Source organism: Orbicella faveolata, unplaced genomic scaffold (assembly GCF_042242905.1).
Source record: "Orbicella faveolata isolate gen_17 unplaced genomic scaffold, um_ofav_v1 contig_46, whole genome shotgun sequence".
NCBI lineage: Eukaryota > Metazoa > Cnidaria > Anthozoa > Scleractinia > Merulinidae > Orbicella > Orbicella faveolata.
Window position 1 is genome coordinate 20,105,917 of NW_028301576.1, and position 129,084 is coordinate 20,235,000.

Below are 129,084 nucleotides of genomic sequence, written 5' to 3' on the forward strand. Positions count from 1 at the left end.
TAAATGAATCTGAGTTGTTCAGTTTTGACGACCTCCCTGGGATATTGGACGATCTCCCAGGGTTATGACGATCTCCCACGGGTATTGGACGATCACCTAGAGGTATTGAACGATCTCCTAGGGGTATTGGACGATCTCCCAGGGGTATTGGGGAACAAGGGATATCTCCACTATCAACGGGAACTTTGGCGAAACATCTTTGGAAAGAATACAATTTATTACTGGCGAAAAACAAGGAAATGCGACATTTTAAGGGAACAAGAGAGCATAAATGCCCCCCCCCCCCCCCTCTTCCCCGCTCCCTTTCTGTGACGCCCTCAACCTTGTGGAGGATGACACTCACCATATATCAGATTTTCGTCCATGCCCAGTCTCTTGAATGACCTCGGGCGCCATCCAGTGAGGCGTGCCCTTCATAGAACGAAGGATGTTGCTTCTACTCATGCTGAGATTCTGAAACAGAATCATGAGCCACAGAGGTCAGGTTTTTATTACGTGTTTCACTGCGCATTCGCTCAGTATGTCGGATACCCTACATGCAATTAGTCTGGCATGTGATCGCGAAAGGCGAGGCTACTTGATTTCTATATAATCACATCTTTTCCCAACTTAAGAATTGCAGCGATCTAGTGTCTCTTAGCATTCGTAGCAGTCGTGCCTAAGGGCGACATATTTTTCATTGGCGGAAAAAGAAAAAGTAACAAAAGAAGTTCAGGAGTAAGCAAGCGAGAATTACGCACCATTGTGTCGAAGCTGTTGTTTGGGTAGTGAACCGAGACTAAATAAGAATATTTCTCAACAACAGCATTGACACTTCAACATAGAGATGCCTTCAAAAATGCTGACAGTACTGATTCAGACAAAGAAATACTTGTAAAATGTAGAGAACATTACGGTACTGCATACCATGTAAAGGCGCTTGGCGCAGCCAAAGTCGATCAGCTTCAGGACGCCGCTCGCCATAACAAGGATGTTTCCGCCTTTGATGTCTCTGCAAGACAAAAAACAGAACAAATGTAATGCATGTTTTAGCAAACGTTGCGCACTGCGTCCAAAACGAAACGTTATTTAAGTGACTCAGTAATTATTACCTACAGTTCTCTTGTCAACCTGATTCGTTACCTACCTATGAATGACGTTGTTGCTATGGAGATAGGACACGCCTGACAACAATTGCTTAGTGTAACGTCTAAACACGGGTTCTCCTAGACATCCAAATCTGAAAGTAAAAAAAAAAACAAAAATTGATGAACAAACAAACAATTGATGAAGGAGTGGCTAATAACCTAACGCAATCCAACGAAAAATGTTGTTTAACAAAAAGTAAATCAGAAAAACAGAAAACAAAAGCAAACCGAAAAAAAGGAACCTTACCGAGCAAGTATGGAGGCAATGGAGCCCCCTGGTACGTACTCCATGAAGATGTTCACTACGCCCCCATCTAAACAAGTCCCTATGAACCTGAGAGTGATCGTAAGAAAATCATTTACAAATGACAAAGAACAGGACAGCATACATCACAAATTTCATGTTTATAGTAAAAGGTAAGAACGCCAGCTTGAAAACTCTCTCTGTCGACCGCAATGCTTTACGAGCGTTGTTTTTGTTTTGGTTCCGTCGCTGAAGAAAACGACAGAAAAATCGAACGGATTTGGAGCATTTAGCGCCCTCAAATTTTAAGAGCCTCTGTGGTCTAAACCTCCCAACTGGGTCTTCGCAAATCGCATCGTAATGACCGTTATTTAGCTTCTCAAATATGTACCAAACAAACAATTTACTATCAAATGTTGTCCTCAATGTTAAAGGCAATAAGGGTCGCATAATCCAAATGGATGCTTCGGATTTGAAAAGATTGAAGAGCGAAACGAACGGCAATAACAAATTGTAGGTTTCGTAGCCCACGAAACTAACCTCGGGCAACGCGCGAAATGCATGCCGTTCGACAGAGAGTCTTTAAGTTATCATTGTTTCTGAGAAAATACTAGTCGCGAAAAAGAACGTGTGTCGACGACTTACTTGACGATGTTTTCGTGTTTCAAAGATTTCAGCAGTGACACTTCCTCCTGGAGCTTCTCGTATTGCTAACGAGAAAGAAATAACGCAAACAGCTGTTAGTCACACGAACTAAGGTGAACAACGATGATAAAGCGAGTATGTTGGATGCACGCTAGCTTGATATGCAAGACGGAATCGAGTCGGAATCGAGATACATAATCCTCCACAGGAAAAAAGATGGCGGCTGTATATTTTACCACAATACCTTGCGAACCTAACACAGCCTGCAAGGTACAAAGAAAGCCAAATTTTTACTGTATTTTCCCTGTACGAAGGACATTTTGTAACTCTTCTGTGCGTTTTTATGAACGTTGTTAAGGCTTTCGCCTGCTAAGAACTATGGGTAAATGTACCAGTCGCCATCTTTTTTCCTACGGAGGATTGCGTACTTGACATAACGGTAGAAAAACACCAGTGAAAGCCCCAGAAATATAAGAAAAGTTTGCAAGGAGGGTTGAACGAGACTGAAAAGGTCTACAAAAAACAGTTTGATTCCCAGTAATGCCACGAAAGGTAAAAGCCGCCTGACAGAGCGAATAAACAGAGGAATAGTACCGAACTACATTTATAACACACTTAGCAGAGCAGAATTTTTTTTTTGCGCGCGCGGTTTTTGATGTACATGTCTATTTCCACCGGCAGCGTTATAAAACACTTGGTTCAGGCTTTTAGCTGTGCACTAACGAGTTATGGGGCAGTAAAGAAGTTTGAAGAGTATTCAAGAGGCTAGACTTGCTCTTATGCTTCGTTCAAGCTCTTCAAGCTTCTCGCGTGCACCATACCTCGATGATGCACGCCATAGCATGAACTTGCCAACCAATTGCTAATAAACAGACAGTTGAGCTCGTGCAAGTGACACTGTACCTCTTCGGCTTCATCTGAGTTGCTGTGATTCAACTCCACCTGCTTGACTGCGATCATTTCGCCCGTATTTGTGAGTCCGCACCAAACCTGATCCAGAGCGCAACGAAACAAAACAACACATTGATCAAATTGACAGCATCAAAAATTATACTAAGATCATAGCCGGCGTTGAAGTATTATCTGTTTTTATTTTGTGGAAAATCGTTCGTCCAATCGCACCGACTCAGGTTTGCGCCCGTTTACGCGTCACGCTCTCTTCCTCGCCAATAGTATCGCGTGCTCAATTTGGTTGAAATCGTGCGTAATGCACAACCATCCTTAAATAAGAACGACGAAAGACGGTTTATAATCTGGGAAAATTTCAAAACGTAAGGATCCCGTTTACAATCTTGGCTCTGTTGATTAAAATTTGATTCAAACCTTGGCACAAATTTATTCTTTAAAAAATTGCTGATCTCTAAACATACGCTCCTTTTTTTTTCCCCCAAGTTGGCTGGTAGCCTGCGAACGCAGACGTATTTCCGGCTGTCGCTTGTCTCCGCCGAAAATAACGTCTGCGAACCCGAGCCAAGAAACGATTTCTGTGACGTAATGACTTTTGTTTCTCTTTCGCCAATCAGATTCCACGATAGAATGAAACTCGAGTGCTCCTCGCAGCGAATACCTCGCGCAGTAGTTCTGGGGCTACTTGAGCTAAACCGTGATTGGCTTAAAATTCCTACGTCACAGAAATCGTTTCCTGGCTCGGGTTCGTAGAAGTTATTTTCGGCGGAGACAAGCGACAGCCGGAAATACGTCTGCGTTCGCAGGCTAGTTGGCTGGTTTCTTTTTATCAAACTCGGAAAGCTCCATCATGAAAACTGCCATTTCCGTGCTAGATTCTTTTTTGTTGCGCGTTTTAATCCGTGATATTTTAATAACTTACCGTTCCAAATGCGCCTTTTCCTAACACGTTCCCTTTCTTCCAAACAATCTCCTCTTCGTAACTCTCAGAGGACTGGCTCCGAACAGACGCACTGAGTCGACTCCGCACCACGCTCTCAGTCGCTGGACCAGAGAAACTCCCCACGGAACCCTGGGAAATATTACCCAGACTACCAAGCGACACAGTCGACTGCGTGCGGATGGTGGAGTTGCTGCTACTGCTGCCGCTGCTGACACGCGACTTTTCCCTTGCCATTCGCTCGTAGTACGCGATCTCGATCGAGTTTTCAGAGCTGATATCTCGGCCGGGCGTGGGTGTTTCCGCGTCCGAGGAGTCACGAGGCGACGAGAAGTACGTATCGCTGCTATTGAGCGAAGAAGCTGGCGACACAAGCCGCGGCGAGGTCGAGCCAATACTGTTGTAAGAAGAGTCCGTGTCCGAGTACTGTTCCGAACAGGAACTAGTCTCAGAGGATGGCAGTTCTTCATTTGCCACGTCTGGCTCAGCCAACACCTCGGGTAGGCCGTCTCGAGAATATCGGTAACTTAAAACTGATTCTTCTTCAACACTAACACTCGCAGGGCTTGTTACGTTTGATAAAGAATCGCCCGTGACAATTACACTCCGTAACTCGGATTGTCCCTCAATCGTCTCTCTTTCTTGCTCGGTATCAAGCCCGCGCCTGATGATGGCTTCCATGACGTCATCAGCTTCATCCTGTATGACCTGTGGGTGATCCCTCCCTTCCTGAACACTCCATCTATCGTCCGCCTCCCCGGCAGACCTAGTTTCAACAAGTTCTCGCCGCTGCTCCTCATCCCCTCCCCCGTGGGGATGTTTAAGAAGCGGTTCAGTTCTCTCGTCATCCGACGCCGAATCACACTCTAATTCGGATTTACCAAACTTAAGCCGTGGAACACACATTCCAATGAACCTATTTAACATCCCTCCATCTACAACGTCAAATTCACCTTCCGGCGCTTCATCTTCGTTATTCACCGCATCTCCTCCGCCCGTAGCTACCACTTCGAAAAAGCCTTTAGCATTCCCCTCTTCAACTTCCTTACTACATTCTCTTAGACTCTCTGGTAAGTCAGCGAGCCGTGGGGAAGTTACCGTATTCGGACCCCGAGGGGAATTTCTTGTACTCCGAGGGGACTCCGGTATCGGGCTTAAAATAGGGTGCTTCCCCTTAAACGTCCGGGCATTAAAAGGACGGAACGTGGAAAGATGGTGCATGGATTCCTCGGCGACATCCAAACCTCCCTGGGATATCGTCCTCAACCCGAGTTCTTCTCCGGCTTCTCTTTGTTGAACCGTGATCATCTTCATATCACCCTTCTTTCTCCCTTTTCCTTTCTTTTTACCACCTTTGTTGCTCTGCTCCGGAGCTTTGTTTTGCGTCCTTGGCTTGGCGTTTTTCGAGTTACTACCAGGTTTCCCAACTGATTTCTTTCCTTTCTTCACCCCTGTTAATTTTCTATTTGAAATTCTACCATCGCCCGCGGGTCCGATAGGAGGATGCACAGCGGACTTGTCTATGGGTGGTACAGGGGATGGAAATGGGTTTACAATAGCCACAGTGCTTGCGCCAGGCTCCTCAGACCTCGGTGTCGTCCAAGCCTGTTTGGGTGGACTGGATTCTATTGCTGCTTTGAACATAGGTCCATTGGGATCGGCCTTGTCTGGGGCCTCTTGGGTGGATGGCAATTTAGCACCTTGTGAAGTTACGCTCTGGGAAGCCTCACCGGAGCCATGTTTTGTTTCTTCACTATTTCGTTGTGCGGTTGTAGGATTATGAAGATCAGTTTCCGAGAAAGATTTCAATGTTATGTCCCCTTGTTCCTTTTTCGCTCGTGGTTTACTGTTAGAAGGAATCACTGCACGCGTTGGAGAAGCAAAATCATTTATTGGCCGAGCAACAAGAGTGGACTCGGCAAGAGAGCTTGCCTCGCCAACCGTCTTCACAACATCCACAGTATCGAATGTCGCATTGGCCGTGTCAGGAGTTGCAGAATTTGCGGGCCTGGTGTGAGTTGATTCTTCACTAACAGGCGATGGAGAAGGCAGATCTTTTTTCACGATAGTACACGAGCACACACCAGTGATGTTATCGCAAACACATGAAACATCAAAACCCGTCATATCGGCAGGGAACGACGGCATCTTCAGTGTGCTTGTGTTGTCCGCCAAAACAAGATCTTTACCATCGCTATTTTCCGCACTGGATGAAGTTGGTTCTGGCTGTCTTGTCTTTGCCTGATCCTTTGTTGTACTTTGCTCAGAAATTTTATCATTCGATTTTCTCCTTTCGCTCGCTTTTGGGGAATCATCTCCGTTTTCGACTCCGTTAAGATTTTTCAGCGCAGATGCCTTTCTCTTGTCCGTAAATGGAATCCAGAAAACGTCCTCGCTGGATCCCCGACGAGGTTTGCAAGACTTGCAAAGTTCTTTGTTGGGACTTGATGAAATCGAACCTCTCCTCGACACGGGTGAGCCCTCGGGAAGGGAATCCCCGCATAAGGAACACTGTCCCGAGGCCAGGGCCTCTAAGTTACCCAGATCAATGTAGAATTTCGTCCCGTTTGAAGACGATTCTCCCTTCCTTCGAATACTGGGCCTCTCGTCCTTTTCAGTGTTGTTTTCGTCCACAGGAATCCAAAATGTGGAACGCGGAATTGATGTAAACGTCTGTGTCATGTCTGTTTTATCACCAAATTGAGCCTGGTAAGGTTCCAGTTCTGCGTCTTCTGGGCTCTTCGAGGAGCGTGATGACCCGCGTGACGTCCCGCGTGAGGCCCCGCGTGGAGATGGAGGGGGAGGCGTGATTTCTCTTACTTCCGATAAGAACACGGATGAAGTTAGCCCACCGGAAGGAAGTCCTTCTTTCCGGAGCAAATCTGGAAAGCAAGATAACAAATTTAATATCGAAATAGGGAAAAATTTGCACATTAACATCCTCCCACGACAAAGAACTCACATTCACGATATTCATACGTACCAAGGTCAACGACTTCTGGCGGAAACGAAACATTCTCTTTCACCAGTTGTTCCGGCGTTGTTACCGACCTAAGCTCTGGTGTCAAGACTCTTTTTCCTCCTAATGGCGGCACTCGTGAAGGCAATGCTAATCTAGAGCTTCGGAGTTGACTAGTGGATGAGGACCTAAGACGAACATCTCTGTCAGGTGTGGTTGGCGGAGAAATCTTACGTTGATATGTGAGAACTGGGCTCGAGAGTCGATGACGTAGTCGATGGTTAGGCGGTACAGGTTGCTGCGAAGATAGTTTTCTATTTCGTAGAAATTGTTTCTCTCCACGCAGATTTCTGTGAAGGCAAACGGAAATAAACTGATGTTAGCTTAGTTTGTAAATCTCGCTTGTTACTTTCTGGCTTCAAAGGACTGAGTAAATTAGAGCAACAGTTTGCTAACTTGAAGGGCAAAACCCACAACTTAAGCTCAAACTATTAACCCTTTACCCCGTAAGAGTGCAAATTGGCACACAAGGTCATAACTTTGTGAATATTTGATAGATTTCTATGAATTTTTGCCATGAAAATTGTCTTGTGAAGATCTGCTCATTGAAGTCATAAAATTTTGACCCCCTCCCATCCAAGACATGGTTGACCACCCCCAGAAGTTTTTAGTTCCTTTTTCGGGATGCAAATGGATTGCAAGACTTGTTTCATATCAAGCTATGGACTAAGAGCTGCTAAATAAGCTATAGTTTAGGGGTATACCTAATATAGTAGAAAATTGATACATTTTTGAAGTCGTTCATTTTCCCATTTTAAAGCAATTTCTCTCAAAATGTCTACCTCCTGCATAGCTGCTGATGTCAATTCTTAAATAAGCTGATTAGTTGCTTTCAAATGGCATTTTGTAGGCCGGCAGACTGTATTTACTTGCTGATTTGGGAAAAACTGCCGATTGCCTTAGGGGGTAAAGGGTTAAACTAAATCAAATTATCAAATCTGATCAGTGAAATTCATTAAAACAGGACATCCCATTTACAATTAAAATGGTCTTCCACCATCTTCCACTTGATACCTGACTAAATCTTGCTTACATGTAAGTTGAAAATTTTGCGTTATTTGATAAACTGTGCACTGATTCCAAAGCTGTATGACTTTCTTGTAATCCAGTTGTTCAATTGCCAGTTTACAAGCATACGAAATTCGTGCACAACAGGTGAAACCTATAACCAGCATCTAAATCCGTGTGTCGTATTACTAATACAATAACACTGTGCAAGGGAAACCAACCTTAACGACCAGGCGGTTCACACGACTACCTTACTTTTATGGCCGATCGTATTATGAAAAGGCGTAGTAAGTTAAAATGTAATGACCCAACTTGGGTGTCCGTATACATCATGTATGTTATCACTGTGCATGTATAATAACACAAATTTAACAACAGCAAAGAACGCCTACCGAGCATATCTCAGCTCAATATTGAGAACTGACAAACTTGGAAGTGCCCCAGTGGTTTGCATGTCTTTTATTTCTATGAAACAAACAGAGAAAAATGTCAAACCCATGATCCACAAACTGTCTTCATCTAATTCGCCACTCTTACCCGGGAGTTCGTGTTTTCCAGACTGTACTCTGCTAGCAAATCCAGAGTTAGATCTGGAACCTGGTGACAAAAGCTCGGTTTTCTGTGCTGAAGGTATTCTAGGCATGCGTACATCGGACATTTTTCTTGAAACAGGAACGTTCGTTCTAAAAAAGAGTAGCAAAAAATAATTTTAAATGGTTTGACCTAATGGGCTACAGTGTAAATTTAAGATAAGTTTTGACGGGGGCGGGGGGGGGGGGGTACTCCCTTACATGGGTTATATAGGTATTGTGCGGCCCCAAAAGATACAGTTATTCAACCGTTTTGGTCATAAATAGGGTATGGTTTTTGTACTCTAGTCTTGATGCGGGTATGTTTTTAAAGAAAAGCTACTTTTTTATCATTATCGATAAGACCATCAACAAAAGCCCTTCACAAGTTATGTTTATGGCAATGTTACATTGGTCTAACTTTCTAATTATAACGCACGTCTGAAACAGGGTATTGATTTAAGGGTCAGGTCATAAACAGGGTATCGAATTTTTGGTAAAGTCATAAATCGCAGAAATTGGTCACAAATAAATAGGGTAAGGGTTTTGGGAAGCGGGTTGCACACCCTCACCCAATTTTTATGGCAGTAGCTGTATCGTCATCGATTATAATTTCACATAATTACGCGCGCATAACGTGACAAACGATAATTGCCTAATTACTGTATCACTGACCAATTGAGACAGAAACAGCTGTGATAAGACATTATCTGAAGGCCATCGGATTTCGAACTACATACTACATATTATATTGACTGATCATTGTTTCAATTATACGCTACGCTTCTGCTACCAAATGGAATAAAGTCGTTTGAAACCGACAGCCTATTGAATATTGGTATACACCGATACATTCGAAATTTCCCCGCCCCTTTGGAAAATTGACACGTTGGATATTTTTTGATAATTTGCGATTTAAATTTGTGACGGCATTCTTCCGTCGTTCATGGTTGCCATTTAATTTGTCAGTACAGGTGTACCAGCTACTGACTGTGGAACAAAACAGCCAAAATCTGACCTTTCATCCAGAACAGTGGTCTCTTCTGCAGATAAGGAACTCTTGGACCTTTTCTTCAGTCTCCCTGCAGGACACAAGAAAACCAAGCATTATAAACAAAAAAAAAACAAACGAAACTAAATTACATGAATGTACATTAATGTACTGATATGTTAGGAATTCAACTGTGCGTCGGTAACTTACTTTCAGCTGCTTGAAGCGGTGCAGTACTCATCCGAACTGTTGTCTCCTGCAAAACAACCATAACGCAGCACGGTTAAAATACATGTACTTTTTCTTTCAACAATTTCTTATCACCTTACAGTTCCTACTAGTAAAGTTGTTTTTTGTCACGTTATACTAACATCAGTGTTTTCTGGCCATATAGCAAAGGCTTCTGCAGTCACCAGTGGCGGATCCAGACCTTGAGCTAAGGAGTGGCGGATGTTTCTTTTGCTTGCCCTGCCGGTTTTTCTTCCTTCTGTGATGTCTTCTTTTTTTGCCCAAAATAAGGGGGAGGGGGATCGGCTCCCCAGCCCCTCCCCTAGATCCGACACTGGTCACATATTTTAAAAGTGTTATATAATGCACATCATATTGCTTGTAAAAGTGGCAAAATAAACACGTCAGGTAGTTTTAGAGAACAGTTCACGGTATACTGACAAAACTCTACCTGTTCTGTTGACTGTTTTTGTTCAGTGAATTCTGGGTCTTGTTGGACGTGAGGAGGAACTGAAGCTGAAACAAAACCATGGTAATTATATTTTTAAAATTTAATAAATTTTTTAATGAGGACGTGGGATATGATGCTGTTGCAATCAACCTGTGATCATGAGTTTTCTTTTATGTAGGAGGGAGGGTATGATAGCAGGTTAAGTTGCAATGAGACTAGATATTACTACTTAATTACAGAAAAATTGAAAGTCTGAATTGACTATCTGCTGTTTTTTTACTTGACAACTTTGACGAGAATAAAAATCGAATTGTTATAGAGCTGGTGTTTTTCCCGCTACAGCGCGCCAATTCACTGGCTAGTTTATGTTCACATGACATCTCACAATGAAACTGTTTACCGCGAATTGCCTTGAGCGGGCAACATTGCGAAAACTATGAAGGCAAATGCGAAACAGTTCACTGTTACCCGCGAAATGTTGACCCCTGTTGGATGTGATCAGAGCGTGCAGAGTTGAAGGTGGCCTGATATTGTCGCTGGAATCTCAGTGCGTTTTTCAAAATTTGCTTTTGTTTTGTTTTGCTATATAACAAATCACTAAATGACTGGTGCCTTGGGGAACAGTGAATTTTGCTTCCTTCGAATCTCAATGTTTCCCGAGACGAAGTCGAACAGTGAATTTTGTTTCCCTCGAATCTCAATGTTTCCCGAGACGAAGTCGAGGGAAACGTTACGATTCGAGGGAAACACAATTCACTGTTCCCCTCGCGACCAGTCATTAAGTGTTAAATGTTACCCAGACACAATATTATAATAAATCCTTTGGTTTTACCCACGCTTTTAGTTGTTATAAGAATGTTGCTCAATTTACCTAAAAAGACCCTCTTGGATTGAAGTTTGTTATCTTTGGTTTGTTCTGCCCAAGCATCTGGAAAGGACACAGTCACAGAGCAATCAAGAACTACTGACAGCCCAATCTGAAGGCTTCTTAGAACTGTTCAGTACACTAACATTCAACTAACCATTCACTCTTAATTAGTAATGCATAGTATTCAACATACATTTACTTAAAACAAAACAGTAACCACAGTACCTTTCAGGACAACTTGCACCCTCATACCCTTTGCCACATCAACTGGCGACAGACCTACAGAGCAAATAATTTATTAATAATATCAATAGGTGAAGGTCTCAACGTGCACTGGGGCCTTAAAAAAAATACCCTGCACATGCACAGTGTCCGTAACTCTTATTACAGTAGCTATTTAGATTAGTTATTCATTGTCATGGTCTTCGTCATCATCATCATCACCATCATCACTTCATTTTCACAATAAAGAAGGAGCATGATTGTAACACAGTAAATGGTTTGAACCCAGGAGTATCAGTAGTTCGTATAGTGTGATCGTCCGGGTGAGTGTAGTTCTGAAAAGAACTGTTGTTGGTGACTGACGTTTCGACAACCTGAGCGGAAGTCATCTTCAGAGTCAAGTGAATAGTGTTTGTCAGTCGATGTTATAAGTCTGGTCCATTGAACGTGATTGGTCAGTATAGCCATGGTGGTATTGGCTGAAAGACTCGTGTAAAGTTTGTCATCAGTCATTGGTGGGTTTCGATCCTTATAAGATCATCGACTGACAAACACTATTCACTTGACTCTGAAGATGACTTCCGCTCAGGTTGTTGAAACGTCAGTCACCAACAACAGTTCTTTTCAGAACTACACTCACCCGGACGATCACACTATACGAGCATGATTGTGCAATTACATGTATCAATTTTGATAGAGTGAGGAGACCTCCAAAAAACCGCCAGTCAAAGGCTTATAACAGAGGCCACCCCAACTGTTGTCTGATCTGGAGACTAATTTTGCCAGGTTATATTTGTTCTCTTGTTTAAACACTGGATGAGTAATCAATAAATAAACTTACCATTGTCGTCTGTTATAGTGACATCTGCTCCGTGATAAAGAAGTGTGTCAGAAGATTTCTCATATCCATGAGAAGCCTGCAGCATTTTAACAAAGCAGACAACAATCTTTTAGGATCACCAGACTAAACACTGGGTATATTTCCCATCAGGCAGGCCCATACCAATTTAAAACTTTGCTCAACAGGCCAGGGTGGACAGTATCAAGACTTATATGTACCACACTTGTTGCACAAACAATGTAAGTGAGGTTTTCAACACAGAATACATGTAGGTACACTGTAGAGAAAATAAAGGTAACTAAATACTTAAGTCATTTTCAAGACACTGTTAGTAACAGGGCTTCTAATAGCTCACAGGGAAAAAGTTAAATTTTACAGGATTTTCAGAGACAAATTCGCGGAAGAATGGCAAATTTTTCAGAGGAATTTGGGGGCAAATTTTGCCAAAAAACAATAGGTAAAAATGACCGATTCAGCATTGCACTGATTTGACAAACGATTTCAATGAAAAAAGATGGCAATTTTGCCATTTTTGGTTTAAATGAGAAAATAATGAGCATTAGCCTACGGTATGCAATAAAAGTTTAAAGTGTTCAACAGAAACACCGACTACTTATAAATGTTGCCTTTCTAAAACTGGTGAGTTTGCAGGAAAATTTGAGCAACTGATTCGGACTATTATTGTACTTGCCAAGAAAGGAATATTGAAGGCACTTTGCTATTTGTTTGACCACAAGGTTCTTTTTGACTGAGAACATCATTTGCTCTTTTAACAACAATGCACTTGAGAAATGCACCAATGGCAAAGCTCTTAACATTATGACCCCTGCCCAGTTTTTTGCATCATTAATCTAATTCTCAAGCAGTTTATTTAAAATAAGGAATCTAGACTTCTTTATAAACCAGCCTAATTACTTAGATATTTCCTTTTTATATTTGTAAATATATTTAATTTTTTTATTTTATTTTATTCTGATCATCTGTGTAGTTGAATTTGAGTAAATAAATAAGTAGATAAATAAAAGAACGCCTCCAGGGTAGTTTTGGGATGTTCATGTTTACTTGTTGCAGTGATGGAGTTTCACGATAAATTTGCAAGTTTACAACTAAAGATAAGTTTCAAATATGTTGTACCGACATGTACATGTATTTGGTAAGATTTCTAGCCAATTTCGCAGTATTTTGGGCATTTTAGTGAATTTCACAGGATTTTGCGGATTTACTTGAAATTGGCGGCTCTGTGACCACGCTAAATATCAGAAGCCCTGCTGTAATAGAGAGGTCTAAATATGTAATATATTTTTAAGTGAGATGCCTAACTGAAAGACACTTAATGGTGGACACAAGTTCTACATTAACAGTAATTTGCTTCAGAGTGAATAAATTTGAATAGTTTATACATACAGCAATATGGAGAGGAGTCCTTCCAATATGTCCTTTGGCATTGACGTTAGCTCCACCCTTGATAAGAGCCAGTAGGACTGGCTGATTGTCCTCTTTGGTTGCCCAGTGTAGGGGAGAGTTGCAGAATCTGTCTGGCACATCTAGGGCAAAAAAATGCCCACAGGAAAAAACATTACTATTAATCACTGTATATCTACAATGGGACAGACAAACAAAAATTATCTTTGGTTGTGCTCTTTGGTAGACAAGTTGTGAACCTATGGTGGTGTATATAATACAGAAATCTCTCGTCATGCCATGCAGACTTATGATGCCAACTTAAAACTCACCAATTTCGGTTGCACCCTTCTCTATCAGGACATCTACAACATCCCTGGCATGGCCTCCTTTTCCATACGCTGCAAGGTGAAGAGGTCTTTTGCCTTCACTGTCTTTGGCACCACAGTCACTGCAAATAAATTTCAAACATACTGAGTACATGCACACTTTAGGTACTAGAAATGTAAGGGAACTTACTAATTTTTAGCAGTTAAGCTGTTATGTTTCACATAGCATACATGATATGTACTACTGTACATGTAACATGAATTTTTTTTCACAATTGTACTGTACATGAGGCATTTCAAAGAAAGGCTAATTTTCCATGTAAAAAATAAATTGTAAACTAGGAAGCAAAATATGCTAGGCATCACAAAATAAATAAATCAATAAAATGCAATTCAGTCAAATTTTAGAAGTAACTTGTTTTATGCAATAGCTTTTGAAGATACACATATTTGTTTGTGCATACCAGCACATTTGTGACATATGCACATTATTTGTATTTGTTTTTTAACATGACACATGTATGACCTGATGACGTACTGATTGGTAATAATTATTACTTACGCATTGTGATTTATCAGTTCCTTAACAACTTCCACTGGGTGATAGCCACTGTCCATAACAGCTTTCTCAACTGCAGTTATTTAATTATCAGATAAGAAAAGCACTCATCAGTTAAATTCTAAAAAGTCAATTAAACTATGAAAAAAAAAAATTAACGCGTATATTGGGTCTACATGTACAGTGTACACTAGGCACCCTCACATACTTGACTTGACCCCTTCAGTGCCTCCATAATGTACTGACAATGTCATGAATGTGTCTTACATGTACACTTCACATGCCTTCTTGACCTACTGAGTATGTCAAGATTTTGAAGGCTTAAGTCAAATCATTGGCACACCAACATGCAAAATGCAAAACCCTTTGGCCTAAGAGATCTTTGATACTTGGGAGATTGGTAACTATTAGTTACCGGTCTCCCAGAAGAATGTTCTTGGTTTTGCCTCTAACTTTCCGCCATCTTGTTTCTGTCAAGTGTTGAGAAGATGTGAGACAAGTTTGGGTATATTGAAAAATACATCGGTGAGGGAGCAAAGGTATAATGCCCAGGAAGCTCTATAAAGGGTTTGGAATGATTCTGGTGACGAAAAAGATTTCGATAGCAATGAAAACGAAGTTAAGTCATATGAGTTGGCAAGTGAAGACGAAATTGGTGAGTCTGAAGATGCATCTGGCACAGGGGGCTGGCAGTGAAGGGGTTAAAGGACCATAGTCAGCCTCTGCAATTTTTGATGTCAATGAAATTATTGACATTGCATGGTGAAGTGAAATCTTATTGCTTTACTGTAAGTTGTGTTCCTGAAAGTTATCTTTAGTAGTTTCATAGTGATTTACTTTGTTTCAACACGCTCCAGACAAACAATATATCAGTAACCAAACTCTCTCATGTAAACAAAAAAAAAAGGTGTGGCTGACTAGGGCCCTTTAAGCACTGTAGAGAAATTTTGACTGTAACTAAGGGTAATTAAATCCTACAAGAATTCTAGATCTTAAAAAAATAAATCTGTACTTTTATTTACTTTAAAATTAATACTTTTACTCTGAACAATTTTTCCAGGTACACGTACATGTAAGACACGGAATCACGACAAAAAAAAAAATTAATTAAATCAATCTAGTGTCATAACACAAGTTTCCATCCAAAATATTTAATGATAGTCTTACTTTTCTCGAAGAGGTTTAAGTCTCTTGTGACGAGAAGAAGAGGCGTCAAACCATCTGCATTTGTACAGTTCACATCCAGCATGGATTTGGATGACTATTAAAAAAGAGTAAGAACAAATTTATATGTAAACATTAGGCCAGTTCTTGTTAAGTTCTATCCATGTGCACGTTCTATACGTGACATTGTGCATGTAATAAGTTACTTCAATCTGTTTATTTTAAAAGCGATCTTGATCTTTTAAGGTCCTTGAACTGATTATCTTAAGAGAAGTTTTTCGTACAGCGGAGCTCAGTTGTGGAACAACTTACCTATAGACCTAAGACAAGCATCTTCACTGACCAATTTCAAATCTAAATTAAGTTGCCACAGTTTAAAGTAATATCTTACTTTTAAGTAAACTTTTAGACACAGCCTCCACGAAAAGCAGTTTTTTTTTAAAATTTTTATTATAAGTAGGCAGATAGGTAGATAGTCCAGTAACTTTGTTGACTGACAGAAAACCTGTGTATAAATAAAGTTATCTTATCTTATCTATCTTACCACCCCCCTTATCTATCTTATCACCCCCTACCCCCCGCCCCCAACTTCTCTCTTCAAGGCAGAATGCTTCGAATATTTACAATACGATACGTTACAGTACAAGTTTAACATGGGGCTTACCCTTAGCTGATCAGCTAGTTTACAAGTAATCTACAGCCCTAAGTACAGTATATTCTAATTTTAAATTAAAACTAAAATTTAAATTTTCAAGAATATTTGGGCATCAAGGGATTTAGTAGGCAGGATTATTGTCACCAGGGGACCAGAAGACCTACATCAGCATCAGATTAGTCAATATGCTGATCAATCTGAAACCGATGGAGGCCATTAGCCCACTAGGGGTCTTTCTTTAACACAGTGGTTACTGCCTGACTGATATCTGGGAGGTCTTGGGTTCAAATCTGCCACAGGGGACTCATCTGGATTTTTGATTGGTCCCATTTTCAGATTATGCCAAACATTCCGTTTTTCTCATCTACATGACTTGTATTCACCAATCTTAAACTTAGCACTATTGTAATAATTTCATATCAAACGAGATGCTTGCAGCATGCATGTAACTACATGTATGTATCTAATCCGATGCTCACAGCAAATTGCTTATAATAAACAAATTTGTTTCTTTCAAATACTGTGGCTAGACTAGCAGCTATGAGCACTTTTTCATTGCCTGGGTGTAGTATGAAATAAGTGCAAAATGTTTTTCTCGCATGCCGCTGGGGCCTGGGTCTACATGTAGGTTGTGTGAGCCTATAGGGCAGGCAGTTGCTTTTGTTGTGTCCACCATTACCAACTTTCCTGCCCACCTACCCAAAGATTTTAAGTTTTTATAAAATACCAGTATATTGTACAAGCCTAGTCATGAACTTTTTTCATCACTTCCAGTTTTTAGCATAGTGCAATTAATTTTGTATTAATAAAAATTACCTTTGATTTTGCAATAAAGGTCAGGCAGCGCAGACAGCTTGACAATTAGCTACCAGTGGTGTGTGAGAATAGTCATTTAAAGCTTCTAAAATCTAAATCCAATGATAATCATTTTAAAATTCCATTTGCACAGTTGCAAAAGGTTACTTACCAACAATTTCTTCACCAAAAGAACATTTCCTTGCCAGGCAGCCTGCAGCAAATGCCGAGATGAATATCCTGTACACAAAAAAAGTTATCACTGATAAAGGAATCTGATAAATACCATGCTCTGATTTTGAAAAGCTTAAGGCTGCAGCACACTAGCCAATTTTCTGTCATAGAACTGCAGATTTCATGTCAGGCTCAAATCGGGTTAAAATTTGTCGGGCCACCAGCTTGCCGCACCCTAGCCGAGTTTTTGTCACGACTAACCATGTTGAGGCTTGGGACTGAGTCATCCAAAATCAAGATGGCGCCTATTCCACTGACGCAACTCTCATGACATTTCCCAATTGGTTGAGGCGTGTGCGAGCCCCGACAAATTGTCTTGGTCCACCGCACACTAGCCGACAAGGCCCGACAAGACATTCTGAGATCTAGCACCGTCAGATATCACCAACAAACCCCAATCTCGTCGCAGACTTGTCTGAATTCACCGCACACTAGCCAACAAGTGAAGAGTTTTTTGTCGGCCTACAAAAAATCAGCTAGTGTGCAGCAGCCCTAAATAGATCAAAAAAATGTTTTCAAAATTACAAACAACTTCCAAACTCACCTTGCCTTGCAACAGAACCTAAAAATGCAATATGTCAAAATTAGTAAAGAGTTAAAAATACATTCCATTTTGACACATTTAGATGTATACCTCTGACTAACTGAGTTTGAGGGCTGTACTGTAAGTTACGGACCAAGTTTTTTCCCCTTCAATACAGTCAAGGAAAAATGAGCATCTGTAACTTACAGTACGGACCAAGACAATGAGCTTAGTAAGGTAATTATATCTCTCCTGTGTGATGGGTTCAGGAAGGATAACTATTCACAAGGAACCGCTTCAAATTTCTGATGCACCTCAAAAGCAAAGCGAGTCAATTTGAAATCGTTTTTAAGTCATTAGCACACAGTCTTTAAACATAATATTACACAATTACGAGTAAAAGAAAGTTGTAAACTTTTACTTGCTATAAAAGTTGAGAACACTTGGTGATAAATCACAAAACAGTTTGGCAACAAAAACAACTTTAAAAGAGTTCAGCGGTCTGTGGGCCATACAGGAGAACACGACCCGCTAAATTGCCCACCAGACAAGTTCTTGCCCAGCAGAAAAATCTGCTTGTCCTGGACAACCAGGCGGCACTTTTTCCAAGCGTTTTGAACTGGTTTAATAAATACATACCCAGAAGTAAGGGCCTCATCGAGTCTGACGCAAAATCCAGGACTGACTGCCCTTTGTTGTTACACAAAGTTATGTCTGCTCCATAGTTCAACAGCAGTGACACCACCTGCAAGCAGAAAACAACAACTTGTTTCAACTTAATTAAGTACATGTATGACACAAAAATAACTTATTTTAATTTAACTTAATAGTAGTGCAAGATAGTAAAATAATTTTTGTAAATTTAACAAAAAATATGTGAGTCACTTCACCCTTCCACTGACTTTTTGAATTTTAAGGTTATTAAATTGAAAATTCTGTCAATTCTACAATAACAAATTATTTTTTAACGTAGGTGTATTATCACGGTACAATATGCACATCAAAGAGTGATGGAACATACCATCGTACAGTTTGTGCCGGTTACGACACTGAGCTAATCTTCTGCATACATAAAAGTTTGCATTTTTGGCTACATAGTGGAACCATGCCTTACATGTACAGCCACCCCATTCATAGTACCACATCATTATTAATGACCACTCTATTCTGACCCAAACAAATTAATTACATGTAATTCCGTGATTTTTTTATTTAAAGAATCCCTTCAAATGACACGGCCACCCCTTCTGTCAAGGCATAACTGGAATAGCCTACATTGAGGTGTAAACGGGGAAGGGATAGGAAGGCAAAAAATGTGAGGTAGAAGGGAAAGGAATGTCTGCTACAGTACCAGTATACTATTGATCCCAGACATCTGTTGAAAAGTTTTTTTTTTTTTGGTGGGGGGGAGGGGGGTAGTTGCACGCACCGTCAGTTTCAGCCATGGATTCAAAATAAGTGATTCTTCAGCTGGTCATTAACCAGTACAAAATGAGCAGCACTGTTGCAGCGCTGCAGAACAGCTTCAAGAAGTACTGCAAAACTGCTGTGAAGTGGCTGGCTGCAGAAGTCACAAATTTTGGCTGCTAAATGCTGCCATGAGCAGCTGTTTAACAGCTTTAAACAGCGATTTGACAGCAGCACAGACATTTTCCGAAATCCCGATCAGTGCTGTGGAAAGCTAAGGCTGTAATATGCCAAGAATGTGTTTATGAGATATCAGTTTACGTACGTACGGGATTTACAAAGATACTTTTCTTGGCACCAACAAACATTTCATAAATTAGGCTTTTCCTGTATCCTGCAAACAAAACTGCCAGAAACAGCTCCACAGCTAAACAAGTTGCTAGGTGCAATTCTTGCTTGGGTAATATAAATTTATTTGCTCACGCTGAGATTTAAATCTCTCAAAGCCCTTACCAATTATACATCTTCGTACATGACCATTGTTGGTTGTTGTGATGAGATGGTGTCAATCAATAAGTTACACAGTGAAGATTAGCCAATGGGAATTATACATTCGCCAGTAAACATAGAAATGAACAAAGTGGGGTTCCTATAGCAAGCATTCTTCCTTCCTCCTAGTCTCTCTTCCTTCCATCTGCACTTCGCCTCCCCCTTCCACTTCCTCTTGCCTTCTCCCTCCCTCTCTCTCTCCCCATTTAATGCCTGTGATGCAGGCAAAAGCTAGGATATTGACTTTGTTTAATATTTAACTGAAAACTAAGCGGATGAATTCTTGTCATATCACTAAGCAACAACACAATGTAAATTAAATCAAGTCTGCTATTTTATAGGAATTTCTCAGAAAATCGGGAAATATATCACACGATTTATTGCATTACATGAGCACAAGCTAGTAAAATTTTTCAAAGGCACTGCCTTCATAAAAGAAACCATGAAAAATGTCGTTTCCTTGTTTACATAACCTGAAAAAAGTGCTTGTGTAAACACTAATGCGGTACGTGCCTCTGTTTTATAAATAAATTTTCGATTCCCGCGACTTTCTCACGTACCATATTTAGTAAAAATGTTATTAAACATAGTCCGGAATAGTATTAATACTCATCAATAAAATTAACAGCAAACTTAATATTGGCTTCTACTGATCACACGTCAATACCTTTCGATGCTCGTTCATTGCCGCCAGCATGACCGCGGTGAATCCTCCATCCTTGGTTTTAGCGTCCACGTTAACTGACTGCAGATTAAAAGAAAATGCAAAGTTTCTATATTTACAACAGCAACAACAACAACAAAAACTGCTGGGATAGAAACGTTACGTCGATAAAAATAAGTCTTAAGGCTTGCAAGCGTAGGCTTTTTAAAAATCAGCTGAATTCTGTGTACATTGGGGCATCAATGCTGTTAAAAGTTATTTGTTTTGTGTTCACTACAAGCTTATTGTCTGCTTCGCTTACCGCATTTCTCGACGTACGAGCGAGAAAATTCTGCACTCTTTCATAGTCACCATTCTGTGAAAAACAGACATGGAAATTTGTCATAAAATGCACTGATGCAAAAGCACAGAGAAGACAACAAAAAGCATGCGGTTGTTTACAAGTACGAACCTTCGCTGCATTTAAGAACAGTTCGTTCAGGTAGATGTCTGCCCTGAAACACAAAGCAAATCTAATGTTAAAAGGAAATTGCAAGGTGACACAACAGATGATAGCAAACTGTGAAACAGGAAATCTGCCTAGAGTGATTCGATATTCTGCACCTTCCATCGGAAAAGAGTCTTGAAGTGCAATCGTAGTAGTGTCTCATGTAATTCTTCGTTCTGTATACTCGCGCACAATGCCCATCGGACAAGCCTCCTTTCGTCATTGCAGCGATCGTCGACGATAGCAGCAAACTGCCGTTTGTTTGGAGTCCATTGGTGGAAAATCAGCGTGAACACAAGCGCTTTTCGGCCATTAAAAACGCGAGATAAAGCCACACACGACAAAATCGACGAGTCCTTTCAAACAAGGCTTCCCATAATTCAACTTTGTATATTTTTCTACCGCCATGGCAATAGCCAATCAGCGAGCAGTATTTTGATAGTTCTGTTATGATTACGTCATTTCCCGGGAAAATACCGTAAAAATAACAAAGACTTCTCAAAATGACTTTTGTCATGCATACATACTGTGGGTCTATTGAAGGTTATTTTTAAGGTAAACCTGTTTGAGACCAGCTTATTTACCCACTTCTTGAAAGGTAATTTCACGAGGACTTGTTTATCGGTTTAACTCCGTTACAGATCGCGTGATCATTTTTCGTCTCAATAGAAAGCCAGAACCGTTGCTTTCAACCATTGAATTTTTGTAGTAAAATTTTTATGTGTATTAAAGAAACTTTAGATCAGTGCTAAACATTCAAGTATCTGATCCGTGAAACAAATCTTTACCGACAGCCAGGTCCGGGCAGCCAGGGAATCGAACGACACGAGACCGAATTAATATGCGCATAAATTGATACTGAAGCTATCACTGCCGACTTCCTTCCTAGATAAGTCAAGTATAAGTCGCATTAATTTAGTTTACAAGGAACGGTATCTTAATTTCTACCCTTAAATTGAAGTTTTTTAAGAGATACGTACAGTATTAAACGGTTCCTGTTGAATTTTGTACCTCGCTCGGCTCGCGTGATCACTAATCGGTCGTGAATTATAATTACGCGCCGTCATAGCACAACACATTGCACTAAAATCGAAAACCAATCTCGAAATTCTAAATCTATATGCTTCTGAAATGTAAAGCGAGATATTTGAAGATAAGTTATCAAATAAGCTGAAGAAATAAGATTTGTAAATGGCACGATCGAGAAACATAACTCGTCGTACTAATTTCAGTTCAGCTGATCTCACGTTCGACGTTCGTACCGTGAAGTCACGCAAATACACAAGGGACAACAGTGAAAAGAAATTGTAACAAAACTGCTGGATATAAACGATTAGCCACGGATAAACCAACAGACAAGGTACCTCGCACACCTCTTTGCTATTACAAAGACACAATTTCATATTTTCCAGGATATTTCTCCCATATTTTACTGACAGAATCAGTCCTTATCAAGTGCTCAGCGAGTCAAAAGGCAATATCGCGATGTTCAATCACTTTGCGTTCGATTTCAACGAATTTGGAACGTTATTTTGGAATTATATTAAACATTTCTACAGGGTTGGAAAGACTGATAACTTTTACAACACCAGATCTAGAAATTTCGTCAAGTACTTACGTTTTCAGCGGCACAGGGTTATTCAACGTGAAATACGGCATGGTATCACACTGTACCGGGAAGCTCAATATCACGGAAGTATTGTAGCACCCGGAGAGAGTGATACTGTAGATCCTTGTTGTTTGCCGACTTCCTGACTTTGCCAGCCCGATTGATTCTCCTGTCTTAAAAAAAACATTGACGTGCATGCGTATTTATTTACAAACTTTAAAAGAACTTTCATTGTTCCCTTCTCGACAGTGATTGGATAGTCTTTCATGCATGACAGCTTCAGCGCTAACGGACACGAAATGCTTTTGTATTTCAATGGGGCCATATTTTTTTTTCTCTTACAATATCACGACATTGGTTCCAGTGCACGATTTTGCGGGGGTGAAGTCAAGTGTTCTCAAAATACACAAAACAGAACGACTTAGAAACTACACAAAGACCCTTTAAAAATAGACCTTGGTCTTCGTAGAAACTACATACGACTCTCTCTTCTGTCCGGGCTTGCAGAGAAGAAGACCGAAGTTGCAGACAGAAGTTTTGCTATGACGAGGGATTATCCTTATAAATCGTCGAAGACAGCTTAGAATCGAAACTTTTAATGATGATTTCTCTATGTAAACGCTTTATTACTCTCTTTCTTTTTGATAAGAACATTGGTTTTCCGTATTCTTACCGGTATCTGCCGATTTTAGGATGAAAATATTCTTGTGAATGGATTATAGTAGCTATGACATTTCTGTGTTAGAATGTAATGGGGGTATCGATTAAAAGTGTTGGTGTTTAGATGGCGTTGAAGTAATTTTGGAGCCAGACTGCTGGCATTAAAGCCTGATATGGCACATAGAATTTCTTGCAGAAATGCTTTTAGCCGATCAAACATACAGGTCTCTGTAAGACGTGGACCGGATAGGCGACGGATGGCGGATGGCGAAAATATGTGGATGGCAAAATGCGGATGACAAACTGCGGATGGAAAAATGCGGTTGACAAAAAATGCGGATGGAAAATTGCAATTGACCATATGCGAATGATAAAATACTTAACCTTTTGAGCCCTAATTATGCATATTCGGGTAATTCATGGTCTAGCTCTTTGTTTCACTTGTGACGTCATTAATTTGAATGTCATCAGATATTCTTGACAAGCAGATAGTAGAACTTGGCCAGGGTAGACCTTTCCGTGGTGCAAAAACGGTGGTAAAATGGTCCACTATGCCTATGATTGATCAAAGTCCATTTCTAGGCTTCGCTCGTAATTAACATACAACTTTTCACGGCAGCCAGAAAGAACATGCAACGCAACAGGTAGCCAGAGTAAAAGGGCCGAGGATAAAAAGAAAGGAAAGGGGCAACAAACAAAATTGAGAACGGGTAATGACAAAAAGGAAGTCCAAATTTTGGCTTATACGCATGCCCGGAATTGAAATATTGCTCAATTTTGTACGTAGTCCTCGAAAAATCTCTCCTTTTGGTAGAAAAAGCTTTCTTAGCAAGACTTAGGCTTATTTAGCTTCATGGCAGCCAAAACACCTGATTTAACGGTTAAAAACGGTATTTTTTTAACAAAAGTTTGATATTCAAAGGGTTAAGAGGGGAAATTGACTTACGATGTTTTATGGCAGTCCCAGTTGTGAATAAACCAGGTTATCTTATAGAATTTAGGCCGGGAGAAGTCTAATATTTTTATTCAATCACAAAACATATAGAAAATTTTTACGCCCGCTGGATCCAATAAAACAAAAACGGAACAGTCTATGATCGAATAATAACAGACTAGGCTTTCCTTTTATAAGAGAAGAGAAAAATCAAGAAAAACCTCTGGGACCAGGATAGTTCTGCTTTCACGTTTGCATCACAGGACTGTCACTGTCTATTCCCATTGAAATTTCCACTGCAGGAAACTGACATTGTCAAATTAAATGCCACTACATGCAGTAACCGATGGCGATCGCGCCCCACTGTACCCTAGTTGAAAAGTCTGCAAGGCAAAGGCCAGTCACCCTAGCGCAATGGAGTTTATATAGCGACGATTCCTTGAACAAAGCTACCTGTGTTTGGTCGAGCGAACTTATATCGAACGGGTACAGAGCTTTTTTAAAGAGTGTTTTTACAGATTTTCTCCGTCTTAAATTAGCGAAAGAAATTGAATTCCAGACATGAAAGCGCTAAAAATAGCGATGCACGTTCCCCGTCAAAGTCTGCAGGAATTTTAACAGACAAAATTAAACGAATTCAAAATTATCGGAAATATCTTTTGCTTCGTGTTTTCCCAGATCAAAACTAAGCAATTCACTATTTTGCTGTATCAGAGACGGCGTTCGTCAATAAAATGACAAAAATGACGCCAAAAATAATTTAGGACTGAATCCATAAAGGTTTTAACCGTAAACCGTACCATAACCCTTTCTGTCGATCATAGTTTATTCTTCTCTTTGGCATTTTAGTGCACCAAAAAGAGTATTAATTAATTAAAAGCATTAATCTTACAAATATTTTCACCTCCAGCCATCAGGGGGCAACAACGGCATCTTACTGTGATGATCGAATTCTGTTGATGGATATTCCACTTCTTTCTACCTCAAAATTGGAAATCCATTGCCGCCAAGAGAACAATCAACATCGTAGTTAATTTCCCCTCATCAGCATTTTATCATCCCCACATTGCCATTCTCAAATTTTTCATCAGCATTTTTCCATCCGCATTTTGTCATCCTCATTTTATTATCCCTATTTTTCCATCCGCCCTCCGCCATCCGATCTTCGTTTCACAGAGACCCCAAACATACAGCCAGTGCTGTTTTTCTGTTCGGCTAGTTTTGCCGTTCAGAGGAAGGAAGAATTTTATACGGTTAAGTTAAAACGTTCATTAAAATTGTGTTGTATATTGGCCAAGTTCTATTTTTGCCTGTTTATGGACCGAGACGGAGTCAAGGTCCACAAAAAAAAGAACGAGGCCAATATCCAGCCATCTTGACCGAACAAGTTTGGTCAATAAAGGATTTATTATATGGCTCTTGGGGAAATTTTTCTTGCGGGACACTGCGGGTAGTCCCGAGCGGGCAAGATAGCTCCAGCTTGCCCGCCCGGATAGCCAATCACAGCGCAGGATTTGATTCATCCTGCCCGCTCACGGAGCTAGCGATACAATAATTAAGAATCTTCGACACAAAACTACATTCTTTTCAAAATCTACCCTTGGGTTCATTCTCGAAATATTCTTAAAATTTCGCAAATGGCAGCCTCGATATTCTTATAAGATATATTCTTATATAAAGAAAAAAAAAAAGCGGTGAAGAAATAGTTACAAATGTGTTGTTGCATGTTGCGTATGTTCTTGGCAAATGGTCTACAAACTGTTAAGCCTGCTCGTTTCAATCACAATTGAGCTAAACCAGGATTCGAGCGAGTTTTGATTTGAGTTTTATGTTCTCAGTGAGGTTTTCTGTTTATATTTTCTGCCCCGGCTAAACTTTGCACTTCCACTAATCTTAAACTCTTGACAACATTAAAAAAGGTAAACCAGAAATTAAAGTTTCGATGACCTTTCAATTCTGGAACAGCCGCGCTAATCGGCTTTCGAAAAACCCGAACCAGGAGTGTTTAATGGTTTCCTACTGGTCCTTAAAACGTCCATTGCAACACAATTACTGGCAAGTCATAATTACTAGTAAAGCAGATTATTCTGTGATTTTAGAGTGTCACGCCGACAATGTAATCTTTCACGTTGTTCACAAGAAAGAAATGCCTTGCACTTGGCTTGTAAATATTGACGCGGATTTAAAGCCCCGGGTCGCACTAGTGTCAATTTTGTTTGTGTAAGTAAGAAATCTGTCAACAAGTAGCGTAAAATAAGAGCGACCCCCAGTTTCAAAAACTTGCCAAATTTTTCCGGACTGCCAAAATTTCGCCAATCTTCAAAAAAGCCGAAGTGCTGCCTCGGAGGCTTCCAAATTTTGGAAAAGCAAACAATTTTGTATTTTTAACCATTTAACTGTCATATTTTTAAAAACATTTCTGGATAAAATTACGGCGAGAAAATAACTTTGACGGCTAGTCCAGTTTGGCGCGTGCGATGGCGGAACAAAATCATTTTTTCTCCGGTCCAACTGACGCTTTTTACAGTTATTTCAATGCAAACGAGGAAAATGAGCGGCGTTTTTATTCAAATTCTTATGACTCGTACCCTGGATCCGGTTACTGGTAGCAATTTGAAGAGATTGCTTCAGCGAGACAATCTTCTTCGATCGCAAGTGGCGCAGGCAACAACACAAACGCAAGCCCAGCAAAACTGCTTCCAACCCTCCAAGTGTTAAGATAATGCTATGTAAACACGGAATAGAACTGCATTGCTTTTACAAAACTTCTCAAAAATACTCGCTAATCTAAACGTCGCAGCCTTGTTTGCACACTCTCATCTAAACAGACCTATCGACCAATGACAGTATCTCAGTCATTTTATATTTAACAAATGGTAAACGCCATAGCGTGCACTGCTGAGTTATGGATGCACGCGGGAGGTTGCTGAGCACGAAAGAAGCGTAAGAGTCGCACTCGGCTATCGCCTCGTGCGACTCTAGCTTTTTGAGTGCTTAGCAAACCTCCCAAGTGCATCCATAACTCAATAGTGCACGCTATGGCGTTTACCATTTGTTTTATAACATAACATTGAGACATTGGAACAACAGAAGTCCTTTTATTGAGCTACATCACAAAAAAATGTTCGTGTAGTCTTACACGACAAGAGAAAACAAGCGCGCGGAAATTCATTCATGACAACCGACTGCACACCAGTAACTCGATAAAGTTTCATCTTCAGACAACTGTGAAGACAGTTTCGTATTTCTGGCAGAAGAACGTCGGCCATTACTTTGGAAACAATGTCTGTCAAAAGATTTGCTTTGCAAACATTAGCACACACGTCAGCAGCGTACACCCATGGGCAAATAGTAGACGCTAAATTAACCAATCAGAGCGCGCGCTTTGCTTTAGTTATGTTATAACATGTCATAGAAAATACAGTGGCCAACATAATGGAGCACACGTTTAATAGGGTAAAATACCGTCGAGTATACAACGGCTTCCCTGTATTCTGTATTGGGTGTGTCTTCTATGGCATTGTATAAAAATAAATATAATCCATAAAATATTTTCGCTCGCGAGCGGTTGGTGTAAACAGCTCACGTTACTCAATATTCCCCAGCTGAGAAATATCCTAGTGATGTTCACCAATTTTAAGACTGTGCGTGTTCAAAAATTTGAAGGATAACAAACACAATAGCCTCCATTTGGCGCGAAATATTCTTGGATATTTGTCCTTTTACATTATCTGTTCCTCAAAGCTCACAGTTGTTCGCATCTCGGAACAGATAATAGAGTTGAAGCATGACGTTTACGGCAGACGGCAAGGATAACCTCTAATTTTTTATTCTTTTCTTCTGATCCTTAAATAAATCACACAAAAATAGAAAAAATGTCCCCCTACTATTCACCGCAAATACAAATATTTTCACTCTACTTTACTGACAGCTGAAGACAGACGGTAAAACTTTCATTTTTGCCGTTTGCCGTAAATGTCATGCTTAACCTCTCTAATGTCTGCGGACGAATATCCGAGCATATTTCCGCGCCAAACGGAAGCTATTGTTTATATATTTTCGCGCCAAATGGAGGCTATTGTTTATTTATACCATGCTCGGGCAAGTTGGTGCGTTTTTGTTTTTGTTTTTCTTTTGCTTAGGTTTTCTATATCATGATTTTGGGGGCGTTTTTAATATAAAAATTATTCTACTCGCGCTTGTTGGATATGAAATGGTTATAGCCAGTTCGGCGCTTAGCGCATCGTTGGCTATCTACCATCTCATATCGAACGTGCGCTCATGGATTAATCGTTAAGTATACAACAAAAAACAAGCGCACATGGACACCCGTCAATACCACGTATATTTTGCAAGGGTGTAACAAATATATTATTTACATATAGCAGTGCTCTGTTGAAAATATGCCATAATTTATTATTTATTCACAAAGATATATTCATTCTAGAAAAAAAAATACTAAACTTCCACCGAGCGATCTAATTCATTTAATTGTTCATCTAGAGTTCCAGTTACGCGCCACAAGCGGACCAAACGATCACTGAAAAAACAACAAAATAAGGTTCATGTTAGCATCAAAGTTTTGGATTTTTTTTGTATCTTTACTTTCTGGTTTAGTCACAATACTAACATTAAACTGCTTCAAACAAACACAACCAAGCCAGAGCAAACTGAAGCCGGCCAATAGAAAATGGCTGGCTTTGTTCTTCTTTAAAACGTCGATCTATATATAAATATGAGCCCATGGAAGTTCACTGATTTAGAGGGGGCGGGGGGGGGGGGGGGATATTACGGAGGTTTGTCAGTTTCTCCTTTATTCGTCCGAGATCTGTAGATTCAGAGAAATATCTTACTTTGATTTGTATGTAGCACACTACACGGGTTTCCAGTGTAAAACGAAACTTTCAAATCTCTCCCCTCCACCCGTGTTTTGTTAAGAGCCTGGCAGAAGTCTTTAATAAGCACTCACCTTGACGCTGTGAATACACACGACGAATTCGTACAAATAGCGTTGATGGGATGCCTGTGAGCTTTGATTTCACCTGAAACGAGGCGAAAACGTTTGTCAACAGAAGAATTCTCCATACTGCGTTACGTACAATTGTAATGATACTGGTTAGGAGAATCTGGTTACCTCAAGAGAGGATGAAGAGTGAGAGGGTTAATCTTCCGAAGACGCCAATCAGTCTCTGGTTTAAAAACAATTTTACAGAGTTTACTGGGTGACGATAGCGAAGTTTGAACAATAGTAGAGAGCGTAACCGAGACAAGGGTTCTCGTCAGGATTGACACTGTAGTTTCAAGAGCGTCCACAGATATCGTAGTCCGTAAACTTATCTCGCCGGTGTCCGTTACGGATTGTTTAAATACGTCACACACTATTATTCGTTACAGACCCTATTCTTCCCATTCTCGACATAGAAAGCGATGTTCAAATATTCGAGACAATTTTGACGCGTGACGGAACAAGGAAAGCTTCTTTTACAGTCCTGCACCACGTCAGTCTTCTTTTCCCTTAACACAGATTCGAAAAGCCTATGATTTCTTCAAAGATGACACAAGTGCGTTGAAGTCACCTTAAGAGGTCACTTACACACAAGAGCCCCATTTTCCACCCGCCAGAGTTTTAGCATTCCACCACGGCATCCGCTGAGCAGTACGTTTTGCGGGTGTAAGAAATCTAAAGCGCAGACCCAGTCCTTATGAGCCCCCGTCATATGCTGTGAATGAAGAATCGAAAAGAACATTACAATCGTTTATCACCAACTAACCAGCCACTTAACTTGAGGCGTTTATTTTTCAGATCATTTCACCTGTATTAGTTGCTGAGTTTGAATGTTCCACTTCTTGATGCTGTTGTCACGTGATCCACTGAACAGATGGTCGCCTTTCATAGCCAATGACTGCACGCCGTCATAGTGAGGCGGTTCCAGCTTGCTTCTTGCAGACTGCAACAAAGTACAAGCAGCGCAGACAGTGTTTACAAAATAAGACTACAGTGAAATCTACGGTGTTTGCCTGTCACCAAACGTATTATAAAGCCTCAGCCACGTTATAAACATCACGAAACCTTAAAAAGTAAACGTGAAATGGTTTAGACAAAAAAGAGAGTTTGTCGATGAAAGCTTGACAACGTTATTTCGAGTTGGAAAAGCGATGAAAAATTGCAAGAATTGAATATCAGTTACCTGTACACCAACATTAGCACCATTCAATTCGAATATCTGCGAGAGAGAAAATAACACCAAAATGAGAAAACGCCTTTTTTTTTTCTTTTCTTAAAAGTATATGCACATTGTACAGGGGGTACTTGAAAACGAGAAAACCAGCGAAACGAGTTTGACAAAAATTGATAGGAGATGTAGTTTTCTAGCTGTTATATAGAATGGAGTTCCCAAATTTTGTCTAATCATAACACGACCCGTAGCTTCCACAGGCTTTATAATTACCTGTACATGAGCCTCAGATACTTTGCAACTGATTTGATTACAAAACCAAATCCCGAAGCTCAGTGGGGCTTATTCACGACAGCCGCCATGTTGCTACGTTCAACTAGACTTGATATATATGAACTCACCTTGACGTAATGATCACGTGACCCGGTGAACACGAGGGACTCTTTGTTGGTTTCCCGAAGTAACACCGTCATGACTGGCCCCGCGTGACCACCAAGCTTGCCGGTCATGGAGAAGCTGAAAGCCGAACAGAAAATACGCTTTTTAGAAAACTCCTTAAGTATAAAACCGTTCTAGCTACACACGAAAACACAAGGGGCAGCAAGCCCTGGGGAATTCAAATGATCATTGCGTTTCAGTTTACATATCACTTTGCAATAGAGAGGAAAACAAACCAACAAACATAATTGAAAGATGTACACTAAAATCGAAACGAAAACAAATCGTTTAAATTCAATCCGAGGAAGGTTTGAAATTTGTGAGTAAAGGCATAGCTCCTGGTGTTTTGAGATGAATGCTGAGATCAGCAAATTTGTTTTAGATGTTTTTATATCTAAAATTCAATACACATACATAGATTTGAACGCAAGAAAGAAGAGAGTTTTACGCTGATTATTTCAGATGTCGTGTCAAACACGAACAGCATAGAAACGGACACTAAAACAGCAATTTTGAGCCTCGAGCAAAATAAAAGGTAAATGAAAGCAATTTAGCCAAAAAACGCGAGAGAAATTCAATGCTTTGTTAAACGTGTGTTCAGCCCGTTTATTTTGACCATAAGCAGTTCGCATGAACTCACCTATCTAGGTCCCAGATCCTGACCGTGTTACCCATCGCAGCGAAAAGCAGAGAACCATCGGCGGCAAGTTTCAAGTCGTTAATTTGAGTCTCTGACGTCATGCTGGACAAAAATGAACCCAAAGAGGACCCCTGCGGTGTAAGGCTCCTTATGCATTTACCATCTCTGATGTCCCAGACCTGAAGAGCCAAAAGGGACCAGTTATAAGTTCGAATAACTTTGTGTTCCCTTGTTCGGTTACTGGCTTTTTTTGTTAGTTACCAAAATCAACACTTCTTTCGCTTACTAAGCAAGCCTTTCAAGTATATTTTTTACCTTGATGATATTCTGTGAAGCACCAAAGATCCGCTGTGTTTTAGGACAGTATGTTACAGCCACCACGTCTCTCTTATGACCAGCACAAGAAAGCGTCTCTTCACCTGTATTCAGGTCCCATACTTTAACTGTGCGGTCTGTTAATGGACAAAAATAAAGGTCGATCTTAGTGAACAAGGAAAATGTTAAGATCTGAGCAAAACAATGGGGCGCCTCATTCTCCTTCACAAGAGGCTTGATCGAGGCTTGATTGATTTTGGTCAGTGAAATACGCTAATTTTCCAGTAAGATAACGGAATATTGGTCTTATGGTCGTTCTGTTCTTTGTCGATGGAATTCTCGCAGAGCTACGCCATAGAATAACCGACGTTATAACCGTCTAACACCACCCAGTCGACACTTAATGACATAGGTAACGAGTACACATATCCTGTATCTAACTGTACAAATGCCGTTATCTGACTTATGAAAAGCCATGCTGCTTAGAAACCCCACTGACCCAAACCGCGGGCTCAGACTTCCCTTGGGTCGGTGTCCCAAACTTAAAGGGCTCCTTTCTCAGATAGGAAGAAGAAATTGAAAATAGCCAACCAACCTTTAGAGCCAGTGAACATCAAGTCTTCAGTTACATCAAGAGATAACACAGCACTGTTGTGTCCAGTGGCAGCGTATGTACAAACCAACGGAGCAGGCTTCCCCGCAGGGGGACGGAGAGGCAGCATTCGACCACTGTAGAGAGAAAAACCAAGGTCAGTATCATTTTGTCATCAAAGTAACGGATCTTAAAATAACTACTTGTGACGGACAGAATCGCCATAAAGATGAATTGACGAAGTCAAAGGCGAAGAAGAATGTTTTGAGACGTTTATCGAATAGATTAATACAGCACGAAGAAAATTTCTCAAACTGTCGCATAACTTTCAGTCTAGGTTCACGAATTTGTTTCCCCTTTTTCCCGTAATGCTTAACAATAAAAGAGTTAGTCAGGAACTGAAGTAGAGAGTGACGTTATTTCTTAATAAGGCGTCGTTGTAGGGAGAAAAAAAAAAATTGGTCATATTGGGTTCCCTTCGTTTATGAGAGGAGTTGCGTTACAATTCGCAACTGAAAGTAGCTGCGTGACAAAGGCGTGACTTACATATCAGGGTCGGACTCCTGAGCGAGGCTGCTTGTTAAGCGAGCAAACACGTCATCTGAGGTCTTCTGTTGAATGACGCTGTCATCAACTCTGCGACAAAGAAAAGCCACTACTATTACTTATCGATAAACAAATGCCGAGTACAGAGTTACAGTACGAGAAAACAATTTTCCTCGTGCAAAGCAGATGTTAAACTTACCCAGCCCCAGGTCTATCCGGCAATGATTTCCTCTGCAGAGCAGGAGAAGAAGGCTGGGACCTAGGCTGAATGAGGTTAGCAGACCCTGAGCTTCCAAACTTGCTGACAGGAAAACTCCTGGCTGATTTAGACTTTACATTACCGCGTACCAACGAGGCAGGAACTGGCGCCGTACCATTATCGTTGAGTGAGTTGGACCGAGATGTCTTGACAGGGCCCCCCTGACTCTGACTCTGATTGCTTTGCGTAGCAAGAGAGGAAGGCATGAGAGTTTCACTATTCTGTCCTTTGCGTGATTTTTCCAACTCCAGTAGCTTCTGCATTAGCTCAGGAGATATCTGACGAGCTCCCTTTGGTTCCCCGGGACAGGGAAGTGCGGGTACAAGAGAGAGGCTTGGTACCAAGGCTGTAGCCTCGTTTTCGTCCTCAACCGGGTCAAGCCGAGGATCGCGCCTTGTTTTGATTCTGTCCGGGTACAAGAATTCTTCCTGGGTCCCAGTTCTACGACGCGCCTGGCGAAACATAATAAACAGGAATTATTTCAGGCTTCGTATCCTTTTTCAGAAACAAATTTCCAGGACTTTTCCAGGACTCTAAAATTCACATTAACCCTTTCACTCCCAAGATCTCAATTTTAATTCTCCTTACTGTCTGCCATAAATTTCATATTTTTCACTTAAGTTTAACAGATTTCCAGCACTTTCCAGACCAGCAGCCTTTTCCAGGACTTTCCAGTCCTGGAAAATACCACAGTAAAATTCCAGGACTTTCCAGGTTTTCCAGGACCCATACGAACCCTGTTATTTTCAAAGGCGACGCACTTTTCCCGGTTTGAATCATTTCGAGCTTTAGCCTTTAGTCAGAATTCGAACGAACAGCGAACGCTTCCGTTACCGACAGGAAGTAATGCAGAACCAAAGCAAATACGAATTTCTTTTGACACTCAGGCGAAAAGCACTCTAAGACTTTCGAACAAGTTAGGGTCGTGACCTCTCTCTAACGAGCACGATTTCACCTGTCCATTTTTTCATCGGAGAATTTCTGAACTTTAACTAAACAAATCAATCACCTTGTCTTTCGGTTTTGGTAGTGGTTGAGCCTGTCCTTCTCCACCGGAATCTTTTATTGTGCTGCCACTGGAACTTCTGCAATACACAACACAATTTAGCCAACCTCGCCACTTAAAATCTACGATGGCTATGCTCTCAAAACAATCTAATAACACTATCTTTAAGCAAATAGTCAATTAAGAGTAGTCCTTGGATAGAAGGAGAGCTTTTAGCTGGATTATTTATTGCGCAGTCGCTGAAAGTCGTTCAAATAAAGGCAACGTTCTCTGGTTTCTTCCATGTTTTGGAGGACAGTTTAACAATATCACGAGATCATTCAGTACCATGGAACCCTAAAGAAAGCAAATTGACCGTTATAACTATTGCCACAGAAAACACGGCAATACAGCCTCACACATTACCTTGACAGCGATCCGACTTCATCCTTTAATGAATCCAGGCTGGTCTAAATAGCGAACAAATGCACAGTGTTTAGTTCCACTACTATACTCTCTATCTCTCTCTCTCTATAAAAAAAAAGAAAAACTATGACAGCAAAGTTCACAGATGTTGATATATACAAACTTAAATGAGTCTTCAAATATAACCGATGCTAGGAATAAGTTCAAAATCAAGTTGTGTCTCACGTAAACCGCGTCTCGTAACCTTTCTCGACCACAAATATCGCAGCAGTTTAGACTGTGTCGATTGCATTCGTTGGATAAACAAAACTAATCACGGATTCCAAGAACAGAACTTTCATCAAGTTGAGGCAGCGTGACCGAGTGGTTATGGCGCCGAACGTGAAATCCAGAGGTCGCGCATTTAAGTTCAGCTCTGACCACTAAGCCGGAGATGTTCGTCGGTAGACCCTAGTTCAACTCTTCAGTCATGCTTGTAAAAAGCAACCCACTACGTTTATTTGAAATATATGTCTCTTTCAGTTTAAAGTGGCATGCCTGAGAACTAGGCAGGTGTAGCTAAGTGCATTAACTACTATTACCATTCACTAGACCAAGATTTCTCAATTCCCTTTTTGTGTGATGGCCCACATTACCACTAAATCGAACGAAACCTTGACATGTTATAGCCAACTTCGCTAAAAAAAAGTACCAATTAAGCAAAGCCTGGTTCACACACGCGAGATAAGCATAACGCTAGCGAAATAAGCACAAGCATAAGCACAAGAAAAAGAAACATGTTCCTTTCTTCTTTTGCTTGCGCTTATGCTTATTTTCACTAGTGTTATGCTTATCTCACAAGTGGGAACCAGGCTTAAACGGATAGTTTCAAGGTTCGACGCACGTGAAAGCTGTGACAGAGCCCCACCCAATTCCATTGTTTATAAATCAATCAGATGCGAGTACATTACTCGTTCGTCTGGTCCAGAATTAACGGTTCAGCCCGAATAACAAATTCGATGTTCAATTCTAAATTCGCCATTTTCTGTCTAAATCCGTTTACGTCATCCGTAAAAATTTAGACACCAGTCATTCTGTTAGCCTTCGTGTAGCCGTGTAGCTACTCAAAGGCTATCATTACCCTTTCACAAAATTATAGCCTGTGATTTCTGAAATACACCGTGTTGATACGAAAACGAAAATGTACTTTATGCATAAAGTCGGAACATACGAAAGGAATTCTAATGAAAACTCTCATCTATATCGTCAGGTTTTCGCGACTGACCGTGAAATTTTCAAAGGCAAATTTCCCGCAAGAGTCATTTGCACGCTTCCGATTGTTTAATAAACAATGGAATTGAATGATTAACTTTGTAGCTTGCGCATGCACCGAACCGTGAAACCCGGCTCCCTTTCACAAAAAACCAAAACATTGCAGAGTGCCGACGCTTAAGAATAAGGGAAAAGAGAAAGATGGCTTACGACATCACACAAAGAAACAAAATAACGCAGTTTTCATACCAAAGATCCCTTCAGTCGATCTCTAAGCTCTGATTCACTAAGTTCCGAGTCCGTTGCCATAGCAGCCGCGGCTAAATTCTCAATACTACTGAACGAGTCGTGGTACTGTAACACGTGCTGGAGGAGTTCCTGTTGAAGTTCATTGTGTTGTTTCATGGCATTCAATCGGGCTTCAACTTCCTTGGCCGACGCTTCTTTAGATGACGCCTCATGACCCTACACGATGTTATCATCGTTAATTCCCTATATTCAATCCACTGTCTATTTACCCCTAGGAACCTGTATATACTGACCCCACGGGGTCCCCTGTTTATTTACCCCTCCCAGTTTCTTTCTCTTTCTTCATTGGCCAACGCCTCTTTAAAGGAGTCTTCGTAACTCTACAAGATGTTATCATTACAATCGACCTTCTATTTACCCCTGGCAACCTGTCTTTACTGACCTCACGGGCTCCCCTATTTATTTATCCCCCCCAGTTTCTTTCTCTTTCTTCATTGGGCAACACTTCATTCAAGGACTCTTCGTAACTCTACAAGATGTTACCATTACAATCCACGTTCTATTTACCCCTGGGAACCTGTCTTTACTGACCCCACGGGCTCCCCTGTTTATTTATCCCTCCCAGTTTCTTTCTCTTTCTTCATTGGCCAACCCTTCTTTAAAGGAGTCTTCGTAACGCTACAAGATGTTATCATTACAATCCACCTTCTATTTACCCCTGGCAACCTGTCTTTACTGACCCCACGGGGTCCCCTGTTTATTTACCCCTCTCAGTTTCTTTCTTTGTCTTCATTGGCCAACGCTTCTTTGGAGAACTCTTCGCAATTCTACAAGATGTTATCATCACAATCTACCATCTATTTACCCTTGGGAACCTGTCTTTACTGACCTCACGGAGTCCCCTGGTTATTAACTCTTCACAGTTACTCCTTTAGAGGACGCCTCGTGACCCACGAGATGTTTTCAGCGTAAGTTCCCAACACAATCCATCATCAATTTACCCTTAGGAACCCGTCTTTATTTACCCCATGGGTCAGCTGTTTATTTTATCTCCTATAAGGCCTCCTTTTCTATACCATGTCACAAAAGCCCCCCCCCCCCCCCCCCCGTCTTATGGGATGGCGTGTTCCTAGGCTTTCAACCATCGTTCCAAACGATGATTCCGTCGATTGAAGCCGAGTGTCCATGTGTGCTTCAACCTTATGTGCGCAACATAAGCAAGGCTAGCCAGGGAAACGAGTTCCAAAGGTGTCAGGTATCTGAATAACCTACCAGAGAAATCACTTTGGTTAGGAAGTGCTCCAGTAGGATCCGGGCTTCCGTTAGGGTGCAAGTGGCGAAAAATTCCCCAATCTCTGCCGTGTCTCCGCCTTGTTCCTACAAATTAGGGCCAAAAATTAAAAAGAAGTTTCACTGTAGACAGTACTAGGAGCAGCACTGTCTTGTTTGGCCCAGGCTTGTGAAGACTGGCGGTTAGATCGCGGTGGTTCCGACTGAGAATTGAAATAATCTAATAGAAGGTATTGCCCTGGTCTAACCCCTGAAAATGGTCGGTGTGGGTGATCGTTTCCAGTTGAAATCCAGTTTCTGCTACTCTATAGTACTAGTCCCTCTGAGATTAGAACTCATTCCGTGATGACCCAAACTTTGGGTGCGAAGAGGATAAGCAATGGCCCTTTTTGACGCCTAACGGACCGATTTATCACGCCAAGTTAGAACATATGCAGAGAAAAGAATCCGTTGAAAACCCATGAAAATATGGGACCCCAAACTGGCCCTTCTTTGTAAAAAAAAAAATTGGCAAGTTCGGCATTCCAAATTGTAATGAATTTGCACGGATTTTTTTATGAAACTTCGCTAATTTACTAAACTCGACATGACAAATTGATTTAGGTGTTTTTTTGTTAACATGAAAAATGCTAAAAATTGTTGATATTGCTTAACGTCGTGAAGATAGTCCATAAAGCAAGATAACGTTGAACCTAATCCGCAAATGTAGCCCTAATCATTTTTAATCATTTTTTATTTAGCTTTTGGTCAATTTTTCATGATCGTCAATCAAACCGCTCCACGTTCGCGTTGGGAGATGGTAGATTTAAGAACTGAAAACATCATGTTTGTCGTACCTCCATTTCCATAATACTTGTTTGACAGTCTGTGATGTTCTCCTGAACATAATCCACATGAGCTGTAAGTGCTTCTAGTTGCTCCTTAAGTTCTTGAACATTGCCCTCTTCCTGTAAACGTAGACAAAGAAATGACTTACAAAGGAATCCCGATTTTTCAAATCTCCCGAATATTGGGAGAATTTTATCATTGCTCCTTTAACAAATATTCAGCAGAAATTTGCTTTAATTTTTCGAGCTCCCGGTTTTTGGAACCAATTTTTGCTCCCATAGGCGGTCCACTTCGAAAACTGGGATTAACCGTACATTTGCCAATTCAAGATGCAAAACTTGAATTTTACTTCTTTTGTTGTTGTTGATGATATTGTTGTGGTTGTGGTTGTGGTAGAGGTATTCTTGATTTTGGAATAGAAGAGACATTTCCATTTCCTTTCTTCACTTTATAATCTTTTTAAAATCGTCACAAGAAAGAATGCGCTTGAGGGGTAGTTGTCAAGATGAATCGAGTCTGACTAGTTCAGACAATTCTTACCTTCTGTAGTACAGTCACATTGTCGTATTTCATCTGACACTTCTCTAGTTGTTTACTGAGGCGATCCCGGTCCTGTATCCAGCGATCCATGTCGGATTCCATGTTTGCAATCGTCTGCCTCTTGATGATCAGTGACGTGATCTGAAGAATGAGTAGCAACATTGTTTGCTAAGCGTTGAAATAGAAGGACAAGTACGGTATTTGAACCTCTGTATCATACACCAGAAGAAAAAACTACAGAAAAGCTCATTACACGGTCATGACAAGCGTTAGTTCCTGGTGGGTAGGTAGGAGGGGAGATAGAAGGATGGGCAAGCGAGGTGGATCATAAAAGGACAGACACGGAAAGCCAGAGGGAGCTTTAGAGGCTGGCGTCTGATCTCCTTCTCATTAATCTCTACAACTTACCTCGATACAATCGTGTTATGGTTATTGCCACTGAAAGAAGACGTTAATACCTCATAGAGTACTAGCAATCAAATGCGACCACTGGATTTTTATCGCAGATCGATCGCTTGGTATACTTTCACATATGTACAGACATTTTGCGGAGAAATTATGTAACAGATTGTTGGTAGTATTAGGATGGGTGGCTTTGCGTCTTCCAAAGGAACAAGATCCTACAGAATCAAAAGCTAGCACGTGCGTTGTAAATTGTGCTACATTTCTCAGCCGTCCTCTACAAAACAACGGGAACTGAGCAAATTCTGCCGTTTTTCAGGAACGTGATGCCAACCACAAAAGCTGGAACTCAACAGTTTCGTAATATATTCAACTGACACGAGACACCAATTAAATACATCTAGAAATTCGCGAAATTCTATAGAAGGAGAATATAAACAAAAGTTTTAAATCGAGCTTGTTCTCGAAGTCGCCGTCGTAGCGCCGTAAACTCTTTATTGCTTACTTACGAGCACGTATTTATTCCAGGGCTTTATACCTTCTTATCAATGACATCCCATTTCTTCTTGGCACTCCGCGAGGCCTGTTCTACGGAGCTCTTCCTTCTGGGCGTTTTCACTGGCAGTCCGGTCGATCTACCAGCTGCTCCTGAAAACCTTGAGTTGGACGTCGAAGCACTGACAGACACTGAAGAGCTGGAGTAAGCCGTGTATGAGCTGCTGACATATGATGACTGTGAGCTCGCCTCCACGCCATTCACCTCCCGGACGCTCGAGATCGTTGTTTGATTTCGTTGTGTCCCAAGTTGACCAGAGACGGGTTTCTGTTGCCGCCTGAGCGCCTTAACCTACCGATTGAAACGGTAAAATGCACAAAACTACCTTGAACTCGAAAGCAAATGTGAGAGAAAAGTGAGGCTGACTCACTAAGAGCAGTAAATGAGCAAAACAATAAGCCCAGTCTCTCAGATACACCATCTGTAATACTGCTATGTCATTTTGTTGCTAGTATCTTCCGTAGGTAAAAAGATGGCGGATGCACATTTTTTCACAATACCACGCGAGCCTCACACAGCCCATAAAGTACAAGGAAAGCCATATTTTTTGTCCCGGTGCAAACGACTAGGTTTGAAGGTTTTAGAACTTTTCTGTGCGTTTTCATGAGCGTTATTGAAGTCTTCGTGCGTTTACAATTATGGGTACATGTACTAGCTAGCTAGCTCCCCTCCGGTAGACCCCTGTAGCCACTGGGTAATCACGCCACACTTCACCCAGAGGCATTGCGTGACAACTAAAAGAGCAACTACAAAGAGACTACCCCTCCCTAGGAAGCCTGGCGTTAATAATGTCAACATCTGAAAGGGGCAGAGAGAGGGGGGTGGGGGGAGGGGTGTCAGAAGAGCTAGCTTAAACGAAAAAGCAGGAGGGCAGTGGAATGGAAGGCGGGAGTAGAAATTCTGCGACATGTACCTCCTCCTGTTTCCTCTTGAGTACAATCTCGCGCTGTCGTTTTTCCATTTCAAGGTTTTTAATTGTCATCTGTCTCACACGAGATTCTTTCTTGAGCTGAGCGATCTGTTTATTCCTCTGCGCCTCTTGTTGTTTATTCTTGGCCGCCTCCTCCTTCATCTGTTTCATGAGACGGACCTTAGTTCTTTTTAACTCGCTCAGTTCTCCTTGAAACGTTCTCAGCTGCTGCTCGTTCTGTGCCTTTTGTCTGAGCAGTCTTGCGTGCTCTTTCTTGGCGGCTTGCATCTTTTTCAGCTCACCTTGCAAACGGTTTATTTTCTTCTCGTACTCGCCGCGTATTTGCCGAACCTTTTCCTCCGACTTCGAGTCTTGGTTTTTGACGCTTTCTAAAACCTTTAAAGGAAAGAAAAATTCAGAACGCGTTACTATACTGGTCAGTGACGTGACTTCGCAAGTGGAGTTAACTGTCACGCAATTGTCAATTTTTTTCCAAAGATTACGTGACAAACCGAAAGGACGTAGGTTAAAGGGACACTGTCGCCATTTTTAGCATGGTTTTGGAGATCTCAAAAACATACATCGACCACTGGAAGCTGAACAATATTGGTTTTATTTTGTAGAGCAGCACTCAAACAATGATTAAAACCCATTAGGAGGTGAGGATGGCTAACGATGGCGAGGATGGAACCGGATTGCGATATGGATTTTTGGAAAAAGCGTCGGGATGTCAGTTTTTCAAAGGTTCAAGCTTGGCTCGAGTATCGTTGAAATTTTGCAAAAACGTCGCTGCAGTGTGGACTTTCTTCACGAAATTGTTTTTAATCATTTAGTTAGAGCTAATTAACTTATTACGTAAATTTAGGGACCATTTCGTGAATTTATAACAGTTTTAAGCAAATATATCGTGACAGTGTCCCTTTAAATGTCGGAATTTTGACTTTCTAATGAGCATTCATTTATTTTACAGCACTGATGTAAATTAAATCTGTAAATAGTGTGCAACAAAAGTTGACTGATTGATTCTCGCCTGAGTTCAACCCAGTTAATCTCCGTCAAGAGGAAAACAGAAAACAGAATTTCAACTAAGAGACTGTTGATCTGGGCCGGGTTGTTCGAAAGCCAGTATTAACCCAGGTTTAAAAATTAATTGAAGTAGAGATTTTTCTTGTAGGAAAGTGTTTCTTATTTCTTATGTTTTGAGTAGTTTGAGATTACTCAAGCTCAAAACTGAAGGACAAACAATATAAACAGCAAACCACACCGAAAAACCAACAAAACTGACATCAAAATTCTCGCTAATCCTAGGTTTCCTTAATCGGGCTTTGAACAACCCGGCCCTGGAGAAAACTTTTTCTGCAGCATCACCCTTCATTCTTTATAAATATAAGCGAATTGCTTACATGGCAATTCATAACGTTGACTCGGGGAACGGGTAAACCTGATTCAATCGCTCAGAAGGTGCATGTAAGTTTATACTTACAGCGAGCCAATATTTTTCAGCTCGATCACAAGCCCCTATCCAGGAAACGAGACTTCCCAGGCTGGATAAAAGACAATGAACATATATGACACCTACATGGTCTCTCTCTGTCTCTGTTTCCTTGATCTTGTTGTGCAGTAAGGACAGTTTCTCTTCGTATTGAGTCTTCAGAGTCTGGATTTTTTTCTGGCTCATTTCCAGCTCATCGATGAGCTTTTCTTTAATGGATATCTCAGTTGATAAGTCTGCCAAGTCCCCTGACAAGTCTAATAACACATTAAATAACAAACAGTAGTAAAGGGAAAATGTCATGAATTGCGCATGTGCGAAAAGTTCAGGCGGAATTTTTCAAGTTTGAATTCGGCACACTCAAAATGGCGTCGACTAGTGGATCCAGTCGTGGTGTGTGAACCCGGTGTGTGAACAAGGGGAATTTGACTGCGATGAATAGCCCATGTTATTACTGTATGTGAACCCAGTGTGTGAACAGGGGGAATTTGAATGCGATGAATAGCCCATGCTATTATGTGAACCCAGTGTGTGAACAGGGGGAATTTGACTGTGATGAATAGCCCATGCTATTAAACCACAGGGAGGAAGCTGTCATAAAGGGATAATTTGGAAGGAAAAATATTTCTTTGTTGTTTTGGGTCAGTTTAGTGTGATTAGTGGCCCCCTGAAATTTGAAAACGCAACAATCACCGGTCATTTTGGATAACGTGAGTTTGAGGAAACGTCAGGCAGAGAAATCACCCGATCATCTAACGTCATCGTTGTCGAAAAGCTCCGTTTTCAAAATGTTTTCCGTTCACACTAAAACGAAAACCCGGCGTTTTCAAATTCCTCTGGTTTGAAGAGCGCTAACGAAAAGCTCCGTTTTCGTGACGGATTAGTATGGACGGTAGGCCTAACTGTTCAAATAAAGATGCGTTTTCAAATTTCTTCGGCGTACATGTAGTGTGGGCCGGGCCTGTGTTTCTGAATCCACAACCGTTCTACAGGAACATCTGTGGACCGAGAAGCTTACCTTGAAGAGTTCCATCGTCATCCGAATCATCATCATCATCATCGTCATCAAGGTCTTCTCCTGGTCCCTCGTTTCCTTCAAAGTTATCTTCGTCATTTTCCTAGGTTAGGCCACAGAACAGATTATTTACGAAATGGAAAACATGTAACGTGTTTCTATCGGGTTTTAGTATAAATCTACAAGCGTTCTATCACGAATGTCGTTCTCTGATTGGCTAGGCTACTCACTATCTATTCTGTTGTAGATAGTGAGTAGCGTAGCAGTGTGCGCTTGTTAACAAAATGACGGCTGCTTCTTTGCGTTTTCGAAGTGTCTGTGAAGAGGATTTTGATAAAGATTTGAATGACTAGTAGATTTATACTAAAACAATTCGAATATTCACTCTCGATTTCCATGCGCGATAGTTGACGAGGGCGCAATATCACGCGAGAGAAACCTCGATCTCATAATCTAATTGTTTAATAGAAACACGATTTTAAACTAATCAGCGCGCGTGTTTTCTTTGGGCTATTTTCTAATTAACAATTAGATTATTCGCTTTCGATTTCTATGAGGTGATAGTTAATTATCACCTCATAGAAATCGAAAGCGAATAATCTAATTGTTTTAGTAGAATTCTAACTGAAATTAACGCAAATAACGGTTTCTAATTATTTTTCTCCGCATTATTGAACTTCAGGCTTTAACAAAATCGCACGTATTCAATTGTCTTTGGTAGTTTTGCAGTTGTTACGCACGCACACCCGATTTTTCAATAATTTCAAGTTTTTAAAGTCAAGAAACCGTCAATTTCCTTTTTAGTCGTCTCAGGAATTTAATTATCTATTTACATCTAAACTTTCTTCCAAAACTTCGGAAAAACGATAAAAAAGTCGCACTTCGTGGACGATCGACAGCTACTGCACTCCAATGGCTGATAGTATACGAGTAGCTTAGCCAATCAGATTGCAGCATTTGCATTGGTATGCTAGTAGAATTCTACTAATTTCTATTAGAATACAGCTGGTGTATACTCGCTTTTGGAGCTGATCATGACTTTCGAGCAAAAGAGAGACTTCTTGAAGTCCATTTCCAATTGTATCTCTACGTAGTAATAAACTTTGAGCTGAAGTAAAATCGAACGCGGACTGAATTCTTTTGAAACTTGAAGATGTGTACGTGCGCTCATCTGTGTTTTTTTCTCTCAGTGGACGACACCGTACATTTCTAATTTATCTTACTGGCCAATCAAAAATAAAAGCATGTTAGATTTCACATTATTAAGAACTACGGTAATTATTATTATCAACAGTATCAACAAGTAACAATAATTAGTAAATTACATTGATCAATTAATTATTAATTTCATTGTTAGTTATTACCAATTAATTATTAATAATAATTATACTAATTATAATTCAAATAATTATAATTATAATAATTATAATTGTTATAATTATTATAATTATTATTAATAATTATTAATTAATTATTATCAGTAAGGGTTTTTTAAAACATTTGACAATAAAAATAAACGGTAAAAGTTTGCGACGTTTCGACCACTCTTCGGTCATTATCAAGCAAGATGTAAGAAGTAAAATTTGCATAGATATATATAGCTACAAAGAGGTAAGAATGTGTGAAAATTATTAATGAAGTAAAAATATGTAAAAAGTATGTAAAAAGTATGTAAAAGAATTTACAAAGTAGTGCTTAAAAACAATAAAAAACATGTAAAACTAATTAATAAAAAAAAAATTATTTAAAAACTTTCGCACGAATAGAGTCAGATTGTACATTGAGACTTGGTCTCAGTTCATGAATAAAAAACATTTTTCGATTTTAAAGAAATGTATAACCAAGTTTGACTGTCTTATTTTTGAACTGTTTTTTATTCATGAACTGAGACCAAGTCTCAATGTACAATCTGACTCTATTCGTGCGAAAGTTTTCAAATAATTTTTTTTATTAATTAGTTTTACATGTTTTTTATTGTTTTTAAGCACTACTTTGTAAATTCTTTTACATACTTTTTACATATTTTTACTTCATTAATAATTTTCACACATTCTTACCTCTTTGTAGCTATATATATCTATGCAAATTTTACTTCTTACATCTTGCTTGATAATGACCGAAGAGCGGTCGAAACGTCGCAAACTTTTACCGTTTATTTTTATTGTAAAATTAATTATTAACACTAATTTTACTATTGATATTTTATATGTAATCCACTTAGTTCTTACTTCATCTTCTTCCTCTGTGCTACTCTCATCACTGCTACGCTCACCCCATGGCTGATCCTTTGTCTCCTCACCTTCATGATTCAATTTCTGAAGGACAACAAAAATAAACCACCATGAACAAATGTAACAATTTACCAGAAAGAAAAGACAAAACACTGTCCACTATAAAAGGCTAAGGGAAAAGAAAGGCCACAGATGGCTAAGCATTGGTTTATAACAACAACAACAACAACAATGAATTTAACCCGTGATGGCAGTTTCGATTTTTCAGGTGAACTTTAGAGTAGAATTTCTCATCTTGGGAATAGCATAAGTACAAAATATTTTGTACAAAATATACTTAGATATAGATCGGTATACATGTACAAATGCAGTGATTACACTAACAAGCCAAGAGTGACATCTGACACCATCGAGGTACTCTACTGGGTCTACATCTGTTTTCCCTATGAGAACTTTATAATGCAGCTATCAAATGCACCCCTATAAAACTTTTATGAAAAAGCTGTTAGAATTATGATGATGATCAAACAGATCGAAAACGTTTAATAATTTTCACAGCTTTTTACCTTTTACCGGCGAAATGTATAAATGCATTCCTGTATTGACAAGAGCAGGATTTTCTACTCGTTGAAAATCTCTTTAAGGTTACAGGTATTATAAATACCAAGTCCATAATTACTTTTCTTCAGTGAAACATTGGATAAAAGAAATAATTGACCAACTTTTTCAGCTTACAAAAGAGTTTGCAGAACCACAAATTACTTTTACAGATTGACAACTATAGAAGTTTATTTTAATTCATGTTATAATCTTTAACGAATATCACTAAGAAAATTAGCAGGACTATTAAATGCACATTTAAAACAAAACAAGTAATTCTGATTTTAATTAGCCGACAAAACATTTCCAGAAATTGTAAAATGTAATTGAAGTTATTCAATAATATCAGGACATTGCAAACCATAACTCTCGTGCTAATGCTTCACTTGAATTTAACTGATCAAGTTGAGGAAGCCAAGCAATTCACCAAATTTTATGTTAAAAGTAAAGGCCATTTGATATAAAACTTAAACATTTCATGGTCAGTACAGATTTTTCAAAGAGGATAAGTATTTAACTTTAATGTACTAAGCGTTAAATCTGGACAGGTTAAGTAGAATCATTTCATGAATTATAAGAGAAGACAGACACAAGCATGCAAGACCTTACCAAGTACAGCTTGATTAATGAAGATGATGGCAGCAGAGAGAGAAAAGAAGATCAGCTATGTGATGACCACTGCTTTGTTTTCCATGACACGTGAAGAAATAAACTGAAGAATCATCATAGTTAATTTGATATTAAGCTATGTTTAGTAGACGAATGTTCTCAAGCGATGAATGTATCAAAATTAAAAACATCTGAGTGGACATTAGTGACAGTAGAGACACAGCACAGAGAGTAGACATCCAAGACAGAGATCAGAGACAAAGTATGCCTGGGTTACACAGTGACTGCCACAGGACCATGGTGAAAGACGAATGGATATGATTGACAGGTAGACAGGAAGGCAGAAAGACAGACACAGACAGACAGATGGATGGACACACACAGACATAGATGGACAATCACAATCATACAGAAATGTAGACAGAAAGACAGACAGACAAACAGAGAGACATGCTCATGACATAATAACTACATTGCAACAATGCAGCTAAACCCGCTAGACACAATGACACAAATGACTTCAAAAATCACACCCTCATTTTTCCCCAAGAAAGGTGTCACTCTGCTCATATTTTGTTTCACATAGAAACTTCTAAATTATTTCTGCCCAAAGCATGCCACATTTGTTTAATTTGCAGGGAGGAAGCTCGAGGGTGAACAAGTATAATATCCATTGTATGTTTCATTGATCTCCACTATTCACCAGATTCTTAACCAAATGAATGAGTCAGTGCAAGGGGTGAGAAAATAGCAAAGTGCAACAATACTATATAAGAAAGTCCATTATTCTGGTGTCAAGGGGCTATCCTATATCTCACAGTATAGAGATTCCCCTTACACCATAAAGTCCTGCTTATTCCCTGATTTAACTCCTGTGGGGAACACTGGTAATTATAGATCCAAAGACCACATACACAATATACCATTTGAAAGCTACAATTTGTGTAATACCATAAAACCATTCTAACAGCCATAGTAGATACAGTGAAACCTAGACTGCTGGCAGTCTGTTTTCTCTCAAAATTCAGCAGGGGTTTTGAAGTGAGATGCTTTAATAGCCTAAAGACACATAAGGACAAGACATGGGCTCCCCATTCCCTACTCGACCATATTGCCCTTTTGTGTTTGCGATCACTAAACACTCGTCTAAGGGATCCTAAGAGAGAACAATGGCTGCCAGCGGTCTAAGTGAAACCTCTCCTAAAGTTAGGACACCTCTCTTCAGGGGACAGCTTCATTCAAAAAACTTTTGATACATGATATTTGTATCAGTTACCCCTATTGAAGAAGACACCTCTATTCAGGGACACTTGTCCTGAAGGTGCCCCCTGCATGGAAGTTCCACTGTAGTAATCTAGCCTGCAAATACAGCTCCCCTTCATTGATGTACCGGCATGTACTGGCCGGTTTGGCATTTGACAAGAGAGAGAGAGAGATCATACCCTATATAAATGTAGCTAGCCACCGGCAATGAATGGGAACCTCACATAGGTTACCACTGGCAATGAATGGGAACCCCACATAGCTTGCCACTGGCAATGAATGCGAACCCTGTATAGCTGGCCACTGGTAATGAATGGGAACCATGTGAAGCTGGCCACTGGTAATGAATGGGAAACATGTGAAGCTGGCCACTGGTAATGAATGGGAACCATGTGGAGCTGGCCACTGGTAATGAATGAGAACCCCTCATAGCTTGCTCCTGGTAATGAATGGGACCCTGTGAAGCTAGCCACTGGTAATGAATGGGAACCCTGTAAAGCTAGCCACTGGTAAGGAATGGAACCCTGTGAAGCTAGCCACTGGTAAGGAATGGAGCCCTGTGAAGCTAGTCACTGGTGATGATGGGATAATTGATAAATGGAAAACCATTGTAGCTAGCCACTGGCAGTGAAAGGGAACCCTGTCTGTCGAGCCCCTGATGGCAATGAATGGTACCCTGTGTGGCCAGCAACTGATGATGGATGGGGAAGCTGTGTAGCCAGCTGCCTGTCATGAATGGGACCCTGTGTTTCTAGCCACTGGAAATGGTGGAGGCCCTGTGTAGCTTTGACAGCCAACAAACAATTAAGCAAACAAAAAGATTGGAAAAGAAACCCCGCAACACTGGTTGACAAATTAATAATGGCAAAGTTGAAAAGAACACTTGTAAATGGAACATAACATGGAACGAAATGTTTAAGGAAAATAGTGGAGAGGAAAAAGAAAGTATTGTGAATGGCTTGCATGCTCAGAAAACAAAAAAGCAAACATGGAATGGGTGGCAGAAATTGAAACAGCACAAAGCAACTCAAAAATCAGCAAATAAAACTGATCAGTAAAAATGCATCAGAAGTTGCAGAGCATGAAGAGAGAACACACAGAAGTTATAGTTTCAAATATATTTTATTTTTTTTAAAAAGTTGTTAAAAGACCAATAGAAAGCCTTTATGCAGTTCATAGAGCCTGGTATGGAGTTCATAAAGTCTTTATGTTATTCACTGTTAATGCTTCAGTGTACTAGCTTGCAAGATTGAGATAAAGAGAGTCAAATTAAAAGGTTACACTCATGGTTACTATTATAATTATTCTCAAGCAGATTGGAAGAATTCACAAACTTGATTACTTCTTACTGATCTAGAAATAGGACTTAAAAGGCTACATGTCTCATAAGTTACCAAGTAAATTTTTTAAGTAGACAGACTATTAGTTTAAAGAAAATTATAAATGATTATATCACACAGTTTTTCAAATGGAATGCCTCCAAATACTAAAATAAAAAGGAAGCCCTTTATCTTCTTCATAAATATGTTAGTGCCATGAGCAACCTGAAAGGCATTTTATTATTAACTTTGTCTACAGTCTAAATTATTCGTTGCATAATTGTTTTATTTTCACACAGAAAATTCCGGACAAAGCTATTTCTTTCCTAATTAAAAAAAAAATTAATAGCCTGTTTGGACTAAATTTCTTGATATTACTTTTTAATTTATTAAATAATTCAGGTCAATAAATATTGTTACTTTATCTTCATACCTATTTATTTATTTACAGGTTAGGTTATAATTATTTCAAGTTGAAATACAGACCATCAATTGATATCAGTCCTTATAATTATAATAAATTTTCTCAGAGAAAAGCAATATTCTCATACAATGGCAAAATTGTTGAGAGAAATTTCACTGGGAACTTTATTTCAGCAATGCCTCAAAAAAGAGAGATTCACTCTCTTTTTCATTAATTCATTCCCAATAATTTCAAATGTTCTGTGGCTCTGAAGCACTCATTCAATTTTTAATAATGGTTTAAAATGGCAACATCACATACAGACATATTTTAATTCATTTAATTTTTTTGGCTACTTTTCTTCAAGAGTATGGGATTCTAATGATGATGTCAATATTTAACTATATAGAATGCCTCTCTCCTACCTTCCTGTGTACACACGTATGTGAAAATTTAATTTTCCAGATTCATACAGTAATGTTGATTAGAAATTTACGCATGCACTTAATGTAGCTACGCATTATGCCTAAGTTTTGCAAGACTGAAGAATAGCTAACTTAGAGGTGGCAAAATAATCCTTAAAAAAATACAGATCTTTCAGAATTTTAGTCAACCTTTACCGGTCTCACAGTCTCAATTTGTCTTCACAATTCTGTCTCATAATCTTTATTTTCATAGGTCAGTAAAGTCGCAGACTCACAAAGAAGATGTTAGTCTCGTCATATCACAAAGTCATAAAATTACTTTTTGCCACCCCTTTATTTCTCCTCAGATAAACCATAAATACTGAGGGATGATTCCCTGATGCAAAACTTACTTCACACTAACAGAAATTTCAGCTATTACTATGCAGAATTTTTATGGCTGGGTCAACTATAAGGGTTGAGTATTCCATCCACACCTTTAAATCTTGACCTCGAATATTGGCCTGAAAAAAGCAGGAGGTGAATACAGGTCCCCTGGAGGGCAGCCACCATTTTTACCAGTTGACTCACTGGCCTTACCTGGAGATTCATAATTTTCTAATGCAAAGGCCATTGAATCAAGTAACGAGTCTAGGTTCTCTTCGAGTTGAATCTTGCGTTCCCTTATACTGCCGGCTGACTCAGTTCTGTGTTCCCGTAAGAGATGGGGAATGGGAGAATCTAAATGCAAGTTCCTTCTGTCTTTTATTTTAGATTTGTACCTGTAGACTTCGCTATCAGAGGCAACAGCTGCACCGTAATCACTTTCTGTCTGGCTGTCGCTTTCAAAGCGATATTTGTAACACTCTGTGTCTGACACAATATCTACCGGCGGTGGGTGCTGAACTAATTTTTCAGCTTTCAGCACCTCTGTTCTTGAAATCGACATCGGTTGATTTGCTACAGGTTGGATAATGTTGTTGTTCTGGTCATAGTGAAGTTCTGGTAATGAACAATTAAGATCACTTGCAGAGCTGTAAGCATCCGAACACCTGCTAGATGCACTCGAGTCAAAAACACGACTCAGATCTTTCCTGCATTTGAAGCACTGCGTTGGTGTAACGTACCTGTCCATTGAGTCACTATTTCCAATCAGAGATTCTAGACTGTGAGACCTCCTCTTAACAGCCGTGACTTCAGAATTAGTAGATTTCTGTTTGGGTCTTCGCAACACAACATTAGCCGTCACACCGTTTGCGAAGTTAGATGTCAAGTTATTAAACGGTTTATCGCGGTCTGCTGGAGTTAAATAACTGCTAGGTTTTCGAGGCTTAGGGCATGGCTCTTTTATAACGACAGCACTGGCACGCTGAGCTGACCTACTATAAAGCCCAGAATCTGTCCTAGATTGAATATTGCCTGTATTCCAAGGAAGTCGCGGAGTTACAAGTTTAAGCCTGCCACCATTTGTCTGAAGAAAAGACTTAGTCTGAGGTCGAGTTGAGTTAACAGGGATGTTAGAAGGTTTAACTCCATTCATAGCTGAATGAAGGCTGCCTCCACGAGGCTTAACAGGTCTAACACATTTGACTTTGGACAGAGAAGGATTTCGTAATACCACCTGTGCTTTTTGTCTCTGTTTAGCCACATCCATCTTAGCCATCTCCAGTACAGAGGTCGTGTTGTCCTGAGCAGAGGGTGAAGCCAAACGAGACTTCAATGTCGCATGGCGCGTAATGGCCATTGCCATGGCTTCACTCTCTGTCAACTTGTTCCTGAAGGTAAAAAAAAGAAAGATTCAGTGTTTTACAAATAATTAGTTATGTGGGGAAAGAATGGGTGGAGTTAAGGGGGTTTGCGTGTGTGTGTGTGTGTTTTTTCTTGGGGGGGGGGGGGGGAGGTTGGGTGGGACACTGTAACCTTACTCATGGTTCCATTTCTGGCCAGAGTCCATGAGTTATACATGTTCTTGAACAAGACGAAATTGGTAGTTTGAGTGTCTCTCTCTACCCAAAGCCATCAAGTGGGTATCACTGAATTTTCAGAGGAATCTGGGCTAGCGTTCCGTACAAGTACATATACTTCATTGTACAGACTAAATTTGTGCGAAAAATTTACTTATTTTTGATTGACTTTGATTCACTTGACTTAAGTGTTACATGGTGTAAATCTTGACAAGTCATCTCAAAATTACAATATTATAAAATAAAAAGATACTTTTTTATGATATGTAGCTAAGGACTATTTGCCTTATGTACACTGGAAATTGGCAAATGTTAAGTTGTAATTTTCTAGCTGAATATTGAAAAATGAGCTCACTTTGCCTTTGGCAGTTACATAACTATTAAGAAGCAAATTCCTCACCTGAGCTCCTCAATTTCTTTTAAATACTTTTGGATGAGATCTTCCACTCCCCCATCAACATCACCTTCAAAACAAATTACATATTAATAAAAGAAACCGAATACACCATGTAATTTGCCTGAACAGAGATGACGTAATCACAAATATTTCCCATAGGACAACATTTCAAGTCTTGCAAAGTGTCTGTTAAGTTCATGCATGGTTGAGACCATGACCTACATGTAAAATATCCCTTACAAAACTTAAAGGTCCAAGTTAAGTGTTTGAACACAACTGGACTCACTCTGCATTACACTGAGACATGAAGGTTGAAACTTACAAGTGTAAATAAACAACAAAAGTGGTATTTTTCAACCTACCATTCATCGATGCAAGCACTTGAGATGAGATAAGGTCTGTTATTCTGACAGACTGCGTATCAATTGTTTGTTGTAGGGCTTTAATACGTACACGAAGCCTAAAGAAAGAAAACATATTATTGATGTTAGTGTTCTTTACTTCTACATACATGTACAGCCACCATGTCCCACTCTATTAACATGCGTATATAGGGGAGTTAAGGCAAGGTCTTTGTTGCAATACTGTTGACCTATCACAGGAGGTGCTGTGACCAAATGCCTAATGTGGGTGGACTCTGCAACATTGCCGTTCAGGTCTGAACCCTGGTCATCATGGTTATTGCATTAAGTTCTTAATGTTCTCCACCTAGGAGTACAAATGGGAACTGGACAATTCATTGCTGGGGGTTAGAGTAGCATCTCATTCAGGTGGAGGGGGGGGGAGGGGGGATCCTATAATCACTTCATGCTATGGAAACGGGAGATAGGGCTCAAACCCCCTAAAATTACCTTTCTATTCGCTCATAAGGCTGTAGCCACCTACATGTAATGGTAAGCAAGTATGACCCCAAGCCATCTGAGTTTGAGCCCCAGTGGGGGCCAGTGATCATTTTGCATTTTTCACTAGTGCCAGAGTTGAAACTGAATCGTAGTTGCACTTACTTGTCATTTTCAGTTTTTAGCATTGCATTCTCATGACAGACATCACTAACTTGATCCCCATCCACTCCAGATATTCGTTTTCCCTGTAGATGACATAGCAAAATAAGCTGGCCTTATAAACAAAGAATCCAAACCTGCCAACAAAACTGCTGCATGTCATATCTTAAGTGCTCTCTCTAAATTGAATTGTCATAGAATGCTGTCTCTTGTTTTACAGTTGAACTTAACCCTACTATTTTAAACTGTGAGAGGAAAAGAATGAAAATAGTTTGAGATAGCGGGGGTTCTAAATAACTGGGTCAGCATAAATATGAATTCAAAATACAAATTAAGTACTAATTAATATGCAATCTCATGATAGAATGTATTGTTTTATTGACCAAGGGTCAGAAGAGAACACCTGAGGACCAAGTTCATTACAGTGTAAGATCAACGTGTAATGAAAAGCCCAATGTTGTTTTCCAACTATGTTCTGACGTCATGATGATGTTTATTTTTCAACTCTGTCAGTGATTAGTTCAAAATTAACAGGGTTGATTTTGGGCTAAGGGAAGTTTACAGAAATCAGTTTGAAATAGCAATGAGTTTGAAATAACCAAGTTCTAAGGTAGCAAATGATGAAAAACCAAAGGGTAAACTCAAGGGCAAATACGTTTGAATTTGAAAAAATTTGACATTTAAAATAACCATGTTTGAATTTGCAGGGTCCAACGGTTACTGTATTACATGTACCTGTTTAAACTCCATTAGCTCCATGGTTAGTTTCTGTATTTCAATTCTTAGAGCAGACATCTGTTTACTGGTTTTATCTTGATTCACAACCACCTTTAAAAAAAGGAGACAATAACAAAATAAGATTAAACAAAGAAAGATGGCAGTCACAACTACAACAATTATTACTACTGACGAAGTTTGATAACTTGTCACCACCCTCACTCTTCACACCATCCTAAAGAGTCACGGACATACAGATGTACAATAAGGACCCCGATGTGGTTTTGAATGAATTTTACAAGTGGTGTATGTTCCCATAAAATACTCCTGTCAATGTAATAAATATAATTCAATTCAATTCAATTCTAATTTAAATTCTCACAAACATTAATTTTACAGAGGTGACAGAGAAAAAAAATTGAATACATATATATATAATTTATACAAATTACATAGAGAAGATGATAAATAGCATTAAAAAAATAATTTACAATTGCAATTAAAAAATAAAGTGTTAAAGACAGAGAGAAAAGGAGATAAAGAAAGACAAATAGTATTAATACAAGGTTGATTGCATGGAGTTTGGGATACCTAGTAAATAGTTTATGGAACTAATCAAGTAGTAGCCCCAAAGTAACTAAATTTAGCAGAAGGAATACAGTGTTAGATAAACAATTTAGGTTAAAAGTATTTCTTCAAGATCTAACTATAAAATCAAAAAGAATTTATACTTTACAGCAGGATTTTACCTTGTTCTTTATGTTTCTGGCACGGTTAGCATACTTGAGTGTGTTCAGGGTTTCCATGAAGTCTCGATCAGATGGTGATACACAAGCTATCATGAGTGTACGGCTACAACAGTTAAAAAGACTCAGCTTTTGCTACACTTTTCATAGTTATTATGCAAAAGACTGATACACAATCACAAAGCATAAAATGCAAGTTAATTTATCTATTAAATGATACATGATGCAACTGCTGTCCCTACCTCTCCCCAAACCCCTACCACTAAGAGGTGAGGGGCTATTCCAAAGGGGGATATGCCATTTGGCTCCACAACACCTTCTAAAATCCATTTCCCAGTCAACCACACGAACAGAACACTTGTATGTACTATACACTATGCAGTTAAAAAAATTGGGGGAAAGCCTGTGTAACAATATTGCAATTGTCTTGATATATATATATGTGCATGTACATTGCACATGATTGCCAGCAAAAAGTGAAAAAAAACACACTTCAACTTGAGTTGAAATAATTTTAGACTGCTACATGATGGATACTAATAATTATTAATAAATTACTCAGTTACACTGTCTCACCTGTTTCCTCCCAGGGAATCCTGTAACAATCTGGTAAGTTTGGAATCTCTGTAAGGCACATGGCTTCCCTTCTTTGTTGTATCTCCAAGAGCACTAATGACATTCCCCAGGGCAAGCTAATCAAGCGAAAACCAATTTAAGGAAATCGCTGATTGACATATTGTCTTTTTTATCACAATAATAGTACTTATTATTTGTTTGTTGCAACGTTCTGATTAACACGAAAGATGCATCACTTTATCACTCAGTGACTGTCATAACTACAGAGATAACAAGTTACATTTTCACTTGTGTCACTGAGTAACATCTTTAAACATGTACAGTACACAACCTTTCAATTAATTTCATACGATATCAGAACTTCAGCATTTCAATGACCATCAGTAATCAAAATCTAAACTACAGGGAACCAGGATTTTTCAAGAGGGAGTTGCTGGTACCTTGAGGCTGCAGAATCAATGAGGCACACTCCCAAAATGTGACAGTCGTAATTTGAGAATAGCAACCTAATTGAAAACTGTTACACCAGAAATACTAGCGATACCACAACTATTTGATCTAGGGAAAAATTACTTGTAATTACAATGAGGTACCTCTCCAAAAGAGGGGGGTGGCTAGCAACTCAATTCCCCCCCCCCCCCCCTGCCCCCCACCACTTTCTAAAATCCACCCCAGTCTAACTTAATGTAAAACACTTCAAGTTATCATCACTGAATGGGTCTTGTAAATGTTCTAAAAAAATGAAGAAAAGAAATAAGAAGAGAAATCCTTACTACTACTACTCACCAAACCACAGTTGATAGAAATGCCCTCTTTGGCTCGGTCACCTGTAGCACCAGTCCTTTTAAGTCTCTCAGACCCAGCCAGATCCACAAAGTTGAATTTGGCTGTAAGCATCTCATATTCATAGCTGTTGATGTCATCCGAGGATCGTTTGTCATCGTCATCAGTAAGCTGTAATGTTAAATGACAATAATATTGTTAACAATGTACATGTATTATACAATCTCGATATTTGTGAAATTAATGACAGATGAAGGGGTTTTTTGCTACATGTAAGTTCAAAGACAACATGCAGATCAACAGAAAAACTACAGCTGTAGATAGAAATCACCATTATCGTAAGCTGACCCACATGTATAAATAATCTCCAAAGCCAAAGAACCCTGGAAAAATAGTACTTTGTTGGTTTTTCTTTTAAGTTTACCTTAACGACTCGTTGTTGCTTGACATGAATAGTAAATATAGCGTGAGATCTTGATGATTGTGCATTCATATTCGTGCTGGCAGTGGTTCGGGAGAGAGCTCCTTGTTGCAAACAGTTCAAGGTCTGGAAAAGAGAAATACAGTATTAAATGTCTACTGCTGATTTTTAGAAGATTCAGTCTGTACCTCACAGCTTACTTATTATTAAATTATCACTATTTCCATTAATTCGAATTTTCATTTGTAATTACTGTGAAACTTAGATACCCGTAACTGTCAACATCAGAAATATGTATAGAATGTTATTGTGTAGCAAGAAAGAAGCCAATTAGGGGTGAGAAAACTAAACCACAAACAGCAAGGCCAATTGGTTTGTGGTTTTGAGGTTTGCTCGCCTGTCCTGGACTTTGGTATTAGTTGGTACACAATTGACTTGTCAGAATCAAATCAAAGTGTTCACGCTTTCTGGAGTTTCACAGTAGTATGAATTACAGGTACATCGAGTTACAAGTATCAGAAAAAAAAATTCACTTCAATTGGTGTTCATTGAAAACTCAAGCCATGTAAATCTCAGAAGCACCAACGTGTACATAATATGCAGTCATTTTTGACATTTCCGTCCAAGGTATACAGTCTGTACTCTGGATCAAGTGACCTAGATTCAAACCCTGGCCGGGGTCATATGAATTGTGTTGTGTTCTTGGGCAAGACATTTTACTCTCACAGTGCCTCTCTCCACCCAGTTGGATAAGTTCCATCTGTATGGACCACTTGGCCTGATGCCGAGTGACATATGGTAAACTGCTGCTTTTAAGCCCTGGGCTTCTGCAACTTTGTGAGGGGTTTTGGATGGGTGCTTATATTCTATGGAGGTGAGAAGGGGGGGAGGGGGGGTACAGCAGTCTCAATTGCAGTACATTTTTTCATATACTCTGGTTTTTCATTTAGCTTTAAAACCATCATAATAAATCAATTTCATTTCATTTTAAACCAGAGGAGGGCTTATATTTGGGGGGGGGGGGGGGGGGGTGGTGGTGGCTTATAGCCGGAAGTAATATTTTGTTTACAGATAGATTGGGCTATAGCGTGGGGGGCTTATAAGTGGGAGGGCTTATAAGGTGCAGTTTGCAGTATCTTACTGGCTTACACTATATTTTTAAATCAAAACATGTACAGCTGGTTATAATTATAGCTGCTGTTGTATTATCTTCCATTGTGTTCCAGAAAATCTGTATTGGAGTAGTGAAAGAACCTGTTCTAAATGTACATGACTTGTGTAACAACACATACCGAACACATATATAAGACATGTGATATATGTAATCAATCACAAGTTTTCATCTGTTGTCTAAGTTCTATTTTAAGGTTTTCAGCTGTCCAATTGTCAGTGCCTGCAGGCAGTAAGTGTATGTTTTTATTCACTGTTGTTCACTTAAGGTTTCTATCTCTAAAGGTTGTGATCTAAATGTCACCAACATGTATTGGTACTATAAGTTTTGGTGACCAATGTCATCAAAAAGGCTTACAAGGTTTTTAAAACTATGCCAACTGCATGGCAATATTTTACATGCATCACTCCACAGTCACAACATTGGTAATTAAAATAAGAAATAAATTGAATCATGGTTTTTGAAAAAAAACAAACAAACAAACAAACCAAAAAAAAAAAAAACAATTAAAACACAAGTCAGAGCAAGAGATTATACTGCCCTAATTTCAAATACTTATCTTAAATTAAGTATACATTATGTGTATATATTATACATTTTATGATGATATTTTAATTCTTATATTCACCCACAATGTGTGCAAGAATGACATGGACGAGACTTTAAATGAAGTGTTTCTTGAAACAAAACACAGCCAAAAAGTACACTAATAAAATAGCATAAACACCAAAAGCCATTAATTAATTTTCCATGATTGAAAGCAGAAAACAGCGGCATTCTTACGACTTGCAGTCACATACATCACCATGTATAACAAATTCAACCAATAGTCTCTACTGATCAATCTGCATATACATATCAAAACTTATCACATAATCACTTATCTGGCAGACAGGTGGTTCATGGGAATAAAAATAATCACAGGTTCCCACTAGAGGTAGGAGCAAATTATAAACACAAACTGCAGGGTGTTATTAAATTAATATTCACATGCCCAGAGGGCATTTTCTAGTAAGACATAGTATACATTTGCACTGGTCAACAAAATAAAAATTTACAGACGAGTTTAAATCTATCAAGCTAAGATTTGCCACCCATTCTGAATGACTTTAAAACAAAAAAATCGATATAACGACAATTAATCAAATCATATTGACACACATATACCAATTTACTGTGTAATGCTAATAGGGCATATATGAACAACACTAAACACTGCTATTAATAATTATGGACACTCATACATGGCTAGTCAAAAAGTAGAATTATTGTTCATGGTGGAGTCTCCTGTAGCTAAGTGACAAAGCATCTTTATCTCAACTTGTCTCCAGGAGGTTTAAGGTTCGACTCATATCTGGAAAACTCAGAATTTCCTTGCTTTCTGAGTATGCCCGGGTCACTGACAGAAAAATCATCTCCAGAACAAAAACTTTTACTGTGTACATTTTAAAGGCAATATTGATAATTCACTATATCAGAATAAATTTATTAACAAAAAAGAGAGCACTTGACTTATTGCACATGTATGGGTACAATCCTGAAGGTACTTCAAAAAGCTCCAAAATTCTTATAATAAGTGTTTCCTTTTGCATTGGGAATTCTGGAATACCTCTAAAGGTGCTCGTGTTTTCAGGTGCTCAGTGTTTCCTTTTGCATTGGGAATTCTGAAATACCTCTAAAGGTACTCATGTTTTCATGTCAGAACAAAAATGCTGGAAATTCCCATTCATTAGTTTACTTGCTTAATACGCTTTTTAAGAAAACCTCTGTAATTTTCCATGACAGATGCTTGTACAAGTAAAGTATTATACACTCTGAGACAGTGTGCAGAAAGTTAACCCCTTTGTCAAAAAAAAAAACAATTTCACAAAATAATAATTATAATTGAAGGGGTGAGTGCAAAACCATGCTAAGTGACGATTTGGGTGAAAAAAAAAATTTTCGCGAAAGGGCTTGAATTTTTGCACGTGGTCTTCAATGTAATAGAAAAACGCGGCCCTGTATTTTTGTCACTGGTTTTTGCTTCGTTTTCGAGTTATAACGTATGCAAAAATACTTGGCTTTTCCTAGCCATGTCTTTAGGAGTTTATTTGTTGAACAGCAAACAGGCAGACTGTTTATAGTGTATGAAGTCAAAATCAAATCTCACAGCATATATAGAGCGGAAATCTGGGAACAAATTGTTTACATCGGCTATTGTGACGTTAGCACAACACGTGAATCGATCGAGCGGCAAACGAAATACCATCGAACTAAAAAGAGATGTGCCGCATTAGAGCTCTGTCAACTAATATCTTAAGCATTGTGTTAAAGTACCTTGTGTGCCTGCCTGGTGGTTGAGAGGCATCATAAAGCCTCAATAAACCCGTAAGTCATCAGCACGTTTTAAAGAATCAAAATGTGTTCTGAAACTTCGAAGGTAGCTGATATACCGTAATCGTGTTATCGGCGTTCGAAGTCAGATCGAGCCAGGCAGCAAAGTCCAAGAGCAGTTCTTGCCCAAGAAAAATACCCTCTCGTGAGTTGTGGCCCATTTGCCAAGCGTTGCTAGTGTCAAAGTTTGGAAAGCGAGAACTGGTTTTTGAGTGATAAAATTTGTCTTGTATCGACCGCCATGTTTTCCCGCGCACGAGGTGTATTTGGAAAAGTGCTTATTTGATGTTTATTTGTTCAGTGCAGATAGTCATTGTCCCAGATAACCAAAGTAAGTTCCAGATGTTAACACTATTTTCCGGCCGCCATATTTTACCTATTTAAACCTGAAATCAACATTTTTGAGCTTATACGTTGCGTGAAATTAACATTTTGCTGTTTTCTAAGTGAAATCAACATCCTTGCCGTCACGCGTTACGTGAAATCAACATTTTTACCTATTTAGACCTGAAATCGACATTTTTGAGCTTATACGCTGCGTTAAATCAACATTTTTCTGTTTTCTAAGTGAAATCAACATCCTTGCCGTCAAGCGCTAACGTGAAATCAGCATTTTGACCTATTTAGACCTGAAATCAACATTTTTGAGCTTATACGCTGCGTGAAATTAACATTTTGCTGTTTTCTAAGTGAAATCAACATCCTTGCCGTCACGCGTTAACGTGAAATCAGCATTTTGACCTATTTAGACCTGAAATCGACATTTTTGAGCTTATACGTTGCGTTAAATCAACATTTTGCTGTTTTCTAAGTGAAATCAACATCCTTGCCGTCAAGCGCTAACGTGAAATCAGCATTTTGACCTATTTAGTCCTGAAATCAACATTTTTGAGCTTATACGCTGCATGAAATTAACATTTTTCTGTTTTCTAAGTGAAATCAACATTTTGACCTATTTAGACCTGAAATCAACATTTTTGAGCTTATACGTTGCGTGAAATCAACATTTTGCTGTTTTCTAAGTGAAATGAACAACCTTCCCGTCACGGGTTAACATGAAATCAACATTTAAACCTTTTTTGACCTGAAATCGACATTTTTGAGCTTTTACGTTGCGTGAAATTGACATTTTGCTGCTCTCTAAGAGAAATCAACATCCTTGCCGTCGCGCGTTAACATGAGTCAACGTTTTAACCACTTTTGACCTGAAATCAATAAATTTGAGCTTATATAAGTTGCGTGAAATTGACATTTTGCTGGTTTCTAAGTAAAATCAAAGTCCTTGCGGTCGCGGCGGGCCGATCCTTTGTTATAATAAACCGAGGCGAGACTTCGACTTATAACAAAGGCTTGGCTTGGCTATTATAACAAAGGGTCGGCTCTGTTTATCATAACAAAGGCCCGGCTTCGTTTATTTGAAGACCTCGGCGGGAAAAGGGCGCTAGGTATTTTAATCAAAAGTGAACTTTGTCGAAAACGCTCCAAATTTCCCATACAGTTTTGTTTAGGTATGTTTAACAATGTCCCGTAGTTTTTCCGCATAGCTTCGCTTCGTTTTCGAGATATTGCGTATGCAGAAAAACCACTCGGTTTTCCTAGCGGCGTCTTTATAAACGAAGCAAAAACCAGCGACAAAAATACAGGACCACGTTTTTCTATTACATTGAAGACCACATGTAAAAATTCAAGCCCTTTCGCGAAAATTTTTTTTTTCACCCAAATCGTCACTTAGCATGGTTTTGCACTCACCCCTTCAATTATATTATTAGTTCATGACAACAAAAAATACACAACAGCACCATACAGTCACTAGAGAATGTTCCTTTACCAATCACATGTACTCCAACATAGTCTAAAGAACTGGGCATTAAAATTAAGAATAAAAGAATACAAAAATACGGCTATTTCTTACATCTTGTGCTGAGTTCACTGGCTTCATTGTCACACCCATGGTATAGATAATGCCATTTGCATCTTCGTGAATTTTGACATTGCTCTTACGACCCTACAACACAAACAAATATAACACAACTTAAAACAACCACAGCAGACACATGAGAGCTGGAAAGTGGTTGCAGTATTACATGGCAGTCAATCAATAATCAATAATTAGGATGTAGATACTTATTAAAGATAAATCTTGTCAAGATACCCTGGCCAACATAATTGTACATTTGTAACAATTACTAATGTTACAACCCAACTGTCTACATACAATGCAAGTTTATTTGATGGATTGCAAGTTAAAAAGTCAGGCTCCAGTTGTTCAAAGGGTGTAATAATGCTATCCACTGATAAAATCATTATCCAGTGGATAGCATAGTTTGTTTTGTCAACACATACGATCCACAGATAGTGATTTGTCCAGTGGATAGTGTTATCCACCCTTGAACAACTGGGCCCAGACGAGTCACTATTCAGCTCACAGTTTTGACATAAGCACTGTACTGCTGTACTGTATGTACTGATACAGGTACACGAAAGTCCATGACATACTATACTATGGCTGATAGTCATATAGTTTCATGTTGCCCTACATGTACCTCATGATCAGTCAATAATATTGTATTATTAAATATAATAAGTTAGTTATTAATCACACCACCTTTATTGGGCAAACGATTTTTTAATTGAGTGGCTGAAGTGTGTAAGGTCACATGGCTTCGTCTGGCCTTGCTCACATCATCCACTGCCAGGTTCACACACCTCAGTTTTCATCATCATTTTAAAATAATAATTATTGTAATTGATGCATTTTAAGTCAGCAGGGTAACAACACTTACACATGCACAATAGAAAGATAATTAAATAAAATTAATATAATCTTATTAGTATGGAACAAGTAAAGTTCACTTAGCAACTGTAAGGTTTGATTATACATGTACAACAAAGCAGTTCCAGTCAAACCTCTGGTTGCAAACAGCTTTTGTAAGTGACCACCTCTCCTCAGCGACCAGTTTTCCCAAATACATGTACATGTACCAAAGTCTAATCGTATCTATAACAAAATTCTTGATCGTGATTGGTTCTCTATGTGCCTATTTGCCACGTAATCGGCGAGCAATCATGTGGGTGTCCTATTAAAGGTATCCAATTTGAACTTTTTAAATAATATTGGACACGTCCTGTGATTGGATACCCACGTGATTTGCACGTCAATTGCGTGCGCTTTAATGGCTCTCTTTTCAATGTCTCCTACAGTTTTCAAAACTTCTGAAACACATTACATCTGTTTTTGCTCAAAAGGAGTTCTCAAAAGACCTTTTTAATTCCAAAATTTGTTACAGATACGATTAACTAGTAATTGAACCTCGTGTCATACAATTCAGATAGTAATTGTGCTTGTAATAATTGTGCGTGTAATCGTGCTTGTCCAATTTTGAAATTACTCGCACGATTACTCCCTGAATTGTACTCCACACAGTCCAATTACTAATATTACAAATCACTATATTTGGAACCTTGAAATTAGCTTTTCACATGAATAATATATTTAAAACCTAGTGTAAGTCTCTGCGGTTACAATATGCTAATGAGGAAAAATTTTGGCCCAATATGGGCTACGCTCTTGAATAATGTAAGTAACCGCCTCCCATAAGCGACCACCTAGGCTTGACATTTTGGGTGGTCGCATATGGGAGGTTTGACTGTATTAAAAATAACCTTCACATCCAATATATCTTACCCTATTATTGTCCAAATCAAACAGATCCATAAGTTCTTCATTATAAAGCTGAAAAATAGTAGCCACACAGGTAAATTAACTCAGTTCAATAGAAATTGCTCTGAATATATCTACAGCGTATACCATTACTAATCGTATCTACAGCTGCATGACAAAATTCTTGATCATGACTAGTTCTCTGCACGGCTATTTGTCATATAATCAACACACAATAATATTATGTGGGTGTCAAGTTGTAATTGAATACCTGTACCTGGATAATTTTGCCATTTGTATGTCAATTACTTGCTCTTCAATGGCTTTTTTCATCATACATGTATTTCCTACAGTTATGGGAGGCACTACTCACTTTTTCACTCAAAAGAGGTTCTCAAAAGACTGAAAAAATTCGAAATTTTGTTATTGATACAAATTATTATTCGTAAAATTCAGGGAGTAAATATGCTCGTAATTTCAAATCGGCCTCGTGCTATGCACTCAACCAATTTTGAAATTACTTACCTAATTCAGGGCTCGAAATTAACTTTTTCGTTTGGGAGCCAGCTGGCGACTAACGGAAAAATTTTTGGTCGCCAGATCGTAAATTTTGGTCGCCAACTTATTTTATATATAACTTACACAAGAACTCAATTTTATACGTTACTTTGCATGTAAGAAAAGTCACAATTGAAGAGCGAAAACAATTAGAAACAACACGAGTAACACTTAGTTATAAAGCTACCGTTGTTCTCAGATGATATGTCTCTGGTCCGAAGGTAATGGTTGTCTCCATAGTCATTTTAAATGAAGCGAAGCATAAAACGTTTTAAGTGCGTGGCTCTCATTGTGAGACAAACACGGGCCCTTGCGTATTTTCCCTTTGCTACTTCTTCGAAATGCCGTTCTTTATTTTGTACTTGCTTTTCTCAACGCCTTTTGCTCACGCAATTCTTCAACTGATTGGTATCTGCCGCCATTTTCACGGCAAATGAAAAGCACATGGCATTGAAGTGCGCCTGCCATCCCTGTTTCGGAAGAAGCAACTGAAACAATATGGCACGACGTGAACGCAGTATCGACGTGTCGAAATACATTCAATTTTTTCAATTATCATGTAATATTCAGACATTATTTAACTGGGGACGGAAAGGCGAGTTGTATACTAGCTACCATATCCGATTGATTTCCTCATATAAAGATTTAAAAACAAAAGTTGTGTCATGGTTTTCTTTAGTTATCGGACAAAACACGAGTCGCCAGCTGGCGACCAGTTCTGAAAATTTAGTCACCAGTGCTCAACTTTTGGTCGCATTGGCGACCAGTGAGTCGCAATTTCGAGCCCTGTAATTACTCCTTGAATTGTATGACAAGAGGTCCAGTTACTAATTACTAATCAAAATTAGGACTAAATTGGTAAAATAGAATTATCACCAAATTGATTTTTCTTCTTACTCAAGAGCAGTTCAACCCCAATGAAATATTTGTGATTTTTTTAGCATGTACTGTACCTCCATGAACTGCACTGTGATTTTAAAATCAGGCTGTGGCTCATTTCTCTCTTTGGCGTCATGTTTCCTTCGGTCTATTCCCTCAAATAAATGTGCTACTGCTCTTGGAATGATACCCTCCTCTTCTGGTGATGTAGCAATGTCAAAGCCAGTGCCCATTGTGTAAGTCTTGCCTGATCCCGTCTGCAAGTCAAGATTAACATTGCTGTGAATAAGGTTATTGTCGTTCATTGCGGTAAAATACAAAAATACTGAAGCTCTATTGTCTGTATCAGATTGTGGTCTACAAGATTAACATTGTTAAATCTCAGAGGTATATAATACATTCTGTATTATACAAGGATGGTCATTGTAGCTGAGATTTCCAGTGTACAAAGAGCAGTTTGAAGGCAGGCAAAAAATTGGGGTTGTATGAAAGAGAAAGAGCTCACCAGACATGGATTTTAAGCTGGAAAAATCAAACAAAGTCTAGTTCTCAGGCAGCCATTTTTTTCTGCTTCCCATCCATGCAACTACACTTGCATGTATAACTTCACAGATGGCTACAGAAGAGTGATTTCTCTTTCTATTTTATTTTTTTGTTTGAAAATGTCTGAGTCCTAACTTGGGTGAATCCTGTATGGGTTATTGACCAAGTGCGAGGTCAAGATGGCTGGATACTGGCCAAGTTCTTTCTTTGTGTGTTTATGGACCTCGACTCCATCTCGGTCCATAAACTCACAAAAAAAGAACGAGGCCAATATCCAGCCATCTTGACCAAACAAGCTTGGCCAATAAAGGATTTATTCTATGGCTTTCGGAGAAATTTTTCTTGCGAGACACAGCGGGTACTCCCGAGCAGACAAGATAGCTCCATCTTGCCCACTCGGGTAGCCAATCACAGCGCAGGATTTGATTCATATTGCCCGCTCACAGAGCAAGCCATATAATAAAAAGGCTTACCATTCAAATGAAAGGTACAGTATTGACCTTGTTGAGCTCAGTCCATACTGCCACAACCTCGGGCCAGTATTCCCCAGTATACTCCTTGCGCTCAACTAGTAAGTGGTTATTATCATATCTGTGTCTCAATTTTCCCCACATAATATACAAAAATTAAGAATGAAAATTGGTGAAATAGCTATTTTTAACGACCCAACAACCCTCCAAGTTAACTTTTTTCCTTAGTGGCCATTTGGCCACTGACTGTTCGGGTATGGTCGCCAGTGAAAAATTTTAGTCGCCAAAATATCTGCATAAATTAATAATTAATTAATAATGAATAATAATCTTATTATTATCTAACTGTATTATTAATAACATTTTCCTTGAACCACCAAGTAAATTGAAGTCCCATTCAGTCAAAGAACTACCTAACGTTGACTCAAATATGCTTTTATTAGAATGATTGATGATCAAATGAAAATGAAAATTAAGAAAAAAAGTCGCTTCACAAAACACAGAAATATTTGTGTATATCAATTATAATTCATACAACAGGAGCAGTGCAAACGACACAGATTATACCAAGTTAAAATAAGGTAGCCTCATTTGCAGCTGAATGGTGGAAAGTTTTCCAATGTTTATCAAGGCAGCATCAAATTCTTGCTGAGACCATAAAGTGAACACTATTTTTACCTTATCGCTTATGATCTTTTTTAAATGTTCAACCTCATTTTCTGCTTGAATAAGCAAATGATATAAAACTTCATCTGAAAATTAAAGACTGTATTGAAATGGACAAAAGTTCACGCTCAAATTGTTTGTCGTTTTGAATTTAATGTGCGAACCGTGGAATGCGACTACTCAACGCGAAAATACTTTCACAAGTTTTAGGGCAATCACTAAGATGGATATTTTTTATCGATGAAATCTTTGACAATTTAAAAATAAACCCAGGTTCGTTCACACAAGTGAAATTTATTTACAACTGCGAGCCACTTTTCATCATAGTTATTTTTATTTATAGAATCCCCCGTGCTTGTGTTATCAAGTTTGCTGTAAAGTCAAGTATTTTTGTGTCCGCTGAAACAAAATACGTTTCTCAAATACATCTGGATGTTCCTCAAATATATCGTGGATCCTGTCACCGTCGAGCTTTCCAAGCTTTTGCAATTCCTCTTCTTTTCGATGGCAAATGACCGATTGCATGCGTTGTCTCACACTTCCAGGTAAAATTGTCAGTCGAGTAGAACGAATTTCGTCGCGTCCCAAGCTCAACTGAATGCAATTCCTCGATCTTTGTTTACCGTGTAACATTTCATTTTATTCAGTCTCCATTTCTGTTGGTTAAAATCCCACAACAACTAGCTTTGCAAAGCGAATTCTTAATGCACAGAACGTTTTTCTTTTCGCTCCGGATGATAGTCCGCTCAAGCTCCTGACACATAGGTCACGTTAATTTTAGTCGCCGAGTTGGCGATTTGCGTTCTAATTTAGTCGCCAGCTCCAAAATTCTAGTCACCATGGCGACTAAAATGGTCGCAACTTGGAGGGTTGCCCAATAACAACATTACTGGCCATGAGTGTTACCTCATTAAATTTGTAAGACACGCATGTAAGTCTTAAGAGCCATTCATCTATTACAATACAAATAAATGTTCACGTGGAAATGCTATAAAATGTTACATTTTACACCAGAAATTCATGACACTGAGCCAATAGATGTGTGAGCACAACAATTAGACATGTCCTAACTATAAAGATATTTACAAGCTTTATGTCTTTGACTTGGCAGAACAGGCATGAGTAAGTCATGACTAATTTTCTGCACAATTAACTTGAGTCAACACAGCCCAAAGAAACAAATTTCCATAAAATTCCACAAAATTAGAGGTTATGGTACAAATCACATGTAATTCTTAACTTGCATGGACATTTGACAATGCCAAATTTTGTTTCTAAACCATAACGAAAATTTAAAATCATTGTAAGGCAATTTTAACTTACTAAATGCATTTCACAAAAAGTGGTTTCCAATTTAAATTGTTTTTTCTTGCAGCCTGTTAATTTGTTATGCAAATTAGCAATTTTTGTGTAACACAAGTGAAACCAAGCAAAAACCACTTTAAAGGTGATTTAATTTAAAAATACACATTTAAAAGTATGTGGGTTTCCAAGTTGCATGTAATTTTCAAATTCCTTTCAAAAAAACTCTAGAAAAACATGACAGGGAAAATGATCAATATTATGCATTTTTCATTCAGTATTTGACCTAAAAATAGCTACATAAACAATTACATGAGAAATTTATAACTACAAAAGGATTTCCTGTAGACGAGGGCCCAGGAAACATAGATGGACTGTAACTGAGAAGGGAACACAATATTACTGCTCTGTTGTTTCATGATCTCTGTTCATTGCGTGATGGCAGAAAGAAACGTGTTTTAGCACTGGTTTAATAACATGTAAATAGCTATTTTAAAGACTCTCTTGACATGTTCTAGTATCAATTTTCAACCAAAAATACACTCTCACTGATATTACGCCAAGTGTGATATGCTGCGGCTAGTATTAGGAGAAATTTCACCATGAAGTGTGTGATTCCGAGAACAGTAACAGATTAATTAGGGTAGTTGCAATAAATTAACATTGCAAATATAACAAAACAGAAATTATGGCAAAAAAAAATTACCAGCCAAACTGGAACAAAAATTTCCATAAGATTTCACACATGCTCGGCTGTTCTAAAAAGTAATTCCTTGAACGAATTGTCAATCGAAATATCAATGTCTAATATAAAACACAGCTCAACAAATGTATCCAATAATAATTTTAAGATCGTTCATCTTGATGTAGAAATCTTGTGGTAAGCATATTAAGATACCTCGCTTTTGTAATTATATTTAATTTCTAATTCACGGAAAAAATAAACCGAACGAAAATTGATTTTTCTCGGCAGGGCAAGTAGCGGATAATCGTTACTTGTGAAGTTTCGTGTTGATGTCGACTCGTCAAAACCTAATACGATCAATATTATTCTTCGATTACAGAGAGAGAAAAATAGGCAAGCTTAGAGATAGGTGGTTGATTAAAAGCTCAGACGCACAGAATGTACAATAATCACAATAAATACAGGCAGATTGCATGGAAATTTCTCGTACAAAACACAATTTTACGATCGGCGCATAAAAGCATAGCTATAAATCTGTCTCTTGATATTATTCCAGCAACACTGTTTTGAGTACACAACAGAAGCTATCGAGATATCGGTTTTCCATGGAAAATGAAAAAACAAAAGTACCGTGGTAAGTAAACACATTTAAAGGCTTGGATTTAAAAAAAAAGTTACCACCGGAAACCATTTTCATTTTAAACCACTTTGTGTTCAAATGCCAGGGCAACAGTATGGAACAAGGGTTTGTATGTTCATTAAAGCACATGCAAATTTCTATTTCGCCGAACTAAAGTGCAAGCCATTAATTTTACCTGACCATAAGCCAGAACTGTCGCATTGTAGCCATCTAGACATCTGCAATGAACAAAAACAATGCTTGGCTTAACTCACTTCAGCAATCACGAAAACATATTTAGGCTGTTTTTATACGCGATGACTACAGATTTTGGCACTCATAGATGTCATATCGGCCGGGGTTTGAATGTACAATAACAACCGCAGATGGCAGACATTACTGAAGGCGACGAAATAAACAAAAATTCTTAAAACGAAGTTTTAGTTAACTCACCCTTCAACGAGTCCTCTGAGACACTGCTCATAGATCACAAACTGTTTGCTTTCCATATCAAACACATGATCGAACGTGAAGGCTTTGTCTTTTCCAAGTACGACTTGAGGATGTCCAGGGGTAACACAAGTGCAAACTCGACACATATCAATTCGCTCGGCAGCGCTTTGAGGACGAATCCTGCCAACAAGAACACATAAAAAGGCACGAATGAATAAACAACCACGCTACAGAACGCTTGGCAGGGTGTCCACATCATTTGATCTAGTAGTAAACTGTTGATGCATTTCGAGAAATTTTCTTCAACCATTTTTTCAATGTAAAATTCTCACCTTAAAGCCACGCGAACCGACGTTTCGTCCTCCATCTTCTTGAATAGTTGGCTATAAATACAATTTTCCAAGAACGAAGGCCGATCTGCTACATAACCATGCAAGACAGCGGTAGACTAGTTCATTCATATTCGATTTCTCGCCGGTGAAAGCTAGAGGAAAACTGTCATCGCGTATCTAAGAAAATTGCGTGGACGTAAAAACTCGCTTGTGTCAAAATGTCGTTCTAGCTTCAAGCCATAAAATGCTAATATTTCCGCCGATCGATCAGCTAACTCGGTGCGTTGAAGCCATTGTTGAAGACTTTCAATACCAGCGAAATGGACAGGACAGGTAAATGCGCTTCGCTGCTTGACCGATTTCACTCGAATATGAATCTCATTAGATATTTGCAGTCGCCTTTCCAATACAAAATGGCCGCCAAATGGATTCGTTTACGAATGCAGCATTGTGGGATTCCTCGGTTGCGCTTCGACCAATCAGATTGCTTCTTTTAAATTACGCTTTTTGGCGGGTAATATTGTGATGACGTCAAAACGTCTGGATATTGCCGGAAACTTCTGAACTTCGCAACATCGTAACAATATAGCTACAAAAATGTGATTACTTTTAACATTTCATTGACGTTTACCTGTTCATTTACAGGAAACAATCTGAAGCAAGTGCCTTCGTTATCTCAATTACGTGAAACGAGCACGTAAAATACTCATGATTTCAATTTATCTCACACTTCACTCCGTTTCGGTAGAAAACCAGTGAAAAATGAGATATTTTTCACAACGTTACCATATTCGTAAACACTTAACGCAAAAATAAAGCATTTGAAATTGTATCATTGAGATATAGACGCTGAAATTTTATTAAAACCCTATGCAGTCCATGAACCAATTTAGAGACCGATGCAACAGAGTTTTAAAGAGCCAAGCTCATTGTTAATGAATAAAGCTTTTAGTATAAATTATTCAGATAACCGGCAGTACCAAGACAACATTGTGCTGTGACCGATAAATAATTCAAGAATAATTTAACTACCGCAAAAAAATTATCCGCATTTTTTCCTCTTTTCTTTTCACCCCCATGAAGCACTCGGTCGGAAGATGGGCAAAAATCGATGAAAACATTGCCGAAAAACATGTTAAAATTTCGTTTTATCTTGAGCAGCCGGGAAATTACGCGGATGGGAAACCAAAACAAAAGGTTGGAATTTTCCCCATTACTTGAAAGTCAAAATATATTTCTTGGATTTTCAAAACAATTCGTAACCTGGGCAACCGCTGACTCCGTGTTCGTTTAGAACATCTGTATACTGGCGGAGATTCTTCAGTAATTGTTCGCACGTTTCAAGAGAGTCATTTCGCTCCACAATTTCGCAAGAAATCATTAAAATGGGATCAATTTATTAAAAAATATACGTAAAAATGACCTATACATATTATGTGCTTTCAGTTTGCAATAATTAACTCAACATTTTAAATACGTTTGGTCAGACAATAAGTGCTGTATCTAAAATAATAATTTGGCTTGCTACCTTTAAACATGCCGAGGCACACGATTTCGCTCAGATGGCAATTTAATTTTCTTTTTTCAACGCTACTTCCTAGGGAAATTAAATTCTTTAATTATATTCCTTGTATAACGTCAGATTAAAAACTCTATCATTCTAAAGAGATCTCACCTCGTCAGAAGTTTCTCGTGCATGAGTTCAATCGAACTTTTATCTGACCCTATCGTACGAACAGTTGCCTTATAAGGTGACGAAAAATTCCATCTACATATCCTAATCGCTTTTGCCGACTGATAAATTATACAAACCTAACCAGTCCATACTACTGATAACTACTTGCGTGTAAAATAACATAATTACATACAAGTTATCCGCCAATGGCATCGAGTTCGAGAGCAGAGCAGTACTTAAAATAAAAAAAAATCTTTTTTTTTTAAGTTATCAGTTGCATTGTAACTGTCTATTTATTGCAAGAGCCGACCCATCTAAGCAATAGACAAGTTGAAGGAAAAGCTAGAGCCTTGAGATAAAGTTGGGTGGTACGTCCACAAGCGCGCTTTTCACCTACCTGCCGGGTAGCTAGTTGGAAAGAAAAGATATAAATTTGAATGTTTTCCCGGCTGTTGGGGGTTGGGGTGGGGAGGTGACCCATTGGTGGGGATTTTTCACAGGGTTCAATCCTTGGCGACTTCCCTTTGACTGGGGCAAGGGTACTAAGCGCCGGGGCATTTGCAGGTTTAGGGAGCCCTACGCGCCGCAGCTCTGGGGTCCTTGGTTCCTACTTCGAGGTCCTGGCACCACAGGGTGGCCAGTTTACCAGGGGGTACTGCGCGGAGCCACTGCCGTGTCAACGTTAACATCACCCCGTAATGCACCATTGCATCCCCTTATTATGCAATGTTGTTATTTCTACCTCCATCAGTTGTTTGTTTGTGGCCCGAATACTAGGTCACAACCAGTACGCAAAGCCTCGTTTTTATGTGTGAAGGCCAGTGGTTCTGGCTAAATAGATTAGAAAACGACGTTAAGTTTGTTGGCGTCACATTGTTTTCGAAAACTAGTGTTAAATCATTTTCCGACAGTTTGGTTCTTGACATCGCAGTTAATTCTCACCGGAGCTTCGACAGATGATCAAGGGGAGAGAGTTAATCCCCCATGTAGACCTTGTGTCCAAGGTTATTTTTTAGAAATGGTACTCAGATCTTCCGCGGTAGTACTGCTTTTATGTCTGAAATCAACGACCTCTTTGGCCTCGCAGACGACTGCGAAAGCCTCAGCCACTGTTCAGCAGACTTGCCAAAGAGTGTAACACAGGAAGCAAAGAAATTAAAGAGGAAATTTCGCGAAATAACGGCTTCGCGAACAAGACATGCAGGAGGACGAAAGACGGACAAATTGCGCCAACATGACGACATATATCCGCGCGGATCCACGCACATGTCTGGGGCTCTCGCGTGGATGTTGTCACGTTACCTGACGTTGCGTGATCAAATGGTGAGAGTTGCGAGATTCTCTTGCAGATTTTTCACAGCGATGACAGGAAATAAGAACCAGGGCTCTTACATGAAGTTTTATGCTCTGAGCTAATGGAAAAGGTGAGTTTTTCAGGGTCGAAAACAAGACTTCAATTTCGCGCCGTGAATGAATAATTATCTGCTCGCGCTAGTTGTACGCGTAACTGCTTTTGCGTTTGTTCTGTAAAGAAAAGTTATGTAGGAAAACTCTTTACTCTGGTATCGAGTTAATTTGTGAGTTTCCCAAACAATGCTTAATCATAACCAAACCGCGTTGTTGATAGTTTCTTATTGTTTCTGTTTGTTTGGCGAGTTTGCAAAAGTTTTCGAAAGGAAAGTCTGACGCGTACAAGTAGCTAATTTGCATAGTACAGCGCGTGCACATTCAAATCCAAGTCGGTGTTTTCAATTGTCAACAAATCTTGACAAATATTTCTTTCGTTGTCGTTTGTGCCGCGATGCTGCAACAATTTTCACCAACGCCAAAAGGCTACTGACATCATGTGTGTTTCTCTAACACAGTGAAATTTTACACTGCGAAAATAAAATAGACTTAACAAATTGACGTCAGTCTTTTATGCGTCTGTCCTCTTATTGATGATAAATTACGTCATAACATTGTCAAAGTGGCTGTGAAACCACGAGCCGGAGGCGAATGGTTCCGCATTAAACTTTGACAATGTTATGACGAAATTTATCATCAATAAGAGAACAGACGCATAAAAAACTGACGTCAATTTGCTTTTTACAATAACAAGACCCCAAAATGGTCAAATGTCGGGAATAAATGAGGGGAAAAGACGCCGTAAACTTGCCGCGAACAAAGATAAGTGAATTTTATTCAAAATGACGCGCACATTGTCAATAGCTTTTCTCGCCTTTTTATTGTCTACTTAAAAAAGTCCATAAAATCCCATTGGTTAAAAAGTTGACAGTTTGACAGCTGAAAGTTGAACTTGAAAGCTTCGCATAAATTAAAATTTTATCCGTCTGTACTCTTATTGATGATAAAAATGAGCCAATCAGCGCGCGAGAAATTAGACAGTTATTGTAAAAAAGGAGTTTTGACAACTCAACCATCAAAGCGTCACCGTATTTGCTGATTATTTCTGCTGTATTCACATATTTTCAGCTAAGCTTTTAATATGTTCTGAAATATTTATCAACCTTAAATATATCATGAAAACTAGAGATATTATATGAGTTCGATGTACGTTTTCACATGAAAGTGGGGAAGTCTGATTTGTCATGTTTTACTGACTGTACAAAACACGCACCGGCGGGCGCTCTTATTTATCGACAACAGACATTTAACGATAAACGATGAGTTAACTCTCTTTAGCCTGGGCTTTTTTGCTTCTTTTTTTATTTTTCTCGTTCGTGAGCATGGGATGGGGCTCTTTATGTTTCTTCGTGTTTGTGTCCGACAAAAGAGCAGTTTTTAAGTGAGTGTCAAAAAAAGAAACAAAACCAAAAGAGTCGCTCAAGCCAATCACAAAGGACAAAGACAATACTCGATACATATGTATATACGTAGTTACATGTAGCTGATGTGAAGCGCGGGAAAACGTGTGCGAGCGAGTTACGATTGGTTTTGGTTTTACTTCAGCTGATTGGATGAAAAATTGACGCGAGTTTTTAGACCAATCGCGAAGCGTAGTGAGTGCAAAACCAATTACTTTCCCATACTCAAAGAAAAATCGCTTTAAGCACAAAATCCACTCTTAGTAACTCACCCGGCATCAGATTTTATGAGACTTTCAGTTTCTCCAACATTTTTTAGATATCTTTCATCTTCTTGGGTAGTTTCGTCTTGTCGAGCATAGTAACAGGACTACTTTCTTTATCTCTGGCTGTAAATTTAATTGTAAAAAAGTGAAATAAGACTACAAATACTGTTCATGCCAGAGAGATGGAAAGGCAATAAAAAGATATTAGAGCTCTAGGATTCCTAGCTTTTTACACGGTTGCCATTAAACAGGACTGGACATACCAGGGTTATGAATACTATAGCCATATTCCCTTGCACAGAAAGCACTAAGACAGTATTCGAAAAGAAGTAACTTTTATAATTAGGTCGCTCAACGGGCAGGCGGCTGACAACATTGTCATATTAGCCTAATTATGGCAATCAAAAGGATGTGCTGATAATATGTATGTGTAGGTAATCGTATGATTTCGAGCGCAATTTGGACTGAATAAGCACGAGTAAATTTTTCAAAGGCTAGCTAGTACTTGTTTATTCCAAATTGCATGAGAATAATCAAATGACTACTAACTGAAAACATGCTATTTAAGGTCGTCTACACATTGTTTCCTTAGGTAGACTGCAGTGTGTTTGGTATTCCAATACCTTCGAACGTTTCTGAAAATATTTAAAAAACTTCCAAAAACGCGGTTCAAAAGTCTTCGGCGAGCGTGGTAGATCTTCGGCAATTTTCGGCAATCGTACTAAATCTTCGGCAATCCTTGCAATAGGGTGGGTGATTGCCGCAGGTGTTCCAAAATGTTCGGGTGATATTCGTTGATGGAAGAATTCGGGTGATCTTCGAAAGTACTCGGAAAACGTTCAGTAAATTTTAGTAATTTTCTATCGTCCAATTTTTTTGACTATCGCGCGGGCGACTGGGCTCGAGGCAGGCCACTCTAATCGCGCCCATTGAGATACAGGGATGCTGGATTCTGGATGTCTGCGCCAGCATGCATAAAGGGCAGCGCTGCTGCGCATGGCATATTGTTTATTTTGCCAAACATATTTGATTTCGAGCTAAGATGGTAAACGAAGCAAGCGATGATAAAACTAAGATCTCTCATGAAAAGCCCTATCACTCTGCGAACAATAAGAGACGGCTAACGATATTTATTCTTACAAGGGAAAAGTAAATGTAAACTTGTTTTTTTTCGCAAGAATCACCCGCGCATGTCAGAATAGAAATTTTCTTTAAAATAATCCCAATCTGTGAAGAGGCATGGCAGATGTAAGCTTGATTGATTACAGTGCTTGATAAATTGCCGGCGTCCCCAACAGCGGGGACAAAAGGTTTTTGCTCGCTGGTAGCTTTCATTATCCGAATCCATGTCTTTTTATTTCTGTGCTGTGTTTTGTTTTGCGTTCACGCGGCGTAACCTAGTTTACCGTGAATGGAAACCTAGAATTTCTAGCAAGGGAATGTGAGCGGTCCATAATGAATCGGGGTTTCAGGGCGTAAACGCAATAAGCATGCGCGCGTTTTGGCTTCGCACCAGGCTCCAAGTGAAAAAAATGGCGGGAATTTTGTCAATCGTGTAAGCAAAAAAAAATCGCTGCGTTCGTTCGTAAATATTGTTTTAACCACTCGAAAATAAAATTCATTTCTTCACGCCGCTGTGTAATATCCTTAAGATATAGATGGGATCCTGTAAAAGAAACTATAATGAAAATAAGGAAAAAAGGCGTACAAAATTAGCAAAAATGTTCAATTAAGCATTTGTTGAATAGAAGTCTTGAAGATATGGATCTAAATTCGGTTTGTAGTGCATTAAAAATCTTCGCTCCATGAAAGTGAAAGCTCTTCTTCCCAAATTCTAGGCGAACTTTAGGTAGTTTCGCTGAGAAACCATTGTGCCTTGTGTTTTTAGAGTGGAGTGATCTTTCTAAGTAGGTCTTAAAGGGGGTATAAACACCTGATTAACGGCAAAGTTATTCTTGTCTAGCTAGCGAGGGTGATATAGCGGTATTTAACAAACCGAATGTGGTTTAGCGTGGTCTGTACTCTTACCGACAACGATACGCGGTACAGGCCACGCCAAACCACATTTTGATTTGCTTTTTACCACAACATCAACGTCAAAGAAAATGCTTTTTTCAGAGCGCGAGCTGGAAAAGGCATTGCGTGAAACATTAAAGCGAGCAGTGTTGTCTGGACTCTTATCGACAACGGCAAATTAGCCAATCGTATTGCGAGATTAGAAGCAATTGTGGTAAAAATAGAGGTTTCCTGCTTGGAATCTTCCATTGCATTGTCTTACGGTGATGTATTCAACTATGTATTCACTTTTCTGTAACTCCTAACATTCCCCCGACAAAAGACAAATTCGTTTAAAACTGAATAGAGTAGGAGTAGTCAGGAGCTAACATTGTAAGATAATGGTTTGACACTGACTATTTTTCAGTGATGTTTCGTTCAAGACGTTTCGGCTGGTGTTTGAGCCTTCATTATTATGAACGAAACATCAAAAAATACTCGGTGTCAAACCTTTATCTTACAAAAGACAAATTCAGCGTGACCTAATGCTGCTATAAGCACTTTAAAACACTTTCATTTTAAATTATTTCTAAACTGAAATCAAATGGCGACGCTTTGCGAATATTTTTATTTAAGAAAAACGTTAAGAGACCTTTAAACGACCGTTGAGAGAAAATATGGAAAGATATCAATACTAACGATTCCTTGATCTTGCCATTCAGACAACTGACAAAATAACCCTGCTTCAGTTATTGCATGGGTTGAAGCACCTCAGCGATGCAGTGTTTATAGAGAGATGCAATTTTGACTGCCTATTTTGCTTTAGCGGGAATTGAAGCTAGAGAACTTTGCCTAAAAGGCCACGTTCGATATATCAATAATCTAACATGGCTCCGTGGCTTTCAGGACAAACCTCTATATTTGGTGGTGTTTTCTATGTATCCAAGTCTCTTTTGGGAATCGCGAGACAAGAGAAACTTTAAAAATTTGCAATTTTGACCCGAAAGACTCGGATCCATGCTAGAATAATGGTATATCGGACGTGGCCTATTAATTAGTAACAGTGATTGGATCGAGAGGAGTACAATTCAGGGAGTAATCGCGATTTGAAATGACGAGCACGGTTACCATCTGAATTGTGCGACACGAGGTCCAGTTACTGATTAATCGTATCTTTAACAAATTTCGAAGTTAAAAAGTCTTTGGAAAACATATTTTGAGCGAAAAAGGTAGTAGCGCTTTCACGTTAAGAAGGAAGCCATTAAAGCGCGCGTGATTAACGCGCAAATAGCATAGGTATCCGATTACAAAAAGTTCAAATTCGACACCTGTAATTGGACACCCACGTGATCGCGCGCCGATAACGTGACAAATAGGAAGGCAGAGAACCAATCACGATCAAGAATTTTGTTATAGATACGATTAATATCACAATAGCTCAGTGATCTCAAGAAGCCAACAATGTTTAGCTTGAAAACGAAATTTGGTTCAAAATTCCCCAAAACGAGAATTTCCATTGCTCCTCAGCTTTTTTTTGTTTTGTTTTTTTGCAAGGACGAGAATATAAAATCAAATATATGTTCAGCTTATATAAGAAATTGAGTGACCACTGACTATATTTTTAAACGGGTGCCAATATTATTTATCAATTAGCTATTGTTTAAATATGTACACGAAGTGAAACGGTTGTTTTGATGCATGACAGGCAGAAAGACTGTGACCTGCCCTCAGGGAGTCCATAACAGGTGGGCGAATAGGCCACGTTCAACATATTAATATTCTAGCATGGCACAGAGGCTTTCAGGACAAATTGCAATTTTCTTAAAGTTTCTTTTTTCCCTCAATTTCCAAAAGAGACTTGGATACAAAGAAAACACCATCAAATACAGAGGTTTGTCCTGAAAGGCTCAGACCCATGTTAGAATGTTGATGTATCGAACATGGCCTATTCAACAAACACGAACAAAGGAGTAACTTGTTAATTATTGAGTGAAAACTGAATAGTGTAAACTTTCCTATCTCTAGTGCTATTTTGCAGCGAGAAGTACGTTCCTCACAATCGTTTACTTAACTCTTGCAACTAATTAGTTCATCGGAAATTTTGAAAAGATGCAACTGATCTCAATCCGTGAGCTATTATTTCGTAATTGTCATGGAATTAAATGATTGGCCTGTTTCATTGTGGAAACGAGCACATATAGACGAAACGTGAAATAGCAATGGACAGGGATCTTATTGCTAAGGCTTGTGCTATTTCCGGGGCGAGGACATTTAAGGTGCTTAATTGGATAACGGGGTGAAATTATTTGTTTCTTCCAGGAGGCGTGGTTACATCTCAATCATATGAGAGTTGTGCACATTTTGATCGTCTATTGCCGTAAATTTCCGAATTTAGCATTTCTCTATGCTCTTAGATTTAGCAGCTTTTTTCCTACAGCAGCTTTAGGAGATCGCAGCTTTCTAGGCTCGCTATTACCATGTAGCTAAGACTAAAAGTGTACAATTGCAGACCCTTCATTATACAGTAGAACGTGTTATATGACTTTGTGGTATTTTGCGTAGATGCGTGCAACGTCAAACTTTTTATTTTTTTCCGACTTCAACACTGCGTGACCTGTTTGGGATAGTTATAATGGTAACAGACAAATTGAATACCTCAAGATTATCGCGAGATTCGTAGGTTTAAAATAAACTTATTTTTCGATCGAAGTTGACCTCATTATTGCGATAACAAGTTACGATTTGTATCGGGTGAAATGCCTGGGTGAATGTCTTCAAAAGTTATTGGTAAAATACCGGTAAAGGTACTGCCTATAAAATAACTGCAAAGCCTTCGGCAAAAATATTTGAATTATGCCTAAGCGTGAATATAATTATTCAACTTGAACACCGCAAGTCTTTGAAATTTTGGACGTTTACCGTCTTCTTAGTGCATTTCTTGCCTACACCTTGAATAATAATCAATCTTAAACGAATCTTCTTTAAGATTTTCTTTCATTCGGCCATCTTTCGTTGAGACTGGATTTGCTATTTGTTACTCAGATGTAGCGATATGCATATTGTGTTTATGTAAATTTTTTTTTTTTGCTCATTCGGTTTGGTGGAATGCTTTTTGGTAAATTTCTTTAAAGGTTATTGTGTCGATGTGATGAAATTAACGATGCTCTTTAATAATAAAAGAATCGTGTTAATTTAATGCATCTTAACTTACGTCGATGTTAATTTAAATCACACTATTTTACATCATTTTTGTTTTACAGCACCTTTATTTCAATAACAAAACCTCATCTGCTCATAACTCCACTAACAATGCTTCGGAGTCACTATCTGATAGTTCTTCTTTAAGAATTGAGTTCAAAATATATCTTTTGAGTACTGGCCTTTGTATTAATCCGTTCACCGAGGGGATAGCTAACTTCTTCAGCCTTTCTTCCTAAAGTGTTTCTTTTAGAGACGTTTGTATTGCGGCAAACTCGCGTAAAATAAAGCGAGGCGCACATTGTTTTCGAAAATGTCGTGTTAATTTGATGTATGTTAGCCTAACTGGAAAATTCGCGTTAATTTGTGTAAGGTAAATTTCAAATTTCTTCGCGTTGGCAACATGCATCGTTAATTTCCTATAATGAGGTAGTATTTCATGGGAGCTCCATTTTTAGGCTTGGCCAAATCTATATATGATAATGAGAATAACCGATGCCTGTGTATCGTTTATGAGAGGACAATGGCCATCCCCAAATTTGATTTTTAACCCAAAGAATAAAAATGAGGTGGATGGAGGTTTTCGTTCCAGGAAATATTTGCGCCAACTTTTTTTTTCTCAAACTAAAACAGGTTGGCCCATTGAAATCAGTGAGCTCTTGTAAAACTAATCGGTGAAAGTTTTTTTCATTTTTTTTTAAGGAAAATAGGCAGTCAAAGATTATACCTCCCTATTAAAAATTCATCGATGAGGTGTTTGATCTCTAGTAATAAAGCAGAGTGAGTGATTTTATAAGTGGTTTCGTAATTTCCTGGAAGACAAGAGCTAGGGAGCGCAATCGTAAGTATAGATGTTTTCAATATTTTGTTTTAGCTACTGCTTTACTTGCTCTTGTCTATTAATTTAAGTAGAAATCTTGTGATTAATTTGCGATTGACGTTCTATTACGGTAAAAAAAAAAAAAAAAAAATCTTCACCAAAATTGATTTCACCTGAAGGGCCTCGGGTTAGACTTTCATTTTATCTCAGCTCTTTGAAAATATTTTAAAAAAATGAGTTAGCTTGGTGCGCAAAAAAAGGTGTTGGTACCACAACGCATGGGATTAGTCTCTTGTTCTTTAGTTATCGTGCCGTGGCTCTATAGTACTGGAGAAACATGTGGGTGTAATACATTATCTTAAAATTATGAAACGGAATAAAAAAAACACCTATATAACCGAATAACTGCGTTACCCACGTTTTCCTGGTAATGAACTATTGTCGCTTGTATCCTATAATAACGTGTTTTAGAATGCGTGTGCGCTACAGAATAATTGTCTAGATTTACACTTGCTTCCCGAATCGTCACAGTATTCGAGAAATTCAAACTGAACATTTTGGCCTCTTCTGCTTTCCATTTTAGCATGGAGAACCCCTCCCTCAATCCGCACTCTTCAGTCCTTTCTCTTCTCTTTTTAGCTTGTCTCAGTCTCATCTGGAAACTCTCGTTAACTCACAAAACAATCCCTACAAGTTTGCAGTTTAGGGACAAATTACATAAAAACAACCAGAGAACAATCTGATGCTTTTAATTCTTGATGGAAATTAAACTTATTACCCTGTGAAATTTTTAAGAAATGTCTCGTTAACCACTCTTATAGTTAAACGGAGTTGTTCATGCGGCTAGAAAGTATTAACAACAGCAAGAAACTGAAGAGTTTACGTGTCATTGTCTGGCTCCCTGTTGTTACGGGTCGGCTGTGTGAGTGATTGGTTGTTTTATATTTACTTTCAGTACTTTCTCTAAATACTAAATTGAGTTAAAAATGACTTCCCTCAAGGTAAGATATAAGTTTGTATTTTGAATGAGATTTGTAAAATGTTCAACCAAATCTGTGTAGTATGGTTATTGAACTAGCCTATGATCTAGATTGTGAATTTTTGCGAGTACTTGCACGCTTTTTCCGGTCCTTTTCGTAAAAGTAGCACCTTTATTTAAACACGGTCGCTTTAGAACAATATTTTTTTTATCGCAAAACCATTAGAAATCCCGGTATATCAAGCGATCTGCTTTAGTCGCTTGTGTTATCCTATTCTTCCTGGAAAAACATAGCGTCTGGTATATTTACCTATAATTCTTAGAACAGGAAAATTTTAAAAGTTCAATCGTGGACAAAACTCCTTGGGACATTCTTTGTTTTACAACTTGAGTTTGAAAAAGCACCCCCATCCTCTTAAAAACGCGTTGCTGTCCCCCCTTCCCACCCAATACAATGTTGAAACTCAGGAGAAGTTGCAGGTAGTAGTTTTCAACATTGTATGTGGGGTGGGGGGCAAGGTTAGACTGGTGAAGTTGTATTAGCCTCTGGCGTGTGTGCAAAAGCGCCAAAAGTGCAAATTTGGAGCGAGCAAAGAGAATTTACATTTTGATAATCAAAGTTAACAAGTTTTTTTCCTTGTTTTCGTCGCGGTGTTTTCTAAAAGAAATAGAGAACATGTTCTCCGTGTTTCTATCGAGGTTTAGTATAAATCTACTAGCGTTCTATCCCGAATGCCGTCCTCTGATTGGCTACGCTACTCACGTTCTATGTGATAGATAGTGAGTAGCGTAGCAGCGTGCGCTGGGGGCCGCTTCTTTATGTTTTCGAAGTGTCTGTGAAGAAGATTTAGATGAAAAATTTGAACGACTAGTAGATTTATACTAAAACGATTAGATTATTCGCTCTCGATTGCTTTGCGTGATAGTTGACTTGGGCTGCGCCCTCGTCAGCTATTACGCGGTAGAAATCTCGAGCTCATAATCTAATTGTCAAATTGGTGAAAGTTTGGGAGAACTCGAGAAAGCTGTGGAAACACTCGCCTGCGGCTCGTGTTCCCACAGCATTTCTCGTTCTCCCAAACTTCCACTGGTGTTTCTATAACTCGATAGAAACACGGTACATGCTTTCTATTTCTTAAATAAAACAAAGAGAAAGCGTGTTTTGTTGTTTTTCGCCCCATAAACCCAATATCATGAAGCAAGTGAAGAAGCCTAAGTGGTGTATTACACTGTGATAAAACACTCCGGACATTTGAGAACACTCCAGAAATGTAAAAAACACGAGCACTAAAACACGAACCGTAGGCGAGTGTTTTCTACATTTCCCTCGTGTTCTCAAATGTCCGTCGTGTTTTATCACAGTGTAATACACGGCTTACACTTCTTTATTCGTTAAATAATGTACAGCCGCCATCTTTTCCCCTACGGAGGAGTACAAAGCAGTCTGCCCACGTCACAAGTTTGGGTGCAATAAATTTAATAAATTTTAATAAACGAAAAAACAAAATTGTCTTCGGGCATTGTTCAATTCTAGAGAACACTTTGTGCATCTTCCCTTGTAAATAACATTCAAGATCCCTTGCATAAGTCGACATCGCCTTTGGGGGAATTTACAATTTCTTAATAATCACATGACACTCCTTAGCTGGCTATAATAAACTCTAGCTGACTAACTTTAATCCTCGCAAATAGTAAAAAATATATATATATATAATTTTTTAAATTTAATTTCAGCAAGTTTAACTATTTTGCTTCCCCGTTTTTCATTTACAGTTCGCGTGGATTTTGTGCGGTTTTCTCATAAGCCTTTCGTCGGTCTTTAGTCTTAAGTGCAATATCAAATACTGCCGTAACAATGAGTGCCCGAGAGACGAGACTCGGCCGTGTGGGGCAGGCTTACAATGCAGGACCCTGACCTTCAATTTTGAACGGTCGGGTACGTTAATGCTGCAGAACGAATGCTCTTCAAATTGCGATGAAGAGGAATATTGCAGTTCACTCACCGAGATATGTTCTAAGTACAATACTATCACCAACTGTGCTTTGAGATGTTGCAATACTGATCTATGTAATGCACCAGGTACGTACGAGGTCTTACAAATTACCGAGTCCAGTTATGCCACAATTGCCAGTTTCCTCTTAAACAGACTCCACTGGGACAATCTTTCCACACGCAGAAAAAAACTTAAAGCGATGCTGATGCTTAAAACGATTAGGGGGCTTTCTCCAGCGTATCTTCCTGCAAAACTTATTTAGCATCCGCAGTACACCGTATAATCTAAGAAATTCTGAGCTCAAACTAGACCCGCCCAAGCCGCGCACAAACTACTGCAACCATGGCTTTGGCTATAGCGGGGCGCTATTATGGAATAGCTTACCCGTTTATTTACGGAAATCAGACTCTCTTGGACGCTTCAAAAGGGAAATAGACCAACTTTATAACAACTATCACTCAGGCTCCCACACGGCAATCTTGTAAAACAGTGTACTCATAACCGAGTTCGACTTTTATACTAACCGAGTTCGAGGTCCACACTGTATCAAAGTTAGGCACCGAGTTTTTTCCCCGTCGATTTATGGCCAAAGCGCGAAGCGCGCGATCCATAAACTGACGGGGAAAAAAAACCAGGATCCGTAACTTATAGTACGGAACGAGAACACGAGGTTACTAAGATATTTATTACATCTCTTCTGTGTGTCTGATGGGTTCGGTAATTTAAACAGTAAATGCACCAAACTTGACGGCCTTCAAGAAAAGCCTGCCGCCTGACCAAGGCCAAACCAAACGATGTTGACTTTGTCTTTATTATTATTACTATCATCATTATTGCTATTATTATTATTATTTAGTTTTTATTATAGCATTTTAGCCTTATTTTAATTTGTAGTTTTTTTATTTATACGCTCACTAGAATCTTCAGAATTGAAGGAGGTGAGTCACCCAGGAAGAAGAAGAAACGATTTCTCTTCACGCAGAAAGCAAAAGGAGTCAATTCGAAATAGTTGTTAAGTCGTTAGCACGTTACAATACACAGTTTAATGTAAAAGAAAGTTAACTTTAAACTTTTACTTGCTATAAAAGTTAAGAACACTTAAGAATGTTAAGAAAAATTCTGGCAACAAACTGTACGGCCAGCTAAATTAACCGATCACAGTGCGCGTAGTAACCGAGAGATCTAATAAAGTGTAATACGACATAATAACGGCAAAATACAAACGATTTGACTTCAATTTCTCATTGGATCTCTTTATACCTTATATGGTTGACATTACGGCTGGTGTGTTTATGATGGTACCCACCGTCTGCCCGTTGGGCAACCAGAAATGAAACGTGGAACTTTAACTACGGTATTGAAAAGAGAAATGCTCAAAAATATGTATTTATGATAAATTTGTTTTCCTAAATCAAAAATTTAAACAGTTTTCAGCCCTCTTTAGCGCAATAAGAAGGTGAGGGACAATTCGCGTCTAGGCTCTTCCGTCCTCTTTGTCAGTAATCAGTTAAGAAAGCTATATTCTTATTAAACTTCTAGCTCTGTTGGTTTTTTCCTACCATTCAATTTCTCTATTTTATACTGCTGGGTCATTTGCTGAACGTGAAACTGGCATCTGAGATGGAAGAAGGGACGCTTGATGAGTGCGGTGGCACACTTGTTTGCGCGAAGGCAGCTGCTGACGATAGCGGTGAAACACTGCTCGGAAGCACAACAACGGCTGATGTAGGAGGAACTGACAAGGAACTCTAGCTCGGCGGTGTTTCTGAACTTCTTGTTGTCGTAGTGCTTTTAGAGTAGCCACTAATGATGTGGGACAGAGTCTACCTTTCGCCTTCGCCAACCTCGTCGTAGTCATCGAGCGAGCATTCGTTGGCATGGCCGGTGATCTGAATGATCTTGGGCCTTGGCTGTTCGGCTTTCTTCAGACTTTCTGGTGGAATTATTGGAAATTCGCTTTCCGTCTGAATTTAGAGTTTTTGCCAGGGTTCTCATAATGCGGCCGAGTTTGTTTTCGCCCATCTTGGACTTCGTGTACCAAACTTCGGTTTTCGGACGCTGTATTATGGCCAAGTACAAAGGCCAAGAGGTTCGCCTTTCTGACAGGCGCCTCCTGAGAAACTCTTCAAAGAGTCTGACAGGATCTCTTGAACCGCCGTCTGCGGCCCAAATTTCTTGAGGTGTTTTTCGGTGCTTCGCCGTCAAGCCACCAGTACGAGTCTTCGTTGGATTCTCGCTGAAGCGTTCGCATTTTGCCATTTCTCCTTCCTGGATCTGGATCGACACAACTTCGAAGTCTTGTACATAAGGGTCGTAATGGTATTGGCGGCCTCGAAACCCGAAGTTGGTCCTGCTCGGACAGGTTTTTGAACTTTACGTTCGTTAGGGCAACTCCACTGTGGTCGCCTAACAAGCCTCTGCTCCAAAAAAGCTCCTCTCCGGCAGAGTTGTACGGCTGGTCGCGATTTTGTCTCTTGCCGTAACTATTCATGCGCCGCTGTTTGGCTTTTGCGTCTAAGACAGCCCCGAAAGTTGCAAATTCGCGACCAGTTATCAAGCTGTATGGAGATTTTTTGTCGGACAGGTACTGTTCCAGGGCCGCTTGCATGACCTTAAGCGAGTCTGGTTGGTACTCGCTGCCGTCCTGTTTTCGTACTTTCAGATAATACTTTTGGAGGATTTCATCCAAAGCTGCGGGCGAAATGGTTTCCATGTTGACGTTCATGGTTCGTGACTTTGCCCAGGAGGACCAAACTCTCATCCACGTCGTGGTACTTCTCTTTGTGTTTTTATTTTCAGCCTCTTTAAGAGTTTCTTTTACTGTTTCATTAGAGGTCAGAGGAAACCTGGACTCGTCGGGCGCTGGTAAGTTGTTTGTTTCCAAAGTTGTTTCTGTCAGGGCAGGTCGCTCGCTCGCTGTACTTGTCGTGTTACTCGTATTGTTAACTTGCGTCACTGAATCGTTTTCTTTACTCTCAAAGCTTTCGAAATCAATAGTGCTGAACAGGTTGTCAAATTCTAAAGGAAAGATATCTGAATAAACGTCATTGAACCAGCTAATTTTGTCCATCTTTGTTCTCTAGCTGGAGCTGGGAAACCTGCTCAAATTTTTTCCTTGGTGTTGATTGGCTAGCATTAGCTAGGTAGTAAAATTTCATTGTTTAGTTAGATTTGGTGCTTAACTTTTATTGGCTGTTGAACTGTCCGATTTGACCCGTCCGATTACAGGCTGCTAGTAATCGGACAGGTCAAATCGGACAGTTTTGATGCTGCAACAGCCAAATCAAGCCATTAAACGAGGGCTTTTAAGAACCAATCAGATTCAAGCATTCTGTTATTGACACAATTAATCCCATAACAAAAAGCTGGTTTACTTTATCAGTTACTATACAATTTTCTGAAGGCAAGAACTGAACAAGGCAACGTAAGCATTTATAGCTTTCTATATTTTCTCTTAACGGCCGGTCAAAAGTGTCTTATTCGAATTATTGAGTTATTTTTTTGATAAAAAAAAATACCTCTTAGTCGGCGCGTTATGGACGGGTCAATGGATGAGTGAGTGAGTGAGAGATGTATGTATGTCACACCAATCAGATTGGATCTACTATAAACAGCCAATCAAATTTCTTGTTGTAAAGGTAAATAGTATGTGAGAAGATTTGATCTCGACACAATTTAGAACGGCCATATTTATTTTTCTATAAAAGAGGAGGAAGTATTCATATATTGGGCTTACTTCTACATTTTCTGTGGGTTAGGCTGAGGATTTTAGTTACGAACGAGATGAGCCTTGAGGTTTGAAGCAGTTCGTGAGTTCGTAGTATGAAAATGCAACTAGCTACAAAGGTAACTTGATACTTTTGTTTTTCACAAGGAGTAAATTCAATTAGAGGTCACGAATCGTCGCTTCTAGTTCTTAGGACATGTTTTAGAGGAGACGAGACTATTTAGATTTGAAACAGTTTCAACGTTTACAATAGTAAGTGCAGGTGACGATTGTTTTGTTCTTGTTGCATGCAAAAATAACGAGATATTTTTATTTTTTAGTTACAAAGGGTAATTTGACACTCTTGTTTTTCACAAGGGAGTAAATCCAATTAGAGCTGACGAATCGTCACCACTTGTTCCCACGAGATGCTTGCTATCTTTAGTTACAAATGGTAACTTAACACTTCTGTTTTTTATGTGGGAGTAAATTCAATTAGAGCTGACAAGTTATCGGCTAGTGTTCCCAGGATATTAAACAAAAAAATCTTTCATTTCTGGACGGTTTTTACGTTTCTCCAGAAGCAGTTCATTTTTATTTGATGGGCATTTTATGACATTCTTTTCAGTCCGATATTTCTAAAGGTAAAAAGTATCAAAACTGCTCAAATGTTCTTTGAAGACTGCGTGGCACCAAGTTAAAGTGCAATGTAATTAAATGGGACTTTCAATGTGTCAGGGAGGTTTTTTTCTCTTTCTTTCAATTTTCGGTGAAGTAGTGTTGTTGTGTTGTGTTGTGTAAAAAGGGTAAACTTAGGACTCGTATAAAATGCGTAAAGGTCTCTTAACTTGGGTATTTTTGAGCAAAAATTCCTCTTGGGGGTTGGAAGGGCTATGTGATCGGTGAGTGAGGGAATTATGCATGTGCACGTGTCACACCAATCACAGTGTGGGTTTTATCAAAGAACGAATCAAAGAAAAAAAATAAGATGGTATCTACATTAATTTGGAGATGTGTCAGATTACTGTAGTTTGTTCAGTCAAACATTTTATGGCTTACTATTTAGTCATCTTACCATTACCGATGTAACATCGTATGTACATCATCAATTCCCAGTTTCTTTCTTGCTGTACACCGCAACCAAAATAACTTGTCGAATTAACCAAATTATTACTGTAAACAGCTCCATGAATGCTCCTATCTCCGAGACTTCACACAAAAAAAACACTCTTGCACGCCTTGCGTGCCTATGTTTTTATTTGTTACAAAAACGTTTCAATAAGTCGCTCTCTGATCCGTTTACAAACGACAACTTTACCAAGATATTGAATTATTAGAATAGCCGAGGGTTATATTTTTATATTAGATTAGTTCTTTCGTTTGATTCTTAACTAAAATGATTTAATGAAGGTGACTGCGTCAAAAACAATGTCTCAAAGTGCTGGTAGCACTGATAACAGGGAACTATTATTAGTTAGTATCACCCAACTAGTGGACTAATGCAAATCCTGCATTTTGATTGGTTACGCTACTAGAGGACTATTAGTAATAGTCCTCGAGTAACGAAATTGGCGCCATCGAGCGTGACGCTTTCTTTCGTTTTATTCCCAAATAAATATTTCTTCAACTTGCATTTGCTAACTTTATTATTGCCTTTTCTGTCCGACTAGTTGGGTGATACTAAAACAATTAGACCCTTCGCCCTCAAGGGTCACGGGTCAATAGCCCATTCGGCTTCGCCTCATGGGCTATTGACCCGTAGCCCGCAAGGGCTACGGGTCTAATTGTTAATTACCGCAAAGTGCGATGTAAACGTGTGAACTAAAATATTATGAATGAAAACTTCCTATGTCCTTTTAGGAGCAAGAAGAGTCCCTTCCTTATTTCACCTTGTAGCGTCCTTTTTAATCATCTATTAACCCTCGTAAGCCCAACCTCGTTGTCAGGCAGGGTCTCTCATCTTCCCGCCCCCTGGATCAAGAGGGGAGGGGAAAGATGAGATAGCCTGGGAATGAGGTTGAATTACCTCATCGTCTTCGGTTCGTGCACTTCGCTTAATTAATTGCAAGGTAATTGCGAACGTCATTTGTCATTCCGTATTTACTTTCAGTTCTCTCTGCAACCACTACAGCGATTTAATATGAATTCTCTCAACGTAAGAAATGGGTTTGTAGATGAACACATGATCGTATATATTATATATTTTATATCACAGCTTGAAAAATCATAGTATCAAATGAGAAACCAGAAACTGCAAGGGACCGCACACGATAAACGCTGCCAACGTAGGATCTACAAGAGATCTGATCAGCCAAAAAAATGTATGAAGACAAGCAATAGACTGCAAGGCTTTACATTTCTTCGCTACACAGTGCTGACGAGCCCCAAGAAGTGCGAAACAGCTGTCCACTGTTGCGATCCTACTTTATCGGTTCTTGTCATGTTAGTGTCTCGAAACGTTTTTCACGTAGTATCAGCCTTGCAGTCTATTGCTTATCAAATAAGCCATTTTGCTAATGCAAATATTTCCTAGGTCCATTCCCTTGTGGGGGCACGAAGTGATCACTCGACCAAAAATGGCCTCATTAATTCATTAAGTTGTTGAAATTTTGCCCCCACTGACAAGGGGCTTGTTAACTGCTCCGGTTGACAAAAGTTTTATTCCTTGAACACACACGCACTAATAATGAATACTGTTTAGCTAACCTCACGAGTTTTTAAACTTATGTAAATCTTGGAAAGTTCCAGAATCATCTCTGGAGACTACGCAGACTAATTATCAAACACTCTACATTACGACTGTACCTGAAACCTGACGGAATGAATGGACTTACATAAACTGATTATGTAACAGGACTGGAGCTAGCATTAGCAAAATGGTATATTCCGTATAGTTAATGATTCATGCTCATAGCGCGAGCAAAGTTAATCCTCGAACGTACAAGCTGACTCATACCTCCACCGTGGTACAAGGTGGGGGATTGATAAAACTCCTCACTTAGGTTTTAGTTCTGTTGAAAGCACAGCGAGATAAAGTTACATTGGTTAGACAGCCCTGAGCTTGCTCAACAGATCATATCATTTTTGTTGGTTATGACGTCATACGAAGTCAAATGACCTCATTTGACCCCCAATCTTTAATCCGCCATCTTGGATTTCACTATGTTTTAAAAAGTAAAAAAAATAATGGAAATTAACGCAAAATCTAGTTAGAATGCTCATGAAATGTATATGAAACCAGGAAAAAAACAGGATTATGTCAAAAAAGTTGAAAGTCGAGGTTGCCATGGCAACGTCAAAAATGAAAGACACACAATTGACATATCAAAATCTCCACAAAGGATGAATGAACAGCTACTGAAAGTTTCACCCCGTTAGAGTAAATCGTCTGTTTTTTTAAAAAAAGAATTGGCTCTTATTTTCTTGGAGGAGTGAGTGGTCGTGTTTGGTCGTCTTTTCAGATGCGAGGGGTGATGAATGAAGTAAGGAGAGGGTTGACGCGATGCCCGTGCAGACCTTCGACAAATTTAATATCAGATGTTTGAAAACGAATTTAATTGTAATTTGTCAGTTTGAGATCAGCGATGAGTGGGTTGAAGTATATCGGGACTAGTCTGGCGTTCGCATTGGGAAAATCTTTCTCTTTTTCTCTCGTGAATCTGTGCAAAATAAAATATTTTTGTGTTTTTTTATGACTGGATAATTTTACAATTGACAAGAAACCATTTTGATTCTGGAGCCTTCAAAATATAAAAAAAAGGAAGTTGCCCAAGCTAATTTGCGAGGGGACCATCTTAGCGTTATTTAAACCAACTAGAATTTAGTTTTTCTTAGTTAACTTGTTTGCTATAAAATAATTCTTGATAAAAGCTGGCAGCCTACATCAGATGCCAGATTTATCGAATAAAAATACATGCGGCCTTGGACACGAGCCAGGGCCCTCTCGATTTCCTGAACATTCAGTCATAAGGCCCACCTTCTATACCTGTCGTTATACATCAAGTTCACTTCTTGAGCAGAACACAACAATGCGAAGCTTTCTGGCGTGTCAGCTATTATTCACATCATTCTCACCTGAGACTGAAGGAGCAGACTATACAAGTAACCCTTTCTGACTAATCATTGAGCCCATATCTTGTATGGAGGTATATCTATGACAAAATTCAATACTCAGTAATTGATATCAAATCATCCAAATTGTACATGCATCAATCCAAAGCTGAATGGCAACTAGCCGATTCTACAAATAATCATTACGCAAAGAGGCATCACACAAAAAGGCATCACACTAAAATGCATCACGCGAAAAGGCATCACACTTAAGGGTATCACGCGAAAAGGCGTCACGCTTAAAGGCATCAAGCGAAAAGGCATCACGCTGAAGGGCATCACGCGAAAAGGCATCTCAAGGCTTCTCAAGTTTTTTGCCCCCTCGCGAGGTATTAATTCAGTACAGGAGGCGTGCCTTGAAAGGGTTAATACAGCAAGTGAGCAATGGAATCAAAAACGATTGCATTTCTTTCCGATCGGTGAGATCGGCGAGTATTTTTCAGGATGGCGGACAAGTGCTGAGCGTTCTTCGTATGACATTGGCGATAGTACAAGAAGCTCCTGAACATGAATTCACTACTGCAGCTAAACCTCTCCTTTATTATGGTGCGACTGAGAGGGAGATTACGTGTAAAGACACAAGCAGAAGCGCAGAAGCGTTATGCCTTTTTGCGTGATGCCTGTTTGCGTAATGCCTTTTCGCGTGATACCTTTTTGCGTGATACCTTTCTGCGTGATGCCTTTTCACTACGTGCGTTGCGATATGCTGTTAGCACTTCATGTTTGTACCCTTGAGTCAACTTTGGGCAGAAGCACATCACTAGGAGCCTGCAACTCCCATACTAAGCCTGTGTCATGGTATTTTTACAGAGCGGTCTATTTTTAGGCTTCTTTTCCCACGAAGAAGGTCAGTTCCGGTCTATACGAGCGCGAATCAGTAAGGAGAAAAATGGTGGCCCCAGGTGGACATGTCGACCTAATCTTCTGGTGAAATTATAAAGTCCATGCTTGTGATTGGTCACTGAGGTTCCTGGGGGGAGGGGCTGAATTCGCGGTAAATTCAAACTAAAAATAGATTGGTCTGTGAAAACGCCGGGACAGGAATAATTGGGGTAGTTGTACACTCCTAGTGATGGGCTCCTGCTTTAAAGGGACACAGTCAGCTGGTGCATATACGCATTAGATACGATTTCATAGCTAATTTGCATATCACAGAGACGCGATCGATACTGTTTTTAACCAAATATGATAAAAATAATATCATAGGATTGAGCAAAAGCACACTTAAAAACAGGTTTTTCAGTGAACGATTGAAAGTCAAGAAAAACACTGCAAAGATTGAAACGGATTTCTAGATGTACTTTGATTTCAGGTTGAGGTGAACTTTTTTCAAAGTGAGAAAACTAGTGTCCAAGTCAGCGTTGTGCTCCTTTAATGGTAAAATTCAATAGGAAACCAGGTTTGCTTGAAGGACATATAATCAGGAGATAAAGAGGAGAGATTCGCGCAGTCATCTTGTAGATTAAGTTAATAACTTGTATTATGCTAATTAATTATGCTAATCAATGGTCATGTGGTCATGATCTAGTGGAGGTTACATCCAAGCTTAGTGAAAGTGCGGGTCAGGCAACAAAGTGGTACGAGTCCAACTTGCTGGCCGGAAACCTAAAGAAATATCAGACATTGAACATCGGCTGCAGCAAGACAACTGACTCAGGCACTAGTACAGTGATCTATACTAACAATCAGAAAATTAAGAGCGCAGATACTCTTAAACTTTTAGGGGTAACTATTGACTCCAAACTGAATTTTTCGGAACACGTTAGCTCAGCCCGCATAAAGGTCAGAGAATCGGCGTACTAATGCGACTAAGGAATTTAATCCCCACTAAGGCCAAACTTCAGTTATACAAGTCAGCTGTACTACCTTGCCTTACTTATTGTCACCTAGTGTGGCACTTCTGCAGAGCTAGCAATGCAGGTAAACTTGAACGACTACAGGAAAGGGGCTTGAGGGCCGTTTACAAGGATAAGCTTGTTAGCTATACTCAGCTACTGGAGAGAGCCAAGTTGCCAACTCTAGCCAACAGGCATTTACAAGACATCTGTATTCTCATGTATAAAGTTAAACATAGACTATGTCCTAAAAGCATCTGTAACATTTTTAACGAGCATATTTCCGCATACAACCTGAGACAATCAGATTTTTCTACTCCTAGATACAACACTGTTACTTAGGGGAAGCACTCTCTACGTTATGTAGGACCCAAATTATGGGGCAAACTGTCTATGGCTGACAGATCAGCGAAGACACTGCAGGCTTTTACAAACTATATTCGCAAAAGGAATATAACTCGCTTAATCGACACCGGCTGTAAGGGCTGCATCCTATGCTGCACATAATGCCCTTCAAATCATTTATTTTTTATTGTATTAATATTAGTACTACTATAGTTTTTTTTAGCAGTGTCCCCTAATTAGTATGGTGTATTATTTCCAGGCTATAAGGTTTTTGACACTCAAATAAAGTTCTCACTCACTCACTCACTCACTCACTCACTCACCCACTCATCAATTATGCAAATTAGTGTCCGGTCAAATTGATAAGATGTCCGACCAAAATGAAGATTTGAAAGGACACTTGTCCTGTTAAAGAAGAAAAATTATTTCCAGCACTGTAATGAAGAACTGTTGTGAAAATAAACATTCTAGAAGTCTTTTGAATTGAATTTTGACAAATGATGAACAGCAGACTGTAACTTTACATAATTATGTTATATGAGAAATGCGTGGTGTCCGGGGATCTGGATTTTGTCCGTAATAGCGAGCGTCCGTAACAGCGGGGTATCCGCAAGACGAGAGTTGACTGTGTTAATGGTCTACTTGTATCGATTATTACGACATGTCGTTCTAAAATTGTTGTTTCCTCACTCAATTTGTTTCCCGAGTCAGGTTAACCCTCACAGCTGAATAGGGGAAACATTCCCAGTGTATTTCAGACTCAGCGAATTAAGCAATAGACAACAAGTTTTTATGGTTTATAGGCTGATAAACCACGCGGGACGTTGGAAGAACACGAAAAGAATTCGTAAATCACGAGCCGCAGGCTCGTGATTTACGAATTCTTCTCGTGTTCTTCAACACCCCGCGTGGTTTATCAGCCTATAAACCATAAAAACTTGTGGTCTATTGCTTTAATATAATAATTCTGAAGACACGCAAAATTTCCATGAGTTTACTGGCACAATAAACCATAGCTGATTGACCAATCAGAGCGCGCGTATTCATTAGATTATTATATAAAACAACTGATAAACCATCTCCGTTTAAGGTGTTATGCCATATTCTGTTGTCGATGTTTCGCACAACTCTGATTTGGCTTCTCGCAATTACTGCAAACACACCATCTTTTTTTAGCAACACTTCACGCTTGTAAATTTATTTTTAGCCATCAAGTGTAAAGATTCTTGACTCAGCCATGCATCCCAAATGTGTAGCATAGCGCGCTCCTATTCACAGATTTTATGTGACTCAGTTCAGTGGAATATGACCATTTGAGTGTATACTACCCCAGGATACCATGTAGCAACGAAAAGTACAACTACTAAAAATATTTATCTACATTTTCTTAAATCCGTTGTTATTTTGTCCAGTTTTCACTCCCTATACATCCTTTGCCCTTTTACTTTAGTTGGTATAACAAAGTCTGCATTTACATTATTAATCTCAGTAGGAACAGTTTGATAAGTACGCATTGGGTCACTATGCTGTAATTTTCACTTCTTTCTTTTTTGTGTCTGACTTCTGATCATCTCAGCAAATAGTCCACCCTTCCTTATCAGCACTTCAGGTTTGTCAAACTCCACCACTTGTCCACCATCAAGAACCAGCACCTTGTCGTAATCTAGGATGGTGTTCAGTCGATGAGCAATGGTCAGTACTGTGGAATCCTTAAACTTGTCGCGAATGACTTCCTGGATCAGACGATCAGTCTTGAAATCCACATTAGCGGTGGCTTCATCCATGATGATGATCTTGCTCTTCTGGACCAGTGCACGAGCCAAGCACACCAACTGCCTCTCACCAACGCTTAAGTTTGTTCCACATTCTTTCAGCTTGAACTCGAGCTGTCCTGGCAATTCGTTCACAAGAGGTTTCAATTGTACCTCTTCCAGAGCTTCCCAAAGTTCTTGATCTGTGTGTTGTGAAAATGGGTCAATGTTACTTTTTAACGTGCCTCTAAATAGCACCGGATCCTGGGTTATCACGGCCATTGACTTGCGAGCCTTTTGTAGATGGATAGAAACAATATTAACACCATCAACTGACACCTGAAAAGTAAACATAGGAACCGACATAAATTTTTGCGTAATTTGTCATTCCGCTTATTTCAGAATATACACAGTGGTAAACAATCTGAAACTGGGACAATTACAGAAAAACTGACAACTCAAGACTCCACTGGCATATTTTAATATGATTTATATATTTCCTACGTAAAATCACAAGATCCATAGTACAATTAAATATAATGTTAAGGCAACAGCAACATTAATCTTTAAGGCATGGCTCACACCAGCGACATACATGTAATGACATAACAACAAAACGACGTAATCACTTATGTCGGTAATGTGAACATCAACATCATGACAAATGAAAAGATCAGTTTTTTCTGCATTCTGTTATGTTGCTATTATGTCATCATGTCAGGATGTTCACACACACAACGTACGTCCTTCTTATGTCGTGATGTCGCGAGGGTGAAGTAGGCTTAACTGTACTGGAGAGCAAACGTTTTGACGAATCAAAACTTTGAAAAACTTTCTAGGTCTCCTGTTCGAGTCGGTCCAAAAATGTTTTTGTGATTTGGTAGTGGTTTCTCCTTGTATTGAAAAGCCGCTACAAACAATGGATTCAGTATTTTACCTTTCCGAGATAGTCAGGCATACGGAACAAAGCGGATACCAGAGATGACTTTCCAGCGCCGGTGCGACCCACAACTCCTACCTTCTCCTTACTAGAAACACAAAAGTTGATGTCCTTCAAGATGCGAGGTCCTCCGTCAAAGTAAACCAAAGAAAGATCCCGTATCGCCAAGCTCCCGTCATGTGGCCAAGATTTTGGAGGAACAGCCTTTGTGCTGTAGCCGGGTTCGGATTCGATTTTTGCGTATGCCAGGACACGTTCGACCGACGTCATCGAGTTTTCCACCTCTGCAGCCAGTCGTATACCATATTGTGTGGCATCCAGTGTTTGCAAAGCATAAGTGAGGGCAAGTCCAGCCAAGGCTGGGAAAGACAACAACAAAATCCGAAATTCGAGAAAACGCACGTATTTAGAGCTGTTCGCCTGAGGGCGACCACACATTTAAACAAGATCTGGGATTGGTCGCTTTCCAGATCTCTTAGCCTCCCCCTCCCCCCCGGAGGGGGTCCTCCCATACAAAAAGGTCGGGTGTGCTCTCAAAGAGATCCTGTTTTGGGAGCGTGGCTTGAATTTTTTTTCACTCCTAAGAGTTACCAATTCTAAAATAACAACGAGACACTTTTAATTGATGAGTTGTGACTCCCCGCAGTAAATGATACAAAATTAGAAATGAGATAATTGTCAGGTATCTCCTATCATATTGTTTGCGGCTCAATGCCCTAAAAGGTACGGGTAAAGCTCCCGCTGTGGACCTTCTGAGGCTGAACACCCTGAAAGGTACCAAATTAAAACCGACGAGGACCCCCCGTCCTTTTTATCTGGGAGTGCTCCTCCCCGGGGGAACACTCGACATATCGCTTAAACGTTTATCCCAGAATTGCATTTATAAAAGTTTTGATCATACGAGTCAGACTCTCTGAGAGGTTGTTAAAAAGAACTTGAAAACAAAGGAGACAACCATCTGGTATTTCCCATAAGCAAATGCAGTCCCTTACGGGAGCAGTCGCTCACAAGGGTCCACGAGGGTTTTTACTTGTAGAGTTTAAACGACAAACGAAACGGTGTTTCACTATGGAGGTCGTAACTAGAGCTGGTCGCTTCCGAGAGTGGTCGCAGGGAAACTGTTCACAGGCTCTCTATTTTTCAACACATGCGAAATAAAAAGCGCGCGAGGCGAACTCGAGCGCGAAAGCACGAGGAGGTTGGGGCAGGTAGGCGAGGGAAGTGAGCTAAACAAATAATAGAGAGCTGGCGTTCAGTTCTCTCGCGATTCTACCCGCCGTTCAACGATCGAATAAAAATGCCAGAAAATAGAGGGCAAGGGAGCACTGGTGAGTAATAACATCCGGGATAGCATGCCCAACCGAGTTAGCTTGCATCAACTCACCAGGACTATTGGTGATCAACATAGTGGCCACGGCGACAATCGTGACGAACAGACTGGAGAGAAGATCCAAGCGAATACTCAACCAACGAGTGCAGGAAACAACCATAAAGAAGGCTTTTGTATTCTCGTCTTGATACCTGAAGAGACACAATGGCCGACGCCTTCTGTGAGACGCGCCTGCAGGGAATCATCGCAGTTGTATTCATCAAAATAAACACCCGGATACAAGATGTTGAACACAACTTCCATGAATCCCTCCAGGCGCATCTCATAAAGGTAATTATCTATTGGAAGACATCTTTTACCTTGTGAAGTCAGTTTGTTTACGCACGTAAATAATACAGTTTTATGTTTCAAGGACGGGCCCGGTTAAATGCATTTAAGCAAGAGAGGATAAAGAGTATGCATCGAGTATATTGAGTATACATTGAGTGTGCATTGAGTATATTTTTGGAGTATATATTGGTCTTATTGTCAAGTTAATCCTTCTCAAGTTATTTTTAGAGCATTCCTGATTTCGGTAATCTCAGGAGGGTCTAGGAATAGACAATCCTGTGATGCGGATTTTTCTCATGTGGACAGTCCAAGTAGCTTTACACATATTTTAATCTTCCATGAGAATATCAATGCCACAAGAGTGGTAAGTTTATCCGCAGAAGGACTGGGTACTGCGTCTAAAAGTGACTTGAAAGGGATTACTTTGGAAATAACTTACTTTATACAACTTACTTTATACATTGCAAGTTGACTAAACAAGATATGTGAAACTGACTTTCATTGTGAATGAGTTACATATTTAGGCCTAACGTTTCCGCAGGAAAATCAAGATCATATACTTCCTTTTCCCACCCCCAATTTATTTATGAGTTTATGAGTACCCGGTTTGAAGATGGGAAACTAGTCGCATACTGAATTCGGTTTGATAGGATATGAATTTAAGTACTGTAAACGGTCTGAAAATTGCGACTGAACCTCGTCGTTATTTTCGCGTCCAGAATGAATTTGAGAGAGCGTTTCCTCTAAGACGAATTTTTCTTCTTTTTTTTTTCTCCCATCGATTTGAACGGAAAAGTAGACGGGTAAATTTGAGACAGGAATCTCGTCCTCTACTGGTTTCAGACGAGGTTTCCGTCTGAAGACGAGTTTCCCGTCCAAGAAGGTTTTCCGGGCGCGTCTCTAATAAGAATTCGGTAATTGTATGTCGTTAAGTATTTGTGTGTGTAGTGCCACAAATCCTAACTCTCCAAGGTTAAGACTGTATCTTAATTTGATATCTAATGGTTCTCCTTCTTACTAGTAAGACCAGCTCACTCCAAAGATATTAATAATTACTTTTAAGGCCATACATGGCCAAGCACCTGACTACATTTGAACGTTTTAAGTTCAAATTGAAGGCATTTTTATTTACAGTTGCTATACTTATTAGCTCTCGATATTTCTCCTTTTCTTTTCACTAGAATTGTAAATAATTTTTTTTTATTAATCATCTTATTTACATAGTTTCTAAGGCGCATTTGATCAGATTTGCGTCATAGAAATATTGATTATTATTGTAATTGATTAGATCAAGACTAACCTTTGAAGCCTGTCCAGAAATGCGCTGTTCATGTTCGACGTATGCACTATTTCTAATCCATTTAACGTCTCCGTGATGTGTGAGTACACAGGGCTGCATTTCAAGGCCTCGATCCTCTGCAGCTCTCTGGCGGATTTCAGGTAATAGCGTGCATAGTAAGCCAAAATCCCAGTAAGTGGAAGAAGAACTAAGAATATCCAGTAGTTTGTTACAGCCGGAACCAACATGGCGCTGAGCGAGGAAAGGCAAATTATGACGGCCTGTAAAAATAGCTGTGGCAACACATCGTCCATACAACCCACATCTTTGGAAAACCGATTGAGGATACGACCAGCTGGGTTTGTGTCAAAAAATAGCACAGGAGCATGGAGCGTAGTCAGTGTCATTTTATTGTGGAGATTTTCAGCCGCTTTCAAAAGGAGGAAGTAAAATAAGAAACACGATGCTGCCATGACAATAATGGACACCGCCACCAGACAGGCGTGTATGACTTGAGTGGCTGGTGCTTTTTGTTGGTCATATGACATCTCTGCGATTCTAGTCAACCACCAGTTTGGAGCTAGGACACAAGCTAAATATAAATGTCATTAGTTGATTCCGAATTACCGTGTTTCAGTTCTTAAGTGGGATTACATGTTGCATTGAGGTATTTGAAAATCCCTAAGCGGCAGCATTGTCAACTCGATTTATTTTGCGATGCAATTCATTTTGCGTGCAAAAATTCTTTGTTTTGAAACAGTAATGAAATTACTTAAGTTTAGCCAGTTAACACCATACATTTCAAATGACATAACGTTTTCACAAATTCTGCTTGAAGCAAAAACATCAGAAAACACATTATTATTACTGATTCTCTTTTTTTTTTTTACATAATAACAAGCAACCTTTGACCAAAAATGGATGAGACTTCTACTTAGCTAGTTACACGAAAACGCGTAGCTACTTTTTACTTTTGCTGGCCGAGATTCCGGTATACGAAGGACGCCAAACATCCTAGAATGACTTTATCAAAAGTGGGGCGTGTTATTACGTCTTATTAGGATTGGTTATTTTGTTTTCGTCAGTGAGCCTGCGAGGGTCGAGTGGGAGGGTGCGGTGGGGAAAATAGGGTGCCAAAAAAGTGCTCCTATGTATTTTGCAACAGTATCCATGCTATCTTAAATGGACCAAAGTAATTAGTATGTACCGCTATCTTTTAACAAAACTTCAAGTTGCATGGCCATTATTACTATTATTTCAATTTTTGACTGCGGGGGCACTATGTTTCCCCTCGGTTCTCCTTTTCCAGACTAAACAGGGCCAGAGTAAAAATATATTTCTAGTCTTTTTACCTTGTGCTGATACCATTAAAACCGCACCAAGTACGATAATGGGAACTGGCAGTCCTTCTTTGAAATAATCCCAGTAGAGTCTCCAGGTGACAGTTCCAGCTCTCTTATTTTCCTCCTCTTCTTTCAAGCCATGAGCCTGTTGATGGGCGTATTTTGAGGGTACCGATCGCGACCACTTGTGGAGAGACGATTCATCGCTCAAGTTTGAAACGCCGTCACTTTCTTTCTCTTGGTGCGTAGATAACTTGAGATTGTCAACAACAGACATGTTAACTTTATGTGCAACGTGTTCATTCATTAACGAAACCGAAGAAAATGACGACCTCTTTATGACGTCGTCTTCCTTAAATTGGTTAAGACTCACACTGTTTGCGCGCTTTGGATCATCCTCATTCGGCTGAGATAATTCCAAATAATCTGAGAATATGCCGCTCTCTGTAAGTTCCCTGTATCCTCCCTGGCAAATGATTGAACCGTTTTTCATCACAGCAATGCGATCCACATCTTTCAAGCACTGCAACTGGTGGGTAACCAGCAAGCGAATGCGACCCGATAAATAGTTCAGTATGCAACTCTTGAAAAGTTTTCTTCCTACTTTAGTGTCAACTGCACTCAGTGGATCGTCAAGCAGGTAGATATCAGCGTCTGAATACACTGCACGAGCTAAACCCACACGTGCTTTCTGACCTCCACTGAGGGACGCTCCACGCTGTCCAATTTCCGTTAGGTCTCCATTGGTGAGGTCCGCCAAATCTTTCGTCAACCCACAGATGTCTAAAATACGCTGGAACTTCTTCTGGTCGAATGGCAAACCGAACAAAATGTTTTCCCTTATTGTCCCAGAAAATACCCAGGGTATTTGAGGAGCATAGGCCACTTTGCCATGATACGATATCTTTCCCTTGCGTAGAGGTAGTTCTCCAAGAATGGCTGTTAGCAGAGAGGATTTTCCACTTCCAACTGCCCCTGTTATCGCTATCAAGTCACCTCTGGAGGCATTTAAAGTTATGCCTCTTAAGCTGTGGGCGGGGCCATCTTGATTCCAAGAGCAGGACATCTCATGAATGCTGATATGAGGCTTTTGGGGGCCTGAATCGCTAAGTTTCATTTTCAATGGAGCTTTGGGAAAAGAGCTAGAGGAAATGATTGCGGTCTTTGTAGGTACTGAGTTGGCAGTGAATGTTTGTAAATGATTTCCTGCGGAGTCGTCTTGTTCTCGGTAATTAGCCAGCTGGATAGCCACTGTTCTCTGAGTGTTCTTAGACTGGACTATAATAGTATTAACAGGATGTACCTGTTCTGCGAAAATTTGCTTAGAGCCATGCTGCTCGGATTGCTCGGTTACTTTCATCTTTGACATCCTTTTTTCAAGGAAAACCTGTATTCTGTCAAGTGCTACTTTAGCATCTGCGACCATTTGCATGGACATGCTCAAGTTGTAGCAAAATGTAGTTCTTATCGTCATTAAGCTCAGAAGAAGTGTAAATATACCAAAAGATGATAATTGCGTTCCTGTCATAACTAGTGTTGTTACAGAAATCAGAGCGGCGATTGGAAGTGTGGTGAAGAACAAAACGCACACCATGGAGACAATGGCGCCTTTTAAGCGAATGATTGTCATCTCCTTTCTGTAAAAAGACAAACGTTAACAGGAGCAGGGTTAACCCTCGGACGTACAATTCGGGGGGGGGGGGGGTGTATGCCACCTCCCCATAAGGTTTTTTCAAAATTTTGAAAAGACGATTTACTTTAAGGGGCTGAAACTTTCAGTAGCTGTTCCTTCATTCTCTGCGCAATTGTTTTTACGTCTATTGTGTATCCCAGATGGCGGATCCAAGATGGCGGGTAGAATGACGCCATTACCAACAAAAATGGTATCATCTTGTAGAGCAAGCTCAGGGTTATCTAATGAACGCAAAGGGGGTGGGGGAGGGGGGCTCCATCTACACCCTCCTTGTACCACGGTGGGGGTATGAATTAGCTTGTACGTCCTAGGGTTAATGTTCCAAGCATAATAATGGTTAGCAAAAACTAGGTTTAAGACCCTCGTTCATAAAGATCTCTTAAAAAGTTCACAGTATTCTCGCGCCTTCTCAACTAACACTCCCACCCATTTTTTTCTGCTCCCCAGCTGGCCCAAGCGACTGGAACAGCCAAGCCGACGGTAAATAAGATGATGCCATTAACACCTTAACACCCTTATTTATAACTTCCTCCACACGGTGATGTCATTTTCGGCAAGAGAACATTTGTAGTCCCCTAGGAGTGATAACACTCTTTGCACCCTACATATGCTATGTGCACGTTAACTATTTTTTCCCTGCTACTCGCCAGGAGGAGGAGCATGAGAATTACTCTCCAGCAGGATGGTTAATCTTGCTTTTGAACATTTCTTCTTTTGTTCTTCTTTCTTTAATCAACACTGTTGGAGTTACACTGGTCCTAGGATTGCGTCCTGCCCTTTGTGAGGGGTTTGGCTACTAAAAACACGCAGCGCGGTACAACTTTCTTTTGATGCCAACTAGCAGAATATACAACTGCAATGTCAAAGAGGTTTTGAATTTATGCCTCACAATGTTTATGAGGTAGACACAATTTTCGAAACCCAGCCTTTTGGGACAATGTTTGTGATATATGAGTCAATGTAATATTTTAATTTCATAGAATAACAATTCATTGTTACCTGCGAAGATCTCTGATAATGTCTCTGAATTTCCACTCCCAAGCGTACATCTTCACCGCTCGTATTCCAGAAATGATTTCTTTCATCACCACAAGCCGTTCATCTGTGAAAGCAGCTGCTTTGGCTCTAAGCTTGGCAGCCTTTCTCGCCATAAACAGCTGAAAGACGACTAAAACGAAATAAAAGGCAGCACCAACGAGGGCCTCCCAGCCAATCAAGTACCACAGGATAACCAGGCTGATACTGAGTTCCAAAGGAGCAAATAACACCATACCCAGTTGGTTCAAGGACTTCTCGATCTTTTGTGCGTCGTTCGAGACCAAGTTTATAGTGTTTCCAGACAACATAGCTTCCAAGCTAAAACGATTTAGAGCAAGAATCTAAAAACAGAAAAGACAATTAGCTACAATTAGTTCGTTTGTCTAGTTGGTTAATCTGCTACCCCAGCATGTTCTTTATATCTGTCGACGATCGAGGAATAGAGGAACACATTTTCTCTAATCATTGTGTAAAACATAACTTTGATTCGTCCATCGTCCAAACTTCGACGCGAAAAAAAAAGTTGTAAATTACTTTGTGCATGTTGCTGCGGAAGTACAATCTCTTGGCTTGGGCATTTGGAATAGAAAATACATGAGTAAACAAAACGGACGGATACATGGTAAGGTTGGGAACACGGAAAGATGCAACAAAATTAGAGAACAGAATCCAAGTTTTAAATCTGCTAGTTAATTATTACCTTTTTGTGAACAAGTCCTATCAATGCCACTTTCAGCTTCAATCCCCACAGCTCAGTGAGGTAGTCATAGTGTTGCGTCGACGCAGCTTGTATTAAGCTTGTCATCCCCAAAATTGCAACGTAGATAAATGCCAACTTCATGTCTGAATTCGAAGCATCATTTAGCGTCTTTAACAAAAGCCAAAGACAAACAGGCAAGGAGACAAAGCTCAGAGACCGAAGGGTCTGTAAAGCCAGCATAATCAGATATGATTTCCAGGGAATAAGTCCGGCCATTGCCTTCCACAAACGTGGTGTCTTACTTCTCGATTCTTTCAGCCACCATTTTTCTGCAGTTTTTACGAGCACCTCAGCTTTGTAATCTTCAAGAAGAGGAAACAAATTCTTCTCGGTCAGCGGTTGACCATTTCCTAGTTTTATGACGTCATTCATCCACCAGAAGAACATGATTGACAGCGAGCTTGCCCCGCCTCTTGGATTTTTTCTTTCTGAAGTGCTTTGCATTATTTTCCCCAATGCAAGTTGCTGTTGTTTTAGTCTAGTGAGACACCAACCAAACGAAAACAAAATTCAATGTGAGATACGTGTTGATCGCCCATGCATTTGAGGGTCGGTCTTTGAACATGGCGCTGCCAGTAGGGTTTTACACATTTTGCCCACCAAATCTCACAGTTTATGCTCGAAAGGCATCACTGTTATGTTCCGTTATGCCCACATAAAAAGCTAATATTTATTATTAACGCTTGTTATGTTGAAGCATGAGCTACACCTAAATGGATTCTTCCATTACTCTAGCTTGGTTATTGCGAAAATGAAAAACCTGGCTCTGATGCAGCAGACGAGTGTTGAATTAGCGCAACCTGTTGGCATGCCCTGTATGTACCGTGCAGTCAAGCAACTGATGCCCAGATCTCCCTTGGGCTGCCCAAAACCCTCAACTGTCCGCCAGTTTTTGTAGGTATTATTCCCGCGTGCTGCCTGATTCTTTTACGTCACTATTATGCTCAAAAGAATGTGTAAAACCCTAGCTGCCACACTTGTGAACTGACCGAGGCAGAGGGCGGGATGCTGAAAGTGCCCGTGCTGACTTTAACTGTTCATAACTTTTTCAATATTTGAATAAAAGTTGGAAAACTTTGCAACTAACCAGAAATTTCTCTAGTAACAATTGGCATGTCCTGTTACTGTACTGCGAATTTAAAAGTTTTCATAGTAGCCGTGGGGATCTCATGACGTAATTAACACGTAGAAGGAAACATTTTTGGACATACCACGATACACATCATACATACTTATGCCATTATATAAGTGTCGTTATCATACCTCGACTATTCTTGAAGTTGAGGAGCGGCCTTGTCGCAGATTGAGATTAAAAAAAAAAGCATGCATAAATGCACTTTATTTAAACACGGCAGAAACATCAGCTATATTACAAGATTGAGTTTAAAAAAAAGAAAAAAGAAAAGAAAAAGAAAAAACAAACAAACAAACAAACGGATTTACTTGTTTTAAGGTTAATAAAAGATCTAATGGCTCTCACGCTAGACGGAAATCTACTCCACAAATTTGCCGCACGGTAGCAGAAACTACGTTTAAAAAAAATCGGTACGGGGCTTGGGCAGAGCTAATTTGAAGCCTGGTCTGAGCACGTTAGTTGCCGATGGTCCTCTTCCAAGGTACTATAATTTTAGAGTGACTGAGAGAATTTTGGCGAGCTCATTAGCCTCGAGCTACGTTCGACGAGAGTAAACGCCATAAAGTTGACGTCATATGTAACGCACATGATGCACCCGTTTAAACTTGACAAATTATGCGGAGTTTTGCAACAAATCGAGGCCGGTGACTTCTGAAATGTCAACGGGGATCGCTTGGGTGAAATTTTCCACAAACATGTAGGCTAAAGTTGGCCGGCCTGAAACTGAGAAAGATGACCTCCGGGGTAATTTTACATTGATTTCCTTCCTTTATTGCAGGAGAATTTTGGGGATTTTTGTTAAAAGTAAATCCACTAAATAAGAGTCAAGAGATTATCAAGATAAGAGTGAATCCCCCATATAGGTCTTCTACCTAACGTATTTTAGACATGGTACCCAGTTCTTCCGAGGATGTTACTCGCGCACTGCGTGGACAGCCCAAGCGACTTTCTCGAAACTACCTGAGACAGAATGGCGGGAACGTCATTAACTTGGAAAATATTATTTTCCAAGTTGTAGTGGTGAAGCGATTTCACTCCATCACTCCATCACTCCATCACTCCTTCACTCCTTCACTGGGTCACTTCCTGTTAGACATTTGAAACCCCGGTGGGGTGGGGAATCCCCATATGAAAATGTCATGGATGTTTGTCGCAAAAATCTGAATTCAACTCCTAAAGGAGACTAATATGGGAGTTGCCCGATCATCTTCAGACCCCTGAAAGACACCACTTAAAACGGAATAGGTTCGATTACTAGCCACTCCTCGAAAAAGTATCCCGCGCGCACTTGCAGACGCGACTCGCGTATTCGATAGATCAGCGGAAATCAAGCCTGAAAACAGAAATTAAATGAGAGCGTTTCTTTTAATTATTATATCTTCGGGTGCACCCTAAAGGATACTTTGGCAGCTAAAATGGTGATGTTTCGTTAGTAAGACCAGAATCCTTGAGTTGTACCTGAGACGACGAGCAACCCCGACCTTTTCATATAGGAGTAACCCCCCCCCCCCGGGTTTCGAACATCCGCCGTTTAAGGCCCTTTCACAGTCGCTTGCACCGTGTCAAGTTACTTATTCTTTAAATTTCTGACGCAAGTACCCAATATCTTATCGCAGAAATGCTCTACATTGAATAAATTTTCGCATGAACGTTTTAATACATAGAAGCTACCCGCTGTAATTATATAAATAACTGTAGTTATATAAATAACTCATTTCCCGAAGGTGTCCGCTCATAATTGACGAGCTGTATGAATTTTCGAATAATGCAAGCCGTGATTTAATGTTTTAGACAATCAACAGTCAAGGAAATTGAGAATTTGAACGACGTGTTCCGCTGTTTATTTATACGATATTGTAATTAAGCACACTTGAATACGGACATGGCGAAAGGAGGAACAAATAGTTGAGTAATAGACGAAACGACATTACCAATGCTGGGAGTTCTGCAGTCTTTAATATCGCCTTGGAAAGGGAAGGGGAAAAAAAAAAGAGAAAAAAAAGAAGTTATTACAACACGGGGTATTCGTATTTGGTCACCCATCCAGGTACGGACCCCACCGAACAGGGCTGAATTTTGTTGAGCGGACAAGACGCGGTGCTGTCCTTGTGGTATAGTGACTCTACGCTGAATGCATTTTTTCTTTTAATTTCTGAGACGAGGAAAGGTAACAAAGGGAGAAAAAAATCACTGATATTGGCTGGGAAAAAAAAGAGCGAAAAAGAGAAAGGAGAGGAATGAAAATGAGAATTAATTCATGCTTTGGTGATCGGACAAGAAGCGGTACTTTCTCCGACGAGGATAACTCGGTCTCTCGGACCGATAACTTCATGAATGTTTCAAGAGTGTTATTCTTTTGCAGTTGGGTTTTGCACCAGTTCTGAACAATGCCACTGAGCTCTAACTTTAACTTAACCTACGGATTAAAACCTCAAGTCAGTGGCATCGAAATTGCCACGGTCTACAGACGATCCATTTTCCAAGTTGAGTGGCTCATAGCCACTTTGATTTTATATGTTTTGATTCTTTGTTCATTTCTTTGCCGTTGTTTACAAAAGGTCACGAAACAACAACGTGAAATAGCCACATTCCGCATATTCGAGAATCGTGAGCTTTACGACGGCCAATTTTTTAAATTTCTTTTTCGGAATTTTGACGCTTTCTTACATATATTCTGTTTGGGATATTTCTGACAGTGTAGACAAACTGAATGAATCTAAACTCGCGAGATTCGTAGCATGAATATTAAGTCGTTTTTTAATCGACGTTGTCTTTGGCGTTTTTGCCGTTGCTGCTTAAACTGCTTTTTGCTACTTGAGCAGCGAGCGTCTGCCTGCACTTTCGACCATCTCTTTTTGTTCGGTTGCCTAGCTTGTGTTTTAGCGTTTGTTTGCTTTGCTCTCGTTTTCTCGAAATATTTCTCCGCCGTTCATTCAGTTGTCATTGTTTATGCAGGGCACATACGTCTCTTATTTAAACTCCTATTTAAGTTTCGAAATGTATTACTGAGAGCCAAAGCTCCCTTGCTTGTTATCAAAATATCTAGGAAGACATCCCCCCAGCGTTGGAGGTTTTCCTTTGCTTAGTAAAACGAAACGAAGCGAAACGACATATAAACAAATCCTCCACGAAAACATCCACGTAACGCTCGAGTAATATTTGCGGAAGAACTGGTGCAATGTCTAAAAAATAATTTTCACCGACTATCATCAACTATCATTCGACTATCATGCGCCGTTTGACCAAGGCTTTAGCCCGTGTTTTCACGAGTGATGTTTACGTGTTTACCTTGGTTTTGTTTTAACTCAGTACTGAAGTGAAATTTTTAATCGTGTAAATACAGTAGCTTTACATCTAAGGAGAGTTTGGCACGACATCACCGCAAGCAAATTGAGAACGATCTGCGCTCGGCATTGGAGTAAAGTCAAATTTTATGATTTTCCAATAGTTTCTGAGCAACATTGTAGCACTTGGTTTCCGAGGAAACCTCAAACCGTCTGTTGTATGCGGCCTACTTTAGTTAATTAGTTTCCTGTAAACAGCTTCTCTATTACCTCGGTAAGCAGTAACCGTAGTAAACCTCTCTCGTGAAAACACGGCATTAGTTAGAGGACGTATATGGGGGATTCACTCTCTTACCTTGACAATCTCATGTAAGAGTCTATTAGAATTTATTAGAAACTGGATCACTTCATCATGCAGTTAAAGAGTTTTCAATGGCTTAGCCATCATGACATATATAGAGGATATTACACGGTGGCGAGAAGATATGAATTTTATGTTCGAGTGGCAAGAACGTAAAATTCATATCTTCGAGCCAACGTGTAATGTTCTTTTTATTATATGGAGAAACCAATTCAACAAAAACAAAAGGCGGGAATCGTGACTTCATTGAACGATACGACACTCACAAAGGTGACATACGGAAAATACGCCACTCGGGTCCCGGATGAAGTGGCGTATGGAATCTACGAGTGGTTTAGTTCCCAGTAAAACACTCTTCTCCATATAATAAGATCCGTTATACCGTGTCCTACAACTATGGTGAGCTACGCGTAATGTTTTGGGGCGTTTTTTCTGTCTTAAATTTTGATTTAGTTTTCTATATTTTGAGGGCGTTTTTAATTTAACATAAATAGTCCACGAGCGCGCGTTGGATATGAGATTAGGTAATTTCAGTAACCACGGCGGCGACGCCGAGGACAACGTCGATTAAAAAATGACTTTATATTTTATCTACGAATCTCGCGGTACTCTGAAATTATTTACTTTGTTTATCACCGTCAAAACCTTCACGAAACTGAATCTGGGACATAGCGATCAACTTGAAATAAAAATTTTTAAAATTAGCCGTCGTGGTTCACGTTCTCTAGACAACGCAGAATTTGGTCATTTCAGGCGTTGTTGTCTTGAAAAGGACGGCAAAGAAATGTACCAAGAATTATAATGCACGTGCACAGCCATTGTTCTCCTCATCAAATCGTTTATTTAGCGACGTTCCCGTTGCCGTTGCCGTTGCCGTCGTGGTTTTCTTAAACTCCCTAACATAGATAGCCAGCGACGTGCGTAGCGCCGAGTTGGCTATAACCATCTCATATCCAACAACCGCCAGAGGAATAATTGCTTAGTAGACCATGGAAATGGCGCCATAACATTTCCAAGACGTTGCAGTGAGTCCACTTGCAAGTGGTTCGTGTTCCTCTTGGGCTTTGGACATTCTATGATATTGTTACTTTGTGCTCTATCATAGGGACCGCCTAGACCATTTTACGAGACGTGGTAGGGCTACAAAATTAGGCCAAGACAAAGAAGCATTATGACTAGGCCGAGGTCACTTATCCGCCACTTTTCGTGCATTTTTGTCGTCACCTGTGTGAAGCTTAGTGAAAATAACTGACGGGTTACTTGGGAAACTCGAGTGAAAAAGGGAAAGATGATGGAATTTATTTAAAAAAAAATACAAAACAAAACAAAACAAGAAAAACTGAAAACAAAAGGCACGCTACCTCAGGGGGGAAGAGGGTAGTCGTTTCATTATAGAGGCAGAAAATTTGTTTAAAGGCTTATCAATATCGAAACATCTATACTTGCTGCACTGGAATAGAAATCTTTAGAGAATATACCATCTATGGTTAGACCCAATATTGAAGTCCTGGTGCATGGCAGCGGTCACAAAGGAATCCCGCAACTCAAACGAACGGGATTGATTCATGACCGCTGTCATGCACCAGGAAGTCAATATTGCGTCTAACCATACCTAAGTAGCTTTATTGCTTTCAGATGTTAATGAAACAGAAACCATAAATAATTTCAAATTGAACACTGTAAGTTCATGATGTGGTAGTTTAGGATAGCCTACGAGTTGTCATAACACAATACAAGGAAAATGCAAAATGGTTACATGTAAATATAGCAGTAATAGGAAAAAGTATGATCACACAAAAAACAGTTGCTAATTACCTCCTCAAAGCTCAGCTACACAGGAAGTCCTTATTGATCACGTTTTCAGAAATTCAACGGATCTCTTTATCCGCAAGCTTTGCCTAGTGCTGAATATGTGAACCATAAACACATTTCAGACTGATTTCATTTAATACCCTATAAACATATACATGTTTGGGAAAAAGCGTCTAATTTTTAGACTAAAGCTTAAAATTCTTACGTTTTAAATTTTTTTTTCGGCCATATGAGCCTGAAATGTTGTCTCTGATCGTTTTAGATTTTGGTTCTTTTGCTATAAGATCCAATATTCCAATAACGGTTACAAAAGAATTACAGACAGCCATACAAGCGAAAAAGATCTACAATAAGCCCATGGAATAAGATAAACCCATCGTTTATGTTTAATTATCTCTCTAAAAGAATTTTGTTCTAGCACTGAATAAACTCGCGTGTAACATTTTGCCAGAGTCAGTCATCGTGACTCGCCGCCTGGGTTGTTTCCTTAGCATGTTCTTAGAGATCGACCTCAACTTTCTCATCAAATAAATCTTTACCGAAAAAAAAAGGGTGAATGTCATTTGTAGAGCGTAAAATACCAAAACAGTTATAGAACATGTCCCATTTTTTCTATCGTCAGTAGCACGAGTCTTGCGCCCATTGGCTTTAGCACTGCCTTGGGTTCTCTTTCTGAGATCATTTTGTCAATAGGAGTCAATTTACTAAGTTATCCGGCTAAGCGTATAGTCATTAAAAAAAAAGAAAATTGTCACGAAATTAGACATTTTCAATTAGTTTATATAACTCATACAAGACACTCACACTAATTGATCCAATTGCATGAATTCGTCTTTGGATCAAAGTTGAAAGGTCCTCGCAATTAATAACGCCAGTTCTCACAACCAATCATGAAAACAAATCATAACTAATAAAAAGGAACTATACATTAGACAATATAGAAAGATACCCCACTCACTTTGGTTCGCTGACTTGAATAAGTTTGAAGGGATCACTATAGCCTGAGAAGTCTACAGTGAACTGATCTTACTGAACTGAAAACACGGGCGTTTTAATTGAGCAAACGTGCGAACACGTGGTTAAATTAGACATGAATTCTTCCGCATTTGCTATACGGACATATCATGTCTGTACTATGGCGGATGCCGAAGAATTGTTCAAAATAATGTTCTGCTTTGTAAGGGATATTTACCACTAAAACGTGCATCGAATTTTTCATATAATTGTTAAACCCCTTGTGATTTTGAAAAGTGCTGTTTTAACTAGTGCTCTGTTGTTGTCTAGAACGATTATCCCTTTCGTAAACAAGGTTTCATCCTAACCGGTCAGTGGAAGTCACAACATCCGCTCAGTGTCACGTTGTGAACGACTAGCAGTCACGCGAGACCAAAACCTTTGGCCTTTTAATTAATCAGATAGTCAGAAATGCCCCAGTTAATTAACACTCCACTTGGGTTAGAGTTGCTGTTTGGCTTGCAAAGAAAAATGTTAGTCTCGCCTTCTCGCCAAGTCTTGCATTTACAATTCACCTTTCCTCCCTCTGCCCTCGCTTGTGTAAGCGGTTTTAAGCGATGACGTAGTCAGAGCTTACATGTTGGCACGCATCGCATTTTTTTGGATAGGCAGCGTAGAGCTTTTGTCGCGCTGCGCTTATGTCGCGCACGATTCGCCGCTCTACTTTGTGGAAGAGAAATACAGTCTGGGAGGTAGTAAATAAACCCTGTGTGAGCATTGTATGAGCACTGAAATATCTGAACTGAACTTATGTGTGAGGGAGACGAGATAGGTCAAAGTTCTACATTAAATTTACGTATTGGTGAGCTTTGTTGAACGACATATTTGTGGGCTGAAATATTTGTGAAATTGAACTAGAATTGAAGAAAAGCATTGAAGAAGTTCGCTGTGAAAGTAGTTGAGATAGCAGAAAGCAATGGAGAATAGTGTACGTAAAGAAAAGGTGAGCTAGCTGAAGTTTTTTTCTTGATCAGAATTGGTTCATGACGTTCATGTAGCTTGGATTATGGTGTCTTAAGTAGAAACAGAGCGGCATATCTGAACTGAACTTATGTGTGTGGGAGACGCGATAGGTCAAGGTTCTACATTAAATTTACGTATTGGTTAGCGTTGTTTGGGGTTGAAGAAAATATATCTGGGCTGAAATAGTGGTGAAATTGTACTAGAATAAGAGCATTGTGTGTGTGGGACACGCGATAAGTCAAGGGTAGTACATTAAATTTACGTATTGGCTAGCGTTGTTTGGGGTTGAGGTAAATATATCTGGGCTGAAATAGTGGTGAAATTGTACTAGAATAAGAGCATTGTGTGTGTGGGACACGCGATAAGTCAAGGGTAGTACATTAAATTTACGTATTGGTGAGCTTTGTTTAGGGCTGAACTAAACATATTTGTGGGCTGAAATATTTGTGAAATTGAACTAGAATTGAAGAAAAGCATTGAAGAAGTTCGCTGTGAAAGTAGTTGAGATCGCAGAAAGCAATGGAGAATAGTGTACGTAAAGAAAAAGTGAGCTAGCTGAAGTTTTCTTTTCTCAGAATTGGTTCATGTAGCTTGGATTATGGTGTCTAAAGTAGAAACAGGCCGGCATATCTGAACTGAACTTATGTGTGTGGGAGACGCGATAGGTCAAGGCTCTACATTAAATTTACGTATTGGTTAGCGTTGTTTGGGGTTGAAGAAAATATATCTGGGCTGAAATAGTGGTGAAACTGTATTAGAAGAAGAGCATCGTGTGTGTGGGACGCGCGGTAGGTCAAGGGTCTACATTTAAATTTACGTACTGGTTAGCGTTGTTTGGGGCTGAAGTAAATATATCTGGGCTACAATGGCTGTGATAGGGTGCGTTATAATTCTTTGTTCATTTCTTTGCCGTTGTTTACAAAAGGTCACAAAACAACAACGTGAAATAGCCACATTTTGCATATTCGAGAAACGTGAGCTTTACGATGGCCAATTTTTAAAATTTCTTTTTCGAATTTTGACGCTGTCTTACATATATTCTGTTTGGGATATTTCTGACAGTGTAGACAAACTGAATGAATCTAAACTCGCGAGATTCGTAGCATGAATATTAAGTCGTTTGTCAATCGACGTTGTCTTTGGCGTTTTTGCCGTTGCTGCTTAAACTGCTTTTTGCTACTTGGGCAGCGAGCGTCTGCCTACACTTTCGACCATCTCTTTTTGTTCGGTTGCCTAGCTTGTGTTTTAGCGTTTGTTTGCTTTGCTCTCGTTTTGTCTAAACATTTCTCCGCCGTTCATTCAGTTGTCATTGTTTATGCAGGGGACATACGTATTTAAACTCCTATTTAAGTTTCGAAATGTATTACTGAGAGCCAAAGCTCCCTTGCTTGTTATCAAAATATCAAAGAAGACATCCCACAGCGTTGAAGGTTTTCCTTGGCTCAGTGAAACGAAACGAAACGAAACGAAACGACATAAACAAATCCTCCACGAAAACATCCACGCAACGCGCGAGTAGTATACGCGGAAGAACTGGTGCAATGTCTAAAAAATAATTTTCACCGACTATCACTGATCAACTCTCATCGACTATCATGCGCCGTTTGACCAAGGCTTTAGCCCGTGTTTTCACGAGTGATGTTTACGTGTTTACCTTGGTTTTGTTTTAACTTTACTGAAGTGAAATTTTTTAATCGTGTAAACACAGTAGCTTTACATTTAAGGAGAGTTTGGCACGACATCACCGCAAGCAAATTGACAACGATCTGCGTTCGGCATTGGAGTTAAGTCAAATTTTGCGATTTTCCAATATAGTTTCTGAGCAACGTTGCAGCACTTGGTTTCCGAGAAAACCTCAAACCGTCTGTTGTATGCGGCCTACTTTAGTTAATTAGTTTCCTGTAAACAGCTTCTCTAATAACTGCAGTTTAGTTGCGAAACCTCGGTAAGCAGTAACGGTGGAAAACCTCTCTCGTGAAAACACGGCATTAGTTAGAGGACCTATATGGAGGATTCACTATCTTACCTTGACAAGCTCTCGTAAGAGTCTATTAGAATTTATTAAAAACTGGATCACTTCATCATGCAATTCAAGAGTTTACAATGGCTTAGCCATCATGACATATGATCCGTTATACCGTGCCCTTCAACTGTGGTGAGCGTACGCGTAATGTTTTGGGGCGTTTTTTTCCCCTAAATTTTGATTTAGTTTTCTATATTTTGAGGGCGTTTTTAATTTAACATAAATAGTCCACGAGCGCGCGTTGGATATGAGATTAGGTGATTTAAGTAGCCACGACGGCGACGCCGAGGACAACGTCGATTAACAAATGACTTTATATTTTATCTACGAATCTCGCGATACTCTAAAGTTATTTACTTTGTTTATCACCGTCAAAACCTTCACGAAACTGAATCTGGGACATAGCGATAAACTTGAAATAAAAATGTAAAGAATTAGCCGTCGTGGCTCACGTTCTCTAGACAACGCAGAATTTGGTCATTTCACGTTGTTGTCTTGAAAAGGACGGCAAAGAAATGTACCAAGAATTATAACGCACGTGCACAGCCATTGTTCTCCTCATCAAATCTTTTGTTTAGCGACGTTCCCGTTGCCGTTACCGTCGTGGTTTTCTTAAACTCCCTAACATAGATAGCCAGCGACGTGCGTAGCGCCGAGTTGGCTATAATCATCTTATATTCAACAACCGCCAGAGGAATAATTGCTTAGTAGACCATGGAAATGGCGCCATAAAATTTCCAAGACGTTGCAGTGAGTCCACTTGTAAGTGGTTTGCGTTCCTATTGGGCTTAGGACATTTTATGATATTGTTACTTGTGCTCTATCATAGGGACCGCCTAGACCATTTTACGAGTCGTGGTAGGGCTACAAAATTTGGCCAAGACAAACAAGCATTATGACTTGGCCAAGGTCACTTATCCGCCATTTTTGTCGTCACCTGTGTGAGGCTTGGTGAAAATAACTGACGCGGGTTACTTGGGAAACTCGAGTGAAAAAGGGAAAGACGATGGAATTAAAAAATATATATACAAAACAAAACAAAACAAAACAAGAAAAACTGAAAAACAAAAGGCACTACCTCAGGGGGGAAGAGGGAAGTCGTTTCATTATAGAGGCAGAAAATTTGTTAAAAGACCTATCAATATCGAAACATCTATACTTGCTGCATTGGAATAAAAATCCCTAGAGAATATGCCATCTATGGTTAGACCCAATACTGACTTTCTGGTGCATGACAGCGGTCACGAAGGAATCCCGCAACTCAAACGAACGGGATTGATTCATGACCGCTGTCATGCACCAAGTAGCTTTATTGCTTTCAGATGTTAATGAAACAGAAGCCATAAATAATTTCAAATTGAACACTGTAAGTTCATGATGTGGTAGTCTAGGATAGCCTACGAGTTGTCATAAGACATTACAAGGAAAATACAAAATGGTTACATGTAAATATAGCAGTAATAGGAAAAAGTATGATCACACAAAAAACAGTTGCTAATTACCTCCTCAAAGCTCAGCTACACAGGAAGTCCTTATTGATCACGTTTTCAGAAATTCAACGGATCTCTTTATCCGCAAGCTTTGCCTAGTGCTGAATATGTGAACCATAAACACATTTCAGACTGATTTCATTTAATATCCTATATACATATACATGTTTTGGGAAAAAGCGTCTACTTTTTAGAGTAAAGCTTAAAATTCTTACGTTTTAAATTTTTTTTTCGGCCATATGAGCCTGAATTGTTGTCTCTGATCGTTTTAGATTTTGGTTCTTTTGCTATAAGATCCAATAATCCAATAACGGTTAAAAAAGAATTACAGACAGCCATACAAGCGAAAAAGATCTACAATAAGCCCATGGAATAAGATAAACCCATCATTTATGTTTAATTATCTCTCTAAAAGAATTTTGTTCTAGCACTGAATAAACTCGCGTGCAACATTTTGCCAGAGTCAGTCATAGTGACTCGCCGCCTGGGTTGTTCCCTTAGCATGTTCTTAGAGATCGACCTCAACTTTCTCATCAAATAAATCTTTACCAAAAAAAAAAGAGTGAATGTCATTTGTAGAGCGTAAAATACCAAAACAGTTATAGAAAATGTCCCATTTTTTCTATCGTCAGTAGCACGAGTCTTGCGCCCATTGGCTTTAGCACTGCCTTGGGTTCTCTTTCTGAGATCATTTTGTCAATAGGAGTCAATTTACTAAGTTATCCGGCTAAGCGTATAGTCATTAAAAAAAAAGAAAATTGTCACGAAATTAGACATTTTCAATTAGTTTATATAACTCATACAAGACACTCACACTAATTGATCCAATTGCATGAATTCGTCTTTGGATCAAAGTTGAAAGGTCCTCGCAATTAATAACGCCAGTTCTCACAACCAATCATGAAAACAAATCATAACTAATAAAAAGGAACTATACATTAGACAATATAGAAAGATACCCCACTCACTTTGGTTCGCTGACTTGAATGAGTTTGAAGGGATCACTATAGCCTGAGAAGTCTACAGTGAACTGATCTTACTGAACTGAAAACACGGGCGTTTTAATTGAGCAAACGTGCGAACACGTGGTTAAATTAGACATGAATTCTTCCGCATTTGCTATACGGACCACTACGAGATTCATGAGGATCTGAAATCATGGACCCCTGCCGATGTTCTACGGTTCAACCGTAGAACATCGGCAGGGGTCCTAGTTTATTCGACACGTAGCTTAACAGTGGGAATGAAATTCCTTGACGCCTCTTCGCAAGAGACGTGTTAAGAAATCAATTTAATCAGACCGCGATCTGACAACAGAAACACGAACCCGTCAAGTTGATCGAATGAATACAGGCTCAGAAACAAGGGCACAAACAGACATTTTCATTTTTCTTATTTTTCTGCAAAGACAAAACACAGAGATTATTCAGCGGATAAACTGAAAAACCTGCCGCTTCAGATGCCGGTAAATGTATTTGTTAATAGAAGACGCTTCTTCGCTGTAAACAAAACAACACGGTGTCCTTGGGCATCGCAGGAATTAAATTCGGTGTTCAATTCATGTTTGATTGGTCAGGAGTGAGTTTTTTTGCAATCGCTTCTTTCCATTCAAAACTACTCGCAAAATACGGCACACGAACCGCTCGAAATAAAGTAAGAACAAGAATTTCAACAGGCATTTTTACTAAGTATAACGGCGTACTATTCTATTGACAAATTTAAACAATAGCCTTTAAATCTGGCCGGAACTCTGGATAGACTGATCAGTTAATGGACATTACAAACCTTTCTAAAGCGGTAAATACTGCTCCTACGGCTCAGTCCCCTTTTACCAGTTAAGATCTCTGGTGCGAAGATTTGTACGGAGTTTCTTAGTTTCGACAGCAAGAGATTTTCGTTTGGAGAAGTGACGAAATCATAAGTTTGGCTCTACTTGTTCTTAGATCTACGTGACATGTCCCCTTTGTTAAAAGGAATCTAAAATAAGGAAGTCATTAGAGAAACATTTCGACACAAAGCAACCTGGAAATGATACACCAAGCAGAACTGAGTTTTCGTTACCAAATAAAACAGCTCCGAAAGTTCATCCTCGCCTTCTAAAAGAGCGTGATCTGCAGTATTTGGAACGGCTGACAGAAATAGCGGAGGGAATCGGCTTTACGCACAATCCCAATGCTCCCGGTAAGTACTTGTAAGTACTTAAATTGTGCCGCAAATTTTTAGAAAATTGCCGCACAATGAGTTGACACCATCACGTTCTAATTACCAGGGCCGAGAAATGTAGAACTTTTAAATTATCCTGGCAAAGAGACAGTCAACATGGTCAAGCGCGAGGTGAGCAAAAAGCGCGACTTGCGTGTGATGATATAAGAAAAAAGAGAAACTGTTAAGCCTCGTATCCCCTTTAAGTCGCTTGCACTCGAACGAGAAAAGGGTCGTCTCCTCAACTGTGAGGCCGTGCTGCCCTGGAAGCTACAAAGAAAAAGAAAACTACAAAGCAAGCCTCTCTTCACTCTCTGAAATAATAATTGGTGAGAAGAGCAAGGTAGAGAAACTTGGGAGTGTTGCGAACTAATAAATTATGGTGTCCCGTGTTGGACACTTTCACTTATGGATACTAACTGTGGGACTCTATGTTGGAAAAGTACATCATCAGACAGCATAAAAGATATTAAAGGGACTAATGGTACACTAATCTCTCAGTTCCCTGGATTTTTCTTCTGCTCAGCTCAGATAAATCACATTTAATAATGACAACTGTATTTCATTATTCCAGGCAAACTATTAAGATTTAAATCCTCAAAATTATGCATGAAAGTATAATTTAATGAGCTTGACTGTTAGTTCCCAATGAAACACCCGGAGAATAAATTCTCACAGAACCAGAGCCTAAAGAGGCTAAGCTGCTCTGCTGCTTCAGGGATTGAGCCAAACAATGTCATTTGGGTGTCAATACAATTAAGATTTAAAACCTCAAAATTATGCATGAAAGTATATTTAAATAAGCTTGACTGTTAGTTCCCAAAGAAACACCCGGAGAATGAATTCTCACAGAACCACAGCCTGAAGAGGCTAAGCTGCTCTGCTGCTTCAGGGATTGAGCCAAACAATATCATTTGCGTGTCAATAAAATAATTTAAGATTTAAATCCTCAAAAGCATTAAAATATGTTAAAATGAGCTTGACTGTTAGTTCCCAATGATACACCCGGAGAATAAATTCTCACAGAACCACAGCCTAAAGAGACTAAGCTGCTCTGCTGCTTCAGGGATTGAGCCAAACAATGTCATTTGGGTGTCAATACAATTACTGTAAGATTTAAATCCTCAACTTTATGCATGAAAGTATATTTAAATGAGCTTGACTTTTAGGTCCCAATGAAACACCCAGAGAATAAATTCTCACAGAACCACAGCCTAAAGAGGCTAAGCTGCTCTGCTGCTTCAGGGATTAAGCCAAACAATGTCATTTGGGTGTCAATACAATTAAGATTTAAAACCTCAAAATTATGCATGAAAGTATATTTAAATAAGCTTGACTGTTAGTTCCCAAAGAAACACCCGGAGAATGAATTCTCACAGAACCACAGCCTGAAGAGGCTAAGCTGCTCTGCTGCTTCAGGGATTGAGCCAAACAATATCATTTGCGTGTCAATAAAATAATTTAAGATTTAAATCCTCAAAAGCATTAAAATATATTAAAATGAGCTTGACTGTTAGTTCCCAATGAAATGCCCGGAGAATAAATTCTCACAGAACCACAGCCTAAAGAGGCTAAGCTGCTCTGCTGCTTCAGGGATTAAGCTAAACAATATTGTTTTGGTATCGAAACAATTAAGATTTAAATCATTGATCAAAAATTATGTATTAATGTTTAATTTCAGTAAGCCTGACTTTTTCTTCCCAATGAAACACCCGGAGAATGAATTCTCACAGAACCACAGCCTAAAGAGGCTAAGCTGCTCTGCTGCTTCAGGGATTAAGCCAAAACAATATCATTTAGGTGTCAACACAATTAAAATTTAAATCCTCAAAATTATGCATGAAAGTATATTTAAATAAGCTTGACGGTTAGTTCCATATGAAACACCCAGAGAATAAATTCTCACAGAACCACAGCCTAGAGAGACTAAGCTGCTCTCTTGCTTCAGGGATGAGGCTTAACAATATTTGGTGCCAAATCAAAATTAAATTCTCAAGTTTAGTAATATTTTAATAATAAATTAGTAATCAATTAGTAATAAAATGAACATTTAAAATATTTTTAAGTGTATCTAGTGGTCAAAATTCAATAGATGTGTAACCTTGAATAGGCAAGGCAAAAAAAAATGCTTAATTTAGCCATTACGTAGTGTTTGAAACTACACTCACTGTGGCACTTGTGTTTTAGTGACAATGACAACAATAGATCTAGGCTTACTCGCTGTGATGCAATGAGGACTTACACTCACTTCATTTTCAGCCGAGGATCGATCCTAGGACCATTTAGCATTTTTCTAACTCTTTCAAGGCTTCCAACGGTTGTTTAACCAGACTTGCTTCGACATTGCAGGGCTTAAACACGCTGTATATTTTCTGGTGAACGTGGCGGCGTCTCGAGCAAGTAGGCGGAAATCTCACCAGTTCCCGCCATTTCATCGATTGGAAGGGAATTTATCAAAGTTTGATTGTTTTGAACTCCACTGAAACGATCATTCATCGCCTTGTAGATTTTTACCGTCGAATTGGGTTAGCAAGAATGCCAGAACTAGTGAAAACCGACCGTATACCTTTTCCTTTCCGAGCCAAACCATCAAGGTCCATCGACCTTGGCGCCAAATGTGATCGATTTGGTAAGGTCGGTGCAAACTTCAACAATACCATGGATAAACTGTTCTTGCTACGGTAGTTATAGAGTCCTAAAGTGATGACGTCACAAAAATAAAATTTTTGAAATTACGGGATATGATGTCATATTCTTATAGAGGATCCTAAAAGATGCCCTCATCCCAAAAATTAGCTCTGAATTGCAATTCCCGATAGAGATATAGGGGATCAAAGTTTGACAGCATCCCATACAAACCCTTCAAAATTTGTTTCAGTTCCTTCAGTTTAGAACTGACTCAAAATTAGAGAGATTTATATGGGGTAGTACCAAATTTTCATCCTTTATATTTCGGCTGGGAATTACAATTAAGAGGTAATTTTTGGCAAGGACCCTTTTTTAAGGACGCTCTATTCGAAAATGGCGCCAAATCCCATAATTTCTCAAATTTATTCTTTTGTGACGTCACACTTTGGGACTCTATAGGATGCGGTCTGTAAGACAATTCACTCGAAATTGCGTCCGGTTTGCGTAGTATCCGAACACTCGTGAATACGGATAATAGTTCACATACGACCATTCTCTCCGGCGCTCAATCTTAAATGTTATTATCCCTGTCATAATAATTAACCATTCGCAATGTACGACTATTTCTTGTCTGGTCTTCTTCTTTCACTCTTGCGGTGAGATGCGTGACAGGTCGATTACCGCAAACTACACAGCGACGACAGAATCTTCGATCTCGTAACACAACCCACCGGAAATTAGAACCCATACCCTGCTGCGAATCTCGTCATGATCATGTCTGTACTATGGCGGATGCCGAAGAATTGTTCAAAATAATGTTCTGCTTTGTAAGGGATATTTACCACTAAAACGTGCATCGAATTTTTCATATAATTGTTAAACCCCTTGTGATTTTGAAAAATGCTGTTTTAACTAGTGCTCTGTTGTTGTCTAGAACGATTATCCCTTTCGTAAACAAGGTTTCATCCTAACCGGTCAGTGGAAGTCACAACATCCGCTCAGTGTCACGTTGTGAACGACTAGCAGTCACGCGAGACCAAAACCTTTGGCCTTTTAATTAATCAGATAGTCAGAAATGCCCCAGTTAATTAACACTCCACTTGGGTTAGAGTTGCTGTTTGGCTTGCAAAGAAAAATGTTAGTCTCGCCTTCTCGCCAAGTCTTGCATTTACAATTCACCTTTCCTCCCTCTGCCCTCGCTTGTGTAAGCGGTTTTAAGCGATGACGTAGTCAGAGCTTACATGTTGGCACGCATCGCATTTTTTTGGATAGGCAGCGTAGAGCTTTTGTCGCGCTGCGCTTATGTCGCGCACGATTCGCCGCTCTACTTTGTGGAAGAGAAATACAGTCTGGGAGGTAGTAAATAAACCCTGTGTGAGCATTGTATGAGCACTGAAATATCTGAACTGAACTTATGTGTGAGGGAGACGAGATAGGTCAAAGTTCTACATTAAATTTACGTATTGGTGAGCTTTGTTGAACGACATATTTGTGGGCTGAAATATTTGTGAAATTGAACTAGAATTGAAGAAAAGCATTGAAGAAGTTCGCTGTGAAAGTAGTTGAGATAGCAGAAAGCAATGGAGAATAGTGTACGTAAAGAAAAGGTGAGCTAGCTGAAGTTTTTTTCTTGATCAGAATTGGTTCATGACGTTCATGTAGCTTGGATTATGGTGTCTTAAGTAGAAACAGAGCGGCATATCTGAACTTAACTTATGTGTGTGGGAGAAGGGATAGGTCAAGGTTCTACATTAAATTTACGTATTGGTTAGCGTTGTTTGGGGTTGAAGAAAATATATCTGGGCTGAAATAGTGGTGAAATTGTACTAGAATAAGAGCATTGTGTGTGTGGGACACGCGATAAGTCAAGGGTAGTACATTAAATTTACGTATTGGCTAGCGTTGTTTGGGGTTGAGGTAAATATATCTGGGCTGAAATAGTGGTGAAATTGTACTAGAATAAGAGCATTGTGTGTGTGGGACACGCGATAAGTCAAGGGTAGTACATTAAATTTACGTATTGGTGAGCTTTGTTTAGGGCTGAACTAAACATATTTGTGGGCTGAAATATTTGTGAAATTGAACTAGAATTGAAGAAAAGCATTGAAGAAGTTCGCTGTGAAAGTAGTTGAGATAGCAGAAAGCAATGGAGAATAGTGTACGTAAAGAAAAGGTGAGCTAGCTGAAGTTTTTTTCTTGATCAGAATTGGTTCATGACGTTCATGTAGCTTGGATTATGGTGTCTTAAGTAGAAACAGAGCGGCATATCTGAACTTAACTTATGTGTGTGGGAGAAGGGATAGGTCAAGGTTCTACATTAAATTTACGTATTGGTTAGCGTTGTTTGGGGTTGAAGTAAATATATCTGGGCTGAAATAGTAGTGAAATTGTACTAGAAGAAGAGCATTGTGTGTGTGGGACACGCGATAAGTCCAGGGTAGTATATTAAATTTACGTATTGGTGAGCTTTGTTTAGGGCTGAACTAAACATATTTGTGGGCTGAAATATTTGTGAAATTGAACTAGAATTGAAGAAAAGCATTGAAGAAGTTAGCTGTGAAAGTAGTTGAGATCGCAGAAAGCAATGGAGAATAGTGTACGTAACGAAAAAGTGAGCTAGCTGAAGTTTTCTTTTCTCAGAATTGGTTCATGTAGCTTGGATTATGGTGCCTAAAGTAGAAACAGGCCGGCATATCTGAACTGAACTTATGTGTGTGGGAAGACGCGATAGGTCAAGGTTCTACATGAAATTTACGTATTGGTTAGCGTTGTTTGGGGTTGAAGAAAATATATCTGGGCTGAAATAGTGTTGAAACTGTATTAGAAGAAGAGCATCGTGTGTGTGGGACGCGCGGTAGGTCAAGGGTCTACATTTAAATTTACGTACTGGTTAGCGTTGTTTGGGGCTGAAGTAAATATATCTGGGCTACAATGGCTGTGATAGGGTGCGTTATAATTCTTTGTTCATTTCTTTGCCGTTGTTTACAAAAGGTCACAAAACAACAACGTGAAATAGCCACATTGTGCATATTCGAGAAACGTGAGCTTTACGATGGCCAATTTTTAAAATTTCTTTTTCGAATTTTGACGCTGTCTTACATATATTCTGTTTGGGATATTTCTGACAGTGTAGACAAACTGAATGAATCTAAACTCGCGAGATTCGTAGCATGAATATTAAGTCGTTTTTTAATCGACGTTGTCTTTGGCGTTTTTGCCGTTGCTGCTTAAACTGTTTTTTGCTACTTGGGCAGCGAGCGTCTGCCTGCACTTTCGACCATCTCTTTTTGTTCGGTTGCCTAGCTTGTGTTTGAGCGTTTGTTTGCTTTGCTCTCGTTTTGTCTAAACATTTCTCCGCCGTTCATTCAGTTGTCATTGTTTATGCAGGGGACATACGTATTTAAACTCCTATTTAAGTTTCGAAATGTACTACCGAGAGCCAAAGCTCCCATGCTTGTTATCAAAATATCAAAGAAGACATCCCACAGCGTTGAAGGTTTTCCTTGGCTCAGTGAAACGAAACGAAACGAAACGAAACGACATAAACAAATCCTCCACGAAAACATCCACGCAACGCGCGAGTAGTATACGCGGAAGAACTGGTGCAATGTCTAAAAAATAATTTTCACCGACTATCACTGATCAACTATCATCGACTATCATGCGCCGTTTGACCAAGGCTTTAGCCCGTGTTTTCACGAGTGATGTTTACGCGTTTACCTTGGTTTTGTTTTAACTTTACTGAAGTGAAATTTTAATCGTGTAAACACAGTAGCTTTACATTTAAGGAGAGTTTGGCACGACATCACCGCAAGCAAATTGACAACGATCTGCGTTCGGCATTGGAGTTAAGTCAAATTTTGCGATTTTCCAATATAGTTTCTGAGCAACGTTGCAGCACTTGGTTTCCGAGAAAACCTCAAATCGTCTGTTGTATGCGGCCTACTTTAGTTAATTAGTTTCCTCTAACAACTGCAGTTTAGTTGCGAAACCTCGGTAAGCAGTAACGGTGGAAAACCTCTCTCGTGAAAACACGGCATTAGTTAGAGGACCTATATGGAGGATTCACTCTCTTACCTTGACAAGCTCTCGTAAGAGTCTATTAGAATTTATTAAAAACTGGATCACTTCATCATGCAATTCAAGAGTTTACAATGGCTTAGCCATCATGACATATGATCCGTTATACCGTGCCCTTCAACTATGGTGAGCGTACGCGTAATGTTTTGGGGCGTTTTTTCCCCCTAAATTTTGATTTAGTTTTCTATATTTTGAGGGCGTTTTTAATTTAACAAATAGTCCACGAGCGCGCGTTGGATATGAGATTAGGTAATTTAAGTAGCCACGACGCCGACGCCGAGGACAACGTCGATTAACAAATGACTTTATATTTTATCTACGAATCGCGCGATACTCTAAAGTTATTTACTTCGTTTATCACCGTCAAAACCTTCACGAAACTGAATCTGGGACATAGCGATAAACTTGAAATAAAAATGTAAAGAATTAGCCGTCGTGGCTCACGTTCTCTAGACAACGCAGAATTTGGTCATTTCACGTTGTTGTCTTGAAAAGGACGGCAAAGAAATGTACCAAGAATTATAATGCACGTGCACATCCAATGTTCTCCTCATCAAATCTTTTGTTTAGCGACGTTCCCGTTGCCGTTACCGTCGTGGTTTTCTTAAACTCCCTAACATAGATAGCCAGCGACGTGCGTAGCGCCGAGTTGGCTATAATCATCTTATATTCAACAACCGCCAGAGGAATAATTGCTTAGTAGACCATGGAAATGGCGCCATAAAATTTCCAAAACGTTGCAGTGAGTCGACTTGTAAGTGGTTTGCGTTCCTATTGCGCTTAGGACATTTTATGATATTGTTACTTTGTGCTCTATCATAGGGACCGCCTAGACCATTTTACGAGTCGTGGTAGGGCTACAAAATTTGGCCAAGACAAACAAGCATTATGACTTGGCCAAGGTCACTTATCCGCCGTTTTTGTCGTCACCTGTGTGAGGCTTGGTGAAAATAACTGACGCGGGTTACTTGGGAAACTCGAGTGAAAAAGGGAAAGGTGATGGAATTAAAAAAACAAAACAAAACAAAACAAAACAAAACAAGAAAAACTGAAAAACAAAAGGCACTACCTCAGGGGGGAAGAGGGAAGTCGTTTCATTATAGAGGCAGAAAATTTGTTAAAAGACCTATCAATATCGAAACATCTATACTTGCTGCATTGGAATAAAAGTCCTTAGAGAATATGCCATCTATGGTTAGACCCAATACTGACTTTCTGGTGCATGACAGCGGTCACGAAGGAATCCCGCAACTCAAACGAACGGGATTGATTCATGACCGCTGTCATGCACCAAGTAGCTTTATTGCTTTCAGATGTTAATGAAACAGAAGCCATAAATAATTTCAAATTGAACACTGTAAGTTGATGACGTGGTAGTCTAGGATAGCCTACGAGTTGTCATAAGACATTACAAGGAAAATGCAAAGTGGTTACATGTAAATATAGCAGTAAGAGGAAAAAGTATGATCACACAAGAAACAGTTGCTAATTACCTCCTCAAAGCTCAGCTACACAGGAAGTCCTTATTGATCACGTTTTCAGAAATTCAACGGATCTCTTTATCCGCAAGCTTTGCCTAGTGCTGAATATGTGAACCATAAACACATTTCAGACTGATTTCATTTAATACCCTATATACATATACATGTTTTGGGAGAAAGCGTCTAATTTTTGGACTAAAGCTTAAAATTCTTACGTTTTAAATTTTTTTTTCGGCCATATGAGCCTGAATTGTTGTCTCTGATCGTTTTAGATTTTGGTTCTTTTGCTATAAGATCCAATAATCCAGTAACGGTTAAAAAAGAATTACAGACAGCCATACAAGCAAAAAAGATCTACAATAAGCCCATGGAATAAGATAAACCCATCGTTTATGTTTAATTATTTCTCTAAAAGAATTTTTTTCTAGCACTGAATAAACTCGCGTGCAACATTTTGCCAGAGTGAGTCATAGTGACTCGCCGCCTGGGTTGTTTCCTTAGCATGTTCTTAGAGATCGACCTCAACTTTCTCATCAAATAAATTTTTACCGGAAGAAAAAAGAGTGAATGTCATTTGTAGAGCGTAAAATACCAAAACAGTTATAGAACATGTCCCATTTTTTCTATCGTCAGTAGCACGAGTCTTGCGCCCATTGGCTTTAGCGCTGCCTTGGGTTCTCTTTCTAGGATCAGTTGTCAATAGGAGCTAATTTACTAAGTTATCCGGCTAAGCGTATAGTCATAAAAAAAAAAAAAAAAAAAAAAAAGAATAAGAAAAAAAATTGTCATGAAATTAGACATTTTCAATTAGTTTATATAACTCATACAAGACATTCACACTAACTGATCCAATTGCATGAATTCGTCTTTGGATCAAAGTTGAAAGGTCCTCGCAGTAAATAACGCGAGTTCTCACAACCAATCATGAAAACAAATCATAACCAATAAAAAGGAACTATACATTAGACACTATAGAAAGATACCCTACTCACTTTGGTTCGCTGACTTGAATGAGTTTGAAGGGATCACTATAGCCTGAGAAGTCTACAGTGAACTGATCTTACTGAACTGAAAACACGGGCGTTTTAATTGAGCAAACGTGCGAAGACGTGGTTAAATTGGACATGAATTCTTCCGCACGTGCTATACGGACATATCATGTCTGTACTATAGCGAATGCGGAAGAATTGTTCAAAATAATGCTCTGCTTTGTAAGGGATGTTTACCACTAAAACGTGCATCGAATTTTATTCATAGTTATTAAACCCCTTGTGATTTTGAAAAGTGCTGTTTTAACTAGTGCTCTGTTATTGTCTAGAACGATTATCCCTTCCGTGAACAAAGTTTCATCCTAACGCGGTCAGTGGAAGTCACGCCATCCGCTCAGTGTCATGTTTTGAACGACTAGGAGTCACGCGAGACCAAAACCTTTGGCCTTTTAATTAATCAGATAGTCAGAAAAATGTCCCAGTTAACACTCCACTTGGCTTAGAGTTGCTGTTTGGCTTGCAAAGAAAAATGTTAGTCTCGCCCTCGCTTGTGTAAGCGGTTTTTTGGTTGTGTGGACTGTAGACAAAGAGATAAAGATAGAAGAAATACAAATAGGCCAGAAAGGAAACATTGAAACGAAAGGAACTAGATGATTGATATTCTGCATGAAAAACATTTTAGCCATTGCAAGGGCTGATTTAGATGCCAGGCAAGTTTAGAATTACTTTAATCAGAAACATAACCTTTTTGTTATATGCTTGGACATGCCCGAGAATGCGTTTTGACTTTTCAAAGAAAAAAGAAAAAAAATTGGTTCGGAAAAAAACATTTTGTACGAATTTTTTAAGCTGGGAATAGTGAGATGCTAAAAGCTCTCTTACCAGAGATGCAAACTTTGCGTAATTTTTACAGTGCGTTTACTGAAACGGGGGCCACCCAGACAATGAAAACCAATCAGATGGCAGAACTGAAACAATAGATTCCAACATTTTCAAATCCAACCAATCAAATGTCCCATTTTCAATTCCAGCCAATCAAATGTTCGATACAAGACAATGAAATCTCAACTTGTTCGTTGTGATGCTTACGCAATTACGGTGTCGCATAATAAATTGCCAAGCTCAAACCGTTAGTAGTTTCGCGTGCTTGCGGGTTCAAGAAGAGTTATATGCTACACTTTCTATGCGGTCGTTGGTTGGTTTGGAAAATACGTGGAAAAAAACGCTGCGTAAGAGTGTGACTCGTAAATATACGGGAAATGCTATCCACACCGAGATTGAAGATTTGGAGCCTCAAGAGCAAAACACGGGAAATGTTATCCACGCCGAAAATAGGACAATCA

The 129,084-nt window shown here is 39.4% G+C and overlaps 4 protein-coding genes and 1 pseudogene across 7 annotated transcripts in view; all 5 read right to left on the minus strand.

Moving 5' to 3' along the window:
- Window positions 1–22,647, minus strand: part of LOC110046553 (uncharacterized) — a 24,077-nt gene extending 1,430 nt beyond the window's left edge. The window contains exons 1-27 of one of the 2 annotated variants that reach the window (XM_089278762.1): window positions 22,445–22,647; window positions 20,791–20,833; window positions 20,641–20,694; window positions 20,343–20,420; window positions 18,359–18,464; window positions 17,741–17,758; window positions 17,135–17,202; window positions 15,516–15,609; window positions 14,352–14,421; window positions 13,793–13,911; window positions 13,464–13,603; window positions 12,060–12,135; window positions 11,222–11,275; window positions 11,000–11,056; window positions 10,129–10,193; window positions 9,660–9,705; window positions 9,477–9,540; window positions 8,427–8,572; window positions 8,282–8,354; window positions 6,846–7,171; window positions 3,845–6,744; window positions 2,920–3,006; window positions 2,017–2,081; window positions 1,375–1,461; window positions 1,127–1,219; window positions 907–991; window positions 344–453 (exon numbers count right to left, since the gene is read on the minus strand). In XM_089278762.1, coding sequence (XP_089134888.1) covers window positions 344–453; window positions 907–991; window positions 1,127–1,219; window positions 1,375–1,461; window positions 2,017–2,081; window positions 2,920–3,006; window positions 3,845–6,744; window positions 6,846–7,171; window positions 8,282–8,354; window positions 8,427–8,572; window positions 9,477–9,540; window positions 9,660–9,705; window positions 10,129–10,193; window positions 11,000–11,056; window positions 11,222–11,275; window positions 12,060–12,135; window positions 13,464–13,603; window positions 13,793–13,911; window positions 14,352–14,421; window positions 15,516–15,609; window positions 17,135–17,202; window positions 17,741–17,758; window positions 18,359–18,464; window positions 20,343–20,420; window positions 20,641–20,694; window positions 20,791–20,833; window positions 22,445–22,632 — 5,312 coding nt within the window. In that variant the 5' untranslated portion in view covers window positions 22,633–22,647. Of the gene's footprint in view, window positions 1–343; window positions 454–906; window positions 992–1,126; window positions 1,220–1,374; window positions 1,462–2,016; window positions 2,082–2,919; window positions 3,007–3,844; window positions 6,745–6,845; window positions 7,172–8,281; window positions 8,355–8,426; window positions 8,573–9,476; window positions 9,541–9,659; window positions 9,706–10,128; window positions 10,194–10,999; window positions 11,057–11,221; window positions 11,276–12,059; window positions 12,136–13,463; window positions 13,604–13,792; window positions 13,912–14,351; window positions 14,422–15,515; window positions 15,610–17,134; window positions 17,203–17,740; window positions 17,759–18,358; window positions 18,465–20,342; window positions 20,421–20,640; window positions 20,695–20,790; window positions 20,834–20,942; window positions 21,215–22,444 lie in introns of those variants that run through there. The other variant, XM_089278763.1, reaches the window with a different exon arrangement.
- A 5,710-nt stretch (window positions 22,648–28,357) lies between these two features.
- Window positions 28,358–70,506, minus strand: LOC110046548 (kinesin-like protein KIF21A). Its single transcript, XM_089278765.1, has 37 exons — window positions 70,086–70,506; window positions 69,754–69,933; window positions 69,497–69,539; window positions 65,090–65,272; window positions 63,603–63,650; window positions 61,830–61,922; window positions 56,377–56,499; window positions 55,956–56,123; window positions 55,170–55,285; window positions 54,597–54,699; window positions 53,866–53,958; window positions 53,134–53,216; window positions 52,492–52,589; window positions 52,133–52,196; window positions 51,390–51,543; window positions 45,168–45,254; window positions 42,943–43,042; window positions 42,012–42,181; window positions 40,436–40,828; window positions 39,505–39,813; window positions 38,565–38,705; window positions 38,033–38,143; window positions 37,179–37,283; window positions 35,907–36,122; window positions 34,407–34,450; window positions 34,005–34,080; window positions 32,936–33,447; window positions 32,737–32,826; window positions 32,194–32,327; window positions 31,599–31,735; window positions 31,284–31,462; window positions 30,607–30,721; window positions 30,218–30,253; window positions 29,843–29,977; window positions 29,623–29,749; window positions 28,999–29,071; window positions 28,358–28,569 (listed from the first exon to the last, which is right to left on the minus strand). Exons 1-37 carry the CDS (start codon window positions 70,118–70,120, stop codon window positions 28,488–28,490), a joined length of 4,956 nt encoding a protein of 1,651 aa, XP_089134891.1. The 5' UTR covers window positions 70,121–70,506; the 3' UTR covers window positions 28,358–28,487.
- LOC149098800 (uncharacterized) lies at window positions 45,174–51,383 on the minus strand. The gene has a single exon (XM_089278776.1). It carries the CDS (start codon window positions 51,306–51,308, stop codon window positions 50,268–50,270), a length of 1,041 nt encoding a protein of 346 aa, XP_089134902.1. The 5' UTR covers window positions 51,309–51,383; the 3' UTR covers window positions 45,174–50,267.
- A 14,889-nt stretch (window positions 70,507–85,395) lies between the features above and the next one.
- On the minus strand, window positions 85,396–86,906 carry LOC149098801 (uncharacterized protein KIAA1958-like; annotated as a pseudogene).
- Window positions 86,907–94,982: 8,076 nt separating this feature from the next.
- On the minus strand, window positions 94,983–121,482 carry LOC110046544 (ATP-binding cassette sub-family C member 4-like). Of its 3 annotated transcripts, XM_089278766.1 has the most exons (9): window positions 111,830–114,241; window positions 110,875–110,963; window positions 104,220–104,757; window positions 103,481–103,860; window positions 100,798–102,425; window positions 99,467–100,037; window positions 97,891–98,027; window positions 96,504–96,865; window positions 94,983–95,905 (listed from the first exon to the last, which is right to left on the minus strand). In XM_089278766.1, exons 3-9 carry the CDS (start codon window positions 104,721–104,723, stop codon window positions 95,351–95,353), a joined length of 4,137 nt encoding a protein of 1,378 aa, XP_089134892.1. In that variant the 5' UTR covers window positions 104,724–104,757; window positions 110,875–110,963; window positions 111,830–114,241; the 3' UTR covers window positions 94,983–95,350. The 3 variants fall into 3 exon arrangements, with proteins under 3 accessions (XP_089134892.1, XP_089134893.1, XP_089134894.1); XM_089278767.1 differs by lacking the exons at window positions 110,875–110,963; window positions 111,830–114,241 and adding an exon at window positions 117,330–121,482; XM_089278768.1 differs by lacking the exon at window positions 110,875–110,963.
- Window positions 121,483–129,084: the final 7,602 nt, after the last annotated feature.

Bases quoted from the DNA above. Each gene is read 5' to 3' on its own strand.
- LOC110046548 (XM_089278765.1), bottom strand. From the start codon at position 70,120: ATGGAGGACGAAACGTCGGTTCGCGTGGCTTTAAG. The intron at 61,923-63,602 runs GTAAGATATATT...TTTGTGTTGTAG, and splicing joins TTGATTTGGACAATAATAGG to GGTCGTAAGAGCAATGTCAA. The intron at 51,544-52,132 runs GTGAGGAATTTG...TTTTACCTTCAG, and splicing joins AAAGAAATTGAGGAGCTCAG to GAACAAGTTGACAGAGAGTG.
- LOC149098800 (XM_089278776.1), bottom strand. From the start codon at position 51,308: ATGAATGGAGTTAAACCTTCTAACATCCCTGTTAACTCAACTCGACCT.
- LOC110046544 (XM_089278767.1), bottom strand. From the start codon at position 104,723: ATGCAAAGCACTTCAGAAAGAAAAAATCCAAGAGGCGGGGCAAGCTCG. The intron at 103,861-104,219 runs GTAATAATTAAC...TTCTGTTTTTAG, and splicing joins TAGGACTTGTTCACAAAAAG to ATTCTTGCTCTAAATCGTTT. The intron at 98,028-99,466 runs GTTAGTCTTGAT...GTGTCTCTTCAG, and splicing joins TTTCTGGACAGGCTTCAAAG to GTATCAAGACGAGAATACAA.